This window comes from Chionomys nivalis, chromosome 1 (assembly GCF_950005125.1).
Source record: "Chionomys nivalis chromosome 1, mChiNiv1.1, whole genome shotgun sequence".
Taxonomy (NCBI): Eukaryota; Metazoa; Chordata; class Mammalia; order Rodentia; family Cricetidae; genus Chionomys; species Chionomys nivalis.
Window position 1 is genome coordinate 155,760,828 of NC_080086.1, and position 144,179 is coordinate 155,905,006.

Below are 144,179 nucleotides of genomic sequence, written 5' to 3' on the forward strand. Positions count from 1 at the left end.
ACTGTGGAGCAGGAGACCGGGAGGCCATATGCCCATGTTGGTTCCACTTCTGTATTCCAGCTCTGCTTCCTAGTGGTCAGCCCAGCTTCTGCACCAGTCTCGGTATTGACTTAGTCCCTGCTGCTCAGCAGTAGCAGTCTGGAGTCACAGCTCTCATGGCACTGAGAAAGTCTTAGAAAAAGGGTCAGTGCCCAAAAAGATCAGGGGCCTTAAAAATTAAGATCTTCATTTTCAATCCAAAGAATGCAGCTCCTTTGGATTCCAGGAAGACACTGGGGATATATACTTGCACAATCATTAAATCTTTTATTTACATATAGAAATTAGTAAAACTTAAAACCAAATGCAACTTGTACAGAAATCCTTTAATTTTCTTTATTTTCACACATTAAAAAATGAAACACACTATACAAATGGTTTCCATAGCAGATTACACGTGGGTCCATTCAGACTCGCTCTCATGTGCTGCCTCAGACGACAGCGTTAACCAGGGAGCCAATGTATTGATTTAAGTGCAGTAGCATGCAGCCTCAGCATGGAAGGTTCGGTTCCCCTCTGTCCGTAAGTTAGGGAGAATGGCGTTGGCGTCTGTTTTCAGACTGAAATGTGTCAGTCCTGAGCAGTCCGGCTGTAGCCTGAGACCAGCTGGTGGGAACCGTGGTCTCAGCTTTAAAAAGGGAGGTCCAAATGGCGGCAGGCTGGCTGCTATGAACTTGAGTTGTTTCCATTCTAGTCACTGGAACTATATGCTGTGGGTCGCAGACCCTTTTAGAAGGGTTAGGCCAAGTAACTGTAGGTGTCCTTCTCACCATCGACTCGCTCCAAATACTCCTTTTCGATGAGAATATCAATGCATTTCTAGGCATTATTTTAGGAGGAAGAGGGAGTGAAGGGGGAAAGAAACACAAACAGCCATCAGGACAGAGGTGCCACCCTCCACTGAGCTCAGCAGGGAGCAAATTCACCTTCTGCTTGGGAGGAACCTCATTGTTTCCTGTGTGCGGTCCTTCAGTAACTCCCGCTAAGACAGCACCAAGTGCTGCAGCATATCTAGGCTACAATCTCCTTTCCTAACAAAGCCTAGCTGCCTTTGGGCAAGGGTCTGTGCCTTCATGGGACATCAGAAGCAGGACCCGAAGGACATACTAGCATTGTGCTAATAGGTCCCTAAGACATTTTGGGCCTCCTGACTGTTGAGGACTCACCATCTACTTCCACCCTTTGAGGCTCTCCAATGGCTGAGGCTTACTCAAGTAGTTCAGAAAAGGAAAGACCTGCCGATTACGGCTAGCAGAAACTAGGCAGATGAGATTATCAACGCCCTAGATACAGGGTAGCATATTCATACACCACAGCCCCTGCACAGCAGCAGATGAACAATGCAACCCGGCCTCCTACTGTCAGCAGTACGGCAGAGAGCACCCTCTCTCCACTACTTCCTAGCGAGCAAACCAGCCAAGTCTGCATTATGGCTCACAAATTGGAATAGCTAATTGCCACAGAAATGTAGGCATAGGGGAGGACTTCTTTTTCCTTATTAGGGTGCCCACTACAAAGGTGTACTTAATGACCCATACACCTCTCTCTATTTACTTCAAGAAGAAAGATAGGCTGACTTTCCTTTGTTGAAGTTTCTTGTTGAGCAAGCCACCATTTCCATTTTCATGAAATAGTGATTAATTCTTTTGCTACATCTTTCCTAACATGAGAAGGGATAGCACTGTAATTCCTGTACCTTGATCACTGGGACCCGAGGTTTGAACCTGGAGGAGAGCTGAGTGAGGACTTCACCAAGTAACTGCTGGTGTTTCAGGACCTTCCTCATTTTCATGATTCTCACGATGGCCGCCTATGCAATCAACAAGGAAGATGTCTTAGGGCTTTAACAAGCTGGAAAGTTAAAGGCGGACTGTACACAGGCCGCTTCAGCCCTACTTCCATGCATAACAAGTACCCTACAGGTGAGAGGATACAAGCAATCAGCTCTGCCCACGTTTCAATCCTAAGAGAACAAACATTAAAATGGTTTAGCCACGGGGCTAGAGTGATGATGGCTCAGTGGTTAAGAGCGGGTTGGGTTTCCAGCACCTCCAGAGCTCACAATGCTCCAGATCCTGGAGCTCCAGCACCCTCTTCTGACCTCTAGGGGCACCAGTCACGCACATATCCTTACATCATATAGACAAAACACGCATTTAAAATAAACACACATCTTTAAAAAATGTTTTGGCCAACAGCACTAAAAAATAAAAAAGTTCCCTCTCTGAGGCTACGGAAGCTACCCACCCTTGCCCTTAGCTCCGCTATTCTCTTCCTTCTTCAATCTACCAGATTTATCTGTGCCCCCGTATTTAGGCAGGAAGATAAGATTATTTTCTTTGGGTATATAAAATATTCCCTTCCCAGACAGCCATGTCCTGGCTTCAGGTGTTGTCATCTTTGGTGATCACGAGCCCTGTGCCATGCTGGCAGCACTCGCCAATCAGAGCACATGCGATACAACACATCTGTCTAAGCGTACAGCACAAACGTGGTTCAGTCACCTGGATCAGGAGTTTGCGGTCTTCCTCTATATTTTTGTGTGTGGTTTCTTGTTCCTGCTTCTGTTCCGTTTTCATTGGTACATTGATATTAACCCTTAATTTCTTACTGTCAAGACAACAGAGGAAATAGGTCACTGAAAAGTCTACCCCCCCTCTTTCAGCACTGGACGTTTTGCTTCCCTGGACTGGGGCAGAAGGTGGTTTCACACCCATCTCTTCTGTGTCACTGCTACCAGTCACCTGGGAACTGACCCTCCACCAATGCTTTGTAACCACACAGAGCTGAGACTGAAGTGACATTCGATCCCTAACTTTGGTCAAGTTAAAAACACCAAAATAATTAGACATCAAGGTCTAAACATTATTCTTTAAGAGTCACCCAAGAAGACTTACTTTCAAAATAAAGAGAAAACCAAAACAGCATCAAACAAAGCAACACAGAGGACTGGCAGGCAGCCACCAAGCCCTCAGAGTCCAGCTTCCCTGGTGTGTGCTGATCCTGAAGTATGCCCGATGCCAGGGGAGAAAACCAACAGCTATCTATTAGATTTTTCTTACTTTTTATAACCAAGGTATAACTTTATTAGGGTGTCTGGCTTCAATTCCACCTCATCAACATTTGCATTTTCATCTTCCAAGACCTAGAAAAAAATAACTGTTACTAGGCACATCCCTGGGAAAGGCTTTCTTTTAGCTTAACACAAAGTACACAAACATACCAGCAACTTTGATTTCAGTAAAATCTGTAGGACTTGTGCCAAAATGTCCTGCAATGAGACAGAAAGATGGTAAGCAAGAAGGGAGAATACTTCTCTCCAGGGGCTGTTTCAGAGACTCAGCTCACTGTCTATAGGATTGGGCCTCACCCCAAAGCAGAACCCACCCAGAGAAAGAAGAATGGCTTCTTCTCGGAGCTTATTAATGACTTAGATCACCAATCATCAAAGGCATTAATAGTTTCCCATAAACACAGGACACAATTAAACCTACAGAAAATTATTCACTCCTTCAATGTTTGAAGGCTCACAAGAAATTTCTGTGGTGCTGGGGACCAAACCCAAGGCTTTATGCATGCCAGACAAGTGTTCTACCGCTGAATTAAACCCATGAACGCGCAAATACAACATCAAGGAGCCCCAGCAGAACCAAAGCTATACTGTATTCATGAGCATGCAGGGGTTCGGAGCCTTAGCGAACGCTGCATCATGTGACTGCTCAGCTGTAGGAGGAGCTGGTCTGGAGATTTCCAGCACCATCAGCCTCATGGGCACTTACTACCTAACCCGGACTCTTAACTGACATTAGACAGAGTTCTGCCCTCTTCATAATGGCACCCATGCTGGCCTGAGGCTATGCAGGTAGTTTTGGCAGAGAAGTGGCTGCTACAGGCTGGGGTCTTGAAGGAGGGCAGCTCGAGTCCCATAAGGGAATTCTAATAGTACAAGAGAACAGAAAGACTGGTGTGGCCTTGAGGAAAAGGCCATGTAGAGACCAGAGAGTCAGACCTGTCAGCCCTTCCAACCAGTAACAAAGGATAAAAGGCTTCATTAAAATAAATATGTGCACAATGGTGCTGACACTGTAGCCATCAATGTGGCTTCATGTGTGACATGTGTCAACTAAAACACAAAACGAGCCTGGGATGACAGCTTAGTTGGAGGAGCGCCTGTCCAGCACGCACAAGGCCCTAGACTCGATCCCCAGTGCTGCATGGAAAACAGGCATGGGGGAGCATGCATGCCGGTAATCTGGTACTCAAGGATGCGTGGATAGAGGCGAAACGACTTTAAGTTCAAGGCTATTCTCTGTCTACTTAGTCTGAAACCATCCTGGACTAAAGGAGATCCTGTCTCAAAAGCCAAACCAACCCAAACCCTTAGCCAAACAAAAACTAACGTGAATGGACAAAGTTTGAATCCGCTCCCAGCGCTCATGTAAAAGCTTAGCCTCGGAGCTGCAGGGATAGCTGAACGCCTGGGGCTTACTAGCCAAATGACGTTCCAGATTCAGTGAGATGCTGCCTCAAAATGATAGGGTGGAAAGGGCTCAACAGCAACAGCTGCCTTCTAGTCTCCAACACACATGCAAACAGTGCATACACACACACACATGTGCACACATACAAACGAATAAAGTACTGACACCTACAAACCTTGTAGACAGAATATACTCAGTAAAATAAGGCAAGCACAAAAAGACACATACAACTTGATTCTATTTCTATGCCTGCTCCAGAGAAGAGTCCACTGAGGTTAATGGGTGTCGGGTCCCTTCCCTCCCCCGCCCCCCCCCCTCTCGCGCGCGCGCGCGCACACACACACCAGAGAGACAGGCAGACAGAGTCAGTGACTGACTGAACGGGTTTAAAAATAAGAGCACTCCATAATGCTCTTACAATGCCGAAAAATAGAGCATTTTGTAATGTCCTTACAATGCTGGCATAAATGTCCTTACAATGCTGTAGGAATTCAGCTAGAATTGGTCCCCACCATCACAAGTGCTAGCCACCACGCCTGCCCGAGCACCCATCTGTTTCCTCCAAAACATTTCCTCACAAACTTATATAGTCAAAAAAGCATTACAGTGGCGTGTGCAGCTTCACAACCCAGATCTTAGTGCCTCTAGCACCAGGAATGCCCATACATGAGCTTGAGATAAGTCAGGTTAACTTTTGGCCCAAATGAACCCCGCCTGTTCTATAAACCTCCCTGACACAAACCATGAGTATACACTGGTCTTGCTGCCGCACAAGGTATGCCCAGCGGTCCCCGTGAAGAGCCCTCTGTGGATCTGGCCTGCTCCCTGCTGCCTTGTGGCCAGAGAAAGTTTACTATTTGGGGGGATTTCTTTTATCTTTTCATGCAGCAAAAATGTATTAAGTCAAAGACACCCATGCCCTTCACTCTTTCCACAACATCCTGACGAATACAGAAATGGCGACCTGCAAGTACAAAGCGAGTGGGACACGACAGGCTACCATTTTAATCTGAGTGCTGTCCGTCAGCTGCTGCACGGTGTAGGCGTCTTCTGTGTTGTACTGCAGCAGGATCGCCATCTGGAATGTGGATGCCTTCAAGGCCCGCAGAGAAGAGAGAAATGTAAAAACGGGGAAAGGTCTCACAGGTACAACCGAGTTTCACAAGACAGTCTTCAAACAGATGCAGAACAGAGAAGGGAACACAAAGCGTCACAAGGCCAGGGTAATGTACAGTCTCCTTAAAGTCACCTTTGGAACACTGAGGGACTTCCCGTTTTCTCCTGAAACGTGTCCTCTATACAAAGATAACTACATAAGCATCTCCATGCTTGTGCAAATCCACACCAGGTCTAAGACATTAATTATGAATTATATTTTTATATACAGTAGAACAAAAAATGTTTCTTTGGTATACACCATGTATATATTATGTGTGTGTTCAAGTTGATAGAGACCTCCAGACCAGGGATAATGGCTGCCTCATCAATGCAAAGGTTGAAAGGTCACCATTCTAATGCTCAACACTAGAAGAAATACTTGCCCCCAGGCCAAAGAATACGAGCTCAGCTCACGTGACCATGACAAGCATGCTTTACTTTTTACACTGCTTTGTCAGAAGATGGATTCCATCTCACTGCCTGAGTTATCCACCAGGATTTCTATAATTTGTCTTATCATCATTTACTACTAAAGTACCCCCCCCCCAATTAAAAGATGATTTTACCTGCAAAGTGTATCTGTTTTTGAAGCAATTGGTGACTAGCTCCCCTTTGGATAGTTGATACAACCACGTCAGTTTTCTGCCACTGTGACGGCTGGCGTAGAAAGCTGTAAATCGCTGATAACTGCGCTCCAGCTGGGTAAAAGAAAGGCGCTGCATGGCATCGATGGCTCTGCATTCTACAGTCAGCATTTCTAAAGAAAGCTCCCTGCCCCAAGTTCTGAGAACAAAATCAGTGCTCAGAGAAGTGAGCTACAGCTGTCGGGTGCAACTGTCTCGTGAGCACTGGAAGGCGCTGGAGAACAGAACCAAGCAGGGCTCTGCTTCAGCCCAGCAGAGACCAGGGAATTTACATGCAGTCAATGAGAGTCCCCACTTTACAGGAGGTGACCAGCCTTCCGCTACCCAACCCAGCCCCATTTCACATTCTTTATGAACACTGTCCTGACTGCTTAGCAGAGAACTGCAGGCAGCACACCCATGGCCAGGCTGCCCCTCTCCACCAGCTGAAAGAGACCAGGTGACAACTCTCACCTCTGACGGCAAGGCAAACGTGCAAGACTGCTGAAAGGGCCACGACCCGGAACTGAGGACCTGGATGCTGAAGTCCACTGCGGGTGGGAACACATTTAATTACTCTTACAAATTTAAAAAACCTCTTGTTTCACACACACAGGAAATGGTCAAAATTTAAAAAATACATTAGAAGACTTGCTTAAATATAAAATTAAGATCTGAACATAGAGTTTCAACTTATCCAATTAAAATTAGTAAAAATGGAAGCCTAACGTGAAGGTGTACAATTGTAATCCCAGCATCAGCCACAGGAGACCCACAGTCCCAGGCTTATAGGCCACACGGCCAGATGCTCCGTATCAGAAACTCTAACTGCAAGTTGAGCAGGAAGCTGCTTTCCTCCAGGACAACAGTTTCCACTTCATTGTCAAGGTAGAGTTCCAATCAAGTCTGCCTTGTTCAATTTCTTCCCCCGTCCCCTCCTTGATATTAAGTTCACCCTGCTCAAGTCGTGTGTGGTGACCAGGAATGTGGTGACCAAACACAAGGACATGGAACAACTACACACATTAGAGCTGTGCAGCCTCACTGCTGTGAAGACAGGAGACGTATAAGCTAAGAGTTGGGGCAATTTCATCTTGCAGACAACCTTGATGTTCACCAGCAAAACTGTTAAGGTTAATGATGACAGAAGTTCTGATTTGGGAAAAATAAAATTCTCCAACTTTCATCAAAAACATGAGAGAAGAAAATAATCAGAAATGTATTCAAACTAAGGTTCAAAAGAAGACTAGACAAAACAACCGCACACATCAGTAAGCCCAGGTCAGAACTGTGACGTCTGGTCCTGACAAAAGCTGCCATCCTACCATCCTGGGAGTTAGAAAACTCCTGCCTCTTAGTCTCTGGAATTCTGACACCAACCACCACCCTCACTCCGTACTGTCACAGCTCTCATCTCATGGAGAGCCCCAAAAAGTCCGTCTATGCGCACTCAATACTCACAGTCCAGTGGTTCTGAATTCGTTAGGTGCTTTTTGAACTGCTCATTCAGATCTTTGCTTACACCAATGTCTTGAAACATCCGCTGAAGTTTGGAGGTGTACTCAAAACCACAAGCTTGCTGAAATGAACCCAGGCAACTGTCTCATTAACGCTTACATAAACACGAATGTATACAATGTACTAGGATCAAGTCACACCATGGCTAAAACCCCTTCAATTACTTTTAAAACTTCTTTTTTAATTAACCTTTTTCATAAAATATATTCTGATCACGGTTTCCCCTCCTGCATCCCCATAAGCGAAGTCTTAGAGAAATCACAGTACAATATACCTTAGTTGTATGGAACTGCTACTAGTGCTTAATTGCATCTTATGGCATAAATACCCATCAGAATTAGCATGTCATAAAAAGATTAAAAATTGAACAATCATGTTTTCAATACACAGTAAGCAGACTGCAACATTTAAGCAAGTGCTCTACCACTGCAACAGACTGCAGCTAGGCCACGATTAGAACCAGGTGCAGTGATGTGCATCTCAAAGCCCAGTACTCAGGATGTGGAGGCAAAAGGACCACACATTTGAGGCTAGCTTAGGCTGTCTTAAATGCCTCAAACCACCCCTTCTCTGTCCCAAATCATCTGTTTGTCCCTTATCCTACTACCGAACTGTCTCCTCTAGAATGTGCCTGAAGTTTAAACCTCTGGGCTGGCGGTGTTTGGAGATGGGTCCTTGTGAGTGATAAGCGGATGCTGCCCATGAGTGCTCTGCTAAGTGAAGAGGTTGACTGCGGGACAGAAAGACGGCTCTCTTCAGGAACAAGACCCGATACCCCAATTTTAGACTTCTTAGCCCCCAGAACGGAGACTTAATTTCTGTGCCTAAGTCACCTGGTTCATGGCATTTTGTTTTGGCAGCCTGGGCTAAGAAAGTCACTAAGCATCCACTCAAAAAGTCAACAAAGCTGAGTGTATGGGAAGCAGGTGAGGCTAAGGAGATGGGGAGCAGAACCCAGCCAAAGGGCCACGTAAAACAGAAGGGTCCCAAACAGGGTTGCAAAGCAAAGAAAGCACTGCAGGCGTGGCTGGGAAGCAGGGCTCCCACGCAGAAACTCCTCGTCCACTGACAGCATGGAGAGACTAATAACCACACCAATAAAGCCCGACAAGTTGGAGTTCTCCAGGAAAGAGCAGCACCTTTAACTTGGAGATCATGCTTGCTTCAGCATCATCACTAGCACTGTTCTGATGCACCAGTCTCTTGGCAAGCATCTTTGCATAGAACTTCTGAAACACATCTTTGTCCTCGATGTACTTGAAGACCACCATCTGGCAAAGCCAGAGAAAGAACACATTAGTGAAATAAATTCTCAAGCGGATTATCTCTGGCTACCACCAGGAGCCAAGGATTGCTTGGTTTTGGGTGGGCCTGTGTACTCTCCTGTAGTCAGCATAAATTCGCCTCAAAATGTTTATAATAAGTACTGCCATACACTCCTTGAATCCCAGTTGATTAAACTAGACTCGGTAGCAAGAAGCAAAGTACTAGGGCTGGAGAGATGGCTCAGTGGATTAGAGTACTTGCTGTTCATACAGAGGACCTGACTTCCGTTCTTAGCACATGGTGGCACACAACCATCTCTAATTTCAGTTCCAGGGAACTGGACACCAGGTACACATGTGGTGCATAAACATGTGCAGGCAAAACAGTCATACACATATAATAAAATACATCAATCTTTGAAAAATTAAGTGAAACAAAAAAGGAAGCAAAGTACCAACACTGAAAGTAGTAACTCAATTTTAGGAGTAAACCCATAAATTCAAAATCAATGCCTTTCCTCTGCACATTTCAGGCTCCAGGTAAGCAGCCTCACAAAGGGCAATGGGGGTGCCCAAGCAGCACCTTACCACTTGATTGAGGGTGTCTTCTAGTTCTGCCTCTTCTGGGTTCTTGGAACTGAAATGTAAAAGGGCAGGGTGTTTACAAACAAGCCAGCAGATGTGCACACACCACTCTGCCACACTGGCAGGGCCACATGCGGTTTCAATGAGCTGTCAGATCAGCTGGTGAGCAAGGGGAGGTCACTTTCCTATGGCAATTTAGCTGTCTCACACTGTAACCGATCATGGAAGAGATTATAAATAGTCACGATATCTAAGATGAAAATCAACAGAATTATCAAGTTTTCCTTTAAGATACCCATTTAATTGTCAGTAAATGAGCTTCATTCTTACAACTGCTCCCTATAATCTCTATACTTTTATTTTTAAAAAATGAAAATAACACATAGCTTTTGTTTAATTGCCAAATAATTAAAGACAATAAAAGGTATGAGCCATGGGTTAGGTGTGCTTTCATCTGTGGTCATATCTTTAAAACTGATTAATTTAGTCTATGGATATAATTACACAAAGGTGAACTAAGAGTAAATTGGTCTTTAAAAAAATTTTGTAGAAGGATCCTGTGAAATGAACTGGCTGCCTCAACTCTAGACAAAGAACTTGAGACCACTGAAGGATGTAAAGGGCAGGAGGTATGGTCTTGCCAAGAACACAACACCAGCTGGTTATCTGATACCAAATGCCCAGTCCTGAAATCATGTACATGTCTGTAACATTATACAGACTGAGCAGGGTGTAGCTTTAGGAACACACCCACAGCCACAGCCATCACCCCACCACCAAACAACAACAAAAAACAATAATTAAAAAAAAAAAAGCCATTAAATTTGAAATTGTGTGGGTGGGGGTGCAACGTGGAAGGGGGTTTGGAGGGAGGAAAAGGCAATTATATTATAATCTCAAAAAACAAGAAAACAACAACAAAAAACCCAACTCAAACAGAAAAATACGAGCTGGTCGCCAAACAATCTCTAATCAATGTGATCTGCTGCTGTTTTCAGACCCCTCCCCACCACCCGTGCTATCGTCCAACTCACGGAAATCCTCTTGCCTCAGCCTGAGTGCTGGAATGACAGGTGTGCACTGTCATACACTATGAAAAGGGGGTTCTCAAGAGATGTAGCTCAGCAAACCTGGCCCTGTCCTGTCTTGGCAAGTCAGGTAGTTGTTCTCTCCTTGTGGCTCAATGCCAACTAGACTTTGCTCACCAACACACGCTTGCTAAAGGAGCTCTCTGGAATGTTGTTACCATTCAGCTTTAATAGCCGTAACTAATTGGTTGAAGACAATTATGGGCACACAATTGTTCTGTCACACAAACTGAAGGCCTCATGGAGTAGCTCTGAATTTAAGTCACTTAATCATCTACAACGGCCTGAGAAGCAGAATCAGGTCCAAAGAGGCACAAGTGTAAACTCCTTTTTCCAAACCAGCAAGATGGCGTTTCTCGCCAAGACTGATGACCTGAATTTGATGCCAGTATTTAACATTGTAGAAGGAGAGAACTGATTCTGCAAGTTGTCCTCTGACCTCTACAGATGCACTGTGACACACAGCCCCCCAAATAAGTAAATAAAACATAATATAAAATTTAAAGTCCCTTTTCCTTCTTGGAAAGAATACATAATAAGTGCATCTGATTAGAATAAATAATGTGACTAGAATAGATAAATAATGTATCAGGCCAGCATGACAACACAGAAAGATAATAAAATACTCAAGTTCCCATTGGCTCTGAGAGGACAGCTTTCTGGCAAAGCTAAAAGCAACAGCTATTAAAAAGTAATTAATTTTTAAAAATAGAGATAGCAAGTGACCTTTACTCAATGTTTGCTCACCAAGTACCAAGCAGACAGCACAGATGTGCTACCACTGGGCCACCATCACAGTCCAAAGATGCTGTTGATTTGTTACCTTAGAAAAAAAATTTGTGCATGTGTGTGTGCCTGGTTGTCTGTATGAGCATCATATACCCACAGGAGCCCACGGAGGCCAAAAGAGAGCATCACATTCTCTGGAACTAGAATTGTAAGTGTTTGTGAGCTGCCCAATGTGGATACTAAGAACTGAATTCAGGTCCTCTGCAGGAGCAGCAAGTGTCCTTAACAACAGAGCCATCTCTCTGGCCCTGATAGTGAGACTGTCTCTGCTCACATCGGCATTTGTGGGTGTTCTCTTAAGCCTTAGAGAGCTTTTAAAAATACAATATACTGGCACCATAACCAGGGGGTCCGTGTCCCCTGCATAGCATTTGGCGATATGGCATGTGGGACACTGAGGCAACCTTGAACATTTTTGGACCAAAAGAAACTGTGATAGGGAGAGAAGCGGAGGGAATCAAGGCAGACACAAGTAGGGGAACATAACACAGAGGAAGCCATGTCTGACCACACCTCCTCCATCTCAGAACACAGGTAAGATTAGGAAAAGTGTCAAGTAAGACATAAAGTGACTGAAAAATACACAGCACAACAAACGAACAAAGGAAAACAAACTTTAAAGTACGCAGATGTCTAGATATGGTGGTTCACTCCGTAAACCCAGTATGTGGAAGCTTTGCATAGGAGGATTGGTGGGAGTTTTGAGGCTAGCCTGTGCTACCCAGCAGCTCTGTCAAAAGCAAAGTTTGTAGACCAAAACATAAAGCATATCATAGTATTCAGGCTTCTGCTGTTCAGAGCCAGTGGGAGCTGATGCAGGTTTCAACAAATGTGATGCATCGCAAGCAAATACAAGACAAATACTGATTCCTCGTATAAAAACTGAGGTTTACTAGTTCCAGGACAGGCTCCAAAACCACAGAGAAACCCTGTCTCGAAAAACAAACAAACAAACAAAAAAACCCCAAAAAACTGAGGTTTAAATAGGGGTACACAAAAAACACAAAACCAAGCCAGTACCTTTTCTTCAACAAGGAGTCACAGTACCGAGCAAGCAGCTCAGGGGATTTACTAGATGACTGGGCCATTTTGGTAACCGCATTGTTGTTTATGAAGCGACCGCAAGCCTGTGTTATAGAAAAGACAGTTAGAGGAAAGGTGTCTTGTTCATACATATTGAGCAGGCAGCACAGCGACATGTTACTGCTTACCTTATCAAGTGCAGCCACGAAGCCAGCGTCATTGTTGAATGCTGACATCACCAGGGCATTGTATTTCTTATGAACATCCAGAACGGTCTGCACATACATCTTTGGGTCCTTGGTTGAAGGGAAAACCAGAAACACACAGGAATTAAAGTGTATATTCTGCTGCTGCTGTAAAACATTCTCCAAGTTTTAACTATATCTTCAAAGAAGTTAGTAAGATCAGAATGCATTTGGTTCCAACACTGAAACACACAGGACATCATGTTTATGTATAAAACAATTCTCCAGATTAAAAATTAAATACCTTTAAAAAAAACTGGAAAAGATCATGAGAATATTTTCTCTTTCAAAATGATAACAGGTCTGAACACAGGTAGGGGATGCACAACGGCAACTGTGTCACCAAGGCAAGGGACAAGCACTGGGAACATGGCGGTGGGCAACAGAAACTCTTTAGACAAAAGAGCATAGTGGAAAATTAGTCCCCAGGGAGAGCGTGTTGCATGCTAAAGGAGACAAACAGTACTGGTGGAAATAAAGGCGATGGATGATGGAGGAATTGCACAGTATCAAGTGTGGATCAGCAGCCAATGTTTGCAGGCCAAGGCAGGTACCGTTCCCAATGCCCATTTTAGATGGTGTGCTAAGGTGCACTTCTTACTGAGCCAAGCAGGGACTCAGGTAGATGACTCCTGAATCTGACATGTTCTCTTCAGCTTTCAGAATGGAAAAGGCCCAGCTAATGAACACAGGGCAGAAAGGCCTTTGACTAGCCCTCCTAACACTGGAGCTACAGGCACAGAGAAGTGAGCTGTTCTAGCAATGCCTCCAAATTCCCCATGTGTCACTTCACAGTTGATACTTAGGAGACAGTATTTCTCTATGTAGCGCAGACTGATCACAGACCTGTGATCTTGTTGCTTCCCCTGCTGGGATTACAGGTATACCACTGTGTCCAGACCCCAGTTCCTGACACACTCTCATGTATAATTCAGAAATGAGAAAAGAGAAACCCTTGAATACAAATTACTTTACATTTTTTGTAAAATTTGTTTTAAAATTAATGACTGGTAAAACCAGAACTCTATTATGCAATTATTCTCTATAAGTTGCAGGTATTGTTTAAAATACAATAAATACCAAATTATAATAAAAAATATATAGTGTGGTAATATAATTTCACTGAGATAGAAAGATGGTCTTTACCTGATACAGTCAGATAACCTGGCCCCTGTCTCATGACAACTATTCCTGTGTGTTGCAAAGATGGTACAATTCTAAAGAAAGCATCCAAGAGCACCTACAAGCTAAGTACGCATGCACCTTACTTCATATGGGTTTTTCTTTTTTAAGCAATGCATTTTTTCCTTCGCTTGATTTAATTTTGGTTTGTCATTAAAGCCCATATTCCTTTGGTGGATTCAGGTTTTACATTGCTTTCTGATCTCACATCAAATTCCTACACAACACTCACCCTTACAATCTCTACAGCTACTGGTTTTACAAGGAACTCTATCCTACAGTGAGCATCCAAACAGAAAAATGCAGTAACCACTATTGGACCACTCAGATCCCATATGGAGGTTAGCATCCTTGCTAAGAACCAACTGAATACCAAAACTGCCAATTTAAAGACTCAAGATTGCTTATAAAACCTGTTACTTTGGGGACTACCACTCACAGAATTCATAAAAGGAATATTATGTATATAGACGTTCTAGAACTTAAACGAGCGACTCAAGCTTAGCAGTGGAGGGGTGATAGGCTCACTTATTGAGAAGGTAGATGATGAGACTGCATAGTGCCTTTACCACAAACCACAAGCTCTCACCTCTCACTGTGGCTCCTACCAGAGCTGGCTTTAGTCTTCTCCCCAGGCACCAGCTCTCCTACTGCGCCTTGACTACAGATAGGTTCCTGGACACCAGTGCTGACTCTACCTTCACTGTTACGTGCTAGGAGAATCACAACCCTTTCTTTGGCTTTTTCCCTTTAAATTTTTCTCTTGGATTCAGGATTTAGAAACAAGTTTTTCAGTAAATGCCCGGAAGAAATTCCCATATGGAGATGTAAAGCTTTGCAAAGAATAAAGCAGCCTGCAGACAGTCTAGACTCTTCATAATAGAGAAGACCCAGCAGAGTAGGCTGACGTAGTGAAATTGACAGGAACCCTCAAAATAATGTGCCAAGATAGAAGTCCCGGAAAAGCAGCTTTAACAATTTCATTATTATCGTGTGTACGCATGACACAGCACCAGAGTGGAATGCAGATGACAACTTTTTGGGGTCAGTTCCTTCCTTCCATTGTGGACCCGAGGAATCAAACTCAAGTTGTCAGGCCTTTGGCCTCCTTCCCATCAATCAAGCCATCACGCTAGCCCTGGGTTTTGTTTTTTGTTTTTGTGTTTTGGGGGACAGGATCTCAATATTCAGCTTATTTGCCTATGACTATATAGCCAAGGGTAGCCTTCCTGCCTCTGCGTCCTGAGTGGAAGACTTACAGACATGTGCCGCCACATGTCTTTGAGGAAAAAAATTAGGTTTAGGTGGTGCACGCTTTAATCCCAACACTTGGGAGGGAGATGGTGGCAAATGGATCTCTGTGACTTCAAGGCCAGCCTGGTCTACAAAGCGAGTTCCAGGACAGGCCCCAAAGCTACAGAGAAACCCTGTCTCAGAAAACAAACAAACAAAAAACAAAAAGAAAAAACAACCCCAAAACAACAACATAACGCAAAATGAACATAATAGTGCTAAGACTAGTTCACATCCATAGTAGTACATGAGAGGATTCTTTTTCATATAAGAAACATAACTTCTCTCAGTCCCAAAGTACCTTATTCAATGTCCATGATTCTAAAAGCTGATATTACATCCATGACTGCCACATCTAACATCTAGATCACAGTCCCCACCAACTTTGCACAAATTGCCCTTCAGAGGTCTTGTGATTGTCTATTTCCTAAGCTAAAAATAATCGACTGTCCCCCGTCACTGTCATTTCATCTTAGTTGTTTCAACAGAGCCTATTGCTATTCTTACAGTCACTCTTATTAATTTCAACCACTTTCTACATGAAGTAATGTTTTGAATACAAATTCGGTTTTATCAAGTGCACGGTTATTAATAATAATACCCTTAGCAGCTTTCCTTGTGCCCTTAGGGTGGAGTTGACATTTACATGCTTGCAAGTTCTTCCAACATCTGCTCAGCCATCTCTACCTTCCCAGTCTCTCCTTTAATCCTCTCTGTTTTACCTCTTAGACTGTGCTTGTCTAGCATAGGTGACTGAAGACAGACAGCATTGACCTTTGGCCTCTACATCCATCTCTACAAACACATGTAAACACCCCCAGTTCGAATGCACACACAAGGTGGACCAACAACACTGGTCTTCCAAAAGGCCTGAGTCAGGCTTGGGGCATCATAGTAAGATGACCTGAGACAAGAGGAGGCCACCCTAGCCTGTATAGTAAGACTCAAGACGCCACATCTGAGGATCAGCTGTGATACTAAATACTATAACACACAATTCCTTTGGAACCAGAATACTGTTAAAAGAGTAAACTGGGATTCTACAGGTTTTTTTTTTTTTTGGTTTTTCGAGACAGGGTTTCTCTGTGGTTTTGGAGCCTGTCCTGGAACTAGCTCTTGTAGACCAGGCTGGTCTCGAACTCACAGAGATCCGCCTGCCTCTGCCTCCCGAGTGCTGGGATTAAAGGCGTGCGCCACCACCGCCCGGCTTCTACAGGTTTTTAAAGGAACATCTCTCACTATTCCTACATATAAACTTGTGTTCTCAACATCTTTTCAACCTAAGCCTAGAGTCATCTTGCAGGGCAAAGTTTGCACCTGCACTTCTCACAGGGCTAGAGGCTGATGAGAGCCAACTGTTACCTGCGCTTTTCTGTCACAAGGCAGTTAACCATGCACTACAGGATACATGGATCCCTCCTTAACACGGACCTTAGCTCTGGATAATTTGCCTTTGGGAAGTTAGGGGAAAGAAATCAATGTCTGTTCTCAGGAAAAAGCAAACACATCATATAAACATCTGGGGGCAAATGTGTCACCCTTCTCCATAAGCACCTGGTATTCAGCCTAACTTTGCCTCCATATAAATCATCTATCACAGCAGAAAGCCGAAGTCTCAGAAACACTCTCGACCACAAACCACCAACTGCAGAGAAAGGAACAACAGGCTGTTTGCAGCACACACACTAAATGCTTAACCCCGAATTTCCTTTCTCTATCAGCCACCAAGACACCCTGACCATGAGTGTTCAGGAATATAAATTTTTTCTTTCCTTTCTCTCTCTGTTTCTTTCCTGCTTTCCTTCTTTACTTTCCTTTATTCCCCCTAAGACAGATTCTACACAGCTCTGGCTGTCCTGAAATTCACTGTGTAGACCAGGCTGACCCTGAACTCAGAGATCCACCTGCTCGGTCTCTTGGGTGCTGGGATTAAAAGTGTGCCTATCTACAATTGATTTTGATATTAACTAATTGGAGAAGAAAAGGGAAATAAACATGTGACTTAGCACAAACTTATATTTTCTTAATGGACTGTTTTTCCTTTAACCAATAAGCAGAAATAAGACTGCATGTGGCGTAAAGTCTGAAAGAGAGACAAACGCCAGTGCTTTAAGATGTTCTACCTCATCTTATTATTACAACCTCTGCTCCTTTTTGCTCCATTTATGTCTGGCCTTTGAACAGTCAGCTCTAAGTTTCAGACATAACGAACAACTTCTGGGTTTGTTTGTTAAGATATGGTTTTATTCTATAACCTAGGCTGGTCTAGAACTGACCAGGTAGCTTAGGATTCCCTTGAATTCATGGCCTATCTGATGGGCAGCAACAAACAACTTCAGTGACAGGTTTCTAGCTGGCCTTGAACCAACCGGGGCTCACTTTAGTACTGCCACTGCACAGCACAGTTTACATTAGAATTTACTTTGATGTGGTATAAAGACTGACTTGGGAATGAAATGTTTCCGCAGTCAGTTTGCTTACAGAAGCGTTAAAATCTTTCTTTTGTTGTGGAAAAAAATGAGTATCCTGGATATAAAATGATAGCTTGGTCAGGTTAGAGTAAAAATAATATTGTGTATTTTTCTTTTTTTTGTTTCATGACAAAGAAAATAAAGTTAAAATATTCTTGTTCACCTGAGGTCACAGACCTATCACACACAACCTTAAGGTAAGCAATGGCCCAGTATAAAGCCCTCTTCTGGCTGCTCTGAACACTGTACCTAGGAGCATAAACCCATTTTTGACACAGTGAAAAACACATAAATAAAAACGAAATGAACAAACAAATAAAAAATAAGAAGCTAGAGAGATCACTCAGTGGTTAAGATCACTGGCTGGCCTTCCAGAGGATCAGGTGGTCAGTTCCCAGCACCCACATAATGGCTCACAACCATTCTTAACTGAAGTTCCAGGGAGGTCTGCGGGCTCTCTATTGACCTCCTCAGGCATACAAACACTCAGGCAGAAACACTCATACACACTAAAACAAGGCAAAAGTAAAACAGGAGATTATTAATTCTTATAAAGGTGCTGGAGAGGGCTGGTGTTGGTTGTGCAAGCCTTTAATCCCAGCACTCAGGAGGCAAAAACAAGAGGCAGGTGGATCTCTGTAAATTCAAGTCCAGCATGAGCTACATAACGAAATCCTGTCTTTAAAGGGGAAAAAAGATGCTAGAATTTAAGGATTTTGAGAACTTCCTACTTTCAAAAGTCAAAACAGGCTCTCTGGGCATGTCAGTAAAATCTTAACTACCTACAATTACCAACAAAGATGCACGCATACACCTGCAGTTGGCATGTGAAAATAACGGGCTCAACTGCATTCAGTCAGGCACTACTTACATTTAAAGCAGCTTCTCCACACTTCTCAATTGCTGCAAGACCCTGATTATGAATATGTGTCTCTAGAAGTTTTTTCAATTCTCCTAGGCCATCCTGAATTCTAGATACAAGATTATACATGCGGCCCAAATCTGAAAGAAAAAAGGAGCCAATTTTATGCATGGAAACCAACTGTGCATACCTGTTCTGCTTATTGCAAGCTTATATCAAGTGAAGATACTGTAAAACAAGAAACCAGCTAGATCTGGTGTGTTTTGTTAAACCTGACAATGGAGTCAGACTATTAGAAGTTTATTTCTCCTTTACCATGAGAATCCACTAATGTAACAACAGAGAAAAAGTACTCAATACCTTCTAAAACCCTAATGAGATACTATCTATGTTCCAAAAGGTAGTAAAATAATTGTTTTTAAGTTAAACAAGCTTAAGATAGACACCCATTTCAACTATAAGTAATGGAGGGATCCCCAAATATTCACTTCATATATGTGTTCAATCTATGATGGTTAAAGATGGGAAATCCTAAATCCCACAGCAACGTGACCAAACCACTAACAGTTCCCACTAGCATAGAAGGAACAATTAAGGAAAGTGAAAACATCTTTTCATTTTGTCAAAGGAAGAATACTCAAAAGAACAAAACAAAAAATCTGCCCACCATTTAGTAGTTCCAACAAAAGTATATGGAACAAATTATATTCACCTTCATTCTTGTCAGCATCCAACAAATTCTGGAACTCTGTGTGGAAGATTTCCAAGTGTTTTTCGATGAGGACCTGCTCACATTTCCGTGCTAACTCATCTTGCGTGCTTTCATGGAGGTAAACTTGCACTCTCCGCTGTTCCTCAAGCAAACGAGCCTCAGCCTGCAGAGAATTCCATCAAACCATTCATGGTTTGGTTCACTTTTAAAGAATTATTACGTGAACAATGACACATTAAAGTCACAAATATGCTCTAGTAAAGTATGATTAAGAAAGGGGGAAAGGACTTCAGACCACAGGGTGACTGACAACTGACTGCTATATCTCTGGTATGCTCTACTCTCTTTGCAATGCAGGCTCTAATCCTTCAAGTGCCCTAAGAACATTATTTAAATTCATAGTTCAACTGTCTTCATACCGTTTTTCTTTGGGTAAGTGGTATTTCACATTTTGGAGGCAATGACGCACATTCCTGTGACCACAAGAGAAACCTACAGGTCTTTCCGGCATGTGGACACTGAATTAAGAAGTACTACTTTGGTCTGAAAGCTGTTTGAAGGGTCACACCAATTTAATCTCAGAAATGACCACTCAGGAATAATAATCAGCAGTAATGAGGAAAAAAAAAAAGGAAGGAAGGAAGGAGAGGGAAGAAGGGGGGGAAGAGAGAGAGAGAGAGAGAGAGAGAGAGAGAGAGAGAGAGAGAGAGAGAATATGGATACCAGATCTAGCTGGTTTCTTGTTTTAAAGTATCTTCACTTAATATAAGCTTGCAATAAGCAGAACAGGTTTCCATGCATAAAAGTCAGGGCAAGGGAAAAGATAAGCCACAAAGAAAATGAAAGGTTTGAAGTTAGTAAATTTCTAGTAAGAAACTTAGTTAAAATTCAATATATGCTAAAATAATTTATAGCACACTATAAAAGAAATATCCACTAAAATATACTAAACCATTAATGCTTAAGTTCAAACAAAACAAAGAGAACAGCCACTACCAGTATCCCCAAAAGAGCCTGCAGCAACATTCCAGTCTAGTAAGTGTCCCAGGCTTGTGGGTTTGTCATTGCGTATTTCACAGAGTCTTTAATTTGTATTTTTGTTTCTACAGAGTTCTTTCTTCTGGAACAATAAATCCCAGGTTCAGGCTCTGCTGATGGGTTTCATTCCATCTGACAGTGAAGAGCAAGAGCAGACACACCGAAGCACCGCTCTTCCTGCTTTAAGTTACACCCGTTTCTTGGAAGAACGCAGGCCATCCTGGCCAGCAACACAAAGCTTTTACTCTTGCTCAGAAGGCTAGGCTTTGATGTCCTTGGTGGTTGGTAAGCAAACCAATGAAGTAAATTATCTTATGTGAAAGAGTGTTCAGGCTCCATGTATGTACGTATGTACACTGTGTATTCAGAGGCCAGAAGAGGCTGCTGGATCCCTTAGAACTGTGGTTACAGATGGCCGTGAGCTACCATGTGGGTGATGGGACCACACCTAGGTCCTCTGCAAGAGCAACACCTATTCTTTTAACTGTTGACCAATCTCTCCAGCCCATATTATTTTTAAATAATAAAAAATAATAGGAATATAGAATATTCAAACAAGTCCATTTTTTTTGTTTTTAATAGGTCAGATTAGTCTCAATCACATGAGATATATTTTAAAGTGTTAAATGGCTTGTAGCTATTTAGCCATCAAAGCTATCCTTAGATGGACCAGCAATCATCAGCTGTTTGCACTAAAATACTCCTGATGACAGCAAACTAACAGAGACACCTCCACCCCCCCACCCCCCCAGACTGTGAACACCCAGCCCAAATAGGCTGTTGAAAGAGGGCATTTCCTGAAAGCTCATCTTTACCTAAGTATTATTCTACTGAGATGTACTGTACTTGATTGTTTTAATACTGTATTTGTGTTATAACTGCAGAAGTGAACAGTGGCAGAGGAGATCACAGAGAGCATGCAAAGCCTAAAGGTATTCACTGCCTGGCACTGCATAACAGAAAGCTTGCTGACTCCTGACAGTCACTCCTCAGACACTACATTCAGAAGACCTGAATTTCCAAGAAAGAACAAAGAAAAATCCTAGAAGTTCATAGAAAAATAATCACAGAGTAACATAATGCATGGAGGACACACAGCTCTACCTTGGTTCTTCTCCAAAGTGACAATTTAGATTCTCCTTCCTAATATAATCTTCAAGACTAAGCTACAGAATATTAAGGAATATTTAAGAGAAAAGCAGAACAAACAAACAAATAGCAAATCTGGGAATATCTGCTTAATATTTTCTCACTGACAAAATTTTGAGGTCCACTCAAGAGGCGATAATTCAGAACATGAAAGGCATGCAGCTATCAAGGCGCCTCGTTAGATGTATAAAGGAACACACACTCATTGTCATCAATTTGTAAAAGTCTCTTGGAGAGTTATAGGAGTTAAATCTGCTGGACACGGTGTGACTTGGTGCCAAGTCTGATTTGTGAGGAACATTGCACTGCCAAGAACTCACTGAAGGAGCAATGACTGAGTTACATATATGTTTAAGCTTACCTTTTTCATATATTCAGTTACTGGGTTCTGCTGCAAGAATTCAGTACTTTCTCTGGTATAAAATCTCTCTGTGTCAGCCAAAAATTGAGATTCAAAGGATTCTTTATATACTGTTAACGTAGGGCCCTTTGCAAATGCGTCATCTTCATTCAGTCCCAATTCCACTAGAAAAAAATATGAGCTATATTTCAATTATCCTATTTTTTGTTATTATGTCACAGATAATACTTTGGTGTAGCATTTGGTTTAAGTTACACTTGAAAAATCAATGTGAAATGGAGGGTTATATGGTAACTGTTATTCACTAGTATTGAAACATAGTTGTTTCGATAAAAGAAAAACAAAACAATAAACTCCAAGATGTATAGCAACAAATCACCTTTACCTAGGCCAGGGATACTGCAAAATTACCACAAGTTCAGCCAGAGAAAGTTCATTTCCAAAAGTGATCTAAATGTTGCACTTTCACAAAAATGCAAACCCACCAGGGCTTGAACAACATGTGATTTAATCAGTGTCTCAACCTCAATTTTTCAAGCTGATAGATTTCTGGTTATTATTTAGCTCCAAAACAATCACATTAAATATAAGTATTTACTCATGAAAGCAGCAAAGAAAATAGTTCAATTTTTTCAATAAAAATTACCTTAAAGTACAGATTAAATAGCTATGATTTATAAAATTATTGCTTAAAAGTACTTTAAAATGGAATAATATTCTTGATATTTAAATGTTTTTAAACAAATGTTAGAGAGCTATCATAGTTGCCATGTGATATGAAAACTGAATAAAGACAAATTATTTACCATAAGATTGTACAACTCCACTAATTAGTCTTGTATTGATGGTTTCGCCATTTCTTTCCTTTTCAATCAGTTTTAAAACAGCATTTGTTACCTTTAAGAATATAGAAAACATATTAGGTAGACATATTACAGGTCACAATGTACTTTACATATCCTTTAAACATTTAGAGCCATTAACTAATACAAGGTAACAAATATTTTAGGGGGATGGGTATGCACATGTGTGTGCATGCATGTGGAAACCAGAGGACAAGCTCAAGCACTGCTCCCCAGGAGTAATCCACTTTGTTTGGAGTCTCAGGGATCTGTCTGAGCCTACTCTCCAGGGCTAGGCTCACTGGTGGGCATCGTATACCTGCTCTCTATGGGTGCTGGGGATCTACCCACCCCAGGCCCTCATGCTTACATGGCAAGCACTTCCCTGACTGAGCCATATCCCCAGCACAACAAATACTCTTTAGATAGTCAAAGGCTTGAGAATCAAGACAAAAGTGGGAAATATTTTTAAAACAAAACACACAACATTTCACAGTAGATACCTGTTTATTCAATGGCCTGAACAAACAATCTCTCCATGTCACCAATGCAAGCTGGATGAAAAGGGAAAAGATGTATTAAATAACTGTATTTCACTATGGTTCCCCAAAACTGGTCACACAGTAATTTCAATTCTTAATTTTACAAAAATTCCTAGATTACAACGTAGTAAAAAATCTATTATCACAATGAAATCAGAGCCACCCTTTCAAGTTATTCACTTAGTACAGATGTTTACCAGTTCACATTTAACTGTGAAGTTCTAAAAGAACATTCTGATTTAAGGTGGACATTGTATCAGCTTAAAAACCAGTAGTAGACTCACCCTATCAATGTTTCCCTGGATCATACAATTTCAACTAGATACACCTGATAAAAGTAATTCCAGTTACTACCACGGTTTCCTAATACATCAAGATTTAACAATAGAGAATATAAAAATCCTCCAACTTTTATATCTGGATTGTGTATTTTTAGCGCAGTGTCTTGTACATAACTTACTAAAACCTCCTATGTACTTATGTCTTCACGTGACTATGTGTAAGACATACATTTTTATGTGTACATGGTATATGCTTGCATGTATCTATGGATACACACACAGATGGAGACTCAAGTGTTCCTGAACCATCTATCTCCTCAGCCCCTCCTGATAGATGCATTTTAATGTGAATATATAAATACCATGGTCCATTTTTACATTCCAATTTTTTTCACAAGTGTTATACTAAGATTAATTACTGTAAAAATGGTTTCTGAAAGAAGAATTCATACATGATTTTTAAACTGTTGGGAGAGGTTTAGAAAGTTAAAACAGAACTGAAATTTACAACACTTTAACACAAACAGCCAAGAAATTAATTAAACAAAAATGCCATTAGTTTCCTTCCCAATTTAACTAGAGATAAAATTAAGCTTGTAAAAATATGTATTTTTTAAAATATTATACAAATTTAATCTATGAAAAGTATTTTCTAAGTAGTGTCTCCAAAAAAATGAATTCCATAAAAGCAATATTTAAATTTTTTGTTTGCCTGTTTTCCCTCCCTATATAAGTAAGTACTGACTATGTATGTAGACCAAGCTGGCCTCATAGAGATCCGCCTGCCTCTGCATCCTAGAGCTGGGATTAAAGGTGTGTGCCACCAGGCCCAGCATTATTAGGAATTCTTGACTGTGGTCTGCCAAGGGGCTTAGAAGACTGAGCCTCACTGTCTAGGAGAGAAGCAACCTGCAGATGTATGCTCAACCCCAATCCTTTTCTCCCTGCCTCTTCAGTCCTCAGGCAGGAGTAAGGCAGCAGTGAAAATACAAGGCTGTGGTTATCAGCTTCTAACAGAACCCCTACACTTTAAAAAATAATTTGTTCCAGCTATTTTCTAAATTACCAACCACATCTTTAGACAGACATAACCCAGCTCTGGATGATTGTCACTTCAAAGAAAGGAAGTCAAAGAGCAAAAGAAGGCAAAGAAGCAAACCACAGAAATTTCAGAATAGGTTAGCATAACAAGTCTTGGTGTCAGAACTTCAACATACTAACAATGAAATCAACTTAGATTCCCTGGGTGATTTGGAAGGAAACCAATAACCTTCTCTATTTAAAAGAATTAATTACGAAAAAAAGAGTAGAAACCTTATAATTTGTCATGAAGTCACTGCATGACAAAGCAGCCACATTTGCTAGAGACTCTGGGCCTAAAATAAAACCAGAGGCTGAAATCATAGGCTGTAACTGGCCCACCGAGCTTTGATACAAACTAGCAAATGTCTGGAGCAGGCTCTTGAAGCAGTGCACTTGGGACACAGATAGGAACACTATTTCTAGGTGGGGCGGTGACTCTCCTCTGCGGGAATCTATGGCGGGTACTGCATTTCCAAACACTAGCTACACTATATGATGACACAGAAAGTGTGGGGTTTGAAAGCAGATTTAAAACATAATGACAGTGGCTGATTCTTGTCTAACGGGGCTGGCTGGCCTGCAATTCAAGAAATAACCTACTGCCTCTGCCTTCCTAGTACTGGGATTAAAGGCATGTACCACCAAGTCTGGCTGAATCTTAAGAAACATTACATAGCTTAGTACTTTTTATTTAAACTTGTTTTAAATGTTGAACAAAGTAGATGCAAAGTGAAAAAGCAGGAATGACCCTCAGGAGTCTGTGATGCTGTTGTAGAGCATACACAAGAACTTTAGGTCAAGCGGTGTCCAAAGGAAACAGACGAGAACCATGCAGAGTCGTCCTGCAATTCTGAGACAAGGAAAGCACACCAGCCATTCCTTGATGGACAGGGTTCAAAACATGTTCAATGAGATAAACATAATTTTTTAAATATATTAAAAAGAAAAACACAAAAAGCTCAACTCAGAAAACTGAGCCTAGAAAATGTGATTAAAATCATGAAACTAAACAGGTGTGATCCCAGACCTTGGGAGGCAGACAGGCATTTCAGTTTGATGCCAGTCTGGTCTTGCAGTGAAGTTCCCAGCCAACCAAGGTTACAGTGATACTCTGTTTCAAACAACCAAACAGAACCTCAAACAAAAGCCTATATAACCACACAATAAAGTGTCACTATAAAGCACATCTGGGGCACAGAAAAGGAGCTCTGTAAGTGCTAAAAGTCCTGCATTTGAGCTGCTTTTTGTCTAATTAAATTTGTCAAAAGCAAAGAAACAAAATATTGCCATTATAACACAACATCAGAATTTTTGGCACCAGGGATCTGCCTGTGTCTGCCTCTTCAGCACTGGGATTACAACCATTCTCTTTTCACATAGGTTCTGGGGGAGTATCTCAGGTTCTTGTGTTTACAAGGCAAATACTTTGTTGACTGAGCTATCACCCCAATTTTGTGTAGCTTTTTATCTTTATTTCTTACTCTTTTTCAGACAGGGTCTCATTTAGCTCAAGTTGGCCAGAAATGTGTTACACAGCAGAGAATGATTTGAATTTGAGTCATTTTCCTCTATTTCCCAAGTGCTGCGATTACAGGTGTGCCTAGTATAGCAGGCTGAACCCAGGACTGCATACACACTAGGCACTCTGCTAACTGTAGCCCATCTCAATTTCCAAGTTTAGAAGGAGGCCTGAGAATCTGCGTCCCTATCGTGTTCCCAGGTGACGCGGATGACACAAATTTAGGGGTCATACTCTGAGAAACCAGAGGGCCTAAAACAAAAACCTTGAAGACTAACAAAAATATTTAATTCAGGGTCCGCTCTCAAATACAGAACTCTCAGACCAAGGAAGTGCATCAAAGTCCAGTTAAGAGCTTAATCCTTAGATAAGGTACCTGATTATAGTGCTAAAACTCAAGCAGTTCCAGGCCAAGTATGATAACTGGTCAATTAACTGAAGATAGTTTAAAAGTAAATGCAGAACTGTTTGCTTAACTGTGTTTATTTTACAGCTCCAATTTCCCACCTCTCTACTTTCTTGCCACAACATATTTTATTTTTTATTCTTTTAAAAAAAAAAACTTACTGAATAGATTTCATATATTCCTTTTCGTCCTTCATCACATTCGCGGCGAACCCAATGTCTATTGAGGTAGGCACAGATTCCATTCAGCACTTTGCTGGAGAATCGGTAATCTTCCCACTGCTGAGTGTAGAACTTCAGTACACTCTCATCCATCAGATCTTCTCCATCCTAAAGACAAGCACACTAAAGCTTTAATGTGACTTGGTTTGTCATATAAGCAAGACAAAACTTACTGAAAAAGCTACCACATCAAAATATACTAACACATATGGCTATAATGGGTTCTTTTTATTGCTGTGTATGAAAACATGCTAATATAAATTCTCACAGAACACAAAAAAGCTCATTATCAAATTAATCTGGAACTTTCATTGGTTGAATATGCACATGCAGTCACAGAGTACACCCTAAGTTTTCAGAATGTAAGTGTGACTTTTCTTTCTTTTCTTTAGTAACTGAACCTAGGGGGTCGGTCTAGTGCTAGGCAACTGTTGTACTTTTAATTCAAAACAGGGTCTTGCTAAGTTGCCCAGGCTGCGCTTAAATTCAAGTGTGCAGCCCAAGTACACCTAGAACCTGTGATCCTCTTGAGACCCTGGGATTTGAGTGGTCCACCACACCCAGTGACAATTTCTTTACTCTGGCTCTCAGGGTTCTCCTGTTTTCCAAGGCTGCCCTTGAACTTTTTTCTGTTCCTCTGCCTCCACCCACTGAAAGCCAGGATTATAGGTCAGTGCTGGAATTATAGGTATATACACCTCTGTATCTTGTTTTGTTTAGTTTTTAAGCAATTTCTTCTTAAGGAATCTACCTCCACAGCATCTCTATGTTTGACATTTTTCCAGTTTAAAAAAAAAAAAAAAAAAGAAACAAAAACAAAAATACCTATCTCTTAATAAATTATAATGGAAGCTAATATACTTATATTCTTTAAAAATGAGCTGATTCACAAACTTGTAAACCTACAAAAATATTCATCTTAATTGTGACATTCTTAGGTATTAATGACATCTCCAAAGTACCATTTAGAAGTGCTACACCACGAGTGCCAAAGAGGTAGAGGAAAGTCAGTGGGAGCCTGTCCTACCCTCCTGCCTCGGTGTCTTCATGTGGAAAGTCACAGCCCAGTAGACCTGTATTCTACAAGCAGCAACATCAAGTGACCCAACCATCTATGGAAACGTCTGGACACACCCCAACACAACCAAAGGCTTTGTTTATGTAAATGACGTGAATTTTAAAATGCAAAGCTGGCCTATTCCACATGTAAAATGCAAATGTGTTGCTGATGGAGCCACTACTGAAAACAGAACATACTTTGCTTACAAGTGCTGCGAATTCAAAAAGCAGGGGCTATATAGCAAGACACTTCAAGTTTAAGAACTTTAAAGTAGAATATTAGTCATAACTTGTCAGTCAACTACAATCTGTTATAATGCTTCCACTTAGCTTGTAAAATAATGAAGAAAAAAGCATTTTGTGCAGCATACAGAAAACACTCTATACCCTCTTCATAAATTAAAAAACAAAAACCCCTATATACACAGAAGAGACAAAGAACCTTCCCGGGTAGAGTAGCAAAAGCCACAATGATTGAAGACGTCATGTACAACAGCAGATGAGGGAGCTACCTGCCCACCCAACGGCTGAGTGTAGGTAGCCTACTTCCTTTGTTACAGAACAGACTACTAAACACCAAAGGCAGAAGGCTAAGAAAAAGATTCATCATTGCCAGCAATTGTTTGAGCTAACGCTTTTAAATCACAGGATGCGGGTAGCTGTATCAATGGGCTAGTGTCAGGACAGAATGACAGTCATGGCAAAACTGCTACACTTAAGAAAAAATAAACCGGGCGGTGGTGGCGCACGCCTTTAATCCCAGCACTCGGGAGGCAGAGGCAGGTGGATCTCTGTGAGTTCGAGGCCAGCCTGGTCTACAAGAGTTAGTTCTAGAACAGGTCCCAAAACTACAAAGAAACCCTGTCCCGAAAAACCATAAAAATAGAAAAAGAAAGAAAAATTAAAACAAAGTGTTTTTATATGTTTCGTATATCAGTGAGACATCTTACCTTGAGAAGATTTGTCAAGTAATTCTTCAAAAACTCCTTCAATCGCTTGTATAACTCCAAGCCAACAAACTGGGCTCCCCCAGGAGTCTGCCCCTTTTTTGACTTGGCAGGAGGGACTCCGGCTCCCCGAGCCTGGTTGGACTGATGCACACTAGTGCAGTAGTTGTAAACGTGACTTGGAGAGAGTTAAGGAGATGACATATACCTTAGATGCTAACAGTGATTAACGCGAACATTTCCTTCTTGTTTATGTATATTCTCAATATATTGATCAAAACCTGCTAAAAGCTCTTCTGGTCTGTATGGGCTCCTGCATGCACATGGTAAACATATACTTACTCAGGTTCATGCAACATATATAATAAAACAGTATCTTTTTAAAAAAATGAAGACAATCCACAAAGTAGAAAATATTGTTAAGCTATAATCCAAGAAAGGACCATAAGTAGAATATATAAAGAACTCTTAAAACACAGTTAACAGGACAAATAATTGAACATAAGCAAAAAAGATCTAAAAGATATATTAATGTCAATAAACACACGAAAAGATCTTTAATACCATTAACCTCCAGAGGAACGCAAATCAAACCACAATGACTACCTCATATTCACTAAGATGGCTAAAGTTAAAAACAAAATAAGGATTGGCCAGAATGGGAAAAAACAGAGCTGCCATACATTGTTAGTGGGTAAGCAAACTGATACAGCCGCTTTATCAAAGTCAGTTTGGTAACTGTATCAACACAGACACGGATGCACACACAGAGCCACACTACTCATAACAGTCGAAAAAGAAAACAACCCAAATGCCTACCAACTCATGGAAAAACAAAATGTGATCTAGTCACATATATTGAAATAATTCTATTATAAAAACAAATGAAATGCTTATACACGGGATAAAACGGAAGGTATCTAAAAATACACTAAGTAGGGCAGAGCTAGTCATAAGTCATTTTTAAATCAAAAATAAAGTACAATGTGACAAAAAATGAAACACAAGAATAAAGAGGAAGCATATTTAGCAGTAGAAATAAAAAAAAATCTAAAAGGCAATAAGATACCTGCCGACAGTGGGCTGATTACACAATACTAGGTCGGCCACAGACCATAACAAATTCACACGCTGACTTTTAAACACTGAATCTTTCCCAAGGACCCCCTCAAAGTTTCTTTGGCAGGGAAGCTGGCTGGAAGCTAAGCAGTGATCTAGGATTTTCTTCTCTCAGATCTGTCGGGGTTTCCTACTAGCAGTGGTAGGAAATGCTCTGAGACAGTGTGGTTATGTTACAGCGCCAAGTTGGAGTCAGGCTCTGAAAATGACCCTACAACTCTCCCAGCATCAGTGAAATGACTGAGTTCTTCAGGCTTAACAGGAATGAAAGTCTGTAGCAAGATCCTGTTGGTGGCTCTTGCACAGGCACTCCTGGAGCGGCTGCCCTGCTAGGCCTGGTGAAAAAGCCCACCTCAAAGTTCATCTCCAACCACTCACTTCACCGTTACCTAAGAGAGAGGATGCTGCAATGTTTGCCCCACAGTCATCAACGCTGAGGACCCAGGCTGCCTCAAACGGCTGCTACCCACAGCATTGATAGTACTTCCACGTGCACACACTGGGCAATCAACTTTACTTCTAATTATTACAGAACTCAGATCATTTCTATTTTCTAAGGGAAAATCTAACTAAAACAACAAAACTAAACAGAGCCACTTTCCATCCACTTTTTCCCCAACTACAACTTAAAAGTGAAAAGCTGAACTAAATTTTGACTGACATCCACTAGAACCTGTATTAGACACACCTCCTGCTGAGCCGGCAATAAAGTTCACGAGCAAAGGAGACCCTGGGTTCAAGTCCTAGCACCACAAACCAACCAGAACCAGCTTCCTGCCCTCATCAGCTAGCAGAATGCTTTTACAAAATAACAACAGCAAGAGGCAGAATATCATTGGTATAATCAGACTGACAGGTCATAAAACAGCTCTCTCTGGTCTGCAATTATATACATTTCTGAAAAGATATATCCCACCAAAGCAAGTAATACACCTCATGGCATATTTCAAAAGCAAAGGCTACTTGCAATTAAGTGTGACAAAGTACAGAATTTTTCTTTTTAAGGATTATTTTTTTATGAGTATGTGTGAGTGCCTAACTTGAGTATGTGTGAGTGTCTAAATGTTGTCTGTGTACCAAGTCTATGCCTGGTACTTACAGAAGAAAGTACTGAGTCCCTAGAACAAGAGCTCTGGGTGGTTGTGAGCCACTATGTGGCACCAGGAATCAAACCCAGATTCTCGGAAGATCAGTCAGTGCTCTTAACCACTGAGTCATCATTCCGGAAACCCATTTTATAATGTTTAATCTGAATATATACACCATGCATCAAGTTTGGAAGGAGAATAGTGAACATACCATATTTACACTAATAAAAAACAAAAAAGTCATGCAGCAATTTCTGTGGAGTATATATCAAGAGTTAAATAAGAAAAATAAAAATCTACCTTCAAATGCATGTTTATACTGAAAGGAAGAGAATTGTTTAAAAACCAGCTCCAACACACAACCAGAGCCTCTCTCCACATAGCACATGTTTATCACCTGTTTCAAAAGTAGAAGAGTTTATATAAGGTATCATATGAGCATTATTCCAAATCAATTAACAATCTTCAGAGCACTCTGGGTAGCTGGGCACAGGTCCTACTACTGAGGAGCACATCCTTACCCATTTATTACACACCTGGTAACTAAATATACAGATAAGACCAAGGCTGTTTTCTGCTGCTTCTTATTATCAAAATATGAAGAGCCGTGAGCACATAATTTAAATACAACAATTTCTTTAAGGTAGAGTTAAAAGTTAAAAAGCAAATAAATTGGTGAACCATTATGTACTTTTATCTTTTGAGAAACGGGTCTCTAAATTTATACCCAGAAAGACAGCAGTACTTCCACCGGCACTGTGGGAGCTTAGCCCACTTTCTCCCCAATGTCGCCAACACTGGCTGTCAGTTCTTTACGACTGCTTTCCACCTGACTAGGCTCTCTAAAACTTTCACTTCAATCCCTTATTTCTTTAGAAGTCACAAGGTTGAGTATTTTCCCATATTTTTGCTAGCTACATTTCTTTATATAAACTAGTTACTCCCTTTAGAACCTTAATTTATATTTGCAGCACTGGAATTAACCCAAGACCTCATATGCTAGGCAAGTGCCACACCATTCACTGTGCTGTATATCCTCAGCTCCTTTCTGTTTACTTCACTTAGTTGCCGAGGCTGGCTTTGAACCTGCCTCTGTAGTCCAAGGAGGACTAAACCTGTAAGGACCCTGCCTCAGCTTCCAGAGCAACTAGAATCAGACATCTGTGGTGTAGACTTGGGTGAGGCATATTCTAAAAGTTTGGACAAATGCAGACCAAGCAAAATAGTAGATCACATTTGATAAAGTTCTAAAAATGTTCCTATGTTTAGGTTCATCTGATGTAAGACATGCTAATAGGTGAAAAGTAAGACTCCTAAAGTACAAGATGAAACATCCAAATATATTTACTGGTTTAGACAGTTATACCAAAAAGGATGTAGATCATCAACAATCCGTTTTGAAAACAATCTGCTATTTATTCTTTTTGATCCGCTTTTCTGTAATTATTTTCTACAGAAGGAAACAGAAATCTGCAGTAGGCAGGCAGAAATAGGAAGCGTCACCTGCAATACTTTCCACCCCAGTATCTACAGAAGAGAATCAGGGAAAAGTGCAGATCTGAGTAGAAAACAGCAGCCAACAGTGAGGAGACAACTGCCAGGTGCTGCAGCATTGGGGACAAGCATGTGCTGCAGGCACAAGAGCTAAGCACACTGGATGGGTGAGGATTCTAGCCCAAGCGGTATAAATTCTATGCCATCACAAGACAGGTACACATGCTTATGTTCTGACTTGTTGAGATAAATGGTCAAGGCTGAAGATGGATGAGACCCTTACAGGATTGCTGAGAAAAAGAAGACTTTAGGAAAACCAGCTGGGAAAACTATTTAGTTTACAGCACTACTGAGAGAAAATAGAAGGGTGGAGTTTTAGAATTCATTCACCAGGTAAAGGAAAGACATCAGCACAATGCTGCCTCAAGTGACGGACAGAGCTCAGGAAGCCTGACTGCTTTGTCATGAGGCTTTCTTCCCTGAGGACTGGACAAAGGATAGAAGTGGAAATAGCAGAATTCTGGGCAAAAGCTTTGATTGCTCTACCTAATGAAAAAAAAATTGCATAAACATAATTTTTTTTTTTGGTCATGCTTGGAATCAAACTCAGAGGCTTGTGCACCTGGATAGACAAGCTACCACTGGGCCCCACTTTCTACTTCAAGGGCCAGCCTGAAACCTACGAGTGGCTGCACTGGTAGGAACAGCTGGACAGTTACAATGTTCGACTGATCCCTTTATTTTAATTACCTTTCATACATGTGCTATTAGCAGACAATGAAATGCTGTTGAGGGTCTCATTAAGAAAGGCCCAATTTATGAGTGAGGAAATTTTCTCCTGTGTCAAAGGCCTTTCTTGAAATGTGGATCTATTACTCCAGTTTTGTTTCTTGGTTGTTCCACCTGACTCTAGCACTCAGAATGATTTTTACTAAGCTAACCTCTTCCTTCTGGAATGGAGAGAGAACTCAACAGCAGCTGTTCACACTGAAGCAGCCAAGTACAGAGCAGTGGCTTCTTCTGCGATGTGATCTTTGGATGAATGCTTCTAATACTTCCACTGCCTGCTGATGTTCTCTGTTGGAAAATAAACTTTGAGTGGTTTTTTTTGATTTTTTTTTAAACATTAGAACTTTTTAAAAACTAAAAATTTCCTGAGCCGAGCCAGGCTATGTAATAACCTTGAGAAGTGAATACAAAATTTCATTACTTAATTGAAGTTCAAAAGGAAAGAATTCTATTATTTACTCACCTCCCTAGAAAATAATTCCTATTTCTTTAAGCATAGAAAGTTTCTACTTTCTCACAGCTCTATAAAACAAAATAATCTACCAGAAAAAGAATCGACCTAAGTTAGTGAAAAACTACATATTAAAGAAATTTTGGGCTGCTGAAGTTTACATAAAAACTTGTCAACTTGAACTTGACCTTAAAATCCACATAAAGATAGATGGAAAGAAGTACCTCCAGGAGGTTTTCTTCTGATCTCCACATGCACACCATGAAAAGAACCCCTTCCCTGCTACCATGCATGCACACTCACACAAATTAAACAATCAATTTAAAAAAAATTTCCCAGGGCCAGGCATCACAACCCTATAATCCTAGCACTTGGTAGACTGAGGCAGGAGGATCAAATTTAAGGTTAGTCTGTGTTGTAATAGTGAGTCCATCTCAAAAAGGAAAATATTTTAAAAATTAGACATACACACACACAAAAGGATAAGCAATGGAATTTCCTTGGTCACCAAAGTAATGCTGGTCTGCTTTTGTGCATAACGAAACCCCACCAGGTCTCCCGCCTCTTAGTCTACAAGTCAGTCAGCCACAAGTCAGACCTAGCAAGCCAAATCCTGTGAGACATACTACCCACTCATGTAGCAAAGACTCCATTTTCTTAAACGTACACAACATATCTATGATTCAGCAATTTCTCTCACAGGCATCTACCCAAGAGAACGAGAGAACATATGGTCACTCAACAACTAGTACATGATGTTCTTAACAGCGCACCTAACAGCAAACACATGGGAATAACAAAGATCACTGACGGACATGCACAATGTAAAATATCCATACAGTCATGAAGGAAATGAAGCTCTGATTAACACTGAAGGACGAAGGTTCTGATCATTACTCTAAGTGAAAGATATCAGACACAAAACCATATACTGTATAATTATTTACAGGAAAAGTCTAGAATAAACAAATTAATAGAAACTAGAAGTGGCTGCCAGAGATGGCAGTGGTGGTGGTACATGTAGATTCAACTGCTAATGAGAACAAGGAGTCTTTCTGGGGTGACGGAAATACCCTAAGAGGACTGGAGTTAGCTCAGTGGTTAAGTGTACCAGCTGCTCTTCCAAAGGACCTGGTTTCAATTCTTAGCACTCATATGGCAGCTCATAGCTGTCTGTAAACCAGTTGCAGGGGATCTGGGACATATATATGCACATAAAACACATAAAAAAATATATATCTTAAACATTAAATATACTGAACACTGTACTGCACACTTCTGAAATGAGTTAATTTTTTAAGTGATGAATACTTCAATTAAGCTGGTACTAATTTAAATTTTTTTTAAAGATTGTATTATTTGCTGGGCGGTGGTGGCACACACTTTTAATCACAGCACTCGGGAGACAGAGACAGTAGGATCTCTGTGATTTTCGAGATTTTGATCTTCTGATCAATAGAGCGAGTTCCAGGACAGCCAAGACCGTTATACAGAAAAAAAAACAAAAACAAACAAACAACAACAAAAAAAAAAACCCCTGTCTTGAAAAGCCAAAAAAATAGGGGCTGGAGAGATGGCTCAGTGGTTAAGAGCACTGGCTGCTCTTCTAGAAGATCCAGGTTCAATTCCAAGCACCCACATGGCAGTTTACAGCTATCTGTAACTCCAATTCCAGGGGATCTGACACCTTCACAGCAATGCACATAAAATAAAGTTAATAAATTATAAAAAAGAAAAACCAAAAAATAAATAAACAAATAAATAAAAGTACATTATTTGTATGTGTGTGTCCAAGGAGGTCAGAGGAAGGTATTGGGATCCCCTGGACCTGGAGATACAGGCTGCTGTGAACTGCCCAGTATGGATGCTGGGAACTAAACTCAGGTTCTTCAGAAGAGCAGAAAGTGCTCTTAACTACTAAGCCATCTATCTCTCTAGCTCCAAGCTTTTATTTAATTTTATTTTTTGAGGTAGGGTCTCACCCTATGGCTCTGTCTGGCTTGGAATTGGTAGGTAGGCCAGGCTGGCCTTGAACTCAGAGAGGTCAGCCTGCCTCTGCCTACTGAGTACTGGGATTAAAGGTGTACACATCACCACATCTGGCAGCCCCATATGCTAACCAATTATTTTATGTCTATTTTAGGGGATGGGGTGGCACATATGCCCCAGTGTGCCTATAGAGGTCAGAGGGCAACTTGCAGCAGTTGGTTCTTAACTTCTACCATGTAGGATCCAGGGACTGAACTCAGTGTAGGGCTTGGTAGCAAGGGCCTTTATTAACCAAACCACTTTGACAGCCCAAAATTGTTTTTATTTTTTTAACTTGTTTTTAATTATGTATATGCCTCTGTCTATGTGCATGTGTACGTGAGTGGGATTGCCTGAGAAGACAAGAAGAGTCCAAGTCTCTGAAGCTGGTTCTCTACAAGAGATGTACTCTTAAGTTAGGGCATCTATCCCCCCAGCTCCTCAAAGTTGCTATTTTTCAAAAAGTTCTACAGTAAAAATATATTTAAATATGAAAACACATGTATACTATGCATATACATTCAATTTAGTTTAGATACACAGTTTCATTTATCTACGTTAATGTTTTAATATTCTAAAATTAAAATATTTGAAATGTTATATAACCTATTTTGATAAATATTGATATTACTAAAGTTTTAAACTTACACCTCCATTAAATGAGCAACTTTAAAGTCCTGGAATCAGTACCAATCTGCTCAGTTAGCTGAGCTTCATTCATTCATTCATTCATTCACTCATTCATTCATTTTTAGAAGGGCTCATGTAGCTGAAGCTGGCCTTGAACTTGCTATGTTGAGGATGGCCTTGAACTCCTGACCATCCTGGCTCTACCATCCTGGTGGGATTAAAGACCTGAGTCACCAAGTCTGGCTGGTGAGTTCTAATTTCAATTTTATATCTGTATAGAATCAAGAAACTACAAAGTAGCCGGGCAGTGATGGCACATGCCTTTAATCCCAGCACTTGGGAGGCAGAGGCAGGTGAGTTTGAGGCCAGCCTGGTCTACAAGGGCTAGTTCCAGGACAGGTTACAGAGAAACCCTGTATTGAAAAAACAAGAAAAGGGCTGGGGGGAAAGGGGGGGAGAGGGAGACAGACAGACAGACTGACTGACTGACTACAAGTTAGAAGCTGGAAAGATGGCTTAGTTGTATAGAACACTGGTGGCTCTTGCAGAGGCTCAGGGTTCAGTTCTCAATCATCCACAATTCCAGTTCCAGGAGATCCGATGTCTTCTTTGGGTCTCCTCAGGCACCAGGGATGGGTGTGGTATACATGACATACATGCAGGTAAGACACTCATACACACTAAATAAAAATAAATCTTTATAAAAATACAAATTTAACTGGGTCTGAGTGCTGTAACAGTAGGAACTATGCCTTTTATAATCTCATAACCTTTGCAAGAGGCATAGTCCTTCATACACATTATGGACCAAAGACCAATGAAAAGTTTTTTGTGATGTTATCTCAATTGTGGAGTTGCTGGGGGCTCAGGATCACCTATAAAGAATACCTCTGGGTGTGTATGAAGGAATTCAGAAAGAGGATTAACCTGGGATGTGAGCTGTACCACCCATGACAGTACAGCATCGCTGGACTACAGGGAGAGAGGAGCAAGAAGAACACAAGAACTCATTGCCTGCTTGCTGTGGGCACTGCCTTTAGCAGCTGCACACTCCTGCTACCATAAGCTACCAAGTCTCTCTGGTTGTGATGAACTGTGCCTGTGAACTATAAACACATTTAAACCCGTCTTCCCCTAAGCCGTTCTGTGAGAACAGCCAGAAAAGTAGCTACTGTGCTCTTAGTGCCGCATTTGTAAGACAAAACCATAATCATCAAGCTTTTGTTGTATGTGAGCCCTTTAAAACTGGTAAGCAGTTTTTACCTGGTAAAGAGCAAATAGAAAATATTTTAGAACTTTCTGGACCAGACTTTCTGATACAACTACCATACTCTCCTGTGAAATGAAGGCAGTCTCAATGATTTAAACCACTTAGGTCAATACTGCCCACAAAACTTTCTATAATCTAGTCAGTCTACTGAACATCTAGAAATATGGTTATTATTGCTAAGGACCTGAATTTTAAAATTAAAGTTACTTCTCAGTGTTTACAGGTGTGGCTCTCATGGGCTCATATATTTCAATGTTTGTTCAATAGTTGACGAAACTGTTTCTGAAGGACTGGGAGGAGTGGCCCTGTTGGAGGTGAGTCATTGGGAATGGGCTTTGAGGATTCAAAAGCTCATACCTTGCTTCCCCATAACCCATTCTGCCTCCAACTGGTGGTTAAAATGTGAGCCCCCAGTCACTGCCTCAGCACCATGCTTCTCTGCCTGCTGCCATGTTCCCCAATATGATGGTCATGAACTCACCCTCTGAAACTCTAAGAAAGTTCCTACTAAATGTTTTTTATAAGTTGCTTTGGCCACGGCATCTCATCACGGCAACAGAAAAACTGAAAAGCAACTAATACAAGAGGGTACCTGTTATAGGATCTCCCCGGGGGGAGATCTAAATTATTAGATTATAAATAATGACAATATATTTGCATACAATTCATCTGCATCCTCATACTTTAAATCACCTCTGGATTACTTAAAATGCCTAATAAAATACAATACAAAATGCCTATACAACAGTTGTCATACTGCTCGGAGAATGATGATAAAAAAGGTCTACATGTTTAATAAAGAGCCCTTTTTTCAAATAGTTTTCAATCAGTAATTGTTGAATCTATCGATGTAGAACCTGCTGATATAAAGGGAGGCTATAAGGTTGGCAAGAGGCTCAGCATGTAGAAGTGTTTGCTGCCAAGCCTAAAGTCGTAGGTTCAATCCCCAGACCCAGACTGTGCTGGCAGGAGAGAACTGACTCTTACAAGTTATCCTCTAACCTCCACATGTGCACTGTAAACACTTGCGTGCACAAACACACACATGTGCACAGTCCCTGCTAAAAAGCAGGGGCGCACGGGTGTGTGTGGGGGACGACAGGTAAATTTCAAATGTAAACATCTGCAGGCACTAGTCAGCACCACCTTCACTAATCAAATTACCTCTGCTGAAAACAGAAAGGTAAAAAAAAAACAAATTTTTGATTTTATTGCAGATAAGGAAGAAATATGACATAACATTTCTAATAATTAAAAGAACATACCACTACATAGTCACGACTCTAGACACACCAAGCACAGCTCAAGCAAGAGGATACGTGTAGAGCTCCATGTATCTGGACTTCGCCATGCTTTGTCTGGTGTATACTTGCTGAATCCCAGCTCTGAGGTCATCCCAGATCTGGTCAAGCCCGATCTGCTTCAGTCCATGGGGATTCTGACTCCTGTTTGATGACATTATGAGGATGTTCTGAAGTTGTCCAGTACAGCAACCCTTGTAAAGACACAGCTAATTCTCCATTAGTTGAAAATAGACAGTATCATTCCAAATTTATTCACAGCAGCTCAGAAAGAATGTTCTTTAAGTGTAGAGAATAAAATCTCATTGCAGGCAAACCTGAAAAGAAAATAAAGAAACACTGATCAATTCTAACTTTCTGGGGTAGGTAACAAGGCAACCCAATCCAACAATCTGTGGGTGTCCAAATAATAGGTCTGAGTGTAAAATATGCTTAGACATTTCATCCAAAATCATTTAATTACTAGCGCTCTTGGAAAAAGTTGAGAAAAAGAAGCAAAAATAGACTGCTGTCATTCTTTATCTTCTAAAGTCATCCAAGGTTGAAACACAGCACTGGACCTTTACAACAGACAAACTCTAAAGAAGATATGGCAGAGAGCATGCTTGGGAATCCCAGAAAAATAGGAAGAGTTAGCTAACTAGTAGGAAAAGTAGCACAACCTTACTAGTGGCCTGTAAGTTTTAGAAATTCTTCACTCAGCACTTTGCAGAAAAGCTAACATTGAAAAAAGTGTAGATGAACAGACACAGGGCTCTTTTAGTAAGGGAATTTGGGAAGAATTATCAAAATATACAATGTACCTTGGATTCAGGAATCCTGACAGTAGATGCTTACCAAATGGCTGTGGTATTATTAATATGGTGATATTGTAATAATATGGTTATTATTTCTGAGTGTATGACACTATTTTAAAAACAATCTGTAAGGCTCAGGGACCTTATAGAATACCACACTGTATTTTTTTTTAAATATTTATTTATTATGTATACAATATTCTGTCTGTGTGTATGTCTGCAGGTCAGAAGACGACACCAGACCTCATTACAGATGGTTGTGAGCCACCACGTGGTTGCCAGGAGTTGAACTCAGGACCTTTGGAAGAGCAGGCAACACTCTTAACCACTGAGCCATCTCTCCAGCCCCCACACTGTATTTAATTGGTACTTCACAATGCACACATACTTTAGAATTGTTTATGCACACAACATTAAAATGTAGAGGTTTCAAAAAGTACTTCTAAGTGCAAATGTTAAAAAACATTGAGCTCAGCCGGGCGGTGGTGGCACACATCTTTAATCCCAGCACTTGGGAGGCAGAGGCAGGTGGATCTCTGTGAGTTCGAGACCAGCCTGGTCTACAAGAGCTAGTTCCAGGACAGGCTCCAAAACCACAGAGAAACCCTGTCTCGAAAAACCAAAAAAAAAAAAAAAAAAAAAAAAAAAAAAAAAATTGAGCTCTTTTAATGGCTTCACGAAATACAGCACAGGCTGCCATTCTACAAATCAAAGCCTGAGATACCTCAAGTCATTCAGCACACCCTATCTCCTCATCAACATCATGAAGCTCCACACAATACAAGGTCTGTTTAAGGCCTTCCAGGTAGTGCATATGGATTGTTTTGACTACTGAAACTTCAATTATTTCTAACATTTATAATGTGAGCTATAGCACTAAATATTTTATGAAACCAAACCATCATTTCTACCCTAAAAGTATTTTATTTCATACATCCAAACATGTTCAAATGTGAATTATAAAGCCGGGCGGTGGTGGCGCACGCCTTTAATCCCAGCACTCGGGAGGCAGAGGCAGGCAGATCTCTGGGAGTTCGAGGCCAGCCTGGTCTACAAGAGCTAGTTCTGGGACAGGAACCAAAAAGCTACGGAGAAACCCTGTCTCGAAAAACCAAAAAAAAAAAAAAAAAGGCAATATAAGACTTAAATATAAAGAAAGCAACAACTCAGCAAATGTTTCCTACATAGTTTCAATCTTTCTTTTATTCACCTTGGCGGAATCACAGTAACACCCCACTTGATAATAATCAGCATTTGGGCTGGTGCTGCCACCTACGAGCATCAACTTTACACATACCTCCCCCATCACTTCTTTCCTCATTCCCCATGGGGAACTTAAATTCATCAAAACTAGAATCAACAATGCAGTTGTTTCTGATTGCTACCAGCAATGGAGGAAACTATTCTCTACCACCTGAATCTAGCCCAACTCAGAACATGGTGAAGCCGTATCCACCGTTCAGGACTCTTGGGAGGATTCTGATACAGAGTGCTATTGATGCTGTCAAGGACCCATCACATTGATTAGTTCTCTGTTGTTTCCTCCTCCAGTGATCATCACCATTTCTCTAAACTGAATTCTCATACATCTGTCCACTTGGACCAGGCCATTGTCCCTTTTCAAAGCAGCAGAGCCTGAAACTGTCATCCTAATTCCTAATAAATGGTCAATCTCCAGGACCACATGGTCCCGCAAGCTGTCTCCTGACATCTTCTATACACTTGCATACACAACACATTTTCCATCCCAGCATAAGCAATATGCTTGCCACACACATACCCTATGCAGTGTTTTCTACTGTCCCATTTTTGTATACTGTGCCTTAATTTCTAACCACCTGCTCCCTTTTCTCTGGTTATCCATACTGAGTATCTAAACTCAAAAATAATCAGAGGTTCTCAAGGATTTCCAAGTCAGTACATACATAAATGGGCAACTTTAAAGAACAAACTTATCTTACATTTTTTTTTTTTTTTTTTGGTTTTTCGAGACAGGGTTTCTCTGTGGTTTTGGAGCCTTTCCTGGAACCAGCTCTTGTAGACCAGGCTGGTCTCGAACTCACAGAGATCCGCCTGCCTCTGCCTCCCAAGTGCTGGGATTAAAGGCGTGCGCCACCACTGCCCGGCTCTTATCTTACATTTTTAATATCCTCCAGAGAGCCTCACACCAGCATGCTGTAACTAATATGACAGAGGAATCCAAACCTAAGTCTGAATGGAACTATTAAACAAAAGCACACTGCAGAAATGTCTGAAGGGCAGATTGCAAGCTGGTACAGTCCACAGTGTAGGCGGAATAGTTCTCATAAGTTATAGGCATTTGTGAAATAAAAAGCAGAAAGTCATCTGGGCTAAGAAGGTATTTGTGATTCAGGCCATAAAACTCAAGGTCAACCAAGGAGCAAACTCTGTCACTGCTTCACTGGGTCTCCAAACTTGCAGGGACCAGGACACGCAGGGCAGGCAGCTTGTAGCTAAAGCCAAATATCCACTATCTCTGAGCAGTCCCTCCACACAGGGCGCCTCAGCAAGTTAGGGTTGTCCACCAACTGCTCCAATAGCCTGGAGAAGATGAGGCTTTAGTTTGCCAGTCTAGGTCATGTGTGTGCAAATACACAAGTGTGTGTGTTTAATTTGCCTTCACAGCACCCAACGCTGGGGAGATGAACTGTCTGTAAAACTAGAGCAGTAAAGCAGAATATTGGTATCCATAAATGACTGGTTATTGTCACTGCTGATATCAGAAATATACTATTTTACCAGTTACACATCCTCCATCTTATAACTAAGCCATCAAAAAAAAAAAACCAAAAAACAAACAAACAAACAAACAAACAAACAAAAAAAAAACCCTGAAAATTTCAGCAGATTTCCTAAGACAGAACTCAGGTAGTTTTAACTAAGAAGTAAAAAGTTCCTTAACTTAGCCCACAACCAGAAGGCTAGAAAATGTTCCAAAACTCGGTTAATTTCAACAAAACCTTAACAAGACTACTTAGAAAATCGAGCTGTTTTCAAGCACTGCTGGCATCACAGTGACAAAAATCCCCCAAGCTCTAGAGAACACAGCATTTACGGATCCACTACTTCACAATTTGGGGAGTGTGGTCCAAGTAGCCTGAAGATTAAGTTGCCAATGAGGGAACTGATGCCAACTAAGGCAGCTAAGGGTCCCCTGACTACTTCAGTGTTCTCTAGGAGCCCCAGCCATACAGGCTCCTTCCAATTCCTGGACGATGCACAGGTCACATATTCCTGACAGACAACAAAGGCAGAAAAGATCACCAACTAAAGACAGAGACAGCAGAACCAGTTGTGGCCACTGGCACATGAAGCCTGTGAATTACAACAGCTTCCAGTCTTCACTTTTGTCTTGAGCAACTAAGACACAGCAGTAATATAAACAGGGCTAAGAGACGAGGTTGTATACTCAAGGTGCAGGACAGCCTCCACTATGCTAGACCTGGCTGTCTCAGAGTCATCAACTGCATTAACCTAAAGGTCAGAAACTATTTTTCTTCAGGAATCACTCCCTTGAAAACAGACCACCAAAAATATAAATTCTTAAAACTTTTAAGTACATTTCTACTCAAAGGCAGAATCCATAAAGCTCATCTCAATTTTTTCGCAAACACTCCAAAATGTGACATTCCTGCCTTCATGTCTATAAACTGAGACTAAATACATTTAGCAGATGCTGTTGCTGAAGCCAAAGTGGAGAAGCGTTAAAGTAAGATGAGTTGTAAAAGGAACAAAAGAATTAGGGGTTTTCAAGAAAAACCTGTAACTGGTTAGGTTGATTGTTGCTGAAAAAAAAAACAAAACAAAACAAAAAAAACTAGCAAGACAAAATGTTACGGCCCCTTTAAAAATAAAGCTTAGAGTCCAAGGAAAGTACACTGAAAGTTTGCTTCTAAATTAAAATAAGACTGAATTTAGCTGTTCTAGTTTTGGTCATGTATTGTGCATTCGTGGGTGTGGTAGGCACATGTGTGTGGCTGGAGGCCAGAGGCTGATGTGGGACGTCTTCCTTAAGTTCTCTCCACCATACGCACCGAGGCAGGCAGTGTCTCTCACTTAAATCTAAAAGCTTGCCAATTTGGCGACTGTAGCTAGCCAGCTTGCTATAAGGATCATTACTCTGTCTTCTGAGTGCTGCAAATACAGGCGGACCCCCCAGGACCACCAGCGTTTACTTGGGAGTAAGAGAATAAATTCTGGTCCTTAGGTCTGTGTGACAAGTGATTTACTCAGTGAGCTAGCTCCCCAGCCTTAGTACAGTAACATTTTAAAGTATATAAAATATATTAAATAATCATTTAAATAAAAATTTAAGTGATCCTTGGCATTACTCAATAAAATTATTATTCATTTTCTATTTCTTTACAAAAAGTATGCACAACACCCTGGCTTTTCCTGACAGTGTGGCACATACTTATGAAATGTACAGTAAAATTATTCAGACCTAGAGAAACTACTGCATGTGTACAACAGACTTTGGCTTCAATGTTTATAAGAATGGGGAGGACAAGCAGAATTCACAAATAAGCTATGTGATAGCTAATGAATTAGTTACTTATTTCATTCCTATGACAAAATACCTGACATAATTTAAAAGAAAAAGAATTCGTGCTAGTCAGTTTCAGGGATCCATCAGGCATCATGGCAGGTAAATGTGGCTGAATGCTGATCACCTTCAGGAGTGGTCGTCTCCCCTTGCGTAATCCTCCTGGAAAAGCCCTCAAAGATACAGAAGTGTGTTTTACTAATGTGTAAGGTACTTCTCAACCCAATTAAGCTGACAATCAAGATTAGCCATCACATGACTGACTACTCCTTATCAATCTGACACCCAAAACTATCTCCCTAAATTAGAACAGTTAGACAGTCCATCTCTGGCACGCAAAACACTCAAACTCATCTCATAATGCAAAATGCATTCAGTCCTTCTCCAAGATTCTCCAAAAGCCTTCACAGTTCCAACACTATTCAAAGTCCAAGTTCAAAGATTCCTCTGACCCTCAAGACAAATGCAACTGTGAATCCCTTAAAACCTAAAAATCAAAACTAAGTTATACAACTCTAGGATACAATGGCACAGAACACTCCAGGCAAGAAATGGAGACAGAAAAGGATAAGACAAGAGGAAGCAAATCTGAGCCACGTGCAGTATCTTAGAGGTGTCCTGTGTCAAAGGGTTTCAGCAGCTGTATCTGGATGACCTTCCTATTGCAGGCCACCTGGCCTGTTTGGTTTTTATCTGACTGCAGCCTACAGGTTTCCTTGCATGTTCCAGGTGCCTGGCATCTTCAGCAGGTTAGATCTCACCTTCAAGTTTTATGCACTGCAGGAGCTAACTGAAGGGTCTTCTCATTCTGTCATTGGCTGCCTAGCCTTCCAAGCTTTACTTTGAGATCTAGGTGAGTTCTCTATGATCTCATACTACAGAGCATTTTCCATGTCTGAAAAGCCCGCACCATGCAGTCAAAGTCTGTCAGCTCAAGCAGCAGACTGGGGCCTTCAAGATAAAAGTCACATTGGCCTTGGAGTAATGGTGAGGTGAGTCCTGGGGAAATTCTAAGGTGTCCCTGTGGAAGCAGGGTTCCCCTGTAAGTATTCTTCTCAAGGGAAAGCCAACCAAATTCACTCCTTCCCACCCTTGAATCTGTCATGGGTAGTAGGTATCTAGCTAATTCTTATACTTGCAAAGTATTTTTCCTACTGTGCCATGTAAAGTTCTTAGCTTACTTTTAATATCACATTTTCCTTTGGCCTCTACTTATCGTCACTTCTTTTTTTGAAAAAAAAAAAAATTTCCAAATGTCTGCACTCTACTTTTTACTGACAGCTTGTAGCACGAATAATAAAAACCCAGTAGCAGATATTGGGAATCAAGCTGAAGATCAGAATAACAAAGCAGCCAAGCCACTAGAGAGTTCTCACCTCTACCAATGCTCAGACAAACAAAGGAGCGATCCTGTCCTCTGTGTGACTTTAGAATGCTATGCTCTCCAAACCTTAAGACTATCTCCTTCCCCTTATATTCCTCTCTCCGCCCAGCCGTATCTCTCCTGTCTCCACCTCCTTAATGCTGGGATTAAAGGCGTGTAACCCCAAATTCTGGGATCACCTTTGTGTGAGCTCTGCTTCTCTTGTAGACAGATTCAATCTTGTGTAGTCCAGATCCCTCTGCCTCGATCTCCAGTCCTGGGATTAAAGGTGTGTGCGACTACTCCCTGGTTCCTAGTGGCTTAGCTCTGCACTCTGATATTCAAGCAAGCTTTTTGTTAAAACATAAAATATCACTACAACAGTTCTCTGTTTATTTGGCTCAAAGCAACCAGCAATAACTCAGACACAGCCTAAAAGGGGCCTACCTTGAAACTCCTCTGCCAAATAGTTGGTCATCATTATACTTAGTATCCCAGTCTCAAGACAAACAAGAATGCAGGCAACTTCACTGCAAAAGCCCTATCTGAGACTTCCTGAGAGCCTTCCTTCCTTCTTTCTGACGGGTCTCCTACCTGACTTTCCTTAGCTCAAAACTGGGAGAGCACCAGTTAAAGTACTTACACATCACACCCTTCATTTTCTCCCTGAACCCTGAGAAGGAAGGGTTTCTTTTACAAGCCAAGTCTAGCCTCATGACTCATCTCTCCACTTTCAAACAAATATCCTTTATTTCCCACCTTGGTAAGAGAAATGGCTTTGATTCCTCTTGCTCTTATCCAAACAACAACAAAAATCAGTTTTATTAATTTTAACTTTGCCATTATTTCTTAAATCCAGTCAGTCTCTTTATATCCAGGACTACTAGAGACTGGACATTATCTCCATCTGGGTCAGCACCATTAAAAAGTCTTCACTGCTCTCACTGTCACCAGCCTTGCCCTTCTAGTCATTTTCCACACTGCTGCTCCAGGAAATCTCTCTAGTACAGACACACACATTTTGTTAAATTAATTAATTAATCCCAGTGATTTTCTATAGCCTGCTTTTGATATACCATTCCAACATGCAGAACTGCCCCATGTCCACTTATCAACCACAGAAGGAAATGAACTAATATTCACTATAGGGCATTACACTAGACTGACCCAAACAGCACTTTTTGTTTTGTTTCAGAGGCAGGGTCTTTTTTTTTTTTTTTTTTAAAGATTTATTTATTATATACACAGTGTTCTGCTAGCATGTATGCCTGCATGCCAGAAGAGGGCACCAGATCTCACTACAGATGGCTGTGAGCCACCATGTGGTTGCTGGGAATTGAACTCAGGACCTTTGGAAGAGCAGGCAGTGCTCTTAACCTCTGAGCCATCTCTCCAGCCCCCAGAGGCAGGGTCTTGCTGTGTTGCCCCATACTCAAGAGCCTCCTGAGCAGCAGGGTTTGCAGCTGTGCATCAGCTCTGAAAGAAGCTGCTTCATCTAACTTAATCCTTAAATAACTATTCTCTGCATGACACTATCTCCACCTTGAAAACAAAGAAACAGGCTCGGTGACATTACATATTTTGTCCAAACTCAGTATTACTGAGTGGGAAGGATTTCAACTTAAGACTTGAAATTCTGCAATCTATTTTCTATGCCATCACAAGTTGTTTCCTTAGGAAGGTGGGGCCTCTTATTCCACTTCCTCAAAGAGTCTGTTTCCAAGAGTTCCTCTAAATTCAATATTACAGCAGGTGCTCCCAAAAGAACCATGCAAAAGACAGCTGAAAAGCTTCACGGTGCAGGTGTGATGACAACTCTACTTGTTGCTGCCAAGTGAGGCCAAAAAGAGCTAGTAACTGTACAACCTCGACTTTCACTGATACACTGAAACCTACACAAAGCTTCTGTTTGAATCTTCATTAGTAAGTTATTTCTAATTTTCACCATTTTTGTAAATCCATGTAAGCACACCAGAAAAGAAACTGGTATGTTGTAAATATAACCTGTATATTCAAAAATCAGCATTCTTTTTGTACATAACATTTACTATTTTATGCAAAGCTACATAATTTCAGTACTGAAATTTAAGGCTCACAAAACTCACTTAAAATTTAGATTATCTCTTTTAAATACAAAGTGAAAGGAACTTCTATTCAAACTACGATTTGACAAGAAACATGAAAATTAAATCAGGACTGACACTGTGGTTCAATGGTAGAATGGTATTATCCCTAGCACATCTAGTTTTTAATTAAATTCCTAATAAAGGTTTACTACAGATATTAGTCAAGCTTATCTATACTTCGTTAGGCCATTTCAAGGTTTTAAGTCAATGGCTCTGAGAGAAGAAACAAATATGTGTCCAAAGGAGAATAAAGTCTGCTTCTTGAACAACCAAAACCAGCTCCTCAAGTCCCAGGGATATTATAAATACTTCCAATGCCTTATTTTTATCTCTTTCCAAGTCAGCAAGTATCTACAGAACTTAAGTTAGTTAAAGCAAATTTAGCATGTGGTTTATCAATTCCAGTAAGTTATCTAGCCCCAATTTAAAAAAAATATATATACAAAAATGTTTATACCAATGTCTGTGGCACATTATTTATAAAGCCAAAAAGTCTAAAAAGTTTAACAATTCAAATGACCATTGATCAACAAGTAAATAATAAGCAAAATACAAGGCAGCTCTACTATTAAATATTACTAATAATGTAAAAAGATGAAGTACTAGGGGCTGGAGAAATGGCTCAGTGGTTAAGAGCACCTGCTGCTCTTGCAAGAGGACTCAGGTTTGGTTCTTGGCATCCACAGAGCAGCTCACAACTACCTGTAATTCCAGTTCCAAGTGATCCAATGTCCCGTTCTGGCCTCCAGGGATAATGTAATATATGTGGTACACACACATAAATACAAGCAAAATACCCACACGTAAACTTTTTTTTTTAAAAAAAATAAAGTACTGATACAACACAGATGAACCCTAAAAATATATCAATCAAGTGGGTCCTAGGTACAAAACACCACACATCACACAAGTAATTTTTGTATTGTGTGAAATGTCCAGAAGAAGCATCCCTAGGCAGAAATAGATTAGTGGTTGCCTAGGGCAGGGTGGGAATGACTACAAATAAGCACAGGAAATCTTATAGGCTGTAGAAACATTCTGAACTAGATATGTATGCATAACCCTAACTTTCCTAGAGCTAAATTATTTGTAAATTTAAACAAGTGTATTTTAAGATAACAAAGCCATTTAAAGGGAAAGGGGACTAGAGAGATGGCTCAGCAGTTAAGAGCACTGGCTACTCATCTATAGTACCTGAGATTAGGTCTCAGCACCCACATGGCTCTCACAACCATCCTTAACTCTAGTTCCAAGGCATTCAGTGCCCTCTTCCAGCATCCTTGGGTACCAAGCATACATAAAGAAAAAAAATCCTATGTGGTGTGGGGCAGGCAAAGATGGATGGGGAACGATCGCACTTAAACATGTTAGTTTCAAATTTTTATGCATTTCATTTAGTTCATTCACAGGTATGAAAACATTGCCAGAAGATGATTTGATATATATATATATATATGTGTGTGTGTGTGTGCTTTTATTTTTTTTAATATTTATTTATTTATTATACATACAATATTCTGTCTGTGTGTATGTCTGCAGGCCAGAAGAGGGCACCGGACCTCATTATAGATGGTTGTGAGCCACCATGTGGTTGCCGGGAATTGAACTCAGGACCTTTGGAAGAGCAGGCAATGCTCTTAACCACTGAGCCATCTCTCCAGCCCCGTGTGTGTGTGTGTGTGTGTGTGTGTGCTTTTAAACTAACACTAAGATTAGTGACATTACTGAACCCTGCCCTATGTAAACAGAAAAATACATAAACAGAAAAAAATACGATTTCAAAGCACAGGTCATGTGATGTATATAATTTATCATCATACTAATAAAGACATAGATAACAATGGAGACACAAGTTTAGAAGGGAAACAAGTCTTGTCTGGCCATAATGATGGCCACAATGATCGAGAAGAAGGCTTTCAAACAATGATTTTATCTTTCAGCAAGGGTGACCAATATCTCAACAGCAGAAGTACAAACAGGGAAGAACAGTGAATGGGATATAGCAGGCAAGGATAACCAGGCGGAGGTGGTGCATATCTTTAATCCCAGCACTTGGGAGGCAGAGGCAGGCAGATCTCTGTCAGTTCGAGGCCAGCCTGGTCTAGAAGAGGTAGTTCCAGGACAGGCTCCAAAGCTACAGAGAAACCCTGTCTCAAACGTGTCCCCCCTTTCCAAAAAAGCAGGCAAGATTGAGGGACAAATGTGTACAAAAAGCTTGAGAGGCAGGGAGGGCACATTTGTGCCAAGTGTACACAGGCCTTTAGTCTGTAGCTATGAGCAGAAAAGAATTCTATTAACCTGAGTTTATAAATGTTAGTCTGGCAACTTGTGAACTTTACCCTGAGGAGGACACAAGCAGCGTCCTAATAGGAACTTGAACAAGAGAACCGAGATAACGAATGGCTCAACACCCACAACAGCAATGGAAAACGAAGGCCAGATGAGAAAGACAATTCAAAGTAAGAATTACGGTCAATGAACCGACTGTGTAGGAGTGCCACAAAGAGGGAAGGAGGGCAACAGCTGCCTCAGATTTGTACTTGCAAACCTCCATTCAAGGACAGACAATAACATTATTAAAATTCAGGGGGCTGGAAAGAGGGCTCCGCTGTTAGGAATACTTGGGGCTCTTGCAGAAGACCAGAGTTCCCAGCACAAATGTCAGGCAGCTCACAACTACTTGTAACTTAAACTCCAGATATGACAATGTCTTTTATAGATTTGGCGGCAACCTGTATGCACACACGTGCACATACCTCTCCCTATATACACAAAATTTGAAATAAATAAAAATCTTTAAAAAAAAAATCAACCTAGTTATAACTCATAGAACTGTTCATTGATACAAGTTGGCTTTTTCCCCCCTAAAAATAGAAACATTTACCCTTCCACCATGAAGTCCACTTCTAGGATCTTTCCCACAAATAAATAGGCCAAAGTCACAAGAAGTTGTAAATTCAAGTTTGGTCACTGCAAAATACTAGTAGTAATTGGTCAAAAAAATCTGCCAACAGAGGACAAGAAGACCTCAGTTTGGTAGGTCCACACCTTGGTGGCCTGTGCAATTATGCAAAGGAATGAGGAGGGCCTCTGGGTACTGACCACACAGGATTTCTCAGCAGACATTAGCTGATCAAAACAGGAGACCATCTGTGTATGGGGAAGAGCAAATATCAACAGACATTAAGTATATTTGTTTTCAGGAAGGTAAATTAAAAATAAGAAATAGAGCTGGGCGGTGGTGGCGCACGCCTTTAATCCCAGCACTTGGGAGGCAGAGGCAGGCGGATCTCTGTGAGTTCGAGACCAGCCTGGTCTACAGAGCTAGTTCCAGGACAGGCTCCATAACCACAGAGAAACCCTGTCTCGAAAAACCAAAAAGAAAAAAAACAAATAAATAAGAAATAGCTACCTTCAAAGGAGGAAGGGCACTGGAGGGAAGCTAGGTGAAGTGAGAGATCTCCATGGGCTCTGTGGGTAGCACTCAGGGGCATTAGGCTGATTAGGCTGATGAAGGAGTTCAGTGTTAAAGTGCTTATGTGAAAGCCTGATCCTAATGGCAGTTCGGGAAAGAGAGAACTGACCCCTGAAAGCAATCCTCTGACTTCCATATGAATACACTTGCACCCTTGCACACTCATACATGGACAGATAAATCCAGGGACACTGTGAATGACGAAAGAAAATGACATCTTTATTTTCAGTAGCCTGTCTGAAATGTGACAGTCCCCTGATCATGAATGCTAGCAATAGACCAGAGCATTTATTTTCCAGTGCTCTTCTTCAGTAAGTCAGGTGGCGGTGATGGCGCACGCCTTTAACCCCAGAACTCAGGACACAGAGGCAGGCGGATCTCTGTGAGTTTGAAGCCTGGTTTACAGAGTGAGTTCCAGGACGGCCAACTAGAGAGAAACCCTGTTTGAAAACAAAAAAACAAACAAAAAAGAATGAAAGAAATTAAGGAAGGGAGGGAGGGAGGGAGGGGGGCAGGCAGGCAGGCAAAGAAATTGCAGTGATTTTCATTGCCCGGCGACAGCTACTGCAGCACCATTTCTACCACCACTCCGGAGATTACAGCAGTTAAGAATCAACTCATTAGCTTTTAAATGGGAAGTAAATGTTAAGCCTCAGATGGACAGATCTGTTAAATTTGAACATCCCCATGGTCCAAAAAAAAAAAACAAAACAAAACCAAAACACAAAAATTGGGCTGGAGAGATAGTTCAGTAGTTAAGAGTACTGACTGTTCTTTCATAGGACCTGAGTTTCATTCCCAGAACCCATATGGTAGCTCATAACCATGTAAAACTTCAGTCCCAGGGGACCCAACACCCTCTCTAACCTCCTCAAGCACCAGGCACAACTGTGGTGAACACATATACATGCAGGCAAAACATCTATACACATAAATTTTAAAAATTAAAATGTATATTGTAAGAGCAATAAAAACAGCAGCCTGTATGATCTCAGCCAATGGTTCCCTGTTCAGGCAATCACCTAACAACATATTGTAGACAAACATGGAGTTCAAAAGTGTGTTATTTCACAACTAGACAAGCTAAATGATCAGTTAGACACCTATCAGCAGGTTTCTGTGAAACTTAGGTACTAAATTCAACACTTAATTTAAAAGTTTTTATGCTGTAAGACCTCAAAAGTAAAGAAGTTTGATACAACGACATATGGCTAATAAGTTATGTGAAGGAGCATGACTCGAGAAGGGAGATAAGAGGGCTTAATTTTACATATGTTAACTTTGAAAAAAAAAACACAAAAATGAAAATGCCCAGGTGGACAGTTTTTAAAATTATAAACTTTGGCCAGTGAGTAAAGGTCCTTGCATAAGCATGATGACCTAAATTTGACCACCTGTGCTCTTATGATGAAAGGAGAGAGCCAATTCCTGAAAGCTGCCCTCTGACCTCCAGTGTGTTATGTGCATGCCCGCCCCCTGATAAATGTTAATATTAAGTAAATGTAAAAGAATAGAACACAAAACTCAAGCTCAAAGGGAACCACACCTCTAGAAATAAGCAGAAATATACAAGTACAGGTATCAGCCTGGATAATATCCTCAAAGTATAAAAAAGGAGAGACGGGGACTGGCACTTATAACAGCCACTGAGACATAGGCTCTTCTGTCTCACTGGACACAGAAAACCCAAAATACAGACCAAAGGAGAAGAGTTAATGTGATGAGTGCAACAGCAAAAAGGCTGAACACCTATCAATGAAAAGATCTATTTTGAAAGTCACTGACTGTGTATTAAGTGTGTAGAGATTGGGAATCTTAAAAAATGTTGCTGCAGATGAAGAGCCAGTGGTAGAGTGCTTTGTACCCCCGACACCATGGGGCAGGCAGGGGTCTCTGCTAGACGGGGAAGCAAGGAAACCAGTGCACTCAAAACAATTGTGAGAAGAGATGGCGGACTCTGTTGCTAACACACACAGGCACTGCCTTTCCTGATCCTGCTGTCACAGCTGGATCCCCAGGACACCTGAGCTGGGAGAGCTTTTCCCCACTCCCCATTACACTAGAAAGAGTTAAGTTCTAAAGCTAGAATGCAAGTCTAACTTACAAATGTCTGGGCAGATATGACAACTATCATGCCTCAGTTACCAAAATTAAATCACATACCTTACTCAAAAACATAATCCACCTTTTCCGCATGTCTCAGACTGAATCTATGTGACCATGGATTCACAACCAGATACAAAGCAGACCACCGTCTGCTGCAGCATGTCTGTGTCTCTGCCTTCTACTCCTTTAAACAAGTCCTTTTGTCAACGTCAACACTATGACCCCCAACTCAGCTCACCACCAGATGGCATTGAATAAACAAACCAATTGCTGCCTAGAAGAAATAAACAAAGCAAAATGTTAAGTGTGACTAGGTTGTGACCAGCGCATTCACCTAGAAGTCAACAGTACCCAACTGACTGACCTGTTCCATACTGACAGTCTGAACTGTGTTCATTCATGTTAAAATAATCCTTAAAAAATAAATAGGGGGCATGGGGAGCATTGTTCAGGGGATTCAGTTTAGTTTTATCAGATGCATAAGCTCTGGAGAGCTACTGCACAGTATAGTTCCTAGAGTTAATAACATATTGTATACATGCCGGAAAGTAAAAGAAAAAAGAGAAATGCTAAGGAGAAATCCTGAAGGTTCTTGCAAAAGGATAAATATGTGAGGTTATTGAAATTGTTTATAGTTTGATCTCATCATCTAATAGCATTTAGGAGACCAGAAGTATAATATCTCAGCAGTAAGAACTCAGGTCTAGGCCCTGGCCTCCAACCCTGCTACCAAAAAGGTAAAGAACAGCTATCTTACTGTATGTCATAAATATAAAAAAGTTTCACCTCAACAAGGTGAAGGAGGGAAGTGAAACACCAGATCCCCAGAACTGTTGTAAAGACTAAGACTCTCTAGGTGGAAATGCAGCTGGGACCCCTCCCAGCAAATGACTGTGTTCTTCCTTCTAAAACCCATGAGTTTCTAAATCATATGCATTTACTAGAAAAGGGTTACAATCCATTAAAAAGAAGGGCAAGTCTAGGACAATGAACTTTTTCATGTAGTATTTGCAAAACTTTCCTTAAAAAGGAGACTAGAAGTTCATTGTTGATTTGTACATTGCACTTGTAAAACACTTATAGACAACAGGACAGAGAACACTAGTGATCAGAAGACACCACTTAATATTAAATGTTATACTCACTTTCTTAATTTGAAATTAGGCTTTCTTAATAGTCATTGCTATTTGGGTCATCAGTGCTTTATTAAGTAGGTTTTACATTTACAACTGTTATTATAAAAATGAAAAATATATATTTACTTTTTCTATTGCTGCAATAAAATACCCTGACAACAGAACTTAAGGGAGGCTTTATTTCATATCACTTTAAGGGTGCAGTCCATCGTGAAGGGGAAGGTACGGTGGCAGGAGTATAAGGCAGCTGGCCACATTGTATCCACAGTCAGGAAGCAGAAGCTGATGAAAGACTATGCTCAGGTAGCTTTTTTCTTTTTATTGAGTTCAGGGTTCTAGCTGGAGGAATGGTACTGCCCATCCCAACCTACTCTAGATAATTCCTCAGAGATGTGCCAGAGATTTGTTTCTATGGTGACCATAGAAACATCAATTTGACATGTGTGTATATATAATGACTATCTGTAAACAGAAAATCTCACGCTCTTAGAGGTTTCAAGAGCAAAACCACTGATCCCCAGGCCCATGGTTCTATGGCTGGAGCATCTGGCACAATGCAGATGTTCTAGCAGTACTGGCTAGCTGCGCACTCCACGTCCTGTGACAGCACAACTGACACCCGCAGACACTTTGCAGAGGACCATGTTCAGCACCCACATCCCGACTCACAACCTTGTAACTCCAGTTCCAGGGGATCCATCGCTTTCTTCTGGCCACTGCCACCTAGCACACACAACACACACACATACACATGTGGGCAAGTACTCATAAAAATAAACCATTTAAAATTTCGGGAGAAAAGATGGTTAAACAAGCAGTACAAACTATAAAACTGATAGTATAAGTTAAGAAAGAAGACCATGACTCCCAATCCTGGGGGAGGTCAAGAGCAAACATTTGTATTTTGAACTTCACAGTTCCGTCCTGCTCCCACCACTCTGAAAGCTAGCTAAGCTTGGGAACCAGATCCTCAAAAGCCTTCTCCTTTTGTCATTCTTGTTCGTATTCTGATTGTAGAATATAAATACTTACAGTCATTCTCTCAAACATGTTTTCAACTACAGGAAATCTCAGATATCAAAGTATAGAATTTTCTCATAGGAATGAGCATCTAGCAATTAGTAAATAATTTTTGTTCTCTTAGAACTGGTACCAGAACAATTATTAGAAGACTATCTCTATTAAGCCTAAATATCTATAAAGTATTAAAAGTACTAAAATTACTTCATATTGAAGTTTAGCTCGGCCAACCTCTGTACCTTTTCTACTTTAATTATTATGACTCCAAGAGGATACCATGAGCGCTTAGAAAACTTGAAAATTTGCCAGGAAATATAAGCACATGAGACTCCAAAGGTGTCATACAGAACTGACCTGTTTGTCAAAATCTAGTTTAAAATCTAGGTTTTTTTTTCTTTTTAATTATATTTATTTACTTGTGAGGTGAAGGAAGCTTGAGAGACAGAGGTGGGGGGTGGAAAGTCAAAGGACAGTCTGCAGGTGTTGGTTCTCCTCTTCCACGTGTGCATTCAACCTCAGGTGGTCAGGCTTGGTTGCAGGCACTTTTACCTGTGCTAAGACATCTCATCAGCCCCCAAATAGTCTAGTTTTAACTACTAAGAACTAAATTCCAATTTTCAGTTTCAGGACAATACTTTCCCTTAATAATCTAGTTGAATCTTATTTCTTCAAAAATATATACTGGTGGGCTGGAGAGATGGCTCAGAGGTTAAGAGCACTGGTTGCTCTTCCAGAGGTCCTGAGTTCAATTCCCAGCAACCACATGGTGGCTCACAACCATCTGTACTGAGATCTGGCTCCCTCCTCTGGCGTGCGGGCATACATCAAGGCAGAATGTTGTATACATAATAAATAAATAAATCTTTAAAAAAAAAAATATATATATATATATACTGGTAATCTTATGTATTTTGTTGCTAAGCATTTTCCTTTAAAATAAGGAAAAATGGAATTGTATTTTTCCCCATCATCCACCTATAGCATACATGTTGTTCAAACTAAGAGATATAATCCATTATTCCTGTATAGATCAGAAAATCAATTTAGTAAATAGCAACTGGGACTATTTTTTAAAGACTTACAAAGGAAACAAATGAACTTCATAGGCCCTAACAAGGTATGTATTACAGATGGAGTATTCCTTATCCAAATGCTCAGAACCAGAAGTTTTTTTTCTCTTCGAGACTTTGGAATGTCATAGGCATATATAAGATATCTTGGATATGCAATTCAAATCTAAACATCAACTTCATTTATGTTCTACACATACTTTACAAAACAGAGGCTGAAATGAAGGTAAACTCATTGAGCATTTTTTGACAGTGGCAAGTCACAAAAAATTTGGTGTGGAATTTCCCACTTGGAGTATTGAGCTGGTCCTCAAAAAGTTCCTGATTTTAAGCATTTCAGATACTTGCTGTACTACAGAAACACTACAAGGATATTTTGAGGCAAACATGTAAGCATTTTGGTACTTGAAATCCTCACTCCACAACTCACTAGAGATCTCATCACTGCTGAGCCTCTTTCGTTGACTACAGGGAGACAATACTAGTTTTCCAGTCAAAATGAAGTAATAAATGCTACCTGTAAATTTCCCAATACCTCTGATATGATGATAAAAAGGCAGTAGTGCCCCCAAACTCACACCAAAGTGTTCCCAGCAAAACTGTATGATAATGGTCCCTTGTTTCTTTCTCTCTCTGAGATTTGTGCATGAGAACTGCTTTGGCTAAGATGTAGTATGCTATGACTGAGGCCATAAAATCTACTTCAACTCATAGTTCCCACAGTCCTACTCAGCCAATTTCCATGCTTCATGTGCACAGTGACCACTCTGTCCTGTGGTCAGTGAGTACTAAGGCCTGAAAAACTACCTGCTCAATAAGAAGAGTCTGAAAGTGGCACATCATGAGGACATGCAGCTATTCATCAACTCATCAGGGTTTTCAATTAAAGACAGAACAACCCCTCTCCTTTCTTCTATTCTGCTAAAATAACTCAGATGCCCTGAGTTGAAAACTCATCAGGGATCTCGTTAGTTAAGCTAACATTCAAGCATACTTCCTCCTACTCTACTACACAAATTAGCTGAAGAGAAACATGCACTTCTTTTATTTCAATTCTTTCATGTTTTTTGGGGGAGGGGGTCATAAACACTAGACAAGCACTGTATCACACGGCTGCATCCTTATTTTTCACTTTGAGGCAGGTCACTAGGTTGTCAGGGCTAACCTGGTCCACGATCTTCCTACACTGGCCTGCTGTGTAGCAGAGGTTTCTAGATCTTCACACCAGTCCCAGAGTTTTACACTGTTTGATTTGAAGACAATTTACTACTGTACTGACCTCAAACAAAGAAATGAGGGGTAAGTGCACGCCCCCTTCTCATGAGATCCTCGACATGAAGAGAAATCCTGGAAGCACCCAAGAGTTCAGAGTAAGCTTGATGTCACCCCCTGTTGCCATCCCTGTTCTGGGCGTATGGTCATGCTACATTTACAGAAAGTCATCCCATCCATGTGTAGGTGTATGCATTCATGTGCAAGCATGTGTGCGCATGTATGTGCCCTCTAGAGGCCAACCTTAGGGGTTCTTCCTATGCCATCCACCTGCTTTGGGTTTTGTTTGCTTTTGGGATGATCTCTCACATCATGCAATATTAACTTCCCCTTAGAAGACGGTTTTCAAACAGATAAGCCTCCAGCACTTTGTACATGCTGGAGATTTTTCTTGAACTGTCTGCTCCCAATCAAGATGTGTGGCTTTCTTCTCAATAACAAAATCATCTTCACAGCTTGCATAACTTGCTTTTTTTTTTTTTTCAAAATGTAAGAGTGGTTACTAGAGTTTCTAGCTTTTGCCTTCACATCTGGACCCAGGTTGACCTATCCTCCTGGGCTCCAATGCCCCTCCCACCTACAGCTCTCTAGAGGCTGCCATTACAAGAAGTGTTAAGGGGCAGAAGAGACACATTAGCAGCTTACCTGCAATAATTGAGTCTGGCCCTCCATTCAATCCCCAGTACTAAAACCCACTAAACCCTGCTGTCTGTATTTTAACAAGCACACCTCCATGCAGAGATGTTCATAACGTCTATCCCTACATCAGCTGGTCTAAGTTGTACAACTGGTGTACAACTGGTGTTGTACAGAGCCACACACTGTCCTCATTGCTGCACTTGTTTAGTGTATGCAGCCTCAAAACAAAACGCTGATGATTGGAACTAATAACACAAACCTATAATTCCAGCTACTAAGGCAGCCAGGCAAAAGTTCCCAAATCTAAGGCTAACCTAAGCTGCAGAGACAGTTCAAGGCCAACCCAGACAACTTCTAAAGATCTTGTCAAAACAGAAGGAAAAAAAAATCCAAAAGGGCTGGAGATAAATTACAGCTCAATAGCCATTTGCCTACCATATCCAAGACCCCAATACACCTAACAACAAAACTACCATGGTATCATAATTTTACTGTCACATAACTTGCTTCACTTATTTGGGTATTGCTCAAGAAAGATTTCTAAGCTTATCTTCAAGTAGCTTATTTTGAAAGCTATTATTTATGTTTTCAGGTGAAAATACACTTTTTAAGTTAAGGAACACTGAAATTACAAAATCCAGATTTTCTCCCATCGCCTTTTTTTTTTCCTGGTTTTTCGGGACAGGGTTTCTCTGTAGCTTTGGAGCCTGACCTGGAACTAGCTCTTGTAGACCAGGCTGGCCTCAAACTCACAGAGATCCGCCTGCCTCCACCTCCCGAGTGCTGGGATTAAAAGCGTGCACCACCACCGCCCGGCCTCTCTCATAGTTTTAACAGCACTGTAATTTTATATATGAGGGGCTGGTGAGATGTCTCAGCAGAGGAAGGCACTTGCCTGATGATCCGAGTTAGATCTTCAAGTCCACAAGAGAAAACAGACTCTCCAAGTTGTCCTCTAACCTTTACGAGTGTGCTATGCCCTTGTGCATGCAGACACTCACACAGAAGAATTTTTTTTAATTCTGAAAAACAGTTAACAGGGAGAATGAGTCTATTCATTATAAATATTAGGATCGAAATAAATCACAACTTTGGAATAGCCAAAGTGATCTCATAAATTAAAAACAAAAGAAAAGGGGCTGAAGAGATGGCTCAGCAGTAAGAGGATTTGTTGCTCTTCCAGGACTCAAGCCCAGTCCCCAGCACTCACATGGTGGCCACAAACAGCTGTTAACTACAGTTCCAGGGAATCTGACATGCTCTCCTGGCCTCCTCTAACACCAGGCATATATATACATGGTAGACATATATTGTCTTAGTCACTGTTCTATTGCTGTGAAGAGTCACCATGACAAAGGCAACTCATACACAATAAAGCCTTTAACTGGGGGGCTTGCTTACAGTTTCAGAGGTATAGTCCATTTATCATTATGTCAGAGAGCATGGTAGAAGGCAGGAGTGGTGCGGGAGAAATACCTAAGAGCTACATCTTGATCCACAGGCAGACAGACAAGAGACAGAAACAGAGAGAGAACGAGAGTGCCTGGTCCTAGTGTGGGCTTTTGAAACCTCATAGCTTACTCCCAGTAGCAACACACTTCCTCCCAACAAAACCATACCTCCTAACCCTTCTCAAATAATGCAAATAGCCAAGTCAATTATACCCAAAGCATCCTATCACATAAGAAGCATTCAAGTTGAATTTCAGTAAACTAGCTGATGAATAGCATCATTTCTGTGATATGTGCCAAAGTCTATTTCAACCAGGACAGCAAAGACGGACTTCTTCCATGTAAGGCATCTGCAAGAAGGAGAAAGCTGAGAAGCGGCAGCCAGTAAGTCAAAAAGTACATATTCAGCAAGTCTTTGGCACAAACTTAGTGCTGAACACCAGTGTTCCTGTAACATTAACCTGTAAGTAAAGCACTTAAAGACTTTTAATCTTTAAGATGGGAGGAGTCTGTCATCCTGTATTCCCTTCGGTCTCTCTCCCAAACCACTCTTACACTTCTCAGAGGTAAGCCTGGCATCTGCACCCATTCCTAAGATTCCATTTAGGACTTAGGAGTCTGTCTGCGCCACGGCTTATCAACCTCAAGTTCATGCAGGATTTCAAACCTTTCCTTCTAGACTGACCAGAGCAAGCCTCTTTCCAACTCCCAGGAAGGAAGATCTAAGTTCTCACCTTTTCTGCATGTTGTGAGTTTAAGATGTCTATCAGGTACAAATAACTATTTTAGTTTCCCCCTTGATACCTGGTGAGAGTTTCTATGCATTTTATGCACATTTCTGTGTACCTATCTTCTCTTAATCCCCACAATTATTTCTAATTTAGAGTATCTTTTTTTAGATAACTGATAAAAACAAAACTTTCAGTTTCCCAAAGCATAAACTGTGTTAAGTAATTTTTCCTAATTTTTAGTTAGGTTTATTACTATACATGAAGGTATTATAGTTTCAACATTCAATTTAAAATGTATCTACTATTATTAGGAGTTACGAACTAAGCAAAACAGGATGGAATGTTCAGTTATCACCAAGAAAAAGGAAAACTCAGCTAGCTGCCCAGATGGCTCAGCAGAGAAAGGCAGCTGCCTCCAGGCCTGGTGACCTGAGCTTGATCACAAGAACCCACAAGGTAGAAGAAAAGAACTGAGTGCTACAAGTTTGTCCTGACTTCCACATAGGCTACGGCATGCCTATGTACATACTTGTGTAGACACACACACTTTTTTTTAAAAAAAAGGAAATAAAAAAAGAAAACATCCGCTATGAAAGCTCTTTTAAATAAACAATAAGATATCAACACATGGTGAGCTTCATGAGATTAAGTCATTTAATGGACGGGATCTGGAGCATGTGAAGGATGATGAGACAAGGGAATGAATGAGAACGAAAGACAGAGAACCTGACCAAGGAATAAGGCTACTCTTTACCCTACTCATTAACACATGGAAAGGAGGGGCAGGGAACTCAAATACCAACTCATTTCTGCACTGAATAAGCAAAATGATCTTCCTTGGCAGTGGTTCTTCAATTACTATTTTCTTAAGATTTATGCTTTTGAAAATTATCTCACTGTGCTGGCAATGAAACACAGTGGTGGAGAACTTGCTTAGCATACAGAGTTTGAGGCTCCCCTGGGTTCCATTCCCAGCACCTTGGCCCCAAAAGATTCCAAAGAAGAACCAATCCACTATATTACATTTTAAGCTGTCTATTTGCACTATAAAAATTAGCACAAAAAACTAAAATGAACCACTTCTTAAAGATAATCACTATTATCTTTAACGTGCAGCTATCTTCCAAAAATACATACACTCACAACAAACTCTATATATTACAAATTAATTTTTATTATTTTTGCACTTTAATACTCAATACAGTATTACAAAAATGCAAAGATTTACCTTAACCATGCTCAAATAGTTATCCACAATAACCCCAAACTGAAAATAAATGCACAATAAGAAGGCATTAAGCCGGGCGCTGGTGGCACACACCTGTAATTCTAGCACTCGGAGGCAGAGGCAGGCGGATCTCTATGAGTTCCAGGCCAGCCTGGTCTACAGAGCAACTTCCATGACAGTCAAAAGCTACATGGAGAAACTCTTTCCGGGTGTGTGTGTGTGTGTGTGCGTGCGTGCACATTAAGTCACATGGGGGGGTCATTAGTCTATTACCACTTTTTATATGAATAAAAAACTTAAAATTAGGCAAGTTATATCAAATTATACATCATGTCAAAAGTCCCTGTTACTCAGCTTGTTCTTGAAAAACTGTATTTAGTTGGGGCTGAAGAGATGGCTCAGCAGCTAAGAGCATTTCCTGAGCTGTCAGGATCAGTTTCCAGCACCAACACAGTGGCTGTAACCAGTTCTAGGAGATCCAGTGCTCTCTTCTAGCCTCTGTGGGCACCAGGTCTGCTCTCTGGGCACCAGGTACACATATGGCACATACACATATATACCTGTAAACATCCATACAGGAAAAAAATATTTTAATTTATATTTATTTATATTCTTTCTATCAACAAGTAGGCATACTTCTCCACCTTCTCAACAGAAGTGGCTTATTTGAAAACAGCTCAGATGCCCACTTCTGGGAACACTGCTGGTGAAGCTGAAGACTTCTTGGTTTTCTACCCTAGTTTGTCTTTTTTTTTTTCTCATGTGAAATCTTTCTTTTCCATTAGTTTACAAGATCTCTTTGATAGTCTAAAAAATAAATTTGCTTGTAAAAACATTTTTTTGTTTGTGATTTGCCGTTTACTCTGTTTATCATAAGGAAGTTTTATAATTCCAAAGTAATTGCACTGTCTTCTTTAAAGTCTGTATTTTTGGTATTATGGTATTATTTAAGTTTCTTCACCTGAGACTTGAAATTGTTATTTTTTGGTTATTAATTTTTTTCTAAAAAATATTTTAAAAGCACACAAGTTCACCTAAAATCACCATTTTACAACTTTAATTACTTATACCAGCACATACTTTACAGAGTTAAATTGACAGCCTGTTTTCTAAAGTATTTTCTGACACAGGCCTTTAAAAAAATGTAGCTTATTAACTGGTTTTAAGAATTTCAGAACATCACACCAACTTACAACAGCCCCGAAGTCCCACAACTGCCCCTGCCCACACCGCAGTGCCTAAGTACTCTCCAGTGTTTTCCGAAGGACCAGGAAGAATAAACTCACTCCTGGGAGCCAACCATAGTTATGTATGATACATTCTGTTGTAAAGGTAGACATCAACACTTAAAGATGCTCTCACTTTAGTCTCTACTAATCTTCCTCTATTTCATATACATCAGACTTTCAGGGTGAGCCCTTGGTTAAAAGTTAATGGTAAGCTCCGGGATTACCATCTTGCTCTAACTTCCCACCTGGGTGGGGCATTACATCTTCTTAGCCTTGATAGAAACTACTCAGTCCAGGAACCTTTTTTCTACAAGGAAGGTTAAACGTCAGTACTGACACTCCACAGGGCTTTGCAGAAATGGAAGGATGTACATGAATATTGGCATGAGCGTTGTGCTAGGTACTAGGGTCAGATTTGTTCCACCCAGTCCCTGGGTAAAGGTCAGTTTAGTGGAAGAAACCACCAAGTGACATCAGAAGGTTAAGTATTGAGATAATACCACAGACAGGACATCATGAGGACCAGGGAAAGCTCCTAGACAGCATGGCAGCTTTCCTGAGGAGATGCCTGAGCTGACAAGTGGTAAGAAGGAAAAGAAAGACACGGAGATCACCAAAAGGAACAGAATTGCAATCAAGCTGAAGCGTGAGTGAAAGCGGAGAGCACAGTATCTTTCTTCTGTCCAGGCTTCCCAAAGGAGAAAGTAAATACAATCAAACTCGGGCTTTTTATAACTCTGGTGGTCATACACAAATGGTATGTAACGTTCTGCAAGGTAGTTCTCCAATGCCCACTGCTTGTGTTTAAAAGTTATGACATTCTCATGGAATTCACATAGTTTAAGGGATTAAAGAAAACTTAGATGATATCACTTAAAAACCACCTTAGGTACTTGCTGCCAAGACTAAGGAATTGAGTTTGGTCTCTGGGGCCCAAAAGATAGAGAACAGACTACTAAAGTCTATCTTCTGGCTTCCACATGTGCGCTGAGGTGCATGCACATGAAGCATGCGTGCTTACACACATTAAAAAAAAATGAACTTAGAGCTGTCCCTTAAAATAGATGGCTAACAGCTTTTTCTCCAGGGATATGTATAAGATAATTTCAAAACAAAACCACTAATCCTCAACGACAGTTCACCCTATTATTTCATTGGTAAGGGTAGAAAGACTGTGCTTTGGGGCTTACATAGGGCTCAAACTGCAAGGAATTAATGATTTTGGGGGGTCTAACAAATTAAATCTGAAGAATACCAAGTAACGTTGCTTGACTTAAAGCATGTTCACTTTAACTTCATTTCCATACTGAAATGAAGGCATGATACCCTATATCTTCCCACAGAAACTTTTGGTACAACGGGGCTGACCTATCTTCCCAGTAGGAAACAGCCTTAAATACTAACCTGTTCTACATCAAAGGCAAAGAGAGAAAAACAAGTTTGTTTCAATTAATAACACAAAAAGTCTAAATATTGACCCCTTGAACTAGATTTATTTCACACTATTTGGATTTCCACAACTAAAGAAACATTTTCCCCCTAGGACACAGTAAGTAGCTATGGAGGCGGAGGAAGAGACACAAAGATGACAATTTCATTCTAAAGAGGCATGCAACATAATAATAAAGTTTGCCCTCTTACCCAGCTCAACAGCAGTCATCATGACTAAGTTTTCTGCAGCCAAAATTAGGGGGAGTAGTAAAACCCTAGGATTAATTTAGTTAGTTCAAAAAATTTATTCAAGCTACCACCAAGATCATGTTCTATGTTATTTGAGGGAAACAAAGGACTTATTCCCTTGTCTTCAATGATCTCATAGTCAAAACGTATGGGAAGTAAGCCGGCACTGGCAAAATTAAGTAGAGCAACAAGGAGGAGGAGTCCTGAGAACAACACTCTACAGTGTCTAAAGACACCTGGCCAAATCAGCTCAAATGTATGCAGCATGTAGGAATTCGGGCCACACCTACCAGGCTCAGGAAAGACACATTTTACAAACTGATGAAGGATCCTAGCATATCTAAAGTTGGTTGGCTTTTTGGCAAAATAGTTTTTTAAAGAAGATACCAATGAGGGGAAAAGGGAAGAGGTTAACATTTTTAGAAAGTACTTCAGCCTTTTCTCCCAGGTTTTGTAAGTGCTCCCCCAAAACCTCCAAAAATGGGGATAACAGAAGATAAGCCAGTTTTGTGTTTGCATACTCAGAATTTAAAATGAGATGTAACTTTTTCAACTTACTATGGGAAGCAACAAATACAGGTTCTAAGTAAAAATTAAGTAACAGCTTGAAACCTTTTCAAACAGAGAAAAAAAAACCCTCATATCCTTATTTTCTCAAACTACACTCGCTTCTTCAATGTGTTAGGTTTAGGTCCTAGAAACTTAAAGTAAAAAGGTTGGTTCCTCTTCTGTCACCCCAATAAGCGCCTTTCTAAAACAGTGATCATTTATTCCACACTTAGCTTTAGGCTGTTTTATCGCTCCTCCAGCAAAGAGTAAGTACACACAGAGCAACTAAAACCGCTTGAACAACTTGACTGCGTTTCAGTATGTGCCCTTACCACAGACCCCCAACGACTGCGAACTAACTACAAGCACCGGCAGTGACCTCGTCGGTAAGGGGACTCTTTCTGGCTCCCTTAACTTCGGAGATTAGGCTCAAGGAATGAGTGTGCGTGCGTTCCTTGCTTTCTGAATTAGCTCGTGTGTCTCACAGTGCACAGGTGACAGGAAGAGGGGGCTTTCAGGGCCACGCGGGCCTTAAAAATAGAGGAGCGCGAGCCATGGCCCACGGGACCCCGACTCGGTCCGCCTGGCCCGGCGCCCGGTTACCTTAGGGGTCAGAGCGCGCGCTCCCGCCGGGCCCGGGGGCGCGCCGAGGCCGCCGCGCTGGGCCCAGCCCGACACGAGAGGGCTGGCGGACGCCCCGGGGCTCCGTGCGTTTGGAAAAGCACACCGCATCCCTGCGCGCCTGCCCGGCCACGCTCACGGAGAGAACGGAGCCCCGGGCACCACTGTTACCCAATAATCATGCCCCGCACCATCGCAACAATGCGAGCCCCCGGTTCTCCGAGAGCACGAGTCCCCGGGTTCACAGGCGCCCCGGCCAAGCGGAACCCCCAGGGCCGAGGGGAAGGGAGGGGTGGGTGGCGCGTGAGGTGCGGAGGCCGGCGCCACAGGCCGCGCCGAGTCCGGCTTTTTCTCAGTGCGTAGCCGGGGCCTGGCCCCGCGAGTCCTGGCCCAGGCCGAGCCCGGCCGGCCGGGTGACTGAGGCCGGGCCTGCCGGCTCCGCTCCGCCCTCGGCGTCCTCCGCCCACGACTTCCCTGGCCCGGCCGCCATTCCGCCTGGCCGCGGCGCGGCGTGGCGCCTCAGGCCTCGCCGGCAGCCCGGGCTCGGCCGCCGCGGCCCGACTCACTGCGACGCCGCGGCTCCGCCGGGGCCTGCGCTGCCTCCCGCCGCCGCGGCCCGAGCCGCTACTCACCCGCATCTCCGGGCGCCCCCCGACGCTCGGGCGACGGCGTGTAGTGCTCGCGGGGCCCGCCGAGGTCTGGCCGCGTCCCTCAGCGCTCGGGCTGCCCCGCCTGGAGCTGCGTGCGACACGGCGCCCGCTCCTCCTCCTCCTCCCCTGCCCGCCTGCCGGCCCTCCTCCTCCCGCCGCCGCCGCCGCCGCCTGCACCACGCAACCTCCGCCCTCTCGCCGTCCCTCCGCCGCTCCCCGCCCTCCCGGCTTCACCGGCTCTGGCGACCGCGGGGCGAAGCTGTGGGGGAGGGAGGGCCGGAACGCACCGCCATCGGCGTCCGGGGCGGGGGAGCCGAGAAGCCGTCGCCGCCATCGCCCGGCCAGCGGCGGCGCGGGAGGGGCACCGAAACCGCCCGCCCGCAGGCCCCGGCCGCCCCTCCAAGGCGAGGCCCCGCTTGGTGCGGGCATTTCTACCTGCGACCCATGGCCCCTGCTTCCCGAACGCTGAGCCGGGCACTGCCGGACGCGCCGGATCCTCCGCCAGGTTTTCCCACCGCCCTCGCGTCGGGGCGGCCTCTCAAGTCTCGGCTTCCCGCCACTTCGGACTCCTCGTGGGGACTGAGCTGAGGTTGGGGGCTCTGGCCACGGAAACTTCCGGAAGCAGCTGTGGGAGAGGGGATCCGACGCCCCCTGTCCCTCGGCTGCGCGCATCTCCCGGGAGCTGACTGGACCGCAACACCACCGGTCCTGGAGGTGAACCAGAGGCAATATCCCCGACCGCCAGATGAGAAAGTCAGATGAACAGGCAGCCCCCAAATCAGCGCAGACTCCTGAGAAACGTGCCTCTCCGACCCCCTTCCTACTTGTAGGCCTTGGGGATCCCCCTGCCGAAAGTACCAGCTTGCCCACATACCGTGTATGGTGTGCGTGTCTGTGTGTTTATCTCCCTCTTTAATATTTTCTCCAAACTACAGTAGGCTTCCTTCCCTCTTTAGATCCAAAAGAATTAAAAAAGATTAAAATCTCCGTAAGGTTCAGTTTTGGACTGAATTGGAGTTGGCGATTCCAAGCTGGGATGGGCATGAAACAGTATTGTTTTTACATCTAGAATAATCTCGTCCGTTGGAAATCAGCTCTTGTGTTTGTAATATTCAATTGTAAAGTTGATAACACCCCCCCTAGCCACAGGTGAAAGCTAGTACGGTAGATTGACCCCCACACCTACTTAGAGGCGGCTGTTTTAAAATCCAGGTTCAGATCTGCCCATTCTGATTCCCGGAACAAGCAAGGAAAGATTTTCAGTTAGCCCATCATCTGGGCTAAAGATGTCTTTGGTGTAACTTCCTGTTTTGAGCAAACTAGAACACTGCAGATGCTAATGTATCACTTTGGGGCAGAAATCCTCAGCCGACCTGCCGGTCCCCTGTGCACAGCTTCAGATCCTTTCCAAAGGAATGGCCCAATGGTGTGCTGCTGTGTTTAGTCCCTTCTATTGAACTGTAGCTTTTTGTCATCTATTAAATATTTTTAGAAGTGTTTTTATATGTGTATCCCAAATTATGTTATCGTTTCGTTTGTCTTGAGCAACCCCTCAATAACTCAGTCTAAAGAAACTTAGATGTATTTATTTAGTAACTTCTTTTGTAGACATGATAAAGGTGGAGATTAAAAATGTAGGTTTGTCCCGTGTATGTTTTGGCTTTCATTTTAAACTGAATTCCCTTGTGTTCAAAGATAACAGTTTACCTCCTCTTCATACTTTCTAATTTGGTGCCGTCAGTCTCAATGTATGTGCTCCTGTGATTTCCCACCTCAAGATAAGAGTTGCATGCATCAACTTTGAGGGTTTCCTCCAACGGGTTTGGCCTTAAATACAAGTGTTTAGTGCCACCGAGTTCACTCCCCATCTCTCACGGCTCCAGTCTTCATTTTCTATGGTCAGTGCTGTCATCTTCAGTGGCTGGACTTGTTCATTCACCTGTGTCCCCTTTGTAACCAGACTGCATCTGTTCTGAGCAATGGTAACTGCTCAAAATCCCCTTCATCTTCTGTCTCAGCAAACCTGGTGTCATTCAGGATGAGCCACGTGGAAAGACAGTGACACCAGAATCAAAGTTCAAAACAGTCTCACAGGCTTTAGCCGGCTAAAGTCAGTGTGATTAAAATATAGCTTCGTCAATTAGAAACAATAATATAGTTGGAAAAGCTCAGTTCTAGGTTTAAACAGCTGTTTTTTAAATAGCTCATTGCCAGCTTCCCATATGTGCCCTCGGGCGTGCCTTGAAGACAGGGATTATTTCTTAAAGTTTGCCAGTTCCTTCAGCATTGCACTGGACGAATACTGAAGCCTGCCCAAAGCATGTTTACGACTCCTCAAATGGAGGAGCACCGAGTCACTTGGATGGTCTTAGGAACTATTATTTCTAAGACTTGGGTAAGGAGCTAGCCATCTGTGCAACGTAGATTTCACAAGTTGGTTTCCAAACTGACTTGGCGTCAGATTTACCCAGGATATAATTACGAATTCAGGGGCCCCTTCCAGATCCAAGAACCAAACTTGGGAGGAAAAGAGCAAAACCAGATTCCGAAACTAGCAGAGTTTACGTTTTGTCTTAACCATCATTAGCTGGGTAGGTTTGAGCAACGCAGTGTTTCATCGTCATCTGATATGGGAATGATAATAATAGCAACTCATATGGAATTGTGACCTAAACATTGACAGATATTACTGGTGATGAAAATTCTCTACATACCAGTGCCTGAGTTTGGGAACCACAGGTTTAATGAACCATTCCTGTTCTGTCCAAGTTTCAAATGTTAAAACCCTAAAATTTTCACTATTAAGCTTTACAATATATTCTAATAGATCTCATTTGTTTTGAGGCAATGTAATTTTAATTTTTTATGCATATGAGTGTGTTGCCTGCACATATGTGTAGGCAACATATGTGCCTGTACTATCTGTGCATGCCTGGTGCTGAGGGAAGCCAGATGTTCCAGTTCCTCTGGAACTGGAGTTACAAACATTTTTGAGCTACCAAGTAGGTTCTGGAAATCGAACCCTTGTCCTCTGCAAAAATAAATGCTCTTAACCTCCTGAATCATCTCTCCAGCCTTCCAAATAGTTGTTATAAAAGGAATAGACTGGGCATAGTGGTAAATGCCCTTAATCCTGCCACTCCAGAGGCAGAGAACGTGTATCTCTGAGTTTAAGGCCAGTCAGGTATACATAGTTCCAGGCCAGATAGGGCCACAGACTGAAACCTTCTGATGTGGAATGTCCTTTTGTATATGTGTTGCTTTTATTGGTTGATGAATAAAGCTGTTTCAGTCAATGACTTAAAGCCAGGCAGAAAATCAGAAGAGATGTATGTACAGAGAGAAGGCAGAGTCAAAGAGACACACACCATATAGCACCAAAGTAGTAACATGCCGGTAAGCCACAGCCTAGTGGCAATACACAGATTAATAGAAATGGGTTAACTTAAAATGTAAGAACTAGCCAGGAATATGCCTGAGCCATTGGCCAAACAGTGTTTTAATTAATATAATTTTTGTGTGATTATTTGGGTCTGGATAGCTGGAAAACCAAATCAGAGTCTTAGTTTACAACCCTTTTTTTTTTTTTAAAAGGGGGGGGTCAGTCAAGTAAATCAGATTTTTTAAAGTGTTTTAATTGTGTGTACAATTTTGAAGACTTTATGGCATGTACATGTGTTGAGGGGATATGAGCATGTGTGTGGGAGAGCAAGTACCTGCGGAGGTCAGAGGAGTCTAATCCCCTGGGGCTGGTTACACGGTGTTGTAAGCAGCCCAGTGTGGGTGCTGGGGACTAAACGTGGGTCCTCTTCCAAAGTAGTATGGTCAGGGGCCTGGAGATGGCTCAGTGGTTAAGAGCACTGGCTGGTCTTCTAAAGGACCTAGGTTCAATTCTCAGTACCCACATGGCAGCTTACATCTGTAACTCCAGTTCCAGGGGATCCTACATCCTCAAACTGATATACATACAGGGAAAACACCAATACACATGAAGTTCTTTTTTTTAAAAAAAAAAAAAAAAAGCAGTGAATGCTCTTAACTGATGAGCTATTGGTGCTTTAAAAACAAGGTTATATCACGAATTCTAATTGTTCTTAACAAAAACCCAGAGTCAGATATTAGGGGATGAAAGCTGAGACATCAGAGAAGCAGTGCAGTTAGCCACTAGAGAGACCTTTTACCTCTACCGAATCCTCAGACCAAAGGGGCGATCCTGTCCTCAGACCGCATCTCCAGACTACTTCCTCAGACTGCACTGAGCTCCTGTCTCTTCCTGCCTCATATTCCTATCTGCTTAGCCATATCACTCCTATCTCCACCTCCCTAGTGCTGGGATTAAAGACATGGGATCTTTTTTAAGTATTGGGATCACCTTTGTGTAATCTCTGTTTCTCTTTCATACTTGTGTAGCCCAAGGTAGCCTTGAAATAACAGAGACTGACTACCTCTGTCTCCAGAGTCCTGGGATTAAAGATGGGAGCCACCACTCCCTGGCCTCTAGTGGCTTAGCTCTGTACTCTGATCTTCGGGCAAGCTTTATTTGTTAAAACCCAAACATAATATCACTACACAGTAATCTCATTATGTTGCTCGGGCTAATAATCCCCTTCCCCCGTGCTCTTAGTCTCCTGCCTCCGTCTTCCAAGTAGTTAGGAACACACCGTTCACAGGTACTTACCACTGGTCACCTCAGATTTTTAAAATTTACAAATCCTATCTCAAAAATAAACAAAAACCACAAATGCAATTTTCTCAAAAATTCAAAATGTCTTAATGGTGCTACTTTGTAGAGTGAGTGTTGTGCTAGCGTACACTGTAAGAAATGGAAAAGGCCACCAAAGAGGAACATCCAATGACAGAAGCTGCAGTCTCTGTAGCCCTCACAGAGCTACAACCTCTATTGTCTTTTAAGTATTTTCAGTCTTACCAGCTCTGCAAAAATCTGTATAATATTAATACCGAAGCTATTGTTGAGCTATATGAATTCCCGTTCTTAATAAAACAATCACCTAAACTGCACACATGCTCCTCACACTTCAGCACAGGACAGACAGCCTTTTATTCGTCTCTCCCTCCTCCTTTTTTCCACTCCTCCTTCTCCTCCTCCTTGCTGCTTCTGTCCTTGGCGCCTGTCCATGTTTCTCTTTAGCTTAGCTATGTTCTGTTCATCTGGTTATTTTTGGCTAATTATTCAGACCACATTTCGCCCCCTTTTTGGAGTATTCCCAATGGAGGGGCCTAAATATTTGCTTTTTATCTCTGGATGATGTTCAGAGCAAAACAGGAAGAAGAGGGTGGTAGTCTGTTATGAAGGTTAGGAATCTTTTTTTCCTAATTATCTTTGGGAGGTGTGTAACTTTTATTTCTGGCATAGTGTTGTAGTTATTTTCTATTGCTGCGAAGAGACACCGGATCAAGATGACTTATCAAAGAAAGCATTTAACTGGGGACTTGCTTATAGTTTTTGAGGATGAGTCCATGACCATCATGGTGGGTAACATAGTAACAGGCAGGCATGATGCTGAAGCAGTAGCTGGGAGCTTACATCTAATCCATAAGCCTAAGATAGAGAGAGAACAATGGCCAGGCTTTTGAAACCTCCAAGACCACCCCCAGTACCGTACCTCCTCCAACAAGGTCACACTTCCTAATCCTTCCTAAACAGTTCCACCAACTGGGGACCAAACATTCAAATATATGAACCTGTGTGGGCCATTCTCAATCAGACCACCATGCATAGTAAGTTTTGTCATTTTATTTATTGTTATGTCTTCAACCTTTAGTTTCTCTTTTAAGGACTTTTTTTTTATATGTCTTTATGTGACATTTCTTTTTGTAGGTCTTTGTGTGACGTGTGAGGACAATTTGCCTCTTGACTTGTTGGACTCTCCTTTCCCATGATGATAGCATTCTGTGGTGTGAGCTTTAAATCAGAGTCTCAGAAAGGGACCAGGTCCCACAGAAGTGCTGCCTTTGGAGTGATCCAGCATGAGCTAGCCTGTGCATTTTTCTGCATTCCTTTGTTCTCTCTCTCTCTCTCTCTCTCTCTCTCTCTCTCTCTCTCTCTCTCTCTCTCTCTCTGTGTGTGTGTGTGTGTGTGTGTGTGTACACCCCGCATGCATGCAGAAGGTCAGAAGAGGGTATTGAATCCTCTGTGACTGGATACCGGCACTTGTGAGTCAGCATGTTGGTACTAGGAACTGAATTCCGGTTCTCTGCAAGATCAATCTGTGCTCTTAACTACAGAGCCACTCCAGCCCTTCAAGGTTTTAAAATTAAGTTTATTTTATCCAAATTGTGAAAGATACATTATCCATGTTATTTTTTTTAAAGAAAACTGGTTCCTCTTAGAAAAAAAATTGCCATATATATGCTGTATCTATTCAGAACAATTCAGCCAGAGAGGTATCTGAAGGAAGCAGAAAAGTGATTAAATATCACGATTTCTTCCACTCCAAACAGCCTTACGCTCTTTGAAGAAGCAGGTTTTTCAATCTCCTACATGAATTAGAAAAAAATTCATAGCTCATTTTGGTTCATCAACTGTCAGTAAAGAGAGATTTTTTTGTTATGTTTAAAGATAACAAAGTGAAATACAAAGCCAATGTTGCCCTAACAGAGTCACAAACTATGTGTATAAAAAAAAGAATTAATTTTTCTCTTCCTCCTTCTCCAGGTCTTTCTCTTTCCCAGGAGAGTTCCTGGCTCAGCTTCCTAAGAGGCCGACAGTAGCTGTGTGCCACTGAACACACAACTTAACTCCTCGTTCAGGAAAATATTTCCCCGGCCTAAAACTGCACTAACGATTCCTAAGCACCATTTCTCAGAGACTCAGCGATCAGCCACAGGCCCATATTAACTAGCTGAATGGCAGCACCTGAAGGTGAAATGTTTTGGGCAAATCAGGTTTGGCAAAAACACCAAGTGTCTCAGAGGAGCTGAAGGCCTTGCCCAAAAGGGTCTGGAGAGAGGATACAAGCAAGAAGGAAATGAAGCTGGGATCCTAAAATCCCAGCGCTGAGAGAACTGAGGCAGAAAGCTTGGCTATGACTTGGAGGCCGTCCTGGGCCACAGAGTGAGACCCTGTCTCTTAAAAGAAAAGGAAGGCAGGAAAGGAAAAGATTTCAAACATTTGTGTGTTCAGTTTGGGGTTTTGTGCATTTTCAGTCCTACGACCTCGTGTTTTCAGCCCCTGAAAAATGCTGCTGGAAAGCTATCATTTTGAAATCTGTCATTTTAGGGAAGGCAGCTAATTGTCATAACATTATTAATCGAATTTATGAAATTTCATTTTCAAGTGATTCAGCCTAGTCTCTGTGAGAAATTGAGCTCCAGAACAATGTCCTGAAATCACTTCAAACGGGACGCTTTATGACCCTCTGGTTGGGTCACCAACCAGCTCCCAAATCACAACACAGAGACTTATTATTAATTATGAATGCTTGGCTTTATCTTAACTCTTTTTTAAATCTGTTTCTGTTTATCTACATTTTTACCTTTCTTTCATTCTGTATATCTTACCTTCTTGTTTCCTTCGTGTCTGGCTGACTGGTAGTTGCCTGACTTCTGGCCCCAGGAGTCTCCCTTTCTTTCTCTCTCATTCTCTCCTCCTTCTCTCGTTCACCTCTCTCATGTCTCCTCCTACTTATTCTCTCTGCCTACCAGCCCCGCCTATCCCTATACTGCCTAGCTATTGGCTGTTCAACTTTTTATTAGACCAATCAGGTGCCTTAGGCAGGCAAAGTGAAACAGCAACACTTCTTTACAAAATTAAACAACTATTCCACAACACCTCTATACTTCAGCCATTGCTCCTTAAGTCAGACACCATTCTTCTACAGTTTTCTTGTATTGGGTTCATTGGAATAGTAATCATCTTTGTTCAGACTCTGCTGGTGAGTGTTAATCTTATCCAACAAACAAGCAAACGAAAACCACCCTCATGGAAACATATCAAATAATATTTGGCCAAATATCTAGGCACTGTCATGAAAAGTTCATCATCGTAAGAACTAAACAGAATGTTCTAGACATAACATAGTAAACAGAACTTGATTTCTCTATAAATAGATGGGCTGGAGTCAGGTGGTGGTGCAGGCCTTTAACCCCAGCACTGGGAGGCAGAAGCAGTTGGATCTCTGTGAGTTCAAGGTCAAGCCTAGATGACAGTGGGAGTTTCAGGACAGGCAGGGCTGTTGCTGTTTTACAGAGAAACCCTGTCTCAAAAAAAAAAAACAAACAAACAAACAAACAACAAACAAAATGATGGGTTGTGGGTATAATTCCTTTGATAGTGTGCTTACCAAACATGCATGAATCCCTGGGTAGATCCCGAGTACTTAACAGAACATGGTATCCCATTCCTATAATCCCAGTATTTAGTATATGGAGACAGGAGGATCAGAAATTCAAAGTCATCCTAGGCTAGAGGTTGCAACCAGTCTAGGTTACACAAGACCCTGTCTCCAAAAATCAAAAACAGAACAACAGCAAAAAAGAATATAGACTCAAAGTTTCAAATTTGTTCCCTCCTAGTGACTCCAGCTGAGGCCTACACAGCTATTGAGTTTGACAGTTTCTCCTCTCTGTGTGATATAATGTGATAATCCCAAATCATCTTGTAACCTCATTCCTTGGTGGCCAAACTCCTGAATTCCTGTGGCTTCTCCAGCTGATGAAATTTTCTTCTTCTGGCTCCCCTCAACCTACACTTAAATCTCAGGTCCTCATTATCTTTTTGTATTCTATTGCCTTATCATGTGACCTTGTTGATATCAACGGTCTATACCGACCTGTCACCTCCAACTCTGTCCACAGACACATGTAGGACTTGTGGAACTTAGATTTTGTACAGTTTAGGGGTGGGTTCTCTCTAATAAAATGAGATCATACTCAAATGGCTAGCAATAATTTACTTATGCATAAAAACTTCATGGATACAGCACATGAAACTCAAACTATATTATATTCTTATCTCAGGCCAAACAGGTCACCTAAACATGCCTTGCCAAATACCTAGAGAATTCCAATGCTCCACCCCAGAAAGGAGGAGAAAGCTGGGGTGGAGTCAGGCACTGTGACCCAAACCTGAATTCCAGCATGAGATGGGAGCACAGCAGTTGAGATGCTTACGAGGATTACTACAAAGTCAAGGCCAGCTCTGTCTACCTACTGAGTTCCAGGCCAACTCTGAGCTATAATAGGGGGACCTTGTCTCAGAAAAGCAAAAGTAAAACAGCTGGAAACAGCAACAAACAAAACCAAAACAATTTGTGGTGGGAAAAAGGTAAGACTTTTAGTTTTAATCAACTACAGTTAAGATGACCTACTTTTTATATACTTTTATCAAAACCTTAAAAAAGAAACAAAACAAAATGACCTTGCAGTATATTGCTAAGGTCCCTGCCACAGGCTTGCAAGAGCAGAAGCAAAAGGTTCAGGCCTTCTTTTTTTTTTTTTTTTTACCTTTTTTTTTCTTTTTTTTTATTCTTTTTTAATTAAAATTTCCAACTGCTCCCCATTTCCCATTTCCCTCCCCTCCTCCCACACATTGCCCCCTCCCCCCACTCCCCTCCCCCATCCCCACTCCTCTTCTCCTCCCCCCAGTCCATTCCCCCTCCCTCTCGATACTGAAGAGCAGTCCAAATTCCCTGCCCTACAGGAAGACCAAGGTCCTCCCACTTCCATCCAGGCCCAGGAAGGTGAGCATCAAAACAGGCTAAGCTCCCACAAAGCCAGTTCATGTATTAGGATCGAAACCTAGTGCCATTGTCCTTGGCTTCTCATCAGCCTTCATTGTCTGCCATGTTCAGAGAGTCCAGTTTCAACTCTTAAGACTATAGAAATACCACTTTTGGGTATATATCCAAAGGATGCTCAATCATGCCACAGGGACATGTGCTCAGCTGTGTTCATAGCACATTTAAGCCAGGAAGGTGATATAGCACATTTAAGCCAGGAAAAACTTGATAGCCCATTGTGGTGGTTTGAATGAGACATCTCCCATATTTTTGTGGATTTGAATACTTTGTCTGAAGTTGGTGTCTCTGTTTAGGAGAGGGTAGGAGGTGTAGCTTTGCTGTCAGAAGTGCATCACTGGGGGTGGACTTGGAGATTTCAAAACCTTCTACCATCCCCAAATCACTTGTTCTGTTTACTGATTGAGGTTAAGATGTGAACTGTCAGCTGTTCCTGCTACCATGCCTGGTACTTGCTGCCACGGTGCCCTGCTGTGATGGTGTTGGTCTTGTCCAAATCCTCTCTTCCATCTCTAAGATGCCTTGGGTGAAAGTGTTTTATCACAGCAGTGGAAATGTAACTGATCATTCATCACCACTATTTGCTTGTATGTTTTAAAGAATGGCTTTACTATTTAGAGAACATACACAGAAAATTCAAGACATTTCCATGACTTGAATTTCTTGGTCTATACAGTCAATTGCTTTTAACTGTGGAATTGCTTTAGGGATAGAAAAATAAGACTCAAGGAGCCTGAAGACAGGGCCCTCAATAATCAGAGACTAAACCAAACATATACAGTGGTCAAAAATAAATTTTCTGTTTATGGCAATAGAAAGGCCTCTTTGGAATTTGTTGTTTTCTCTCACCATTTTTAAAAGAATGTGTATGTAATTCAGAGTTATTAATATGTAGAATATATAATTAAAGAATGTGTATTCTAATTCAGAGTTATTAATATATAGAATAAATAAAGAATGTGTATTCTAATTCAGCTAGTTCTGTTGAGTGAACTCAGAAGTCAAACCATTCTTGTACCATGAGTGCTACATATTATTTTGCTGATAATGTCACAGAAATTTAGAATTATGTCATTAACTACTCTCCGTCTGAGCAATAACAAGGTTGTTGGCAGGGGTTGGTTTCTCTAAGCATGAGGATATCATCAGCCTTAGCTCTGCCTCTGTGTACATCAGGAATTAAACATCCAAGGGAAATGAAAGCTAGGAATAAGCATTACAAATGTTCCTTGTGAATAACTTGGTAGGTGGAGTGAGAGATAAGAGGTCGGTAGAAGCTGGCCGTGGTGACACACACCTTGAATCCCAGCACTCAAGAAGTAGAGGCAGAGGAAGACAGCCTGGTCTACAGAATGAGTTCCAGGGCAACCAGGGTTACACAGAGAAACCCTGTCTCTAAAACCCCAAAAAAGAGAGAAAGAGAGATAGGTAGAAGGTCAGCAACTCAATACCCAGAGCACAAAAACTTTGTTCCTAGTTGGTAAGCTTTCCCATTCTTCTCTGTTGTATGTCCTCAGCCCCTCTGTGCTAGGTACTTCTCTCACTGTTGTGACATATGGCAAGAAGCAATTTAAGGAAGTGATATGGGATTCCCCTCTGCATGTTGTGAATACCATTCACAGCATATTACTGGTTAATAAAGAAGCTGTTTTGGGTCTATGATAGAGCTAGGTGGGTAAAACTAAACTGAATTCTGGGAGAAAGAAGGCAGGTTGAGAAGCCATGTAGCCCTGCCAGAGACAGATGTTGGAACATCTGTCTGATAAGTGACAGCCTTGCGGTGATACACAAATTAATAGAGGTGGGTTAAATTAATATGAAAGAGCTAGCCAATAAGAAGCTAGAGCTAATATGCCAAGCAGTGATTTAATTAATACATTTTCTGTGTGATTATTTTGGGTTTAAGCAGCTAGGGTCTAACTAGCAGCCTCTTACAACAAATTGGCACTCCAACATGTGCTAGCTAAATCCACATAAAACTTGAGAGGGCTTGGAAAGGAATTCTAGACACTAAAAACTGAAGTTTAGCCTCATTTTTTTTCTGAATGGGCTTTGCTTGCTGGCGACATGTTGTGGCCCCTTTAAGAGAGATCTTCCTGATTCAGTGGTAGCAGAAAAAAAAACCCATGTGGTTTTGAAACAATGACTTTCTGGGCCTTGCTGCCAGCATGAACTCTGGCTCTTTCAGGAGGCCAAGCATTTAAATAGGGTGTGTGAGCAGCTTGCTGCTAGTTACTTAGTGGCAGCGTGGGCCAACTGGTTACCAGAGTTGAGGTGGTGAGGACAACTCCCACCCAGCAGTCTCAGAGGCAGTAAAGAGACCTCTGCCATGCCAGACTGGGTGGAGCCAAAAGGCAAAGCAGACTTAGAAGTGCTTAGCATTTTAAGAAGTACTCTTGGACAGAAAAGAATTACAGATACACAATGAAACAAATACAGACATAAAAGACCTCTAATGAGACATAGTATGTTTAAAAAATGTATGTAGGCTTGGGAGAGAGATGAAAAAGAGTAAAGAAACAATAAATGTAATATAAAAGTGTACAGACAGTCATAGGTTAAAGGAGTAAAGATATTAAAATAATTATTAAACTTGTAGAAAAAGTAATAGGAGTAAATAAAAATAAGCCACGTAAAGATGGAATATACACAGAGAGTCTGGGTTATGTATATTATTGTGTTTTCTTTGAATTTTTTGACTGTGAATGAGCTAACTACAGAGAGATTTCATTGTATGGGCTCCTAAGATAAACCAACATAAAGGTATCTTGACTTTAAAATTTGGGTCTAAGGATATGTTGCTTTGAAAAAGAAGTTCTTCTTTTGTTTTCACAGAAGATGAGAACCCGTGGAATCTTTCTAAAGTAGTGTGGTTTGATTGACCAAGACCCTCTGAAAGGTTACCTTGAACACCCCTCAAAAAATTACTTCGCCTAACAAAAAGCAGGAAGCAGTTTGAGAGAACTATGCCCTAAATAATTGTTTATAAATGTTTATTTGCATTTAAAGCAGGATTTGCTATAGAGATTTCCATTGGTATGGATTTTGGATTATTGATACAAATTTAAAGTCGATTTTGTTATATGTCTATTTCTGCTCTTGATTAAGGTGTTATGTTTGTGCAGCTCACTTGATTAAAAAATATAGGTTAATAGTCATCTATAATAGTCAAACTTGTAGTCATGTTAGTTAGGTTTGCTAGATGTACAGAGATATATTTCAGATGAATAGGTATTCTTCAAATCTTTCAAAGACCTTCAAAATATGGCATTTAAAATGTTTTAACAACTTAAGACTTTTCATGACAGTGAGACACATCTGCTCCTGGCAGCACCAATTGCTTTAAGAGGAAGATGGGCATCAAAGAGGCTCCTTATGGAGTTGCTAGCCTTCTGGGCAAGAAACTGCTCTTGCCTGGACTGCTTGATGTTATGCTATATGAAATAGACATGCAGGCCCCACAGAGAAATGACTACTGGGTTTGTCTGAAAGTGAGATGGTTCTTGGGGTTCCTGTTTCAAGGAAGAGCCTGCTAGACATCCTGAAGGACACAGAAGAAAGTGACTGACAAACTGCCAATATAGGTGGAACTGTCTTTGAAATTTCCTGCTTCATGGAAAAGTCTGCCAGATACCATGGGCCTGTAGACTAAAGATAGATGCTCCAATAGTACAGAAGAACTTTGGGTGACTGTCCAGGTAGTGAGATGTCTTTGTCAATGGAGGTAGGTTAAATTAATATATAAGAGCTATCCAATAAGAAGCTAGAGCTTATAGGCCAAGCAGTGGTTTAATTAATAGTTTCTGTGTGATTATCAGCCTCTTACAACAAGGAAGGATTTATTTAGTTTTACAGTTCAAGAATATACAGTCCAAAATAGTGAGGAAGTCCTGGTAGCAGGAGCTTGAGGGAGCTGGTTACAAAGCATCCACAAACAAGAAGTTTTGCATCTCATCTAAGTCTCCTTTTTATTCAGTATAAGATCTTAGCTCATGAAATGGCACTGTGCATAGTTAGAGTGGATATTGCCATTTTAATGAACCTAATCTCTCACAGAGGCTAACTTTTTTAAAAAAATTATTTAACTTTATTTTATGTGCGCATTGGTATAAAGGTATCATATCCCCTGGAACTGGAGTTACAGACAGTTGTGAGCTGCCATGTGGGTGCTGGGAATTGAACCCAGGTCCTCTGGAAGAACTGCCAGTGCTCTTAACCCACCGAGCCATTTCTCCAGCCCCTCACAGAGGATCACTTAGTCTAGGTCATCTGTCACCTGGCGTGTCCAGAGGCTTGTCTCCTAGGTGTTTTAAATCCTGTCATGTTGACAGTAACCATCACACTCTTCCTATTTTTTCCCCAGTGATGTGGGAGTGATCTCTTTCTAATCTGTTGCTTTCATTGGTTAACTAATAAAGAAACTGCCTTGGCCCATTTGATAGGCCAACCCTTAGGTGGGCGGAGTAGACAGAACAGAATGCTGGGAGAAAGAAGCCGAGTCAGGCAGTCGCCGTGATTCTCCCACTCCAGACAGACGCAGGTTAAGATCTTTCCTGGTAAGCCAGCTTGTGGTACTACACAGAATATTAGAAATGGGTTAGATCAATATGTAAGAGCTAGCCAATAAGAGGTTAAAACTAATGGGCCAAGCAGTGTTTAAAAGAATACAGTTTCCATGTAATTATTTGGGGGCATAAGCTAGCCATGCGGGCGGCCAGGTGCCGGGGACGCAGCCTGCTGCTCCTATTACAACACCCCAGTGTTGGCATTCAAACACACACACACACACACACACACACACACACACGTTCTATCACTGTGTGACACTCCCAACCCTTCACTTTAGTTAAAAGATTGGCACTAGGTAATCATCCAGCTGCCTAGTCCCTAGCTGTTAAAAGATTACGGACTCAGTTTCCTTATACCGTTTGCTTGAATACTGCGAGAGGACCACCCATGACACTAGAGGGAAATAGCAGCTGGTTAACGTTTACTTTGAGTCACAGATGCTTAGGACACAAGCCCTCTTGACCGAATTAAGGGAGTGGATATAGAAAGTAAATATAGGGGCTGGAGAGATGGCTCAGTGGTTAAGAGCATTGCCTGCTCTTCCAAAGGTCCTGAGTTCAATTCCCGGCAACCACATGGTGGCTCACAACCATCTGTAATGAGGTCTGGTGCCCCCTTCTGGTCTGCAGGCATACACGCAGAAAGAATATTGTATACACAATAGATAAATATTTAAAAAAAAAAAAGAAAGTAAATATAAAACTTCAAGATTTTTTTTTAAATACCAGGATGTCTATGTATTCCTTCTCAGGGACAGACATAAAGTAACACCCAGTCCCTTGTGGTAGTTTGAATTTAATTAGCTCCATAATCTCCTAGGGAGAGCCACTATTAGGAGGTATGGCTTCACTGGAATGCATATGGCCTTGTGGAGAAAGTGTGTCACTATGGGGGTGGGTATTCAGGTTTCCTATGCTCAGGATACCACCCAGTGTCTCAGTCAACTTCCTGTTGCCTACAAGATGTAGCAATCTCAGCTCCAGTACCACATTTGCCTGCACGCTGTCATGCTCCCCATCATGATGATGATGGACTGAAGTGAACCTCTGAAATTATAAGCCACCACCCAAATTAAATGTTTCCTTTATAAGAGTTGCCAGGGGGGCTGGAGAGATGGCTCAGAGGTTAAGAGCATTGCTTGCTCTTCAAAAGGTCCTGAGTTCAATTCCCAGCAATCACATGGTAGCTCACAATCATCTGTAATGGGGTCTGGTGCCCTCTTCTGACCTGCAGGCATACACACAGACAGTATTGTATACTTAACAAATAAATAAATATTTAAAAAAAAAAAAGAAATCCTGTCTTTAAAAAAAAAAAAAAAAGAGTTGCCAGGGTCATGGTGCCTGAATCTATCCTGCCTTGCCATAGGCCAAATCAGCTTTATTTATCAACCAATAAGAACAACACATATTAACAGCATATAGGATCCCAAGCATAACCCCACCAAGGTTGTGTTTCAGATTAGCCCTTTGAGCTGTGTACGTAGTATGAGATGGAAGAGGCTCCATGGGACAAAGATGGGCTAGGGTAACCTTCCTTACACCCTACAGAGAAGACAGCACAGCACCTTTCGACCCTCCCCTCTCAGGCGCTGTGTGGAGCAATGGGCATCTTTCAGCATGGCCCCCAACCAAACAAGTCCCTGCTCCAGAATGTCCAGAGATCACACATGTCAGCGATGTCTGCACCTCTTATGGTATTAAATGTTTTCTCAATCAACTGTATTGGAACGGGTCTATGGCTCCAGTATCAGTTTCGTAATTCCTCTGGTCTCCTTTCCTTGGCTCTTCTCCCACACACTGTCACCTGCACTGGACAGGGCACCTTAACAATAGCACGCTATGCACTTTCCCTCCTTGGAGGTCTGGTTATTCTGTTTTGCATTCTGTCTACCCTCCTGAGTCACTCCAACCACTCCATCTCCTTGTCCTTCAGATCCTAGGTCACTTCTCACTTTGTCAGACTTTGAAGAGTCCCTAGGTGAATGGGACTCTCATCTTCCTTTTTATGCCTGGCAGACATTATCTGGACCTCTGTGAGAGTCTTGTCTGTATTTCTGTTTTGCTGCTCACTAGACTTCTTGTCTGTTCATCTCACATGGTCTTCCGCAGTGTGAAGAGTTTTAATTTTGGTAATGTCCATTTTGTCCAACTTGTCCTCTTACTCTGTCAAGTCTGAGAACTGTTCTCACCCTAGACATTGAAGATGCTCTCCTAAAATTTTCCCTAAATATGCTTTACTTTTTCACTTATTTATTTACATGTGTGTGTATGCACATACATTTGCACGTGCCACCTCACACCTGTGGAGGTCAGAGAAAGACTTGCAGAGTCAGTTATCTCCTTCGACTGTGTGTGTCCTGGTGACCAAACTTAGGTCATTCAGTTTGGCCACAGGTCCCTTTATCTGCTGAGCTATCTTCCCAGCCCTTTACTTTTATGTTTTACATTTGCCTGTGGGAACCATTTTGAGTAAATTCTTTAATGTGGGGTGTGGGGTTTAGGCCAAAGTTTGTTTGATTGTGAGTATCTGATTGCTGCATCAACATTTGTTGGAAAAGCTGTCTCTCCATTGGATGCTCTTTGGAATTTTGTCAAAGAACAAGACAAGAACAGACAAACATATTTATGAGCTATTGTTTCTGTTTTCTAGTCTGTGCCACTGATCTGTGTAGAAGGGCTTTCAGGACCAGACCTCTGTCTTCTCTTTCATAATAACTTTGTTATATTGCCTTGCAAATAATAGCATCTGACTCAATGCCTGCCACATAGTGCTTAATCATTTGTTGTTGTTGTTAAAAGACAATATTCAAAGACAAAAGACATTGTATGATTACTGAGTTAGCTTTTAAGATTCTGAAAAGCAGACTTTGATGTCTGTATCATCAACCTGGGAATAACCTTTCCTGGAATCTTTTAATACAGAACAAAAGCCCACACAAGTCCTGCATGTAGCCTGATTACTGGAATAAATGACAGAGAAGACCTTTTTAAAAAGGAAGGAGAGAAGATTTCTCAGGAATTTACAAGTTTACCATGAAGCTTTGCCTAGCCTTTAACTTTCCAATACTTATGTCTTTCCATACAAATTTAATAGGCAGTTGTCATTCAATATACTAATAGGAAGTTCCAAGTAACAATACAATAAGATATTGTTTTGAGATTTCCCCGCAAATCATTACATAATACATATAAAAATCACTTTAGTGGGGCTCTCTGAAAACAGCTCTTAGCTAAGAAATGGATTTTATGAGCATGTCCACTTCTCACTCTAACCTGTATTAACAAAAATATGCAAAGAAGTTTTGCTTATGTCTTAGTTACTGTTCGGTTGCCTTGAGACACTATGACCAAGAAAATTTATAAGAAAAAGCATTTATTTGTGGTTTGCTTACAATTTCAGGTATTAGTTTTGGGTGTTAGTATGTCATCATTATGAAAGGGTGCATAGTGGCAGGCAAGTAGGCCCGGTACCCGAGAAGTAGCTGAGTTCACATTTGTTCCAAATGTTGCAGGCAGTGGGGGTAGGGGAGACTGGACTTGGTACGGGCTTTTTTAAAGCCCACCCCTAGTGACACACCTCCTCCAACAAGGCCACACCTCTAACCTTCCCAAACAGTTCCACCAGCTGGGGACGAAGCATTTAAATCTATGAGCCTATGGAGTCCATCTTCGTTTAAATCGCCACAACTTATTTGTTGAATTTTAAAGTCTGCAATAATACGGGAAGACAAGCAATCCCAGCAAAAAGCTAGACTGCCCCTTGTGACCACCATGTCCACTTCACTCTGCTGACTAGGAAGCCACCAAGAACACATTCAGAGGAAAAGGAAAGAAAAGAAAAGAAAAGAAGCAAACATTGAACTTCACTTAACCACGAGGCGTCCGTGTGTTAAAGCTGCCATAAAGAATGTTCCACCTGGACTGCTGCCGTGCTTTAGAGGCGGGGCCTCTGGGAGCATGCTGCAGACAGGCTGGATCATCATGTGCTTAAAGGATAACAGCTGACTTTAGCCTAGCTCATGACCATGTATGGTCATAAAGTCCCGAGTTCCAGGGATCAGTTTGTGGACATCTTTGGATATTCATTATTTTGCCTACCACAGCCATGGTTATTCACAGTACAAAGTGCAGTTCTAATGGCTCATGGGCCTCACCTACTTGCAGAACAACCCTCCTATATATCCAAGGGACTTCTTTTTTCTGTTTTTTAATTACATTTATTTATTTGTGTGTGTGTGTGTGTGTGTCCATGCTATGGCACACTTGTAGAGGTCTGAGGAAAACTTGTAGGTGTGACAACGAGCACCTTTACCTGCTGCGCCATCTTACCGGCCTCCAAGAGACTTCCTGTGTTCTCTTTGCCCACATGCTCTTCCTCACTGGAAAACACTGTGATAATAATAATATAAGTCTGCTGATGTGACAAGCTCCTGATAAAAACAAAAGAAGAAAGATTTATTTTGGTTCATAGTTTGTGTCCAAGGTCAGCCAGATACATTGCTTTGGGACTGAGGTGAGGTCAAATATTAACAACATAAGCAAGTGGCAGAAACTATGTATGCTGTGGCAGTCAGGGGGCAGAGGGAGAGAGGCAGGGAGAGGCTAAGGACAATACCTCCTTTGAAGTATGCCCCCAGTAATCTACTCACTCCAGGCAGGCTTGACCTATCACCTCCCAATTATGTCATCAAATTATGAATCAATCAATAGATCAACCCATTAGAGAAGCTAGAAGTGTCATTGTCCAATCACCTGTCAACGATTGAATCTACCATCAGGGACCAAGCCTTCAACACACAAGTGTAGTAGGAGCTGCGGGGCTGTGTTCCTGCCACCCAGCTCCTGGCCGCCTGGCTAGCTTTGCCCCAAAATAACAACACACAAATTGTATTCATTTAAACACTGCCTGGCCCATTTCTATTAATGTGTGTAGCACCTTGAGGTGTGCTTACCAGGAAGATTCTAGCCTACGTCCATCCTGGGTCAGAGCTTTATTGCGTTTGCCCTGGGGAGCAGAGCTATGGCGTCTCAGCTCACTTCCTCTTCCTCCCAGCATTCTATTCTGTTTACTCCACCCACCTAAAGGCTGGCCAATCAAATGGGCCAAGGCAGTTTCTTTATTAGCCAATGACCTTCCTCCCATCACACAAGCAGTGGCGGGTGGGAGATACTTTGAATAATTCTCTTTTTTATTGTGTTACAAGTTAATTACACCAGAGAACATATGGACACTCTTAAAGTTGAATAGAAAGTCAGTGTGGCTGTCAGGTGATCAAATGAGTAACTTGCCCAAATCATAAAGCCCCAAGATTCCTGTTCTTCTCCTTTTATACACAAAATGACATCCTGGTTGGCGCACTTCTGTTAGCAAGAACAGTTAGTGGTTACAGGGCCCCAGACCTTAGCATAACCGACTTCATGATGGAAGTGCCATTCAGGCTGTAAAACTCAGCACATAGACAGTACCTCCTGCCAAAATGAAGATTAAAGGCCTAAACCATCCAAGTCCACAATTCTGGGAAAGTCTCTCAATGTACTGACCTTGCTTTTTGGCTCCTGTAGTTCTGCTTCTAGCTAACTGTTCTTGTTACCTGAAGTATGCCAACCTAGGATGTGTTTTTTGTGCTTAAAAGTTCACCTTGAGAAAGGCTCAGGTCTACACTGGAACCCCAACACCTAGTGCAGCTACCAATCAGCTAATAAAGACTTTTTGACTTTAACCCATGTCCAAGCAGTCTTCTCCGATGGCGACCCTACAGCATAGGAGATTTGAAATTACAGGAGTCAAATAAAAACAAAAAGCAAGGTTAGTACACCTCAGGACTTTTCAGGGTCGTGGAACTATGAACTAGGTCTCTGATGGACTAGGTCTTTGGTCCTGTTTTAGCAGGTGTTGGGTACTACATGGTGGATTCTAAGGTCAGAATGGTATTTTTAACATGGCAAAAGCGTTACATTCCCTACTGGTTTTATGGGCATGAGTTAAACTGTGTACTCATCTTGGGGCAGGGAGTGGGGTATATCTTCCCCTCAGTATTAACAATTTAACAGAATTTATTCTCAGTTTCACATAGTTAAATAGGCAGTTGAGAAATTAGAATCCTATGGTGAGGGCTGGGAACAAAAAGATTGATGGCCCAGTAAATGGTTATAAGTATAGTTAACCAGGGGGACCAGGGATACAAGGATCAATATCAGTTATCAAATTCTTATCATCTCTTTTCTCTTTAGAGACCTCCTTGTGTCACAAAGAGAGGTCCAGACCTCTTCAGTTCTGAACAGCAACTTTTGCTAAGGCTCTAGACGGGATGTAGGATTTTTCCCAATGGTCTAGGTCTGTGTTTACTTGAGCAGTGAGTTCCTTGAAGCTTTTATTCCCCACAATCAGAGCTGTGTAGCCTGTGATGCCTGCCCCCACCAACAGGGGAAGAGAATGGGGACAGTTTACATGGCAGAGGGAAGCCCAGTATCTAGACTTAGTAGGTTCTGCATTAGAGATGAACACCTGTGGTATCATGCAAAAGACCTGGTTTTCCTTCATTGCATACAACTCAGAAGATGAACACTTGGGTAAGCCATTAGTGTAAACAAGCCAGGCTGTTTCAGGAGTCTGGAAATACACTTGACTACCATTGCTGGTTTTAACCTGCTGTATATGGCTGTAGGAATATGTATAGTGAGAACTACCTTGGGGGACGTTAAGCAGGCTCCCTTTCTCTGTAGAACCCCACAGTAAGTTTAGGTTGGTCCTATTTACAGTTGTCAACATTAGTGGAACTTATTGTTTGATTAGTTCAAATTCCAACATAATATGGGGGTTGGAGTCCAGGCATAGCCAGCGGTCTTACCTAAATCTGGTTGAGAATGGTTCAGGAACTGATAAACTTCTTCTAGCATGCTAAACACTCAGGGGCTGGCTTCTGCTGCCACCTTTTTACCCCTATAGTTACCTAAGAAATTCCCGGGGAAATTGGAGTTTGGGGGCTTACCACCTTAAGGGAACTTGTATTCCAGAGATACCAAGATGAGCTTGTTTGGACCAATTGGCTGGATGACCCCAGTTGAGATTGTCTTTTGATAGTTCGTTATCTATCAAAACTATTCACATACAACCTGGTTCAACTATTCAACCTGGTTTCAACTATTCACATACAACCTGGTTCCTCAGGTTCTGGTAGTTTCCCAATAATGACCTTCAGTTTCCTGCCAGGGTTTAACCTGCACAGATAGGAGATCGCATTGCCCGAGACTACCAAAATAATAGGTGGATTGTGATGACTTTCTCTCTAGGACTATGAAAGAGTCAAAGTGCCTCTAGGAGGAATTGGTTTTGCAGCCCCACTGAGCACAGTGGTATTTGCCTGGCTCTTGGCAGTTTGGAGGGCCATCAGCACGGCAGATATAGTATTGGGTAGATTGGAGCCCTGTTTCTTCAATAGTGCACCCACAACCCCAGGAGCATGCTCTTTGCATCCTCTTCCCTCAGTAGCCTCTGGATGTAATATTTTACAGAAGTCTACCTGGAAGGTAGATTGGGTCTCAGTGAATAGATTAGCTATAAATTCCCTAGATTTTAGTTTTTCTTACTTCCCTGTGGATATGGTTTCTCAGTGTGGTGGTTTGACTCCTTGTTGGAGCAAGTGTGGTCTTGTTGGAGGAAGTGTGTTCCTGGGAATGGGCTTTGAGGTTTCTGGAGTAATCTGAATGTAATTGGTCCCCATAATCTCACAGGGAGTGGCACTATTAGGAGGTGTGGCTTTGTTGGAGTAGGTATAGACTTATTGGAGGAAGTGTGTCACTGTGGGGGCAGGCTTTGAGTTTCCTATGCTCAGGATACTGTCCAGTGTCTTCAGTTGACTTTCTATTGCCTGCAAGATTTAAGACACTCAGCACCACATCTTTATAAGAGTTCCCATAGTCATGGTATCTTTTCACAACAATGGAAATTCTAACTAAGATAGTTTCAAAAGCCCATTCAGGCCTAGGCTCTCTCTCTCTCTCTCTCTCTCTCTCTCTCTCTCTCTCTCTCTCTCTCTCTCTCTTTCTCTCTCCCTCCCTATGGATTAAAATGTAACCCTCGATGCCCATTTCACGCTAGGCTCTCTCTCTACCTGTGGATCAAGATGGAGCTCTCAGCTCCAGTGCCTGCCTACATGTTACCATGTTTCCTGCCATCACGATAAATGGACTAAACCTCTGAAACTATAAGCAAATGTCTAAGTGACTCTTGACTAGCTTATTGTCAACTTGACATAAGCTAGAGTCATCCGAAAGGAGAGACCTCAATTGAGAAAATTCCTTCAAAAGATTGGACTATAGGCAAACCTACAGAGCATTTTCTTTATTATTAATTGGTATAGGAGGACCCAGTTCATTGTGGATGAGTAATGCTAACCATAGGCTGGTGGTTCTAGGTTCTAGAAGAAAGCAGGCTGAGCAAGCCATGATGAGAAAGTCAGTAAGCACCACCACTCCATTCCCTCTGCATCAGCTTCTGTGTCTAGGTTCCCTCCCTGTTTGAGTTTCTGCCCTGGCTCCCTTCAGTGATGGACTATAATGTGGAAGTGTGAGACAAACAAATCCTTTCCTCCCCAACTTGCTTTTCTGTAGTACAACCCCTGCTCTATGTGCCACGTGCTACGGTATGCTTTACGAGTCGGGCAAGGGTCTGGAGATTGAAACACACACACACACACACAGTCACACGGGTAACGCCAAGAATGCCGCAAGAATGCCCCTTTATTGTGTTCCAGGGCAGCTTATATAGGGTCTCCTTGACTAATGGCCACGCCCTAACTCTCAGCTGCAAGCCCACCAGAAACCACTCCCCTGCCATCAGGAACTCCCGAGGGTCTCATGCTCAGAGCAGCTGTAAGCACAGGAAAACAAGTTGTTTCCTCTGGCAGGCAGGGGTTCACAGGAAATTCAGGTCTGGGAATCCACAGTCCCCAACACTTTTTGGTCACTGTGTTTCATGGCAGCAATAAAAACCACAACTAAGACACCATTTAAATGCTTTCATAAGAGTTGCCTTGGTCATGGTGTCTCTCTACAGTACTAGAACAGTGACTAAGACACCCAGAGTCTTGGCTTACAAGGGTTTTGGGCCTTTTTCATGGGGAGGCAAAGAAGGTAAAAAAGAAGGTAAAATAGAACAGCCACAGTCATAGGGCCCATGTCAGTTTCATCCTTAATGGCTTGCACGACCTAGTGACCACCCATGTCATTGTCTTCAGTGGCCTCCTTCAGTTGGGTACAGCGGATCCTCCACCACTAAGAAAGTGGTGAGGACCACAGGATATGGGCCTTTCCACATTGGTTCCAGGCTCCGGGTTGGAATCTTCTTTATCCACACAGGGTCACCAGGCTGGAACTTGTGGGCAATCTCAGACACAGGTAAAGGCATCGCTTCTTAAATCATCTGATGAATAAATCTCTGAGCTTATTACAGCATCTGTGAAGACTTGAGGAGGCAATGGTTAGTAATTTCTGCTTCATGAACATCTCTTGGTTGGGGGATACTCCCAAATATAATTTCAAATGGGGCGAAACTCTTGATACAGGGTGTACCTGGTCTTTAAAAGGGAAAATGTTAGCCCAATTTTCACTGGTTTTAGGGGCATTTTAAGTGAAAGTTTCCTTCAAAGTCCTAATCATCTGTTCTGTCTGTCCTGAGTTTTATGGTCTATAGGTACAATGTAGTTTCCAATCAACATTTAGGATCTTTGCCAGATTTTGGGAAGCTTTGACCATGAAGGCTATTGTCAAACCCCAGTAAAAGGGACATTCAAAACTTAGGAATCCGTGGAGGAGTGAGTTTCTTGGTTACCATTGAGGCCATCTTTGTTGTGGAACATTTAACTATATAAAGATGTGTTACATTTGGTTATGCTATATTTGTTTAATTGTCAAAAGATGTGCTGCTGTTTCACCTTGCCTGCCTAAGGCACCTAATAAAAAACTGAATGGCCGGTAGCTAGGCAGGAGGGGGACAGGTGAGGTTGGCAGACAGAGAGAATAAGTAGGAGGAGAAATCTAGGCTCAAGGAAGAACAAAGAGAATGAGGGAGAAGAAGAGGGAGACATCTGGGGCCAGTGGGCCATGCAGTCGCCAGACAGCTGGATGAGTAGAGCAAACAGAAAGAAGAGGCAAAAGACCCCAAGGCAAAACACAGATGAAGGGAAACAGGTTAATTTAATAATAATAATAATAAAAAAAGCTAGCCAGAAACAAGCCTAAACTAAGGCTGAACACTCAAAACTAATAAGTCTCTGTGTCATGACTTGGAAGCTGATTGGTGGCTCAAAAGAAAAAGCCTGGTACGTGTGTCTGTTCAGGTGGGTAGGCTTCTACCCATCCAGAAATGATATCTATAAAAATTAGCATATATATATTTACATAGCATATCCAATATATACCCATGAACTGTGGGTTTTATCTCGGTAAATTCTACTTCCTAGTGTTCTGGGAGGTGCTTCCTTGCGCGCAGATCCCTCCTGGAGGCTTCTCTTCCTCCTTTGGGCTTCACTTGTACACAGGTGGAACACCTGAACACAATGTCTTTGGCAAGATTGTTTAATTGAGGGATGTAATACGTATGCCTGAGTAATTCGAAAGGTTTAGAGGTCCCTAAGTGGGTGGCCTGGGTTTGGCAACCGTTTGTCTTCTGAGAGCAGCTGGAAATACGTGTCTCTCATCTGGCAAGAACCACTGCCCATTGGTGTCCTGCTTGGTTTCTTCTTTTTCTGCTCTTTTAGTTTCTTCGTGTGTTTAGCTTGGGAGTTCGAGCAATTTGGGTTTAGGCAAGGTGACCAAGATTTGTAGATGCCCTGCTGGTTCTAGGACTGCCTCCGGGGTGGCTAAATCTGCTGTCCTGTTTCTTTGGGCCTCTGGAGATTCCCCTTTTTGATACCCTTTGCAGTGGACAATGGTTGACCTTTTTGGCAACCATACAGCCCCTAATAGGCCAGGAGTTGTTCTTTGTTTTCAATGGTCTTTCCAGCCGAGGGGAGGAGTTTCCTCTCCCTATAGAGAACCCCATGGACATGGGCTGTGGCAAATGCATACTGACTATCTATGTACATAGTGATGGCTTTGCCACCTACGCCCACATTCGTGCCAAGTGCCTGGGTTAATGCCAGGAGGTCAGTCCTTTGTGCTGATATCCCTCAGCTGGGCCCAAACTGGGCTGTCCAAGGTGACAGCTGTCATCTCACATACCTGAGTCCATTCTGAACAAAATGGCTCCATCAGTCTATGGTAACTCTTCCACTTTTTGCGGCAGGACATCTGTTAGGTCAGGTCTGACTGATTGAGCCACGTCGTTCACTTCCAGGCAATTAGGGACTCCGCAGAATCAGTTACAGGGTTGGTCTCAGCTTGATAATGTGTTATTCACACCTAGGGACATCCATCTCTTTGGGGTCCCCTCTCAGGAGGGGGTGCAGGGTGGAACAGTCCCTGGTCCAAAGTCAGCTTGTCAGCTTCTTTTTATTAGTATGACCGTAATGGAAACTGCCCAATAAGCCGATCAGCTCTCAGAAACAATATCAAGTCTTTTGGATAGATAAGACATTGGTCTCTTCCAAGGTCCCAGTATCTGGGCAAGGACCTTTTTGTGATACTCTGGTTCTCACTCACATACAAGTTGAAGGGCTTAGAGTTATCTGGGGGAGGGGAGGTTAGGGCTGGTGCCGAGATGAAAGCCTTCTTCAAGGATTCAAAAACTTTCTGTTCAGAATCAGTCCATTGGAGGAGCTGGATGCTACCAGTGCTAACATACAATGACTTAGTAAGCTCTGCCATCCTGGGTATACATAAGTGGCAATATCCAGTTGCCCCAGAAATTTCTGTGCCCATTTCTTGGTCTCAGGCATAGGGATCCATAGGATTGCTGAGATTCAGCTTTGGGACAGCATTCAGTTTTCCTCCTTTCAAGCTGTACTCCAGGTAGGAGTCGAGGTACACACAGATGCACACAAATGGGCCTTCTTCACTGAGACTCATGCCCTGAGGCCTATAGTGCCTCTAACAGGCCCGTGGTGGTCTTCTTACAACCCTCCTCTCTGAAGCTATGGGAGGTCACCCACATATCATAACAGGGTGCTCTCTGGATACTTTTGCTGGAAAGTCAGGAGGTCAGCACCCAAGGCCTCATAAAAGAGGCTGAAAGAACTTTTGAATCCTTGTGGTAATCTCGTTCAGGTCAGTTGGCTCAAAAAACATTCCTTGGGATCTGTCCAAAGACAAAAATAGGTAGACTTATAGGTGCCAGCCAGAGGCAAAAGCAGGTGTTCTTTAAGTACAGACTGTGTATACTTGTTTCTCTGGAGGCAGGAAACTCAGGAAAGTTTAGGAATTAGGACCTGGAGACGGATGGCTTCTACCATTTTGTTGACCTCTCTGAAATCCTGCATGGTTGGTAGTCCTGGGTGCCCAGTTTTAGGACCTGGAACATGGGAGCTTTCAAAAGGGGGGTGGTGAGGGATAAGGATCCCTCCTTTCTGCAGTCTGTTAATGTGCTTAACAGTCTCCTGCTTGGCTTCCAGCTCATAGGATGTTTGACCTGAACTGGGGTATCAGTACTTAGTAACTAGTTGACAACTGACACTTGATGGGTGGCAATTCTGATGGGTTGTTCTTAGCCCAGACCCCAGGGAACAAATTCTGCAGGTATCCTGAAGTTTCAGCATCATTTTCGGGTGCTGGACTTGGTTGAAGAAGTGTTCCTCTCACTGGAGGCAGGTCACAAAAATACTGGTTGGGGACTGAGTAGAATTCAAAGTGGTGGTGTCCCCAAAGGATATGGTTGCTCATAATTTTTGCAAAAAAAATCTCTCCCAATTAGGGGATGGGGCAATCTGGAATGGCTAAGGAGTGGATCAAGTACCTTGTCCCAGATCCACCATCCAGGAGGTTTTTTGTCCATCATCTAGGAGAGCAAGAGGACAGTCTGTCCAGTAGCCCATTGGACAGACATCTATTGAGACATCACTGGTCCAAGTGGTTCTGACTGAATGGGCCTCTCCTGTGTCGACCAGGGATTTAACAGATGTTTCCCCTACTTTTAATGTTACCTTGAGTTCCCGGGGGCTCAGTGGAATGGAGCCCCAGCCCTGTCAGTTTTCACCCAAGAGAAGGCTAAGGTGTCCTTCTTCTGCCTTTTGATTTTCCTGTTCATTCTTTCAGTGATCTTTTTGCTTACAATAAGCACATTGGTCTTTCTCTGGCCTCCTCCTTTCCTGGCGTCTCTGGCTTCCCTCTCTGGGAGCTCTCATTGTTCTCCCTGAGAACTGCCACTGCTGCTTAGGTCGATGTTTTATTCTGTTTCACTTCTGCAGAGTCATGGTTACTACAAACCTTCTGAGCAAGCTCCCATAATTGGGACCTTTCCATACCCTCAAACCCTTCTAACTTCTGAAGTTACTTTCTAATATCTGGGGCTGACTACATAACAAAAGCAATATTGGCCACTTATTGGGTTTCTGGTACAACTGGCTCTGTGGGAATTAACTACCAGTAAGCCTTGCAGAGGTGCTCCAACAACCTGCTCTCAAAGCAGGTGATTCTTGACTCGTGTATTTTTTTTTCCCCCGAGATAGGATTTTTTTGTATAGTGATGGCTGACCTGGAACTGTTATGTAGACCAGGCTGGCCTCAAACTCACAGAGATCTGTCTGCCCCTGCCTTCTGAATACTGGAATTAAAGCCATTCCCCCCCCTCCCCACACACACACCTAACTTAGGATTCTTGTGTTACCTCACTCACCTTAGGCATATTGTTAGGTTTTCTTGCTGCTACTTTCAATCCTTCTAAAAGGGCCTGGTAAAAATTGTCCAGAGGTTCTTTTACCTTAGTGTTAGGGTCCCAGTCAGGTCAGGCAGAGGGGGAAATCTGATCAATTCAGGCCGTATCATCTGGCAGCAAACAGAGTCTTTCTGAAATAATGTTGTTACCAAGAAGCTGCATTTGGCTCCCATTTTTGTGGGCCTAGAAGCCTTTTTTAAAAAAATACTTTCTTAGACTTTACGTGGAAATTCTTGCCCCACGCTGACATGCCAATCTGTAGTCAGAGGCAGCTTGTTCATTTCCTGGCCACCCAAAATAATCATTCAGAAACTATATTAATTATAACACTGCTTGGCCTATTAGCTTATGCATATTTATAGCTCACTTTTATATCTTAAATTAACCCATTTCTATTATTTTATATTTTACCATGAGGCTCATGCCCTACTAGCAAGATTCTAGCTGGTGGCTTGTGTCTTTCTCCTCTGGCAGCTCCATGGCTTCTCCCTGACTCTGCCTTCTTTCTCCCAGCATTCAGTTTAGTTTTCCCACCTAGCTCTATTCTGCCAAGTCACTAGCCAAAGCAGCTTTATTCATTAACCAATAAAAGCAACATAGATACAGAAGGACTTCCACACCAGGTCATTGCTCACAGGTTGAGACCCACTGAGTTAGCAAGATGCAAAAGTACACAAGTCATAATGCAAGGTAGTACATTTAGGGACTTTCCTAGATCCTGGAACAACAGAATAGGTGTCTGGTGCATTTGTTCTTTGTTCCTGTTTTGGCAAATGTCAGGGACTACATGCTGGGTTCTAAGGTCAGAATGGTACCTTTAACTTGGGGTCTGCTGTAGCCTCAAGGGTCTGTTAACAATTGAAACTTGAATCGTTTCAAGGTTGCTCATAGCAAAATTTTCAGTCTTCTGTTCTGACCAAAGCATGGAAAAAAAAAGATCTCCTGCATTGTCTGGCCTTGGGGTTGCCATGTCCAAACTATTTGACTTTGTGCTGCATAGTGTCTATCAATTTGACCCAAACCTAAGGTATCTGGGAAGAAGGTTCTCAGCTGAGGAATTGGCTCCATTATATCAACCCATAGGCAAGTCTGCGGGGGCATTTTCTTGATTAGTGGTCGATATGAGAGGGCTCAGTTTACTGAGGGAGGTGCCGTTCCTGTGCAGATGGTACTGGGTTGGGTCAGGGAACAGTCGGAGCAAGCTACAAACAAAAAAGAGGTAAGTCACACTCTACCATGGTTTCTGCTTCAGTTCTAGCCTCCAGGTTCCTGCCTTGGCGTCTGTCAGAAGACTGTGACTTGGGATATGTAAGCAGATAAACCCTTCCTTCCAGAGCTGCCTTTGGTCATGGCTGCTTTCTCACAGCTCTAGAAACCCAACAAGAAAGCCTCTGCTCATTGTCATCTTCTCTGGAGAATCAGGACACATCCCCTTGTTTAGTCCTGACATTTATCACCCATGACTGTTATTTTCTGTCTCTTCCCTCAAACTCAGTATTTCTGTTCATTCTCCTATACCTCTTGGAGCCTCTGAGAGCATGAAGGTGAGTTTCCCCGAGCACTGTCCTGAGCTCCTTCTCTCAGCCTCCTAGTGATGTTACCTTTTCTGTCGTGGCCATTACTTTGGAACTGTCACTACTCTGGAACTTCATCAAATTACCTAGAGCCGTTTCTCCTAGGAAAGTTAAAAGGATGGTACTCCCTGATCCCATCATAATCCCCATTTCATCCTTCATCCCTACAATACCACATCACCATCACTAAAGCAACAATAATACTACTATACTTTCAATGCTTAAAACACCTTCCTTTTCCCCCAAAGGCTAAACCAAGAATCAAGTGACTCAGCAGTTCTGGGTGCATTCTCTAAAGAACCAAAATTCAGAGCTCAGAAAGACACTTGGCCTGCCTTGTCTATAGCAAAATCATTCATTTTAGCCAACAAAAGACTCAAAGATCCAATTGACTGACACATGAATGGATAAACGAAATATTGCCAATCTATAAAGAAAAGAGCAAAGGCCCTGTGACACAGGCTATAACATGATGAACCCTGGAAGACTGTGCTAAGCAAAACAAGTCAGACATAAAATGGCAAATGTCACATGATTCTACTTATGTGAAAGATCTAAAGGGGTCAAGTTCATAGAAACAGAAAGTAAGGTGGGTATTGCCAGGAGATGTAGGAACAAGAAACAGGAAGTTATTAGAGAGTACAGAGTTTCAGTTTGGAAAAATTCAAAGCTCTGATGGTGGTGGCCATGCTGAAACAACATGAATGTATTCTGTGCCAAAATACACATCTAAAATGGTCAAAGTGACAAATTCACACACTTCCCTATTTCTAGGCACATGTCTCCTGTAGTATGCAGCTTGCATTTTTTTTAATTTGTCTTTTTGTTATTGAATTGTAAGAGAGATTTATGTTCTATTTTGATTTTGAGACAGGGTTTTACTATGTAACCCTGGATGGCCTGAAATTTTCTATGCTGGCCTTGAACACAGTGATATTTGCCTGCCTCTTTCTCCTGCATGCTGGGATTAAAGGTGGAGACTATCAAAACCAGTTTATATTTTGGACATAAATACCAGGTATGTTTATTGTAAACATTTCCTCTCACTCTGCAACTTGTATTTGGTAATTTAATTAAATTACTCTAATAATTAACTTAGCTGAGATAAAATCTTTCTGTGTTGCCCAGACTGGTTTTAAATTTCTGGAGCTCAAACCCTTCTTTCTCTAAAGCAGTCTCAGTACCCTCTCACAAGTAGGAAGGAGCACGGGTCCGTATCACCAAACCTAGCTTCCTTTTACTGTTCTAAACATTGTTCTTGCTTTTTTATCGGTGCAGAAAACCTTCGCTAAAATATACCTGACAAAATGAGGTTTTAACTCTCTTAAATGATAACAACAAAAAAAAACCACAAAACATTTCAATTGCAAGAATATAATAAATATGTAACATACATTAAATTTGTGTTTTGCACATGTCATTGTTTTAAAACATAAGTAATTTAGCACTGAGGACATAAATTAGGTTGCTTAGATTCACCATAGGGTAGCCTTTTCATTTTCAAGAAAGGATCTTACTCTGTAGCCCAGGCTGGCCTTGAGCTCATGGCAGCTGTGGTGGTGTGAATAAGAATGCCTTCCATGCATTCATTTATTTGAATGCTTAGGGGTGGCACTAGCTGAAAGGATCAGGAGGTGTGACCTTATTGGAGGAAGTGTGTCACTGGGGTGGGCTTTGAGGTTTCAAAAACCCAAGCCAGGCCCAGTGACTCTCTCTCTTACTGCCTGCACATCCAAAGTAGAACTTTGAGTTACTTCTCCAGCACTATGTCTGCCTCCGTGATGCATGCTCCCTGCCATGTCCACAATGGATTAAACCTCTGAAACTGTAAGCAAGCTCCAATTAAATGCTTTCTTTTATAAGAATTGTCATGGCAGCCTACAGAATGGGAAAAGATCTTCACTAACCCCACATCAGACAGAGGGCTGATTTCCAAATTATACAAAGAACTCAAGAAATAGGTCATCAAAAGAACAAATAATCCAATAAAAAATGGGGTATAGACCTAAATAGAGAACTCTCAACAGAGGAATCTAAAATGGCTGAAAGACACTTAAGAAAATGCTCAACATCCTTAGTCATCAGAGAAATGCAAATCAAAATAACTCTGAGATTTCATCTTACACCTATAAGAATGGCCAAGATCAAAAACACTGTTGACAGTTTATGCTGGAGAGGATGTGGGGTAAAGGGAACACTTCTGCATTGCTGGTGGGAATTCAAGTTGGTACAGCCCCTTTGGATGTCAGTGTGGACATTTCTCAGAAAATTAGGAAACAACCTTCCTCAAGACCCAGCAATACCACTTTTGGGTATATACCTAAAGGATGCTCAATTGTACCACAAGGACATTTGCTCAACTATGAACTATGTTCATAGCAGCTTTGTTTGTCATAGCCAGGACCTAGAAACAACTTTAATGCCCCTCTACCAAAGAAAAGGAAAATGTGGTACATCTTGAAATTTGCAGGTAAATGGATGGAGATAGAAAACATCATACTGAGTGAGGTAACCCAGACCCAGAAAAAGACAAATATCATATTTACTCACTCATAAGTGGCTTTAGACATAAAGCAAAGAAAACTAGCCTACAACTCACAATCCCAGAGAACCTAGACAAGAGGCAGGTGGATCTCTGTGAGTTCGAGGCCAGCCTGGTCTACAAGAGCTAGTTCCAGGACAGGAACTAAAAAAGCTACGAAGAAACCCTGTCTCGAAAATCAAAAAAAAAAAAAAAAAAAAAAAAAAAAAAAACAAAAACAAAAAACAGAGAACCTAGACAACAATGAGGACCCTAAGAGAGACATACATGGATCTAATGTACGTGGGAAGTAGAAAAAGACAAGATCTCCTGAGTAAACTGGGAGCATGGGTACCATGGGAGAGGGTAGAAGAGGAGGGGAGAGAAAGAGAGGGGGCGGGGGAAAATATATAGCTCAATAAAAACAATTTCAAAAAAGGGTTGCCATGGTCATTGTGCCTCTTCACAACAATAGAACACTAGGTTGGAATCTTTCTACCTTAGCCTTAAGTGTACTACTACCCCAAGACAAAATGATTTATTTTGGCAGAGTCTCACAATGTAGCCCTCACCTAGAATTCAATATGTAGATCAGACTAGCCTTAAACTTTCTATGTGGTTGAGAATGGCCTTGAATTTTTGATCCTCCTGTCTCTGCTTCATGAAAGCTGGGATTATAGGCATGATCTAGAACTATACTTGGCTCTACAATGCCTTTTTGAAGAACAATCCCCCCAAAATAACAAAGTCTTGTTTATCCTTTTCATGAATTTATTTTCCAAAAATGCTCTCACCACAATGCACTCACACCAGCATTATTTGTAGGGGAGGGGGAATTGAAACATTCATCCATCCCAAGACAAATACCTCAAGGCTAGAACATGAACCTGGGCGGGGACTTCAGAACACATCCCAGATTGTGGAAGCTCAGGTCAGAGACTCCACTGTTGGAGCAAAGAGGTGGTTGGGAAGTAGAAATGGACAAAGCTCAGAAAAAAGCAAACTGCGGAGCTATGCACCTGCTAGAAGAATGTGTTATGGGAAACTAAGCCCTGTGTGCTGTGGCCACCACCGGCTTCTGCAGTAACAGGTCTTTGAGAGGGTGTACCCTACAATCACTGATTCTGGAGAACTGACTGGGAGCAGGAAGAATGGGAGAATTTCAATGTATTTCAGATAATCTTATGTGGCCTGAGCCTACACTGACACATCATTATCACCCAAAGCATCAGGAACCACACTTGTTTGGTCTTGTGCACTCCATGGATTTGGATAAATATGTAATGAAGCCACGGTCCATCTGGTCATCCACCCATGGTCCCTAATCCTCACCAACCACTCCCTATTTTGTAATTTTGACTTTTTCTAGAATGTCGTACAATGCGTCAGCTTTTCATATTGGTTTCTTCACACATCATGACATGCATTAAATTTTTCTTTTGATCTTCATGTGTTTTTATCATTTTTCTTTATCACAGAACAGTGTTTTATTCTCTGGATAGACAATACTTCTTTATCCGGTAACCTAAAGTCTTGATTGCTTCCAATTGTGAAGGAGAGGATATGGGAGGAGTGTGAGAGGGAAGTAGGGAAGGTGAATACAGCTGAAATACATTGGCTTCATTTAGAAAATATCAGAATAAAACAATTAGTAAACGTTTCTTTGATGTTGTAGCTCTCTCTCTCTCTCTCTCTCTCTCTCTCTCTCTCTCTCTCTCTCTCTCTGCCAGAAGACTTGGGGTACCTGCTTTACTGCTCTCTGACTTGTTCCCTGCAGACAGGGTCTCTCACTGAACCCAGACCTACACTAGGGTTAATAAGCTCCAGTAATCCTCCTGTCTCTGCCCCCTACACTGCTGAGGTTACAAGCATGTTTTGGCTACACCAAACTTTTTACATGGACACTGCAGGGGCCACTCTTAGCCACTGGGCCATCTTCCCAGGCCAAGAAGTGACAGCTATGACTGAAGTTGCCATCGATCATCTTGTACAGGCTTTGTGTATGCTGAAGGTTTCAGTGCTTTTGTGCAAATACCAGGGAATTTGGCAAGCTGGATTGTGTGGTGTCTACTTAGTTTCAGCTGTCAGTTTGACGTAGCCCTGAGTCATCTGAGGGAGTATCAATTGGGAGGTTGCTCAGATCTAATTGGCCTTTTGTGATATCTGTGAGGAATTGTCTTGATTGATGATTGATGTGAGAGGGCCCAGCCCACAGCAGGCAGTGCCACCCATAGGTAGGTTATCTTGCTTTATGTTTAAAAACTACTTATGTGTGAGTACATGTGATAATTGTCTTTCTGGGTCTGGGTTACCTCACTCAGTACAATGTTTTCTAGCTCCATCCATTTGCCTGCAAATTTCAAGATGTCCTTATTTTTTTCTGCTGTATAGTATTCCGTTGTGTAAATGTAACACGTTTTCCTTATCCTTTCTTTGGTAGAGGGGCATTAAGGTTATTTTCAGGTTCTGGCTATGACAAACAAAGCTGCTATGAACATAGTTGAGCACATGTCCTTGTGGTACAATGATGGAGGTGGGTCATTTTTCTATCTGTTGTTTCATTGGTTAAGTAATAAAGAAACTGCCTTGGCCCCTTTAATAGGACAGAAAATTAGGTAGGCGGAGTAAACAGATAGAATGCTGGGAGAAAGAAGCCGAGTAAAGGAGTCGCCATGATTCTCCCACTCCAGACAGACGCAGGTTAAGATCTTTCCTGGTAAGCCAGCTCGTGGGACTACACAGAATATTAGAAATGGGTTAGATCAATATGTAAGAGCTAGCCAATAAGAGGCTGGAGCTAATGGGCCAGGCAGTGATTAAAAGAATACAGTTTCCATGTAATTATTTCGGGGCATAAGTAAGCCATGCGGGCAGCCGGGTGCCGGGGACACAGCCCTGCCGCTCTTATTACAACAGAGTGGCGCCCAAGACCACACTGTTGGTGCCTGTACGTAGGCTTGAGAGAGAGAAAAAACAAATATAGAGAATAAAGTTAATGGTTTAAAAAAAAAAAGGTAAAGTCTTTAAAGAGACAGAATACAGATAATTGTAGATTAAAAGAAATAAAGAAAAATAAGCCACGTAAAAATGGAAAATTCACAGAGTCTGGATTCTTTGTATTATTGTGTTTTCTTTAAAATTTTTGACTGTGAAGGAGCTAAGTACAGAGAGACATTTCATTATATGGGCTGCCAAGCTAAACCAGAATGGATATAAGGGTATTATGATTTCAGAATATGGGTCTAAGGATATGATGCTTTGGAGAGGGTCTTCTTTTGTTTTCACAGAGGATGAGACCCTGAGGATTGCGTCTATCCCAATATGGTATGATAGACCACGTCCTCCTGAAAGGTTGCTGTGAACACCTTCAGAAAATTACTTCACTCAACTGCCAACCGAGATGACCCTGACACACAGGTTACACCATGAAAGATCTGAATACAGCGCCCCCATTCAGCAGGAAGCAGTTTGGAGAGAAAAAAACTGCGCCCATGTTCCCAAATATGGTTTATAAATGTTCTTTTACATTTAAAGGGGGATATGATATAGATATGAATAATTTGCATTGGTGTGGATTTGAAGGTCAATTTTGTTATATGTATATGCATATTTCTAATCTTGATTAAGGTATTGTGATTGTATAGTTCATTAAAAAATGTAATGTATATAGGTTAATGGATAATCATCGATAATTGTCAAGCTTTTAGTCATGTTAGTTAGATTTTCTAGATGTGCATAGATATATTTCAGCTAGATAGGCATTCTTCATATCTTTCAAAGACTGCAGAATATGGCATTTAAACATTTTAATAACTTAGGGCTTTTCATGACAATGAGACATGTCTGCTCCTGGCAGCACCAATCTACTTCAAGAGGAAGATGGGCATCGAAGGGGCTCCTTATGGAGTTTTATAGCAAGAAACTGCTCTTGCCTGGACTGATGCATAAACTGGACACAAAGAACCCGCAGAGAGGACTGCTGAACTTGCCTAAAGGTGAGATGGCTTTTCGGGGTTCCTGACTCCTAAAAGAGTCTGCGAGACATTCTGCAGGACACAGCAAAAAGTGACTGAACTGTCTTTGGAATTTCCTGCTTGATGAAAATGTCTGCTGGATACTATGTGCCTGAAGGCTGAAGATGGATGCCCCAACAGTACAAAAGAACTTTGGGTGATTGTCCAGGCAGTGAGATGTCTCTGTCATTTATAGAGTTTTGGATCTCTTGTTTACTTAGGTAATATTATATCCTTCTGGAGTCTTTGATGGAGTTGAAGAATGAAGATAGTTATAGTTTTCCTTAGTTATGATAAGAGATAAAATAGATATAAATATTGTAACTGTAATTCTTGCTTGATAACTATTTTGTTATATTTAATCTTACTATGTTAAAGTGAAAGCCATTTTTTGTTTAAACAGAAAAAGGGGAAATGATGGAGGTGGGTCATTTTTCTATCTGTTGTTTCATTGGTTAAGTAATAAAGAAACTGCCTTGGCCCCTTTAATAGGACAGAAAATTAGGTAGGCGGAGTAGACAGACAGAATGCTGGGAGAAAGAAGCCGAGTAAGTGAGTCGCCATGATTCTCCCACTCCAGACAGACGCAGGTTAAGATCTTTCCTGGTACAATTGAGCACCCTTTGGGTATATACCCAAAAGTGGTATTGCTGGGTCTTGAGGAAGGTTGTTTCCTAATTTTCTGAGAAATCACCATACTGACGTCCCAAAGGACTATACCAGTTTTCACTCCCACCAGCAATGCAGGAGTGTTCCCTTTACCCCACATCTTCTCCAACATAAGCTGTCATCAGTGCTTTTGATCTTGGCCATTCTTATAGGTGTAAGATGGAATCTCAGAGTTGTTTTGATTTGCATTTCTCTGATGACTAAGGATGTTGAGCATTTTCTTAAGTGTCTTTCAGCCATTTTAGATTCCTCTGTTGAGAGTTCTCTGTTTGGGTCTGTATCCCAGTTTTTAAATTGGATTATTTGGTCTTTTGATGACCAATTTCTTGAGTTCTTTGTATATTTTGGAGATCAGCCCTCTGTCTGATGTGGAGTTGGTGAAGATCTTTTCCCATTCTGTAGGCTGTCGTTTTGTCTTGTTGACTGTGCCCTTTCCTTTACAGCTTTTCTGTTTCAGGAGGTTCCATTTATTAATTGTTTCTATCAGTGTCTTTGCTACTGGGGTTATATTTAGAAAGTGATCTCCTCTGCCAGTGCATTCAAGTGTACTTCCCACTTTCTCTCCTATGAGATTCAGTGTGACTGGCTTTATGTTGAGGTCTTTGGATCCATTTGGACTTGAATTTTGTGCATGGTGATAGATATGGATCTATTTTCATTCTTCTACATGTTGATATTCAGTTATGCCAGCACCATTTGTTAAATATGCTTTCTTTTTTGCATTTTATATTTTTTGCTTCTTTGTTAAAAACTAGATGTTATTCATAGGTGTGTGGATTGATATCCAGGTTTTTGATTCAGTTCTATTGGTCCTCCTGCCGGTTTTTATGTCAATACCAGGCTGTTTTCAGTACTATAACTCTGTAGTAGAATTTGAAGTCAGGGATTTTGTTGGCTATCCTTGGTTTTTTTTTTTTTTTTTTTTTTTTTTGCTTTTCCATATGAAGTTGAGTACTGTTCTTTTGATGTCTTTGAAGAATTTTGCTGGGATTTTGATGGGCAATGCATTTAATATGTAGATAACTTTTAGTAAGATTGCCATTTTTCCTATGTTAATTCTACCTACCCAAGAGCATGGGAGATCTTTCCACTTTCTGGTGTCCTCTTCAATTTCTTTCTTCAAGAATTTAAAGTTCTTGCCATGCAAGTCTTCCACTTGTTTGGTTAGAGTTACTCTGAGATATTTTATGCTATTTGTGGTTATCTAAGGGGCTTTTTAGTCATTGTGTTTATTACAACAACTGTAGTACCACGAGCTGGCTTACCAGGGAGGATCTTAACCTGTGTCTGTCTGGAGTGGGAGAATCATGGCGACTCCCTGACTCAGCTTCTTTCTCCCAGCATTTTGTTTTGTTTATTCCACCCACCTAAGGGTTGGCCTATCAAATGGGCCTAGGCAGTTTTTTTATTAATTAACCAATGAAAGCAACAGATTAATACAAGACCCATCTCCATCATTTTTTCTTTTTCTGTTTAAACAAAAAAGGCTTTTATTTTAACATAGTAAAATTACATATAACAAAACAGTTATAAAGCAAGAGTTACAGTTACAATATTTATATCTATTTTATCTTTTATCATAACAATGGAAAACTGTAACTATAACTAACCATTTTTTAACTCCATCAAAGACTCCAGAAGGATATAATATTACCTAAGTAAATAAGAAATCCAAAACTCTAGAAATGACAGGACATCTCATTGCCTGGACAGTCACCCAAAGTTCTTTTGTACCGTTGGGGCATCCATCTTTGGCCTACAGGCCCATAGTATCCAGCAGACATATTTTTATGAAGCAGGAAATTCCAAAGACAGTTTAGTCACTATCTGTTGTGTCCTGTAGAATGTCTCGCAGACTTTTTCATGAGTTAGGAACCCCGAAAGATCATCTCACCTTTACGCAAGTTTAGCAGTCCTCTCTCTGTGGGTTCTTTGTATCTAGTTTATGCATCAGTCCAGGCAAGAGCAGTTTCTTGCCCAAATGGCTATCAAACTCCATAAGGAGCCTCTTTGATGCCCATCTTCCTCTTGAAGTAGATTGGTGCTGTCAGGAGCAGATGTGTCTCATTGTCATAAAAAGCCCTAAATTATTAAAACATTTAAATGTCATATTTTGTAGCCTTTGAAAGATATGAAGAATGCCTATCTGAAATATATCTATGCATATCTAGAAAATCTAACATGACTACAAGTTTTACTATTATCGATGATTATCCATTAACAACCTATATTTACATTACATTTTTAAATGAACTACATAATCACAATACCTTAAGAGCAGAAATACATATACATATAACAAAATTAACCTTAAAATCCATACCAATGTAAATTATTCATATCTATATCAAGGGGCTTTTTAGTCATTGTGTTTATTACAACAACAGTCAGAAAATCAGGATTATTAGGTAGATGTCTAAATTAACTCTTCAAGTAACTTCTAGAGTGTCTATTGGAAATTCCTTTTGAAAGCTATTCTTTGTTATTTAAAAATTTCTGTTTATGAAACTATTGATTAACCATGATTACAAAGATATTGGCCAATGGTTCCTTCTAGAAGTTTTGTGGTTATCTTTCTTCAGTGATCCATTCTGGCTATTCATTTTGATAGTTTTGGATTGGGTATGAGGCTAGAGTCCAAATTTGTTAGTGTTCCATGGGTATATCCAACTTTTGTGGGTACCATTTATAAGCAACAATCCTCCAACTACTTGCTTTAAGACCAGTCACCCAGTGTGGAGTGTGTCATCAGGCTGCAAGTGTTGCTCGATGTTAAAAAGAATCAGTTAGGACGGGTAAGGTGGGATGGTTCGGAGGGTATGTACGCGTACTGCCAAGTCTAGCCGCCTGAGGTTGATACCTGGTACTTGCATGGTAGAAGGAGAGACTTGCTTCCTGCAAGTTGTCCTCTGACTGCCATATGAGGGCTGTGGTAAACACATGCCCACACACAAAATAGACAGACAGACAGACAGACAGACAGACAGACAGACAGATGTGAGATACAACAAATCAGTCAACATGATCCCCTCCCTTAAAAGAACAGGAACCAAAACAAAACATTTTAATTAATGTAGAAAAAACACCTGACAGAATTCATATCTTTTATGATAAGAACAGCCAAGCAAAGGGAACATCCTCGGCGTGAGGAAGCCTGGATGTAAGAAACACAAAACTGACATTAAACTCCTGGTGAAGAGCTGACAGCTTTCCTGCTAGGACGGGAGAGGGATGCCTGCTTTTGCACCTTTCATTTGCTACAGTAATGGAAGGGCTAGCCAGAGCAATAAGATGACAACTAAAAACCATCTGACCTGGAAATGAAGAAATAAGACTATTTCTATATGCAGATGATGTGATTTCATAAGTACAAATCCTAAAAACATTACAAAAAATAGAGATAATAATAAACTTAACCAAGTTTCAGGATACAAGTCACATGTACCTACATGATCATGGAGGCCAGAGGCCAACTTCCGGTGTTGTTTCTTAGGAACAATCCAGTGTTTATTTTGTTTTGTTTTCATCTACAGACTCACATTGGCCTGGAACTCTCTGAGTAGGCTAGACAGGCTGGCCAATGAACCTTGGAGATCTGCCCACCTCTCTCTCCATAGTGCTGAGATCACAGTGTATACCCCTATGCCTCATGTTTTATGTGGATTCTGGGGATCAAACTCGGGCCTCTTGCTTATCCTTATAAGGCACCATCCTGAGCGATATGCCTCTTCTAGTAGCTCTTGCCATCAGGGTGTGTTGTATTGCAACTTGGTTTTTCTTTTTGCTATTCTAGACTTTGACAAGCCAAAACTTTTCATATCTCCTCATATACTTACAACCTGGCTGTTGATTTCTCTAATGCCTACTACTGGGGTTTTGATTTTCTTTTTAATTACATTTTATTTATTTGTTTGTTTGGCATGCCGTGGTGCGTGTGTAGAGGTCAGAGGATGCCTTGAGGGTGTTGGTTCTTTTCTTCCACCCTGCAGGTCCCAGGGACCAAAATCAGATCATCAGGCTTGGCAACAAGGGCACCTCACTGCCCTAAGTGTTAGGATTTTGATTGGAATTTCATCTCTGTGTTTTGAATCCGTTTGCTTCTCTACATCTTTACCCCAGTCAACACCCTTAATAGAAGCCGGTATGAATCAGTTACCAACTGGTCCATCTGCCTTCTCCTTGGAACCTCCCCAATCTCTTATTCACCTGGCACTTGCAGTGTTAGTCTCAAAACGTATCTGATTATTTCCCCTACTTCAAAGGTGTCTCATTATTCTTGTCAAAATATTTAATGACTATTAGTGCACAGGTACCTGACTCATCAGAACAGGTCAGCATCTTGAAGAGCGTTTTTACCCCTCCCACTACTATGCCGAGCATCACTGCTTTGGCTGCTAATTCATGGGGAAGTCCAGAATGGGGATGAACACCTATGGTGGCAGCTGTGGGTGTGTAGGAGTTTGATGGGCACGATGACACTAGGGTAGCTGAGTGTAACAGCTATCTGTCAACTGTTGTATTAGTTTCTTTTCCTGTTGGCAACGACCAAATACCTGACAAGATGCAACCCAATGGACAAAGTTTATTTTGACTTGTGATTTAAAGAGATACAGTTTATCATGGTGGGAAAGGGTGGAGGTAGGATCATGAGGCAGCCGGCCATGTTGCCTCCACAGTCAGGAAGTATAGAACGAACAAAGGTGGGATCTAGTCATTAACCCTCAAGGCCCATCCCCACTGGCCCACTTTCTCTAGTGAGGCTCCATAACCAACTGAGGACCAACTATTTAAACTCATGAGTCTTTGGGGGGACATTTCACATTCTAAACACAGGAATTGACATGGAAACAGGTAACAACATCTTTACCACACTGGTACATGTTGGTCGTCCTTCAGGCTGCTTCCGTGACCTCTTGTGATTTAGCATCTGTCCACACTTCTACTCTTGTCTCCCAGTCACACTGGTTTTCTCTGAGTTCCTTGAAAATGTTTCATGTCCTCTACACAGCCTTGTATTCTGTTTCCACCCTCAATCTTCTGGCTCGCACTCATCCTTCCTCTCTCTTATCCAAGACTGATTCCTCAATCCTTTGAGTCTCTTAGGAATTTAAACTTTTCCAGTGATTTTAATTAAAAGCCCTCATAGCCCAGCACCATTCTTCTTTCTAGTAATCATCTCAACTGATGTATTTCCAAATGTATTTAGGAGATTTTTTTCAGTCTACAGAATTACAAAAAAAATCTTATTTTGTAACCTCAGGTGTTAGGAGTTTTGTCTCTTTGCTTGCCATTGTATCCCTAGTGCCAGTGTAGTGGCTGGCATATCCCATGTGGTTAATAAGTACTGATTGAATGAGTGAATAAAACAGAAAATTCAGAATGTAGGTGCAGTGACACACAATTATAATGTCAATATTTTGGAGACTGAGGCAAAAGGCATATGAATTTGAAGTCAGCATAGGCTACATAGTAGCCCTTGTCTCAAAAACAAAAGCAAAACTCCAAACCTATCTACACCCCAGCTCTCACACCCCCCCCAAAAAAAGCCCCAAAGATTTCAGTATTTTCCCTAGCCAGTCTATTCTTTCCAAATTCCCCTTCTTGGTTCATGACATCATCGCCCAGTCTTTCTCGCCAGAGACTGAGAAATCTTCCCAGATTGTCCCTTCCTTACTGCACCATTGAGGTGGAGACCAGAGCAGTTCTGCCCTCTCGTCTGTTTCCACCTTAATTCATGTCGCATCGTTTCTCCTTCAGACCAGAGGAGGCTTCTCCCACTCCTCCTGGATTTGAGTTTGCCTTTGCCAGGTGCGCTTACTGTCCTTTGGGTGATCTGTTGAGTCTGATCTGGCGACTCTCCATGTAAAATACTTCTCTTATGGTTGATTCTTGTTCACCTGTTTTAGGTCATTTGTCTTGGACTTCTTGCTGGGTACTTCCTGTGCTATTATATGACTTCTATGAGAATGAACAATCCTGGACACAGGACCCATGTTCATTCATTTCTATTCTTAGGACCCAGCATCACGCCTGGCAACGAGAGCAACTGTTTGTTCCTTGTGCTGAAGGGAATCAAAAGGGTCTGTCTGATCCCCTGAAACTGAATTTTTTAGGTGTTTGTAAGCCATGTGGATGCTGAGAATTGAACCCAAATTCTCTTCGAGAGCAACAAGCACAACAAACACTTGGGCCATCTGTCCAGCTACAAAAAGTTTATTTAATTTTTTTGTTTGTTTGTTTTTTAAGACAAGGTTTCTTGGTGTAGCTTTGGAGCCTGTCATAGAACTTGCTCTGTAGACCAGGCTGGCCAGATCTGCTTGCCTCTGCCTCCTGAGTGCTGGGATCAAAGGCGCGTGCCACCACTGCTTGACAAAGGTTTGATTCTTAAAGGCGTAGTTGTTTAGTTGTGTGAGAAAGTCACTTATGCAAAAATTACATTCTATGAATCCTTGGGATAACAGGAAAATCTGGTGATGGTTTAAAAATATTCTCTTTCTGGAGATGAAGAAATGGCTTAGAAGTTAAGAGCACTGGCTGCTCACAACTGCCTATACCTACAGTTGTTGGGGATCTGAGACCTTCCTGACTTCCACAGACACTACATGAATGTGGTACACATACATATGTGCAGTCAATCACACACACACACACACACACACCACAAAAAGAAGTAACTTGTAGGAGACAACAAATTGTTATCCTATGTCCATTTTTCATGTCGACATACATTTAATGGGTCGGGCAGTGGTGTCTCAAGCCTTTAATCCCAGCACTTGAGAAGCAGAAGCAGGCAGATTTCTGTGAATTCAAGACCAGCTAGATCTACAGAGCAAGTTCCAGGACAGCCAGGGCGATGTAGAGAAAGCCTGTTGAAAAACTAGACAAGCCGGGCGATGGTGGCGCACGCCTTTAATCCCAGCACTTGGGAGGCAGAGGCAGGAGTATCTCTGTGAGTTCGAGACCAGCCTGGTCTACAAGAGCTAGTTCCAGGACAGGCTCCAAAGCTACAGAGAAACCCTGTCTCAAAAAAAACAAAACAAAACAAAACAAAACAAAAAACTAGACAAAATAAAGCAAAACAGAACAAAACGAAACAACCCAAAAAACAAAACAAAACAAAACAAACAACAAATCTACTTTTAATCGAACCCATTGTATATGTTTAATGAAAATGCTCATTACTATTGGGGATAAAATAAATATTAAAAAAACAATAATCTGGTTAGCAGGCTAAAACTATGTGTGTTCCTGGTGCTAGTGGAAGTCAGAAGGGAGTTTCGAATCCTCTAGAACTTGAGTAACAAACAGTTGTCAGCCGCCTTGTGGGTGCTAGGAATGGTATCTAGGTCCTCTGGAAGAACAGCCAGTGCTTTTGCCAATGAACCATCTTTCCAATCCCATATACTTTTTTTTTTATATAACAAAGATTCTAACAGTATAAACTGTGCCATGATTAAGAATTGTGGAGCGTCAGAGTGTCGGAAGTTGATGCATTGTGAGTTAGTAAGGGTGGACTTGGAGGATGTCTGTCACGTGGATGATGTAGTTTGGATTATGAAGCGTCCCTGAAGCTTAGTGTGTTGAAGGCCTTGTCAGTCAGGCAAAGACGACGTTGGTGCTTTGTGGAAGTAATTGGATCATGAGTGATCTGGCCTAATCAATAAGCACATCCTTTAATGGCTCCATAATTTGATGGCATTATTGGAAGGTGGTTTAAGCTAGGAGGTGGGTCCCAGTTGGAGGAAGTAGGTCACTGGGGTCACCTCTTTGAAGGGCCTATCTTGTTTCAAGCCCTTCCCATGGTTCTTTGCTTTCTGACTGCCATGTGGTGGCCCACTTTACTCCAACAGTGCTCCTTACCCTGATGTACTGTCTTACTGTCTGCATCCCTACAAGCAGTGAAGCCAAGTGCCACTGGCTGAAACCGGGAGCAGAAATAAGTCTTACAAGTTGTTTTCTTTGGTTATTTTGTTGCACTGACTAATAACTTTCTAACAACCACCTGTGACTCCTGCTCAAGGAGATCTGATGACTTTTCTGACCTTTGAGGGCTCCTGCATATACCTGGTGCACATACGTACACTTAAGGACAATGTAGGCTTCCATGAATTTACAGAGGATTTTTCCGAATTTATTTTCAGTTACTAATTCTGGTTTTGTTGTGGGCACACCATGTCAGAAACAAGGGTGGATGTGTTTGCATCGTTTCAGAGTTTATTTAATAATAATAACTTCACAAGTGACATTGAACTTGGTGATAAGTCGCTAACTCACCCTGATTTCACTTGATAGTGTAGCTGTTAGCAGTTGAAGCTTCTCTTTTTCAGTCTTTATTGCTGACGTTCACTCTTAGTTCACTTAGTATGGATCACGTGTTGTATGTATTAAAATAGCTAAGAATGGGCTAAAGGGGCTACTGTATTCAGAGTAGCTGTCCTGAAGGGAGAGGCAGAGAGCTGACAAAGTATCGGTGGCTGGTTAAATAAGGCAGCCACACCCGGAGTTGTTGGAAGGTTACAGACCTGCTTTAAAGCTTCATGGTAAAGGTCAGGCAAGGCAGTGAAGGAGCACAGGGCTGTAGGACCTCCTGGGTGTGGATACAGGGCAATGGGAATGGGCCACATCCATCTGGGACACCATGTTGAGCTGTAGCTCTAGGAACACAGGTGAGAGCTCTGGCCACCTGTCAGTCTGCCAGCACAGGCCTGATGGCCTGATGTTACCGTATCATAGTTTAAGGGATCATTTCTCTCATATGGTCCAAGTTGAAGGGCTGTGACCTCTGTTGTTCTTCCCTATCTGATAAATTCATTAGCCTATTTTTTCTGATTGTGTGTGTGTGTGCACGTGCAAGCATGTGTGAAATTGTGCATCTGTTTCAAACACAAAAATGATGCCTGCTAAAAGCGTGATTGATTTTGAAAGTTGTCAATAAGCAAACTGTGTGGTGAGAGAGCAAGAATGTCAGTTAACGAATGCCATGTGACCTGCGTCTCCAAGATACTAGTTTTTCCAAAAAATGTGGTTGAAAACAAGGAACACACAGTTCTGTGCTGTGGGGCACAGTTGCCTATTGTGTTTTATTGACTTACGTAAGATGTATCTCTTAATCATGTGCATGTGTGTGTCTATGTGCATGTGAGTGCAGGTATCCTCAAAGGCCAGGGTGTCAGATCCCCTGGAGTTGGAGTTAGAGGAAGTTGTGACCTCGACGCTGGGATGTGAGTGTTAGGAATCGAATTCAGGTCCTATGCAGCAAGAGCATTATACGTTCTTAACCACTGAGCCATCTCTCCATTCATCTTTCTAAAACACTGCATCTTTGGTAATGGTGAGATAGATAGCTTAGCAGGTGAAAGGGGTCACAAGTTATCCTCTGACCTAAACACACGTTGTGGTATGCACATGTCACCCATTAAAACAGATACATTTTTTTTTTCCGAGATAGGGTTTCTCCGTAGCTTTTTTTGGTTCCTGTCCTGGAACTAGCTCTTGTAGACCAGGTTGGCCTCGAACTCCCAGAGATCTGCCTGCCTCTGCCTCCCGAATGCTGGGATTAAAGGCGTGTGCCACCACCGCCCGGCCAGATACAATGTTTTTAAAAATTAAAATTTTGTACCTTTGGCCTTCTTTCTGAGAAATGACAGAGATTCCATTTAGCTAATACTGATTTTTCTCATGTACAGAGTCTAACTGATTTTTAAAGCAGACAATAACAGTAGCATCATTCCAATAATCACATTCATAAAAACCGACATCAGCACCAAGATGGAAGCCTATCTCAAGGAGACAGATGAGGAGCCAGATTATCTCTCAAAGATTTTATTTTAGCAAGAACAACACAGGTAAAAGAAATGACATACCTACCATGTTGCAAACATTGAACTACGTGACCATAATTTTATAAATTATACAATTTAATGAATGATTCTGCTTTGTTTTATTTTAGGTTTTTTGTTTGTTTTGTTCTAAGGCAGGGTCTCGTGCAACTCAGGCTTGCTCCACACTCACAATAAAGCTGAGGATAACCTTCAATTTCTGATCCTTCTGCTTCCAGCTCCTGAGTACTGGCATTACACGAGGGCACCACCATCCTGGGGATCAAGCTTTGGGCTTGCTAGGCTGGTCCTGTACCGATTGAATTACATCCCTACACATAGCTGCTTGCTTTGGAATCACCAAATCTCAGCCTCACTGCAAAACCAAAGGCCTATTTAGTAAGATTATTAAATGAACACATGCACCAGAGTTTACACCCTAGAACACCAGATTCAACAGGAGATGCTATTCTAAGATGAGTAAGAAAGCTCTGCTCCTTTTTAGCATCTGTGAGGGTCTCTCGGCTGACACACTTTTCTCTCAGCTTATCTTATATCACTGTCCCCCCAATTCCTTCAAGAGGCCAGATGAGAGTGTCAGATGTTCTGGAACTGGGATCACAGATGTTAGCTGTCTCTTGAGTTCTGGGACCCAAACCCAGGGCAGCTGCAAGATGGCTCACAGTTAATAACTGTGGAGCCAGCGATCTAGCCCTCTCAATTCCATTTTGCTACTTGACAGTTGGGTGTAGAAAAACTGGATTCCCCTGAATATTTATTTTCGGCTTTCCTTGGTGGGAACAATAAAGAACTGATTGCAGAAGCGAAGGAACCCAAACACCTTTCTGGCTCTTGAGAAGCCATCACTTTTTTTTGTAGGTGTCTGACTGCACCAGTCCTCGCCATGTTCAAATGAGAGGAAACGCAGACCACATTGACTTTCCCGTGGAGAGTGCCTTACTGGGCAAGCTCCTCTCTAAGATGGGTTTGAGGTGCCAGTGTTTTCCTGTGCTCCTGTCTTACTTTCACAGATTGATAGGTGAGAATACTTTACTTCAGGGAGTAAGCAACGATTGGTGCTAGACACATGGTGGTTGTTTTCTTGCCTAAACAAGGGACAGAGTCATTCTTTCTCAGCATTTGTATTTAAAATGGAGTCAGCACTGTTCATAACGATCAGGGCAAAGTAGGCTGAAAGCTGCTCTTTGCACAAGGAGGAATGATTTAGAGCAGGGCACAGCCTGGTCTTCACACAGAGGTTCTAGTGGGAGCAGCATGTTTGAAGGCCACTGTTCGGGGTCTCAGATGTGGTCCCTAAGCCATTGTGTATTCCCTAACACTTCAGGTTTGAAGTGCCCAAGAGCTGTTACCTCTTGACACCTTAGTGAGTAAGCATATACAAGGTCTCTCTATCTCTCTAATTCTTACAAATTTTTCCTGGAAATAATTTCTCGCAATAATAATAATAAAAAAACTTTTATTTTCAATGTCCTCAAGCTACAATAGAGCCAATTTCTAACATTCATTAAAACCTCGTTTATGAGGGGCATCTATCTTTTTTGCCTATTTAGCATTCAGCCCCCCCTTCACTAACAGGCACCCCCTTTGCAGTATTTGTCAGGCAATAGAGTAGGCAGGGACTAACTCACAAGGGCCAACTCGTAAGATGTCTTTTCAGGAATTTGAATAGCCTGCTGCCACACATAGTCATTTTTTTTAACACTCAATCATGTGTCTAAACTCATTATTTAAGATAGACATAGTGCCACACACCTGGAATCTCAGGCAGTGAAACTTCAGCGAGTTTAATACACTGTGTTAAAAGCAGAAGTGAGAGGGGCTGGAGATGTAGCTGGGTTGGTAGGACGTTTGCCTGGTATACACAACGGTCTGGGTTTGGTCCTCAGCAGGGCATAAAGTACACATGAAAGCATTTGCCTGAATCTCGTTTGAGAGGGGGAGGCAGGAGCTCAGGGGTTCAAAGTCATCTATATTCCATATTTAGCTACATAGGGAGTCTGAGGCCAGCCTGGGCTACATGAGACTCTGTCTGCCACTCCCTCCCCCCCAAAGTTAATATATACTTAGAAGCCACCACTTTCTAGTCATTCTGCTGTATTTTCTTATTTCCCATCATTGCAAAGCTATATAAATTTTCCAGTAAAGTAGAACTATAACTGGGCATGCTCCTTCCAGCTCAGAAACGACATTGGTAACTTGAAACCTGCCCCCCACCCCGCAAGATTTACAAGGAAGCAGGCAAGCTTTACAAACGAGGATCTTGTCCCAAAAGCATCCTGACAGGCGTTCCCCAGCACACACTTCTCCGTTCATATTGTTCAAATAGTTTGACCACATATGACAGTTCCAGGGTACGCTCATGACCCCTCCGAGCTCACTGAGTAATGGAAGCACGAAGCTGTCAGTAATCTCTTTATCACCACAGATCAAGGGGTGGCTCAAGATGGAAGCTAACACAGAAGGAAGCAATGTGGACAGATGGAAACGGACTCTTAATGATGTCATTTAACATCTGGGTTCAAGCTTGTCGGAAGCTATTGTACTCTAAAATTCTTCTGTTACATGAATCAATCATCTGTCCTCTATTTTTGGTCTGCCACTAAAAACTAATGAGCAATTTTCTACAATTGAAAAAAATTGGGGTTGTTACTAAGTTATAAAGAAAACAACAAAGCAACAGTATAGCTAGGCGTGGTAGTGAGTGTATGCCTGTCATCCCAGGGGTCTAGAGGCAGGCAGATCTCTGTGAGTTCGAGGCCAGACTGTCTGCATAGTGAGTTGCAGGCCAGCCAAGGCTACACAGTGACCTGCCTCGAATAAACAAAACAAAAGGCATTTACATTCCCTAGTTTCCCTGGTGGGGTCAAATCCATACACTAAGAGGATCGCTGAATTTGTACGTTTTTCCTGATTGTACTGGATGGCAGAATATTTGATTAGATTTGCTTTGTCTATCATCATCCTAATCCTACAGGCACCCCAAGAGAAGTCCAAGCTCCCTGGGAAACATCCCTTATGGAGGGACAAGCTGTCATGCAAGCTCAGAGTTCAATGTCCTTAAAAAATGATATGGCTTGAGGCTGAAAGGGTACTTGCAATTTGTGGGAGGAGCCTGGAATACAAGACCAAAGATTGGCTTCCTAACCCAAATTTTCCAGTGATTTTAAGACCAAATGCCTCATGACCACAGGCGTCAGTATTCTGGAACGTGAGGAGACAGATGAAAAGTTCCTGCACCCCGATAAACCCCTCTGCTGACGCAATAATCCAAATCAGACCAAATCAAACCGCATTAGAAAAAGCCCAGGTTTAATGGATACCAGCGATCCCAGATGGTCTTCCAGCCCCTCAGAGAGGAAACCGGAAAGGACGACCAGAAATCCACATGTTTGTTCTCTGGGGTGCCCTTTAAATGCCCTGTGGGAGTGGTCTTGAGCATCTCTGGGGAGGGGTCATTGTTTGGCGGGCTTTCTCAGGGGTGGAGTCTGGACTGAGGCAACTCCCAGGGGAGGAGGCTTGGGATGGAACTTCACCCAAACATTCCAGGCTCTTCAGATATATGGAAGCCAGGGGCTGGGGTGACGCCTGAACCCTAACAGTGATCACTTTTTCAAAGTCTGAGATTCCGCTCTAAGCATTTAAATTACACCCATTTTCTAATGCTCAGACCGTTTTCCCACAAAGCAAAATGAAATGGTTAGGTAAAATCACTACATTTCTGGAAAAAGACTCATCTTCACACCTCCCCCGCAAGACAGGGTCAATACATACGCAGCACTGACTGTTCTGGAACTCATTATGTAGACCAGGCTATCCCCTAGCTCACAGAGACCTGCCTGCCTCCGCTTCCCCTGTGCTGGGAATAAAAGTGTGCAGCGCTATGCAGACTCCATTTTCGCCTTTTTAATCCCAGGAAGAGGAGTAAACATGACAAACGTCTTCAGGACGGGGATTGTGGGGGAGGAGGGATTCTGTAGTCTATGTCTTGACTCCTCACTCTTGTGTCTGGGACCACAGGCGCTAATTAAATTAACAAAAAGGCATTTTGTTAAAACATGTGCCTCGTACCTGCTGTGTCACCAGGTGCAGGCTTCTTGCCTGGTGTGATGAAACAGTCTCACTACCTAACCTAGAGGGCGGACAGAAAGTCACAGCTAGAGGGGCACAGTCAATATGTCCCTCGTTTATTTTTCCCAGCAAATGTCGACTAATTTGTGATGACACATTTAGGAAAGCAGCCGTTTTGAAGTCGACAATCTCAATTACTCGGGGTGTGACAACTTTGCTTAATAGTTATTATCAGTACAAGAAATTATACCCTGTCCTCGTCCAATTAAGGACAGGGATGATAAACCGAGAAGTTACAGTTTTATATGAAAATGAGGATGCTATTACCTCCCCATGTGAATACTTTTGCTGAATAGACTAGAGGTCACTTCCGGAATTATCTTATTATTTAATTTATTTTTAAAATGTTTGCTCATAGCTGAAAACAACCTGATTTCACTCTTATTTTTTTAAAACACTTTTACTTATTCTTTGACATTTTCATACATGTATACAATGTATCTTGATCCCTAGACCCACCCTCATCCCCTGAAACACTTGCCTCTCCCAACTTTACATCTTTGTTTTTTTAATACCCCACTGAGTCCAATTAGTGCACGAGGAACTTACCAGTGGCCATATACCCACGCTTCCTTGTCAACCTTTAGACACAACACAGTCTTCAGGAAAGCTAGAAAGTTTTCTCTTTCACACACTTGAAGTTGTGGCTTCTATTACAGAACGAGGGTCAATGGCTTTTTCTGAAAAGGACCAGCTGGCGATATTTTATCCTCTGTGAGTTTTGAGCCTCTGTCTGAATGAACTCATTCCTCTATTGTGGTAGGGAAGTACATATGGGCAACACATAGATTAATGCATGTGACTATGTTTCAATAAAATTTTATTAATTAAAAACAGGTATCAGGTTGGTAAAACATTTTTCTTTACCCATTCATCCATTGGTGGGGGCTGGGGAGGGGTAGATTTGTCCTGTGTCTTAGCTGTTGTAACCAGAGCAGCAACATAATACTGTATCTAATAGATATATACAATCAGACATTTTTAAATGTTTAAGTAGATGGAAATGTTAATTTAATTACCTGGTTTGATCATTATATATTGCAATATGCATTTAATTATCACATTATAGTCCATAAATTTGTACAATTGAAATAATAACAAAAAGGAAAAAAATGGGTAAAGAAGACACTAAAGATGGCTTCCGCCTCGGTGGGCAATACAAACAGTAGGAGGGGCATGGAAGATGGCTCAGCAGGTAAAGATGCTGACCGGGCAAGCTTGATGGCTGAGTTCAGTCCCCAGATCTCCCCCACAAAGCCAGATGTGGCGCACACCTGTAGCCCCAGTACCCCTACAGCAAGATGGGAGGAAGAGACAGGAGAATTGCTCAGAAACTCAAGGGCCAGCAGCTAGCCTGGCGTATGCAGCGAAGCCGCAGGAACAAGAGACACTTCCTCAACAAGGTGGAAGGTGAGAACTGACTCCTAAAAGTTGTCCTCTGACCTCCATGTGCATGTTGGGGCAATCTTGCACATGCAAGCACACACACACACAGATTTTACAAAAATTAAATACTTCACTGGTAGTATTAATTCTTCCCTTTATTATAAAATTATCAATATGATGTAGTAGAAGACAAATTTGTTGAAGGCTCATTGAAAGACTAGTAAGTGACTTTCAATTGTGTGATTTGTTTGTCAGGTTGACTTTTATTTTGCTCAAGGAAAATCTCATGTCTTGTCTGACCTTGGCAAGACATTGCTAGGCTCAAAGTTCCATGAAGTAAGCGTTCATCCTGAAGAGAAAAAGAATAACAGGTTTCCCTCTCTCACATTAACAGCCTGGTACAAGACTTTAATATTTTACTTAATTAAACTGTAAGGTTTCCCTTTCTTCTGTTGGACAGGGAGAAGGGAAACAGGATTATACCAGAAAGCAGCCATGAGCAAAATAAACCCTATGGAACTGTAATAAATGTGTATGGGAATTTTATGTGTCACTAATTTTCTGTACCTTTTTCTTTTGAGTATGAAGGTTTTCTTATGGTTTCACACATCAAATGCAAATACACAAGAATTGAGTCTTCCACAATCCATCTTTCCCAGTCTCCCCTAGATTTTATCTTCCTGTCCCAGCAAAGTCTGTGCCAGGAGAATTGCATCATATTTTCCATGGCTGCCAGACTTCTTAAGTGAGACAAGCTAGTCTCCGACCTGCCTCTCCATTCTGTTTCTTCTGTTAAGATTCACTTAGTAGACAGGATGTTGCCTGCAAGGTCCTCTTTCAAAGTCCTGGCTGCTGTCAGATGTGCTTCTCTACTCCCAGACTCCTGATTTTGTAGGTACTAGGAAAGGCATTTAACTCTAATTAAACTCTCAGACATTTCAACTGAATGGAATAGACTGGAATGACAATGACCTTTTTATGTCCACATCTGTGAAAGGAGACTTAAAAAAAGTTGGAAAGCAAACCGTAGAACTGATGGAAGCTTAGTGATAACTTCACTCAAATCCCTGCGCTGACAGAGAGGACTGGATGCTCAGAGAAGGAAAGTGATACACACAGCTACTTAATATTACAGCTTGGTAGAAATCCCGGCCTTCTGGTCCATAGAAACACAGCACCCCACATTTTTCCTGAGTAGTGGCTCATCCGGGTGCTTCTAGGAAACAGGGGAGCAGGCCTGCAGGCAGCAAGGAGTTCTTGGCTTCTTCTGGGAAGTCGCCTGTTCACTGAGACAAGAACATAGCGTAGCTGCTACATAAAGACCTGTTTGGGACACACAGGGACTGTGCCATGCAAGAATTACAAGCTGGCCTTCAGCAGGATATGTGGTCTGTTGCTGTCACATTATGGGGTGCCTCACAGGTTTTCCAGTGCTCAAATCTATGAGGCATTGGATTTACTTTGGCTATTATATGATACTTTGGGGGAGAAAGGAAATTTAGACCACATAAAGAGGTTAGCAATATTTCTTTTCAAAAGGTTGGAGATTACTAACAAAAACAAAAAATATCAAACTACTACGTGTGCTACTGTAGTTTTGTAAGAGCCATAAATATTAGCATCTTCATTTGGTGCGAAAGAATTGTCTGTATTCTGTCAATCATGTTTTAAATAAACACTGATTGGCCAGGCAGGAAGTATAGGTGGGTCAACCAGACAGGAAGGAGAGGCAGGGCAAGGAGAACAGGAGAATTCTGGGAAGAAGGAAGCCCATTCCTCCTATTCCTGCCCAGACCACTGAAGAAGCAGGATTGACCTGCCCCTCAGAAAAAGGTGGCTAACACAGAGAAGAACAATGGGTTAATATAAGTTACAAGAGTTAATAAGAAGCCTGAGCTAATGGGCCAATCAGTTTTATAACTTATGGAGACTTCTATGTGATTTTCTCTGGGACTAAACGGCTGGGGGACTGGGTGGGACAGAAACCTCAACAAGCAGTAGGCCCTCATGTTACATTCATTTCTTCTCTAGCTGCTGTGATCCAATACTCTGATGAGAGTAGTTTAAGGGAGGAAGGATTTATCAGGGCTCCATAGGGGAAGAGTTGTGAGGCAACAAGAGTTTGAAGCAGCCGATCACATGCCATTCTCCACTGGATGCAGAAAGCAGTGAATTATGCAGTTGACACCCATAGCTTTTCTCCACTAGGACCTATCCAGGGAACGGTGCCACCTAAAGTGGGCATTTTTCCTACCTCGGTGAATGCAATCAGCTGTGGTGGCGCACTTTAATCCCAGCACTTGGGAGGCAGAGGCAGGAGGATTTCTATGAGTTCAAGGCCAGGCTGGCTTATAAAGTGAGTTTCAGGACAGCCAGGGCTACACAGAGAAACCCTGTCTCAAAAAAACAAGAAAACAAAACAGAACAATTTCCTCCTCAGGCATGCTCAAAGGCTTGTCTTTCAGCAATTCTAGATTCTGTTATGCTAACCATTGTACTTAATATACTCTAACATGATTTTTAGTTCATTTCCAGGTCCATTCATATAAATGACTGTAGCTTACATGGATGCATATAAATATGTAAGTATTCACATAACCTATATATAAAGTACATATGTCTTACACACATATATTATGTATGTATCTATAGTATGAATATAATAGCAATACATGTATGGTGTTTATGAATATATATGTACAGATTTATACATGTAAATAGCACACCTATGTTATATGTTTGTATTATGTTTACAGAAGACGTGTATATATTCTATTTATGTGTGTTCACATGTATCTATGGAAATTTTACCCACTTATGAAGACAAAATTGGAAATTAATATTTAAATGTTAGAAGATATTGTAAGTATGTAGCTGTATATACATACATAGCTAGATTATATATAAAGATGTGTAAATCTTTCTCCATATATGAAGATACTGTGATGTTCCTTTTCCTCTTTTTGTCTGTATATCTGTATATAATGTACACTCTTCTCTCCATTTTTCTTCCTTTTCTTTATCATTGAGAAGTTTGGGAGGAAAAAGAAAGGGGGAAGAGAGAAAGAACATAATCAGATGGTCCTAAAGATACATGAAGAAGGGCTGAAGATGGAGCGAGTGGTACTTAGCATCGGTGAAGTTCTGGGTTTGAGTCACAGCACCACCCAAACAAGAAAGTCAGAACATTGGTATGAGAAGAATCAATGCTTAATTACAGTGATGCTCTTTTGGAATCCCAGATGTTTTGGATGAAGGCAAGTCATTTGAAAAGATCATTGTCACATGGAGGATGTGCCTTTTCTTGTAAATTTTTATTTCATTTTTATTTTATGTGTATGTTTTTTTTGCACGTATGTTTGCACATGACTTTAATGACATATCCATGGTGGTCATAATAGGGCATTAGATACCCTAGGACTGGAGTTACAGAGTGTTGTGGGATGCTGTGTGGGTTCTGGGATTCAAACCCAGGGTCTCTGCAAAATCACCAAGTGTTCTTAATTGTGGAACCATTTCTCCAGCCCTCTTTTTTTGTTACTTTCTAAAACCAATAGTATCTTTCATGTTGAAAGCCATTAGAGAGAAAGCATTAGGAAAGAAGGTCCATTTAATATCAGAGTTGTCATTGACTCCTGACTGCTTACTTGAAGTGTATAAATAATTTCAAGTGGAAAGAGTTGTCAGATGCAATTAAGATCACAGTCTCATATTTATGTAGCATACAGGTTGTCTGATGGCCACAAAAAGAAGTCAGGATTCTCTGTAGTGAAGGGTCTCAGGAGCCTGTCCTGTGAACATGTCCTGCAGCAGGACCTCTGGAGCACAACATGGCCTAAGAAGAATGTGCATGACTTTCCAGATCACAGTCTGTGAGCAAAGACAGGAGACATGATTTGAAGATGGTCTGGATGTCAGTTTCTGACTGAAGTGAATTGCATTATTTCCTGCTACCTAAAAGCACTGGCATGTGTTCTGAGAAAAGAATAGTCTGGGGTAATTTAATTCAGTCATGAAACATCACTGAGCACCTTCCATATGTCAGAAGCTCTTCTGGGTTCAAGTCGGGAACCAGAAGCCCCTTCTCCAAAGACCCCACCCCCGCTCTGGTGTGGAGACAGAACTCGCCTCTGAAGCAGGGAAAGGGGACAGAGAATCACCGATGGAGCCGAGTAGTGAGCACCATAGAGGATGGACATTCTCCACGGGAGGGCAAAGTCCGTCATCCTACGGTCAATGAGCCTGCGCTGAGGACCCAAGGATGAGGAAGGTGGGGATAGCTCAGGAGTAACAGTTTAAAAAGAGCAGAGGGAGAGCTGCTTCTGGCAGAGTGACCAGCAATGGGGAAAGCGCAGAAGAGGAATGTCTGGGTGTATACCAGGAGCCAAAGCAGAAATGAGTAGTGTGGCTGGAAGGGATTTAGGAGAGAGAGAACAGAATGGAAAGGGAAGAGGGAGGGGGAGAGAGCACGAGAGCTGATTATGTTAGATTTTATAATAATCAGAAATTTACTTTAATTTACCACTGTTACTCTTTTAGAAAGTAAGTGACATGATCAAATTTTGCTTAATAAGGCTTTTTGATGGTATGTGAAAACTAGGGTAGAGTTTGGAGAAGATCACACACAGAGACCATCGTGGAGTTTCTGCAGGACAATTGGGGGAGAGGTGGCCATGGTGGCAGATAGGGCAGTGAAGGCTTAACATTTTCCTTTGTATGTGCAAAATGCTCTTTGATCGTTTGGTTTTCTTGAGATTGGGTCATGCTAAGTAACCCGCCTGGTCACGAACCTGATACTTTCTTGTCTCAGCCTCCCAAGTGCTGAAGTCAAAGGCCTGCACTTCTATGGTGTTTTTGACATGCAACAACCCAGAGAATCCGAGCGTACACACAAGGAAGGCTTCATGAGCCCCTCTTATGTTCTACCAATGAAGAATCTAGAGAAATGCTAAGCAATTTGCTTTGCCCAAAGGTTTAGCTGGGATCTGAAACTCTTGTGCCTGACTGTAAGTTTGACTTTGAGGACCTTGAGGTAGAGGAAAAGGTCTGGATAAGGGTTGTTTAGTGGCGCCATCTTTCCCTAGAAGAAGACGCGGGGGAGGGGGTTTGCTTTTAAGAGATTATTAAATTAGAGATGTCACATGGAGATGCCCAAAGGGGTTAAAGATCTACTGCTCTGAAGCCAGGTCAAGACTTGCAAAGGCACAGTTGAAGACATTAGTGTAGATTGTAACCGGAGCCAAGAATAGATGAAATTGCCCAGGGAAAGCATTTAAGGTCATTAGGGAAGCTAGCCCCACATCCCAAGGGACATTGACATTTTAAGAGTGGGAATGAGAAAAGTTGCTTGAAAATGAGTCTGACAGGATGTGGCTAGAGAAGTCTAAAGTGATCAGGAGAATTTAAAGTTATAGAATTCAAGAGAGGGAGTGCTTCCATTAAGAGAAGTTCCGCAAGCCAGGTCAAGCGCTGCCCAGCATGTCAGTACTGAGATGCTCTTACTAGGCTTAGCAGCAATCCCTGAGATGATAAGCAGATGGGCATGGGAAATGTGGACAAGGATGGTCCATTGACTCAAGAGCGAACAATAAGTAAGGTGGTTATGGGAAGCAAGTCTGTTTGTCTTTAAAACTATAAGGACCATCTGTCTGTGGGGCTGAGGGGATGGCTCGGCTGATAAAGCCTTTTTGGCACAAGCATGAAGATCTGAATTTGGAGGCCCAGGACTCAGGTAGAAAATCAGGTGTGGTGTCCTGCACCTGCAATCCCAGTGCTGGAGAGGAAGACAGGAGAATCCCTGGGGCTTGCTGGCCAGCCAGTCTTCATGAATCAGTGGGCTCCACATTCACTGAGAGACACTATTTTAAAAAAATAAGAAAGAACGTGATAGAGGAAGGTACCTGACATGGACCTCTGGTGCCCACCCCCTTGAAAACGTACATATATGCATACCCCACACACACACACACAAAGAAAGAACCACGTATATACATCTGCTTAAGTGCTGCCACTGATCAAGTCCTTCAGAAGAAGATGTGTAAGAGGGAGCAGAGAGAAGGGAAGAAACTAAGCAAGTGGTTTTAGTAGAAGGGATGAAGTTCAGGGCGCAGGTAGAGGAGCTTTGGGAAGAAAGTGTGTCCGCTGTGACAGGATTAAGGTTCTCTTAGGTTTGATAGTGTGAATATGTACATTTTTCATCAAAGGACTTCAGGGAGAGGCTGTGGGGCAGAGTTTGAAGAGAGAGGACGAATACATCAAATAACTAGAGGGGGTATTCCAAGAGTAGACTACAGAGAAGCCATGTTGGCTGGCTGCACGAAGGGTCCGCGCTCACAGGGCGATTACGGACATGTGGCTGCACCAGTCTCTAAGGTTGTCATTTGATCCCGCACAAAACTTGCACCCCAGGTAGACAGAGAGATCAGAAACCTTGGCTTGATACCAGATGAGTTTTGCCAGGTGTCTGGGAAAGTGGGGCGTGAAGATGATAGAACAAGAGAGTTGAGGGTCTGCAAGGGATGAGGTAAAAGGGTGGGGCCATGGACCTCTGCCGCTGGGGAAAGTGGGAGAGGGCAGATTCATGCTGCCTCTCCAATGGCCTCCTTCGCTCTAGGCAGCTTGCCCTGGGCTTTGTGTTTTCACTTGTAAGTGAGCATGTTGGCTAGATCCTGATTAACATCCTTTCCACTTCTCAAATTCCATGCTTCAACTTGGCAGAAGTTTAAGTACTCTCTGGATATGAGTGAGGGACGGTGCCAACTTCTTCTAGTTGCTGGGACTAAACAACCTTCATTCTGCTGAGGAAGCAAATTCCATTGATCTTCCCAGACCATTGATGAAATTCTTTAACTTTTCTTACAACAATATGCAAAATGTGCAAAACTCTGCCCACAAACAAAAAATAGGCTTGTGGTAACTGCCAGCAATCCCAACCCTGAAGGAAGTTTCCCAATCTGAATTGGTTCAATCCAACTCAAAACCAAATTACATTTCTGAGTGTCTGCTTCGCTTAAGTTACTGTGGTAGCAGTTGTAGGAGATACAGAGACAAGAGAATTTCAGCCTCTGTTCTCTTAGAGTTTAGCCAGAAGATGATGTCGTAGTATGTATATAAGTGGTAGAAATCTTTGTTCAAGGCAGGTAAGAAAGAAAATTTTCTTTTTCTATTTCCTTTAATAACCTAATTCTGTTTTGAGCCCTACATTTTTACCAAATGGAAATAAACTTATAAGTGGTCCCCGCCACTTTGGGTTTGTGGCTAATTCTAGGGGCTAACGTAATCTAAAAGATTAGGAAGGTGCCTTTCTGGCCCTGACTATCGTGGTCAGCACTACCTGCTGGGCACCCCACTGTTGAAGGGAGCTGAGGGCCTGCATTCCATCGCCCGGCTCCCAGCCACCTGGCTAGCTTATGCCCCAAAATAACAACACACAAACTGTATTCATATAAACACTGCTTGGCCCATTTCTATTAATGTGTGTAGCACCACGAGGTTTGGCTCACCAGGAAGATTCTAGCCTACGTCCGTATTGGACTGGAGCTTCAGTGCATCTGCCCTGGAGAGCAGCTGCATGGCATCCGTCTGAGGCGTCTTACCTCACTTCCTCTTCCTCCCAGCATTCTGTTCTGTTTACTCCACCCATCTATGTTCTAACCTATCAGGCCAAGCAGTTTCTTTATTAATTAACTAATGACCTTCCTCCATCATTTCCTTTTTTTCTGTTTAAACAAAAAAAGGAAAGCTTTAACTTTAACATAGCAAAATTACATATAACAAAACAGTTATCAAGTAAAAATTACAGTTACAATATTTATATCTACTTTATCTTTTATCATAACTAAGGAAAACTATAACTATAACCATCTATCTATTCTTCAACTCCACCAAAGACTTCAGAAGAATACAATATTACCTAAGCAAACATGAAATAAGCAACTTTCAAAACTCTAGAAATGACAGAGACATCTCGCTGCCTGGACAGTCACCCAAAGTTCCTCTGTACCGTTGGGGCATCCAACTTCAGCCTTCAGGCCCATGATATCAAGCAGATATTTCCATCTAGCAGGAAAATTCAAAAACAGTTCAGTCACTATCTTCTGTGTCCTGCAGAATGTCTCTCAGACTCTTTCATGAATCAGGAACCCTGAAAGATCATCTCACCTTTAGGCAAGTTCAGCAGTCCTCTCTCTGTGGGTTCTCTGTGTCCAGTTTATGCAATAGTCCAGGCAAGAGCAGTTTCTTGCCCAAATGGCTATCAAACTCCATAAGGATCCTCTTCGATGCCCATCTTTTTCTTGAAGTAGATTGATGCTGCCAGGAGCAGAGTGTCTCATTGTCATGAAAAACCCTAAGTTATTAAAACATTTAAAATGCCATATTCTATAGACTTTGAAAGATATGAAGAATGCCTATCTAAAATATATCTATGTACATCTAGAAAATCTAACTAACATGACCACAAACTTGACTATTATTAATGATTATCTATTAACAACATATATACATTACATTTTTAAATGAACTACACAATCACAATACCTTAATCAATATCAGAAATACATATACATATAACAAAATTGACCTTAAATTAATATCAGTAAACCAAGATTCATATCAATGCAAATTATTCACATCTATATCACCTCCCCCTTTAAATGTAAAAGAACATTTATAAACAATATATGGGAACATGGGCACAGTTATTTCTCTCCAAACAGCTTCCTGCTGAATGGGAGCGTTGTAATTTAGGCCTTTTATGGTATAACCTGTGTGGTAGGTTCATCTCAGTTGGTAGTTGAGTGAAGTAATTTTTTGAAGGTGTTCACAGCAACCCTTCAGGAGGGCGTGGTCTTTCATACCATGCTGGGATAGAAGCAATCCACAGGGTCTCATCCTCTGTAAAAACAAAAGAAGAAACTCTTTTCCAAAGTATCATATCCTTAGATCCAAATTCTGAAGTCAAGGTATTTTCAAAATATCTATCTTGAATTAGTTCAGCAGCATTTATAAACAAATATCTTTTAGCAGTTGTTGCTCCTTCCTCGGCATTCAAACAATTTAAAGAGAGTATAATAGCATACAGTATCAAGATTCACTGTGTATTTTCCATCTTTGTGCAACTTTATTTTAACCTCTATTTCATTTATTTTTACTTTTACTTTTTGAGACAGGTTCTCTGTAATCTTTGTCCTGGAATAACTCTGTAGACCAGGCTGTCCTTGAACTCTCAGAGATCTGTCTGTCTCTGCCTCCCAGGCATTGGGATTAAAGGCGTGTGCTACCACACCTTGAAGTCACAGAGGTCAATCTCCCTCTGCCTTCAAAGTGTTGGGATTAAAGGTGTGTACCATCACACCCAACTACTCTCTTTCTTCCCTTTTTTTTTGTTTTTTACTTTAAGAACTTTAACTTTTAGCCTGCATATATATATATATATATATATATATATATATATATATATATATATATATTTGGTTTTTCGAGACAGGGTTTCTCTGTGGTTTTGGAGCCTGACCTGGAACTAGCTCTTGTAGACCAGGCTGGTCTCGAACTCACAGAGATCCGCCTGCCTCTGCCTCCTGAGTGCTGGGATTAAAGGCATGCGCCACCACCACCTGGCTGCCTGCATATATTTTTAACACACTGTAAATCATTTAAAGGTTTTCTTTGTCTTTGAATCTCTCTTTACTGTATATCTCTCTTTTTCTGACCACACAAGCCTTTAAATTACTGAGCAATATGGGTAGGATTAAAGCCGTGGCTTTGCTGGCTAGATCCAGCCCATTCTTTAGCTTTCCAGCCTTGTGGCGGAGGTACCGGCTGTAGCCATTTTTATTGCCACAACTCTGTGGCATTTCAAAATCCTTGCCAGCAAACAAGCTACAACACTCAAATGCTCTCTCTGTAGCTGACCTCCTGCCTCAAAGAGTCAGAGTTTGCCCTGCAGAACGGCCCACAAAGCCAGTATTTTAATACAACTCAGCTTTTTTCCTGCTACGGCTGAAAACAAACAAGCATGCAGTCAGCTTTTATCAACACCATTTAAGTGTTTCGTGGCAGGACCTCTTAAGAGCTGCAGGGTTTTGCAGCTAAAGCTGAGTCAGGAAGCCTCTCTTAGATGAGAGTGCTTGCTTGCCTCTAGCAAGCAGAGCAGACCCTAGAAATTGCTGCTACCAAGAAAACATGCTTTACTCTATTCTTTCCCAAGCTTTCTCGGGCTTTTTGTGGATGTAGTTTTCCAAGTCTGGGCGCCATTCTGTTGAAGGGAGCTGCGGGCCTGCATTCCATTGCCTGGCTCCCGGCCGCCTGGCTAGCTTATGCCCCAAAATAACAACACACAAACTGTATTCATATAAACACTGCTTGGCCCATTTCTATTAATGTGTGTAGCACCACGAGGTTTGGCTTACCAGGAAGATTCTAGCCTACGTCCGTCTTGGACTGGAGCTTCAGTGCAGCCGCATGGCGTCTGTCTGAGGCATCTTATCTCACTTCCTCTTCCTCCCAGCATTCTGTTCTGTTTACTCCACCCATCTATGTTCTAACCTACCAGGCCAAGCAGTTTCTTTATTAATTAACCAATGACCTTCTTCCATCACCCCACCACATGTCAGGTGGTTTTACTTTACCAGCACATGCTAGTGTCCATGCTAGTGTTCATGCTAGTTTCATGTTAGTGTTCATGCTAGTGTCCACGCTAGTGTCCACGTTAGTGTCCATGCTAGTATCCACGCTTGTGTCCATGCTAGTGTCCATGCTGGTGTACACACTAGTGTCCATGCTAGTGCCCATGCTAGTGTGCATGCTAGTGTCATGTTAGTGTCCATGCTAGTCTGCATGCTGGTGCGCATGCTAGTGTCCATGCTAGTGCTCATGCTAGTGTACATGCTAGTGTCCATGCTAGTGCACATGCTAGTGTCCATGCTAGTGCTCATGCTAGTGTCCATGCTAGTGTCCATGCTAGTGTCCATGCTAGTGTCCATGCTAGTGCCCATGCTAGTGTGCATGCTAGTGTCATGTTAGTGTCCATGCTAGTCTGCATGCTGGTGTCCATGCTGGTGTGTATGCTAGTGTCCATGCTAGTGTCCATGCTAGTGTGCACGCTAGTGTCCATGCTAGTGTCTATGCTAGTGTAGTCCCTTCAGGGTCTCCCCTTTGGGCTTTCTTGCTATTTTTAGCCTTTTGGAGTTGTATGTTAATCAGTGTGCCTCTTCCTCTTAGACTTAAACACACTACACATTAATTTTTTTTTAATGAGGTTTTACTCCCACCCTAGGGTTGTACCTGGAGCACAGGGGAAAATGCATCTTAGCGCCCTGTACTTGCTTGCATCTTTCCTTTTCATGTCTCACTTTAGAGACTCAAGTTTGGGAGTGTGAACATGTGAGCTAGAGAGTCCTATCACAGATGATGTTCCCTGTCCTTTTGCGTTGCCATGAGCCGTTTCTGCTGGTAGGAAGCGCCTGTCTTCTCCACTCTCCACATCCTTCTTCTGTATCACACGTGAAGTTAATAATTGCTCGGTCATGGTGGAGAGGTCAAGGCAGGGAGTGATTTACTGGGGAAGGAATGTGGAAGGGAAACATGGATGTTGTGGCAGCTAGACAGGAGCAGGGTGTTAAAAGATGAACAACCTTTGTGCTCTGCACGTCAAAGTGTATCAACAGAGATCATTGATCTACATAAAAGCCTTGCCATTTAAGTCATTTGAGAAGCAATGGGTCTACTGAAAGAATTCTAGAGAATTCTGAGAAAAGTTTAATTGAACAGAAGCTTGAGAAGGAGAGGAAAGAGCAGCAGACGTGGTTGTAGGAAGGAACTCAAGAGCCATTGGAGCCAAAGTGGCTGCACGGGTCAGTTCCACGTACAGACTGGTCTGGTGTGTTTATACTGAGAAGTGAGTTCACAGAAGAGAGGACCAGATTATGAGGATAGGGGTCACAGGACTCTACTGGTGGGCAGGCTCACATAACTACCTGTGGGCAGGCTTTCCCTCCCTGAAAGCTCAACACATCTGTGTAGAAAGGAAAGAACTGTTTGCCTGAGGCAAAGGAGAGGTGAAGGAAAGCTGGACCGTGGAGAAGGAATGAGGATGTGAGTCTTAGCAAAGAAACAAGGCAGGCTCAGGAAAGAGGGCAGGCCTTAAAGGCTTAAGGTGATTCTGATAGAAATGAGATAGACAGGAGGAGTGGATGCTCCAGGCAGGAGGGCCAGCTTGAGCCCTGGTTCAGACTTAGGTAATATGGCCCTGTTTCAGAGACTGTCTGAGAATAGGGTCTTCTGGAGCCTGCTACACGGGAAGAATGAGAGGTAAGGTTGATGTCAGGGCTGACAATGCTGGAGCCGAAGTAGGAAATTAGAATAGAGAGGCTTGTGGGAGGGATGAGTTGTATTCTTCCTCAACTTATAAACTGAATTAGTAACTCTTAACTGTTACGATCTGCTGCTAACCTGTCCTGCCACTTAAGTACCCTGTCCCTTTAAGAGAAGCCCCGCCCACCCACCACCCCCTCCCCAGGCAAGCAGATCTTCTGCCTCTAGCCTGTGCTCTCTCTCTTCCTGTCCCTCTTCTGAAGAGGTGGCTGCTACCTCCCCCTCTCTTGTTCCCTCTTTGCCTTTCCCTTCCATAACCCACTAAATAAACTCTATATCCAAACTCTCTTTGCACGATATCTGTCTCTCACCCTCCCCGTCCCCCCTACCAAGGTGACCTGCCAAAGGCCTTAGGGGACTTGTCAAGACCTGGGGGACCCACCGAGGCCTCAGGCCACCCACCACTACCCCTCGTGGGACCACCCCTCATGGGACAGGCCTTCCGCTCCACCCCCATATCTTTAAAAAAAAATAACACTAACAACTTTGGAATGTGTCTCACTTTTTGACATTGTAACATGATGCTGTTGTCTATAAGGTTCATGTCTGAGAACTATGCATCCAAATGACAAAATATTACAAGAAAAAATCATGTTTTAAATAAGTCTATGATTTTGTACTCATTTATAGTTACCCTTTGAACAGTATGTCAGACACACCTTTGGAGCGTATATAAAAGGCTAATTAAGTCAAATTGATTGGGTAGACATAATTCGATTATCAGAAGGGAAAACTGGGACACAAATAGGGAAGGAGTGAGGACCACATGTAGATCCAGTGAGAAAAAGGCCATTTACAAGCTAAGGCCAGAGTCCTGAAAGAAACCAGCCCTGTTGACACATTGATCGCAGATCAGGTTCACGAGGAAATAAGTTTCTGTTTTTAGATGATCACCCAGAGTGTGGTGCTTGGTTATGGCAGCCCCTAAAAAGGGATATCGGGGCTTTTCTTATTTGGCAAACAATGGCTACCCTTGGAAACTTAAATAAGTTTTAAAAAATGTTACACAGATAATTAGATTTATGCTTCAAGAACATGGGTCTAACAATGGTATGAGAGAAGGATTTAGGCAGGGACAGGGAGACCAGTGAGTAGCTACGCAGTAGACTGTAGAACTTTAAGACAATTCTGAAGCCATTTCTGACAACTCTCAGTACTTCCCCTCCTCCCCTGGGAACCAAGGACATAACAGCTATGCATGCCTGTACTGAGATGTTGGGAACTTTGCATCTCCCTGAATAGGGGCAAGATAATCCTTAGGTGTTGACTCAGTTACTGATGTTCTGACTTAGTCCCTGGGAAGGGGCAAAGAGACCATCAGGTGTTTCCCTTTACCTCATCTGATCTGACAACCACTCTCCAGTCAATTATTGGTAATAGCCTTTTTTTTTTTGGTTTTTCGAGACAGGGTTTTTCTGTGGTTTTGGAGCCTGTCCTGGAACTAGCTCTTGTAGACCAGGCTGGTCTCGAACTCCCAGAGATCCGCCTGCCTCTGCCTCCCGAGTGCTGGAATTAAAGGTGTGTGCCACCACCGCCCGGCGGTAATAGCCTTTTTAAATAAGCCAATCATAATAGTTAAAGAACAACCCCCAGACACCCCTTCTTCTGTGGTTTTTCCCTTTAAAAATAGCCTGTACCAGACATTCAGGGTCTTCTAGCCTCCCAATTGCTAGAGAACCCTGTCATGACAGAATTAATAAAATCCTCATGCTTTTATATCAGCTGTGATATGAGATGTGGTCTCTTGGGGCGACTCCTCCTCCTCAGTGATTGGACACTAGGGTCCAACAGACTTTGGATAATAGTAGTGATGAGAGGGGAGAAGAGATGAGGGAGGGGGTCAACTATTTCAGACATGGAATTTATCACCCTGGATGTCAATGTTGGAGGAGAGATTTTCCTAACCCGTTCATGTGGCAAGAACCATAATAAAAGAGGATTCTTGATGATGAGTAACAAAAATCCAATTCAAATCAGCTTAAGAACAAATGAAATTTATTGGATGGTGATTATAAAATTCAAGGGATTGTAGATGACTCTACACATTCTTAGCACCTGGTACTTGACACTGTCTTTTCTCGTGTCTTAGCATGGCTTTCCTTTGTGGGCTTTGCCTCAGTGCATCAGATGTGGCCAGGAAATTAGTGGTGTCATTTTTAAAGGTCATACTTCAAGAAGAAAGACGCCTTTCGCTTCCGGTATCCATATGTTAATTCCTAGTCAGGTACTTGTCTCTAAGGAGGCCCCATCACTATGGACAGCAGGAAGGCCACTGACTGACAAAGCCTTGGCTCCTAGCAGCTCCATTTGGGTCACATGGTAAACTTTTCATAGTCCTGGTTGATATCCAGAGGAAGAAGGAGGAGGAGGAGAAGCAACTCAGCAGTAGATGGCCAAGCTCTTATCACCCCAGCCCCGAGGAGGAAAAGACAGGAGGATCTTTGGCATTGGGTGGCCAGTGAATCTAGCCTACTTGGGGAGTTCCATGTCAACAGGAGACCTTGTCTCGAGTAAGAAAGATGGACAGCATTGGAGGAACGGTATCCAAGATTGTTCTCTGGAACATAGACACAGACACACATACACATGCACACATGTGCACGAAAAAAAAAAAACAACAACAAAGAGGGTCAGATAGGTGTTTAATGAGTTAGACATGTTTCGGGGACCAGCCTTGACAAAAATACCTCTCTCCAGGGTAGAGGTGTGGGGATTTAGAAAATATTAGTAAAGAATATGAAGACATGAAAGAAAATAATAAAATGGAGAAACATAGGATAGTATCAGGAGGGAATTCCAGTGAGTACATTTAATTTCCAACTCCTTAAAATACCCTGACCCCAAAAGGTAGGAGTAAGACGAAAAACTACATTAACATGATACAAGGAATTGAACAGACAGAATTGAAGGTTGCGGGCTACAACCATAATTAAACATTCTGTAGAAAAAAACAAGTCACACTCACACCCTAGACCAAAAATACCCTAGACCAAAAACATTCTGCAGGCAAACCATTCCCTGGCTGGAAACCAAAGTTATCTCCTTAAGGGAACTGGAACTTAGTGGGATCCTTAGACTTTTCTTTAAGGTAGAAACATATCTACTTCTCTATTCCTGAAATACAAGGGCTGGCTATTAGCCACAGCTTTTGACAATAACCTTGAGAGAGCAGAACTCTCTGTTTGGATCTTTGAGGTAGAAACACAATAACTTTGAAGAACTAGAGGTGTGTTTCAACTCTCTGACCTTTGGTCAACTTGGAAATAGTCTCATATTTTCGGGCCTCCACAGAGTTGCTTTTGAAAGTGCAGCCTTTTTGGCAGCCTTAGGGATAGGGGCTGGGGATGGCAGAGAGACAGACTGAGGTTGAGATTTACCCAGGGACCAATGGACTAAGAAATACAGTAGTGAGGTTGAGGAGATGGCTCAGCAGTTAAGAATGCTGGCTCTTCCTGAGGATCTGAGTTCCATTCTCAGCACCCTCATGGCAGCTCACAACCTTCTGTATCTTCAGTCTAGGGAATCCAGTACTCTGTACCAGCTTCTGCAGGCATGAGGTCACACACAGGTGCTACACAGACAGACATGCAGGCAGAACACCCATTTACATAAAATAAATAAGCATAATTGTTAAGAAGATAATAGCAGTTGGAAAAGTGGTCTCTAAGCTGCCCTACCATGATGGAATTTCTGTATTTGGACAAAGAGAAAAGAAAGTAAGTACTGGAGTGTTCAGACAGGAGACGGCCACTTGGGGTGTAAAAATTTGTCACATCCCAGCAACTGAAGGATTCAAGAAAACTGTGAGTTGTTTTCATAAGCAAAAGAGTAGGTGGACCAAAGACAGGCAGGAAAAGGCAGGGGTCACTGGATGCTTGATGAGTACCTAATGCTCTTCAGCAAGGGAGTAGTGTCATTAAAGAAGGGATTTTACAGTTCTGGAGAGGTGATTTAGTGGGTGAATGTGCTTGCCAACAAGCCTGAGGATCTGAATCCAACTCCCAGGATCCACATGGTTGGAGGGGAGAACTGACTCCTGCAACTTGGCCTCTGATTTTGTGATGCATGCCACGGCATGTGTACTTCTACACACACACACACAATATCAATAAATAAACAAATAAATAAATAGGAAAAGAATGTCTTTTGTTTGTGTATTTGGGTAGTTTCACTACATAACCAGACTGGCCTTAGACTCTTATGGTTTTGGTCCCTGATCCTTTTAAGAGTCAAGCCATGCCCACTCCCTCCCCCATCCGCTGAGGCAGCCTGATCTTCAGCTTCCGGCCTGAGCTCGCTCTCTTTTCCATCTTCCTCTCAGAGAGGCAGCTTCGCTTCTGCCTCTCTCCCCACTTCTCCACTTCCCCCTTCTGTCTCTCTTTCCTCTCTCTCTCTCTCTGTCTCTCTCTCTCTGTCTCTCTCTCTCTCTGTCTCTCTCTCTCTTTTATATATCCCCCCTTCCCCCTTCATAACCCCCTGAATAAATATCCAACCTCACTCTGCATAGTGTGTCTTTCCATGTCTCTGTCTCCTGCCCGCCATGTGTCTCCCTGCCTGGGACCAGCCACTGCTCGGGGACCTGCCTGGGACTGGCTGCTCCCAGAGTCAGCTGTCTGCCGCCACATGGGCCGCTACCACCATTTGGGACCTACAGCATTTCTGATGCCTACTGCTGCCGGGGATCTTGCAGCATTTTTAAAAAAAAATTATAAAAGACTCACCATCCTCTTGCTTCTAGCATCTTGTTAGCATTGCAGGATCCGCATGTCTGGTGAATGATTCCATTGTTCAAAGTATACAGTTTTAAGAGCAATCATCAGTCATAAAGTTCATGGCAAGGTGAGAAATTATAGACTCAGAGCTTTTGACTTTATTGGTATTTTATGACATAACTTATTTTTAACTGCTGGGCATCTTCATTGGTTTACGAAGGAAGGTACTGAGGCCCTAAAGGGGCAGAAACACGACATGCAGGCTTTCTGCTGGACCTGGCTGAAGATGATAGTGAGCCAACTCCTGCATCTAGATCCATCTACAGCCCTAGGTCTACCGTGCTATGCGTCTGCCTGAGGCTTGCTGGATCTGGAGGTGCACAGTATATGTTTCTGGGAAGGTCAGGAGAGGAAAGCAAATAAGGAAGCAAGACATCCTGCCCGGAGAGGCCATGCTCCACTGAATGAGGACAGCTGTGACTCAGTTCATCACTGTGGCATGGGAACATCATCTAGATATGACTTCTAACGGAAGTGGATAATATTTATTTTTACATTTAAAAAAAGACTTATTTTAAATTATGTGTTTGTGAGTGTGTACATGTGAGTGCAGGTGCCTGAGGAGACCAGAGGTGTTAGATCCCAAGAAGCTGGAGTTACAGATGGTTGTGAGCTGCCCAGTATGGACGCTGGGGACCAAATTCAGGTCCTTTGCAAGAGCAGTAAGTGAGTTTAATCCCCGGACCATCTGTCTAGCACCCCATGATTTCTTAAAACATACGGCAGCTGATTTAAAAAAATAAAAAAGCAGGTTAAAACATATGGCAGCTGGATAAAGAACGAACCTACTACTATTATTTTGCTAAATGGACATATTATCAAACTTCCCACTAAATTCACGTCTCTATATCTAAAGATTAGTGGAGCTCTCAGACCTCATCAGAGAAGATTCCTTCTGCAATTAATGCAGATACTCACAACTGGTGAGAGTGTGGAGAATAAGTGTTTATAGACTGGTCATCCACAAATGCCCTCTCTCTCCAGAGCTCAGGGACCATGGTGGAAAGGGGGTGTATGTATTAATTAATGTTCTGTTGCTATGATGAGACACCCTGACCAAGACAATTTATAAAAGAAAGGATTTTACTGGGGGCCTGCTTACAGTTTTAAAGAGTCAGTTCCTGATATCATGATGGGGATCATGGCAGCAGGTATGGTGCTGGGGTTGTAGAAGAGAGCCTATATCTTATCTTAACCTTATTCATATATTGGAGATAGGAGACCTAGCCTGGCACAGGGCTTTGAAACCTCAGAACACACCTCCAGTGACACACCTCCTTGAATAAGACCACGCCTCCTAATCCTTCCCCCAAATCCCATCAACTATGAACTAAATATTCACCTGTAACATGGGGTCGGGATGACATTGTCATCCAAATAACCACGGGCTGGGAAGATTGTGAGAGCAAGGGGCTGGCAAAGGCTAGACTGGAACTGTCCTCTGGACAGTACCGGATCACTGCTCCTATACCTGAGCAAGCCAGTAACTATTCCACCATGGAGGAGGAACCCACGAAGCCTCACTGTTACCCAAGGAGCTACCGACACTTGTGGGAGTGAGAGACAGTTTTTTCTTTTCTTTTTTTTTTTTTTTTTAAAGGTATAGCCCCAGTATGTTGACCAAGCTTTGTGGGTAGCTCCATACTCTTGGTATATGGGCAGCACAATTGGATTCAGTGAGTTATAAACACCACTAACAATAAAGGATAGGAAGGGGTAGGGAGGTGGGTGGGCCTGGGAAGGGAGGGGATGGGGAGGAGTGGGAATAAACATGACCATGTGAATACTGAACACACACTTACAATGTGAGACAAAGCAGACTTTTGTGTTAGGTAGGTTGCTAGTTGATGACTTGAGCTGTGTATCTGGTGCTGGGCCTAGGAAGAGTTCAGTGCCAAAATCATTGGTGGGGAAGTGAAGAGGGATGCAAAAAATAAATCCCACACTAGCTCAGAACTGAATATAATAAAGGGTTATTTATTTAGGGGTAGACTCACCGATCACAGTCCTCTGCTCGAACAGGGAATCCAGCAGCTGGAAGAGAGAGGAAGCACATGCTTCACATGGGCATTTATAGTATAAAAGGCCATGCCCAAGTGGATGGGTAACTTAAAGGTCACTGGCTGAAGGATTTCCTGCAGCAGGGAAGTGTTCCCGCGGTCCTGTTACTGGAGCTGAGTTCCTAGGTCCGGAAATGATTGAGATAAGACATGACTCAAGGAATTTCAGACAAAACTTTAAAAGGTTTTATTATTTATTTTATGACTTTGCCTGCATGTGTGTGTGTGTAACATACACATGCCTGGTGCCTTCAGAAGCCTGAAGAGAGCATTAGACCCCCCACCCCCCCGGAACTGGAGTTATAGACAGTTGTGACCCACCATTTGTGTGCTGGGAATCGAACCACGATCCTCTGAAAGAGCTGCCACTGGAAAGGTTTTAAGATATCTGGTTGGGCTGAATGGAGGTACATCTCTAACAGAGGCCAAGGACAGGGGCAGGGTGGGGGCGGTACAGGGGCTGCTAATACTGCCCGAAGGTTCCCATCTGTGACTTTAATGCAAAGATGGGAATCAAGTTTGCCCCTCTCTGAGCTAGCTGGCCAGCTCTGGGGAGTAGGATAAGGCAGGTTTTCAGGAGGTGGACTGTGGCTTGCACTGGTAGGAGGAGATACTTGAAGCTTTTTGCTTTGCTTTTTTGGACAAGGACTCCTGTAGGTTAGACTGGTCTTAAACTCACCAGGTAACTGAGGATGACCTTGAACTTCTGACCTCCTTGCCTTCCCCGCCTCCCAAGTGCAGGAATTACAGTTATGTGCCACTACACCTGGCTTAGGCAGTGGCAGGGATTGAACTCAGAACTTCCTCCTTTCCTAGAAAAGCTCTGTCAACAGAGCTACATGCCCAGCAGCTGCTGTTTATAGCTCTGAGGCTGCTTGGGAGCCCCGTGCTACCTTCCATTTATACCCATTTTTGGTTGGGCTTTGAAAGCACAAACAGGTATGATTCCTTCAGGGCCCCATCTTAGCATCTGATTGTTGTATCCGCTTTAGGTGATGCCAACTGTCTCAGGCCTAAAAATCAAGGCATCTCCAGTGTGTTGGCACAGAGTGACTTTTAACCATCTGTAGCTTGCTTCTTAATTTCCTGTAATCTTATGTAAATCTGGAAAACTCTAGCGATTGCCATTCTGTCCTTTTCAGAATGAGAATACTACGCAGTCTGGATTAAAAGAGCACAGAACTGGAAACACAGTATTGCCATCTTTACACATGTGGCTAATACCACAGCATCTCACCCACCCAACTCTTTTTGCCCAACTGTTCTGGCTAGTTTTATGTCGACATTAGGTAGAGTCATCTGAGAGGCGGGAACTTCAATTGAGAATTGTCTTTATAAGATTGGGCTCCTGTAGAGCATTTTCTTAGTTAGTGGTTAATGTGGGAGGGCTAGCGGCTCTGGGTGTAATGGTCTGCTCTGTGCCTTTAAGAGACAAGCCACGCCCACTCCCTCCCCCATTCGCTAGGCAAGCTGATCTTCAGCTTCCAGCCTGAGCCCCTCCCTTTCCCTCTCCCTCCAGAAGAGGCTGCTTCTGTCTCTTCCTTCTCCCTTCTCCCCATTTCTTCCTTCTCCCTTCCTGCTTCTCTCCTCCCCTCCCCTCCGCTCCCCTCCCCTCCGCTCCCCTCCCCTTCCCTTCCTTTCCCTCCTCTCCCCTTCATAACCCACTCTGCATGGTGTGCAGCATTGTCTCCTGGCGTGCCCATCTGTCTGTCTCTCCTCGTTGGACTGGCTCTCACCCACCACATCACTCCCTGTCTAGGACTCGTGGCCTGCTGCAGCCACTCGGGGAACTGCACCATCCCTGCCTGGGACTGGCTGCTCTGGGGACCCACTGCCTGCTGCCTGTGGTCACTTCAGGGACCTGCGGCATTTTACTTTTGCCATTACGCTGGGTACTCTGAGAAAGCTGGCTGAGCAAGCCAAGAGGAAAAAGTTAGCAAGCAGCACCTCTCCATGGTCTCTGTATCAGTTCCTGCCTACAGGTTTCTGCCCTGCTTGAGTTCCTGTCCTGACTTCCTTCAATGATGAACAGTGCTATGGAGGTGGAAGTTTCCCTCCTCGAGTTGTTTTTGGTCACGGTGTTTCATCCCGTTAACAGTGACCCTAACTGAGACATCTACCGCACACAGTACAAGGCTGCCAGACCTTGTTGGGTCTGAACTTAGCAGGCACAACATGTACACACACTCTTCAAACTTAGATTTGAGGAGTCAGAGAAAAGAACCAACAGAGGCTGATGATCAACAGTCCCCCAATGTCACGTCTGCTGTGCACATTCTTGGACTCACGGTTCAGCGCAGAATAACAGGCAAACAGCTAGCCACGCTCGCAATAATGTCATGGGGGAAAATCACTAAGGGAACAGAAAGGAAAGTAGCTATACCTGGTGTGATCTGAAGATGATTTGCTGAGAGATATAATGTGGGACAGATCTATAGAATTGACTATAGGTTTGCAGTTTAGGGGAGGAGATTTTGTTTGACTTTTCCTGAGGCGTCTACTTCTGTTTACTCCAGACAGAGATCACACAGACAGTTCCACTCAGGGCCAGCTCGGTGAACTATGGGTGAGAGGTCACTTACAGCAGCAGGAATAACTTGGGCAGCTGCGTCATGGAAAAGCCCTACCTTAACATGGATGTCAACTCATGAAAACTGCATCACCTGAAGTCCATGACCATCATGGTGGGGAGCATGGCAGCAGGCAGACAGGTATGCGGCCAGGACGGTAGCTGAGAGCTAACCCCTTGGTCCACAGCACCCTATGAAGAGTGTCCTTCGAGCTGTCGTGACCTCTTACAGATCCCGGAGGAAGCCAAGCCCTTGTGACCCTTCCCCATCTCTGCCCGGCAATCTCCATAGGTCCAGTCTCTGAGGGCTTTGTGTTGGTGACCACAGCTGCTTCACGAGAGCAATAATCACATCTGTGCCCCAGGAAACATCACACGACAAGGGTGAATAGGTTTTCTAGGCAGAAGGCATAGAATGTGCAGAATCAGAGGCAGAAGAACCGCTGAGTGTGCCGAGTACATAGAATGAGAAACCAGATGTGGTAAATTCCTCAGAGGAGCTGCGAGAAAAAGTGTTACACGGCTTTCCTTTTCCTCACACCCTGCTGTTCCTTGAGCCGGACACTGGGCGAACATCTAAGGCAAGGCAGGCATTCCAGTAGCAGGGAGCTCAGTGCCTTGCCCTGTATACACAGGTCTTTCTTCGCACTCAGGCTGGGAGGGAACTGTCAATATAGCACAGGTTGGGGAGAAAACATACAGACTTCTGAGTATTTATTTCACGGTCCATATTAAAATTCATATCAGCCGGGCAGTGGTGGCGCACGCCTTTAATTCCAGCACTCGGGAGGCAGAGGCAGGTGGATCTCTGGGAGTTCGAGGCCAGCCTGGTCTACAAGAGCTAGTTCAGGGACAGGCACCAAAGCTACAGAGAAACCCTGTCTCAAAAAACCAAAATAAATAAATAAATAAATGAATAAATAAAATAAATAAAATAAAATTCATATCATATCTTTGAAATTTATTTGTTTACATGTCTGTTTGCACACACGGCATTTGCACGCCCACAAGGGCCACAGACACATGCAGTCAGAGGACACCTTGCTGAATTGGTTCTCTCCTTCTACAACATGGGTTCAGGGGATTGAACTCTGGTCATCAGGCTTGGCAGCAAGCATCCTTCCCCACTGCGCTCTCAGTGGACCACGAGAAGAGATTTTTCAGTGTTTCTTATAACTGGCACTGTAATCATCCATCCACACAAGAGTGAAGCTGGGGCTGTGTTTAAAGAGATTACCGTGAGCCCTCATCTCTTTACATTGGATTCTTTCATCCATGCAACCGCAGCTTTTATAGTCTGCACAGCCAGTTGTGTGAGTCTGTCAAGAAGAGACAATGCCTTTTACACCTAGTCCAGAGGAATCCATGTTCCTTAAGGAACCTGAATCTATGAGCTCTGTTCCCAGGAAAGCTCTGCTTTCTTTCTTTCTTTCTTTCTTTCTTTCTTTCTTTCTTTCTTTCTTTTTCTTTCTTTTCCTTTCTTTCTTTCTTAGCAGACACGTGCAGAAGGGCAGTGCTGTTATGCTTTGACCTGCCCCAGGTGGGTGCCCAGGGTCCCCTAGTGTGAAGATCATGGGCCATGGGCCAGATGACTTCTTTTTACTTCGTTGATGCTAGCATAGCTTCCATTAATTAAATCATTAAGTAGAGGATTTTTGTGTTTCAAGGGCTTTTAGACAGGGTCTCACTATGTAGCTCTGTTTGGCCTGGAACTTGCTGTATAGACCAGGCTGGCCTCCAACTCACAGACGTCCCCCTGCCACTGCCTCCTGAGTGCTGAGATGAAAGGTGCTACTGTGCACAGAAAATGATTTGTTTATTTTTATTTTACATGTGCAAATGTTTTGTCTGCACACATATATGTGTATACCATTTATATGCCTGGTGCCTGCAGAGGCTGGTAGAAGGTATTAGGTTCCCTGGAACTGGAGTTAGGTCTGTCTGGGAACCGCCATATGGGTGCTGAGAGCTGAACTGGGTCCTCTGCAAGAGCAGCAAGTGCTCTTAACCACTCAAAAATCTCTCCAGCCCCTCATGGCATTTCTTAAATCAGAAGAATTTGATTTAGACATTATTTCATATTTATAGGTTAAAAATGGTACATTGAATGAAATGTGAAATCTGTTTAATTGATTCCCTTCGACTCTTGTGAACCTGAGATGCCAGGAGTGGTATCAAGGTGACTGACTGCTGTGGTTTGTGTGCCTGGAGTATGAACCCCAAGGGTCTTTGTGTTGAGGTTTAATCCCTGTAGTGAGGCATTAAGTAGATGGAAACTTAGCCCAGCTGTGGTGTTTGGGGGCGGGACTTCTTGGGGGTAATTGGTTAGACATGTCACCAGGGTGGAGATGTCATAGTTGAATCTGGTGGCTTTGTAAGAAGAGGGAGAGAGACCAAAGGACACATATGTGGTCCCCTTATATGTTGTCACCATCTAAGGTTCTGCCAGAAGAAAGTCATTGTCATATGTAGAACGATGTGCTAAAATAATCTCTTTTTTTTTTCTGGGTTAGAGAAATGGTTCAGTGGTTAGTGGCCCTTGTTGCTATTGAAGAGGACCCAGGTTTGATTCCCAGCACCTGCACATTGGTTCACAAACATTTGTAACTTCAGTTCCAGGAGATCTGATAGCCCCCTTCTTCAGTCAGGCATGAGGTGCACAGATGTACATAAAGGCAAATGCTCATACGAATTAAAAAAAAACTATAAGAAACCCCAAACAAAACAAAACAAAAAACTCCATATAATCTTTCTGTTTACGGAATGTTCTGCTTCTAGAATTTTCTTAAGGTAATAAAAAAGGACCGAGACTCTGATTCCTCCCAGATGTATCACTGAAAGCCTTGTGCTCCAGGGCTCTGAACCCCAGAGTAATTCTCCCTGTCTAACCATGCTGGTTGTCTTGGGCTGCAGTCTGCACACCAAGTTAATCCTGGGCTAGTCTATGAACTCGGGATCTGGCTGGAGCAGAAACTGATGTAACTAATTCGTGCGTCATTTGAAAAAGTCAGTAATGCATGAATGTGACAATTAGCTAAAAAAAAAAAAAAAAACACCTGAGGTTGAACCACTCATATACTAGGCTACATATGAGACAGGCAGCAAATGAAGGAAGGGAACAATACAAAAGGACGGCAGGAAGCACCTAGGTCGGTTGGACTCGCGGCTGGCGTTTCCTCTGGACAGCACTTGTGTGTTTCTGAAAGACCGCAGTGAGGGCGGTGGCCACCCAGTCTAGCACAGAGACGTGGTATTCCGACATCCCACCCCCTCCTGCCCTCGATGCCCCCCACCCATTCAAGGGGGCTATTCTAGCTACATATCCTCTTGTACCACATTTTAATTTTCTTTCTATATGCCATGTCCTTTAGTGACTTTTTCTTTAATGACTTTTAATGAAAAATTTCCAACATGCAGAACGCTTGAGAGAGTTTTACAGTGAACACCCATATGCCCACCAGCTAGACCGGGTAGGCTG

At 42.2% G+C, this 144,179-nt stretch overlaps 1 protein-coding gene across 3 annotated transcripts; it reads right to left on the reverse strand.

Annotated features, from left to right (window-relative positions):
- Positions 1-286: 286 nt before the first annotated feature.
- Cul1 (cullin 1) lies at positions 287-67,236 on the reverse strand. Of its 3 annotated transcripts, none has more exons than XM_057765382.1 (22): positions 67,098-67,236; positions 38,971-39,269; positions 28,786-28,960; positions 26,717-26,884; positions 23,228-23,278; positions 22,689-22,779; positions 21,883-22,046; positions 19,335-19,497; positions 18,632-18,762; positions 12,758-12,865; positions 12,567-12,673; positions 9,673-9,721; positions 8,959-9,090; positions 7,763-7,880; positions 6,776-6,852; positions 6,245-6,376; positions 5,521-5,613; positions 3,263-3,310; positions 3,102-3,184; positions 2,544-2,649; positions 1,736-1,849; positions 287-858 (listed from the first exon to the last, which is right to left on the reverse strand). In XM_057765382.1, the coding sequence occupies exons 2-22, from the start codon at positions 39,108-39,110 to the stop codon at positions 778-780; spliced, it is 2,331 nt and encodes a 776-aa protein (XP_057621365.1). In that variant the 5' UTR covers positions 39,111-39,269; positions 67,098-67,236; the 3' UTR covers positions 287-777. The 3 variants fall into 3 exon arrangements, with proteins under 3 accessions (XP_057621365.1, XP_057621356.1, XP_057621372.1); XM_057765373.1 differs by lacking the exon at positions 67,098-67,236 and adding an exon at positions 66,645-66,785; XM_057765389.1 differs by lacking the exon at positions 67,098-67,236 and adding an exon at positions 53,444-53,612.
- Positions 67,237-144,179: the final 76,943 nt, after the last annotated feature.

Coding starts and splice junctions, on each gene's coding strand:
- Cul1 (XM_057765382.1), bottom strand. CDS start 39,110: ATGTCATCAAACAGGAGTCAGAATCCCCATGGACTGAAGCAGATCGGG. Junction 22,780..23,227: donor TCAGGCCATTGAATAAACAG/GTATCTACTGTG, acceptor ATATTCTTAAAG/GTAACAAATGCTGTTTTAAA. Junction 859..1,735: donor CTCGGGTCCCAGTGATCAAG/GTACAGGAATTA, acceptor AATAATGCCTAG/AAATGCATTGATATTCTCAT.